This window comes from Grus americana, chromosome 1, assembly GCF_028858705.1.
Source record: "Grus americana isolate bGruAme1 chromosome 1, bGruAme1.mat, whole genome shotgun sequence".
NCBI classification, from domain to species: domain Eukaryota; kingdom Metazoa; phylum Chordata; class Aves; order Gruiformes; family Gruidae; genus Grus; species Grus americana.
In genome coordinates, this window is record NC_072852.1 from 38217920 (window position 1) to 38361062 (window position 143143).

The window sequence follows — 143143 nt, forward strand, 5'->3', positions numbered from 1 at the left end:
CACAATACTGACTTAAGATCTTTAAATTATAAATTAATTGCAACATTTTAAAGAAGTCTAATTTACTATATCAGATATTTGGACTTCTTTAGTATTCTCTGGTGTAGGGATCATGGAAGAGTCTGTCGGGTTTGCTAGAGCAGACCGAATAAACGCTTGGGCCAATGGTGACTGAGGCAGTAGCTGAATATTGCAAGTAGGACGATTCCAAAAGATGCATTTAAACAAGGAGGGATTTTAAAAATCAAAAGTGGATCTTAAAGCCCAGTAAGTAAAGACTGGATGAGTCATGTGGTGAGGGAACCTGTATCATCATACCACCAAATAGTGTAATACTAGAATTAACATTTTTAACAGAGTGGACTTCAGCTTGTTGGCACCTGGTGGGAATTTTCAGCCCACAGAAGTAAATCAGAGTCATGTTGTTACACCACTATGGTTTTTAAACATTATTTAAAAATCACACATTTTGATCAGTAAATCTATCTCTAAACTTCTTTTTCTGAAGTTGGGTTGTTGGGGGTTTTTTTCCATTTAAAGTACTTGGATAATACATGGGCCTGACCTTTCAAACAGAAAGGTAGTGAGCTCACTGCTTAAAGAACACGTTGCTGAAACCCAGAGACAGTCAATTATCAGTTGTTTAGCAACCAGATCAACTCCAGTCAGACAGCTCTGATTTTCTAGTTAGGTAGAAGAAGCAGACAAGGCTTCAAATTAGAGGAAAATACTGCTATTAGATGAGGGAAACATTTAAAATGCAGTTTTGATTTTTGCACAGTTACGTGTTTTCATATTGAAGAAGTTTGTATAATCTCCCTAGAAAACGATATGTGTTTCCCTAGTAATGTGGCCAGCTTCAGCCTGCCATTTTGTCAGCTGTCATTATAAGATCAATGTTCTTCTTCCACCGTTTATTTCTAATACAGACTATTCTTACCACAGACATTTTTCTGCAATCCTTTCCAGTTCCTGCTTTCAGTGTTGTGCCAGGTGTAGTTGGTAAAATACCAACTGCATTTTCTTATTGTGGCAGTTTTCTTCCTAATTTAAAGTTATTAATATCTTCCCAGTATCTCAGCAGGCTCAGCAGAGCACAGATGATCACATTACAAATTTAATACAAGTAATATAGGCTCGTACGTCCCACGCGTTCCAGGTGGTTCTCCGATATTCAAATAGCGTTGCCTAATTGCATTGGAGAAAAAGTTCAAGGAGAACTGATCCTCTAAAACGTTAAGTTTTATGTGTTTTGTAGGTTATATAGGGTGATAGAGCTGCACACTGATGTGAGGGGTGGCCAGGCTCTGCCTGAGCAAGCGGAAGGGAGGCTGGCACCAAGCTGGGATCCAGAGGGTTGGGGCTTGTGGTAGTTTGCAGCGAAGAGATCAGAGCACGGTTTCTTTCTTGTCTTTAGGGTAGATTTTCAACATGCAGATCAGGACGAGGATCGCTAGGACAATTGGTTTTGATGGGGCGTGTGTAGGCAAACGGATGTTGGCTGCCCGCATCAAAATGTGCATGCTCAAAGAGGGGTATTTTGATGTGATATGTTGTAGATTCTGATTGTACATGGAAGTTGCCCAGTTGCTGGGTGATAAATCACTAACTATGATAGTGTCTTGAGTGCTTTCCTCAACCCTCAAAACATGCAAAGGGAACAAAGACTGGCTGGGAGACTGGTGAGGGCTGAATGCCGGCCCCTGCAAGTCTCTGTCCTGGTACAGTCCTAACACTGGCTCTAATCAAAAGTCCATGTGCCGTAGATTTCAGATGGACAACTAAAGTTCACCCTTCTGTTAGAGACAGGCTGGTAAACAGGGTGACAGTGGCTTTCATTCCCACCCCCCCTTCACAGGCTGCCTGATTATTTACTTGATATCCATAAAACACCTTGATCTAAATGGAATTACCAGCAGCCTTGTCCTAATCTATTAATCCACAGGGGCAACTGGTTTCCAAGCAGAATGAGAATTCAAAGAAATATTTAATATCACACACTTTCCAGTGTGCTTATTCACGAGGCTGATTTTATTTTGCATTTGAATGTCCAGGAAGGTAGCTGGGCTGGTGACGTGACTGCAGACTACGTAACTCACCCCACGTAGACCTGCCTCAAGCAAACAACAAAATGGCAGTGAGAGCTGATTAGAAGAGAAAGTCAGAACTGTTGTGAAACTCGCATTCCATTTTCTCATCCAGATTGCCTAAAATATTCTCAGAGTTTCACACTATCATCTTTTTTTTTTTTTACAGTATCAGGCTTCTCTTGTTGACTTATGATGTTAGCAGCTGTTGCAAATACACAGAGAAGAGATTGCTGCTGCCTTTTGACTCAGCGCAGGAAGGGCATGATGCAAAACCTTCCCTGGTGGGGAAGGAAGGTGGGGAGTGGTTTTTGATTATTTTTAATGATAACATTGCTGGGTGAAGATATGAAAATATTTGTTCCCAGTCTTTGATCCAAGTAGCTTGCCAACCAGCAGCCCCACAGACAGCTGTTAGGAAAACAGGTAGAGAACAGAGCCCTGTATTGTTCTGATGCAGTCCTGTTTATCTTACAGGAATGTAAAGTCTTGTTTCTCAGAGAGTAGGAATCAAATGACAGGAGGTAGCGTTTTTTCTTACTGATTCATGGCTTCCTCTAACTGGGGACGCTGCCTAGAAGCTGCCCTCCGGACTCTTCCTCGGTGCAGAGGAGCCCACCTGTTTGGGTGAACCCGGTTTCTCCCCAATTCCACGTGTTTGCTGCGTGGTGGTTCCCCTTCTCCCAGGGATCTCACGCAGTGAAGCTCCATTCTTGTATGTGTTGTCTCATGTCAGTCTGCTCCATGGGAAGTGTGGATAAGAGCTTACATATTCCCCCTTTACTGTGCAAATAGTGTGCATAAGCATGTAAAAATTCAGTGACATAGTAAGTGTTATTGCTTCAATATATTTACTGGGAAGGAGGAAACTGTCACCACTTACTAGGTTATTTTAAAGCAATGGCAATGAAGTCATACTAGCTAAACTTTTAGGGAGTAGTCCTCTTGTTCCTACCCAAAGCGTAAAGACGTAGCCGGCTTTCCCAGGATCAAAACATACTGGGTTCTCCTAGCACTTGTGGGAGATCTTGAGCAATAGTCACTTTGTCGTGTTTCCTTCCCCTTTTTACTTAAGCTATTGTAAGCCCCCATTCCTGCAACGTAGGTCCCACTGGGGATCCTGCACCTCTGTGTCCGCTGACCTTCTGATCCTTTACTGCCAAGCGAAAGAAGCTGTCTGGATACAAAAGGCTGTTGTGTTGTTTCTTCTGAAGGCAGAGATGGAGCTACAAAATGTAGACTCCTGCAAGCTTTTTAGATCCGGTTTGTTCTACAAAGAATATGCTGGTGATCAGTTGGGGTTTTTGGTTTGTTTGGTTTTTTTTATCTCTGTGAACGTTTATTTCACAAATGATGTAACAATGCTTTCAAAAATGAGATAAAGTCCCTTCATCACTTCATTCAAGATATACACCTTACATTATGGTTGTGATACTCCAGATGAGATTTTTGATCTAGAGGTAGTTTTGCATCTTGATCACCTTTCACCTGTGACTTTTGGGTTTCTTATGACTTGTGACCTGGGTCTTAATCAAGAGGCCTCTCCTAAGGGTGAGTTTTGGATCAGATCCTGGCCCAGATGATCCTGGAGCCATGCTGCTTGGAAACTGGACAGTGCCCTTAGAAGATAAACCCAGCTAGTCTCTGCATGCCTGCCCTATGTGGATAACCCCTAGAGAAAAATGGAAAAAATAATCTCCCCTTTACGCTTGAGAAGAAAACTTTCATCATGGGACCCCGAGAGATCTTCAAACATGTATGTTACAACTAGTCTTGGGACCCCATGGAGAGCTGCAGATGCCCATTCAGGTATTTTGCCTACTGGTGTGCTGCAGTCAGCTGGATAACTGGATACAATTATTTGCTTTGCCTAAATCATATCCTATGCTTCTCCATCTCCTTCTCTGCCAATACTTGCAAGTGTGTATGTAGCCATGGTCGATCCCCTTTAAAGGCTTTGTCTTCTCTGACAGAGTGTTTGTTTACAGCAAGATAAATACCATCATTGATTATTTTGCTTTACAATCCTAAGTGAGAACAAAGCTGTGGTGATACTTACCACAGGGCAGCAGGATGAGGTCAGCACTGTGCATCCTGCCTGGGGCTGACCTCACCTAGCTGACTTCAGGATAAAATTATGTTGTCTTGATTTCACTAAGCTTTTCTATCACAACGACTTTATCAGACAGTCTGCAACATTATTCTCTGGGGAAGGAAGACCAGTGTATAGCAAGGCTGAACACTACTTTTACATTTCCCAATACTTGTGTTTAGAGGAACATTACTCAGTCCACGCTCCACTCTGAGTTTTCCATTTGCACTGTCCCCTCCCCTCGACCTTCCTTTTGCCATCCTGACTAGTACTTTCCTTTACAGTAACCTTGGAGAGAGATTTCTTTATCTGCATATGTGACTAATCAGTAAGGTCTTATGATTTCTATAAAGCAATTTGTTGGAGGTAGGAATTAGAGCGTGAAACTGGGACTGAGGAAGCCAGATTTGCAATCCTTACTCTACTAATGACTGATTAGGTATGGCCTTCAGCGAGTCAATTTGGCCTTCATTTTCAGATGTGCTGATTTAATTTTTCATCTTTCGCCTCCAGGTTTCTTTTCTTCCTTCTTCTAGGGGGAGGGAGGTGCCCACAGTATGCAAACCTGCTATTTCATTTTACCTCAAATATGTCAGGAGAGTCAGAAGCGGAAGAAGTTTTTGGAAATGGTGACATTGTGAATAATGTTCCTTGCCTATCTGCTGCTCATAGTCGTGCTGAGGACGAGCTTGCTCTTGCAAAGTCATATGGGCAAATAAATGCACTGTGTGGCACAGAGATACATTCTGAGAACTTGATTGTTTCTTCTTTATGCTTTACCCGTAACTTCTATGAATATTCCTGAATTTGTTAAAGAATCCATCATCTGAGGAAGGAAAGCAAGGGTGAATTCTTAAAACTGAGGATTGCAGGTAGGGTAGATTCAGAGGTAAGTCAGTATGAGAGAGTGGAAGGAGTAAAATCTCTGACAGCTGCATTTGTGAACTATGATTTTACTGAGTTCTTTATATTCTTTTTCCCAAAATGAACAGATATAGCTAGAGACACAAACAATTTATGGGAGTGAATGAATACAAGAAATAAGAGGTTTGGAAATACCTAGAGTCCATATTTCCAGTTGTAATTAGGCAGCTGCTGGCTGGCTGAGAAGTGTCCTTAACGTTACTCTGGGGGTAGATCAGGGGTCCTTTTCTTTGGCTGAACCATCTTTCTGAGATCCTGCGCTCTGTCTCCCAGCAGGAGCCTCCTGAGCTGTGCAGGGCTGTGCAGCTCCCACAGCTTCCCCTGGATCAACCCACACCCCCAGAGCCACTGGGCTTCACCCCCCTGCTGCCAGATCCTTCTACCCTACGCAAGAGTAGCTCGTCCCACGTGCACATACCCTATGGTGGGACGGGAGAGACCTTCACTGGCAGGGAAAGAGGAAAAGAGAAACAGAAAAGGGACAAGGGGGGCTGTTGACATGAGCCATCTGGATTTTTCCTTCTTCTCTCCCTCTGTCTCCCATCACACAGTCTGGACCTCCCAGGGCAAGCCCACTCTTGGGTATGAGAATCATTGCATTAGGTTAGACAGTGAAAAAGGAGACGTAGGGTCCAGCAGAGTCAAGGCAGAGTTTTGCCGCAAAAGATCCAGTTTCACTATCAGTTTCTAAACATCTATTAACCATCTTCTTTTTTCTTTAAAGTGTCCTCAACTCACAGTTTTGAGCCTTCTGTGGACTGAGATTGCCTGCTGGGGAGTCAGCACAGCATGTCCCAGCGCTGGGGATGAGAACTACCCTGCATCCCAAGCCAGAAAGAGGTTAGCAGACATGGGGCCTCTGAGGCGAGGGAAGTGTGCATGCCTCCATCCCACCCACCCCCAGGCTACCCGAATTTTAAGATGAGTTGGCCATGGTCCAAAGGTTGGCAGTGTTTCATAAACAAGTCCTCTAGACTGTGCTAAAGCACTGTGTGTAAAAACAGTCTTGCCTGGTCATTTCACACTGTTCCCCACACTTTCTTTTAAGTCACCTGTGGCTTTTGGCTACAATTAAGAAGGAAAAAATTTCTGGCAGTTCTGCTGTACTTGGATTTGGCAGTTTCATCAGTTACTTCCAGTAATTATCTCCATGTCACAGATATGCCCTCGGTGCCAGTTTTAGGAAAACCTTCCACCTTTCTGGTGTTTAAGTAAGGAAATGGATTCTTTAGGAAATTGCTTTCCCCTGAGAACAGCCCCTTCTTTACAAATGCTCTTGCTGTGGCCATTTGGAAAAGGCTGCATTTGAAATTTGAAATATGCTGATGTGCAAATCATTTCAATAGCTGACCTGCAGAACCTCTTGGCAGGGCTGATGGAGGCAGTTTGCTCTGCTTCCAGCCGCCTGCTTCATTTTGGCAGCCGCACGCCTTCTGGCTCAGATGCCTGCAGCCTCTTGTCCAAGTTAGGAGCTAGACAAACTTTACACGCCATCCTGTAAATGCACCTCAGCTTATTATCTATGTGAAGCACTAGACTTAAAGCTCGGGCTGCCTCTTGTCTCCCAAAGTTATTTTCAATGGACCCAGTAAAGCTGGATTACGGATTTACAGTGGTGGATGTCCTACTGGAATCCCACCGAGGAGGGGGGGGGAATCACTGCGTTTCCTTGTAAGGGTATCTGCCCGAGCGCAGAGTGGTGGTGAACGCTGCCAGCCGGCCTGAGCAGCAGCAGGCAGGCTTTTGAAAGCGGCAAAGCACATAGAGGCAGATCCTCCTGAAAGAGCAGATGCCGAAGCAGATATTAAGGCTGCATCGAGGACCATTGAGCACGACACAGGGGGATTGTGGCAGGAGGTTGCTTCCAGGACGTGGATGTGAAATTCTTCGGTTCACAACGTTGGTGTGCCTCTCTGTTTCAAATCCTCGCAGCCCTGCTACAATCCTCTTTTTAAAAGTTTTGCAGAGTTTTCCTAAGTTAATTTAAAAACAGGTCTTCGAAACAGATAGTTTTCAGACACAAATGAAATGAAGGTAGATGCCTAACACATACAGCAAAGAGCATGAGCTCTTTAGCACTGTTCTGCTGTGATGTTAGAGTCAGTGACATTTTTGACATATTTTGAGGTCTGCAAGTAGATTGCATGTTCACTGATTACTTTCTGTCCTTGAGGACAACCCATCTTTCAATTATCCTGTGATTCTGCTAATTTGGTCGCATGTCAGGAGAGGGGAGGAGCACCCGCAGTGTTAAATTACCTGCACATATGGACATATGGACACATCTGTACATCTGTTGAGTCACACAAACATAACCTCTCTTTGGCAAATGCATTGCTGTGGTTTCTCTCCAGGTCTGGCACTCCAGACATCGAATGCAGGCAGGAAGACATGGTGCTACCCCACGATTATGTGGGGGTCTGGCACTGCCACCGTGGGACAAGAGGTAGAGGATAAATGATGGACACAACATGTCACTGATGGGAATAAGCACTGATCAGCAAAACTCAAAGACGAGGTGTGAGGAACAAAACCCATCCCTTTTAAAACAGAAATCATGCACTGTTCTTGCTAAATGCAGTTTTTTAACAGTTGGTGTTGGTGGGATTGCCTTTGTAATGGCAGCTACCCAGACAGATCTGGGATCCAGTTGGTGCAAGGCAGTAGAAAGTGCTTGTGGCTCATGCGGGCTGGTGCTCTGTGGCCCAGAGTGCTTTGTGTTCCTCCCCTACATGGAGGTTTCCAACCACCGAGCAGTGACATCTTACCTTGGTATCGTTACAGTAGTTCCCCCCCACCTCCCGCCCTGGTGCCCAGCCTGTTTTCCTCTTGGGGAGCTCCACTTCACCCGGAGGGATGGCTCAGCTAATGAAGCAGCTGCTGTACTGTGGCAGATTTCAGCCTGGTGCTATTAAAAAAGAAAAAAAAAAAATTCAAAATTGGTTCCAGTTTATCCTAACAATCTAAGCTCTAAATTGTGGCAGTTCAGCAGCTGCTTCGCGGACAGCTGAGATGCCTGTGCAGAGGGACCGGGAACCTCTGGGAGAGGCGCAGCTCAGACTGATAACTAAGGGCAGGAGTAACTACTTGCGTCAGACCTCCGTCTCTAGGTGCAGCAGTTGTGCGGCAAATCTCAACATAGCAAAGAAAATCAGAGTTGCGGGAAGTATCTTCATGAGTCTGTAGAGAGCATTTTTATGTCAGTGGCAGAAAAGAGAACATGTTGAAACAAAGTGTTCGCAAGTTGTAGGAAAACAGCTAAATTTAGCTGCTCTAAAAATTGCGTAGTACCAGACATGAAGGAAATGGCTGTGGCAACCTACGCTCCTCCAGTTTCACCTGTTGCGGTGTTTCTTACGCCTAGAAATATCTATAAAATAAGTAACAAAGCAGTTAAACCTTCCCCAGAAGAGGTGTAAACAAACTAAATTCACTTGCCGAAGCAGCTATTGCTGAACTATGAATTGACCTTGAGCTGTGTCGATTTGCTGTAATGCAAACCATCTGCACGCTGAAACAATTAAAGCCTTCAGATCTCCTAGGAGTTTCCTTCCTCCGATTATAACTTATGTGCTGTGGTAGAAGCATAGAGGTAAACAGCTAGTTAGCGTGGACCTCTGTGTCTGTGTAATTTTATGGTGCAGCACATACAAAACCATTTTCATTTGAAGTGGCAGTCGGCTTTCAAGTAGAAAATATAGCATATGCTTGGTACCGAATGCTGGAGTCATAGCTCGTAAAACAGCCCGAGTTAGACACATCTGCTTCGCCTCCTCTGCTTCCCTTCCCCCAGCTTCTCCTGCGGATGTACCATTTTCTGTGACTTTTAACCAAGTTTCTGTAAAGCACAGGTCATGCCGGAGAGGCAGTGCTCAAATCCAGACTGTTCTTGTGTAACGCCCCAGTGCACGTGCCTAACTTAAACCCGCGTGGCCTTCTAATGCAGTAGTATGTGCAGCGAGTCTGTGGCCATGTCTGAAGAAAAAGGATTGGATAACAATTACAAGCGATTCTATAAAAATCTTGCTTACTTTACAACCAGTTCAGTTTCCAGGACCTCGGAGTTTACACCTCTTTAAAGCCTTGAAAAATCAATCTACGGCCGTGGCATCAGAGTTTGGATGTTGCTGCGCTGGGAAAATACCAGAGATGTTGCTTCTGTAGGATCTCTGTACAATTTGTTATGTCCCGCAATTGGCAAAATTTCGTATTAAAAGCTCTGCAGTGTAAAACCTCTTTTTACATGTTCTTCCACCATTTCTCTCCATCCAAATGATAACAGCATTCAAGTTTTGGATCGTCCCCTGTCAAATCACAGTGAAGAGTAATTACCCAAGCTTAGTAAAATAAGAAAATAATTTTATTTTCTAAGAACAGTGTTTTTTTCTGACTTTAGAAAACAAGCTTAACATTATAAACAATGTAAACATAAGCAATGACTGTAAAATTAAATTAAATATTTTGCTTTTCCAGTTAAGACTGAAAAATAACGAGTAGATGCAGCACAGTTTCTGAGCCAGCCATGACTCTTTCTCTCCGCAGCCAAACGCTTCCATCCCAGGGAGTGACCCCTGGCCTCAGGCCACATAGTGCAAAGTGGCTCAGGTCCGGTTTTCTCAGAGCTGCCTCCTCCTAGAACAGGCTGTGTCCTACACCCCCCAGCCCGTGGACTCAGGATACGGCGTGCATGTTTTATTGTTTCAAATTGCCTGGAAAACGTGAGGGGAGGCTGAGAGGGCGACGCTGGATGGGATAGCATAAGAGGATGGTGAAGAGCAGAGGAAGGCTGAGGGGTTCACGCAGCTGAGATGGTGTGATTTCTGGCATTGGCTACTCCTGGAAGCACCCCTGGGGTTTGTTTTGAAGGAAATGTGCTGATTTGCTGTAAAAGAGGCGCCACAAATGAACTAACGTGTAAAATAAAACTATCACAGCACCAGACCCTGGGACTGAGCTGGGAAGCTGAATTATTTGGCAGTGTAGGTCCAAGTCCTATGAATGGTAGGTCATATTATGCACGTTATGTATAAAAGGCTACCTCTAACAAATAGGCACAAGTATATCAAATGCCAGATTTACAGTTTCCTTTGTGACCTGAATACTGGCCTGTGTCTGACCCGTGCTGGAGGCTAGAGAAGTAGGGGGGGTCTCGGTCATGCCCCGCGTTGCAGGGTTGGAGGGGACGTGTTAAGCTCAAGGCAGGCAGCCATGAAGGAGGCATTCCCCCGCTTACAAGTACTGCTCTTTGAGATCCAAATATATCTTGTATGTGTTTTATTTTTTATATCATTGATGGTTTTCTGGTTTTAATGAAACAGATAAAAATAAGTCACGTCAACTTGCCCTGCATCAGCCCAGGGCTCAGGCTCTGACCTCTTCACCCATGGGAGGACCAGACGTGGCAGCAGGCGGAGGCATAAATAGCTTCTTTCCCTCGGGGTGGGATGGTTCTCCTGCTGCATCTAAGTGCAAATGTTGCTTATTTTCCCTCTGGTTCATCTCTCCCCCCCCCCCCCAAAGTACTGTCGCTACATCTGAGCCATAAAATGTAGGTAGAGGAGAGCAAGAGCCTCACAGAAGCAGGAAACCTCTGACAAGGCTATGGCCCCGTGCGATCTGCAGCTCTGCTGGACTTCTCATTGATGTAAGGCCTCCACTCCCTCCCGTCCTTTTCCCTCCATCTGTGAAGCCAGGAGGCTGACTTTAAATCTGCTAAATTGAGGATTCAAGATGCTGTGCACATCATTCCACAGTTTTGAAAGAAAAAAAAAAAAGCACCTTATATTCTTTTTTTCCCCTTTTTTCTCCAGTGTCTTCTCAGCCCTGACACACATACTTTCTTTAGCTGCCCTTTTATGTAGTGTACTTTTCCCATAATTATCTGTTTTATTTTTTCAGTATATTTTTTCTCTAAATCTTCCTTCAAAATTAGAAACATACATCTTAGATTTCCTAGACTTATGCTCTTTTTCCACCCAGAAATCTGTCTTGTCATTTGTTCTGGGATTTTCAGGAATTCTGGATAGAAAAATCTGATTCTTCTTTCAAAATATTACCTTTTTTGTTTGGTTTTTACTTTGGCCGATTTGCCTGTTTCTCACTTCTGGTTTTTTCCAGTCCCTACACTCACGTCTCTTGTTTAAACTGTCCTGCACCAGTGCTCTTGCAGAGGAAGAGCACGACAGCAAAGGTGGGAATCGGAAGCTTTAGTCTGGTGAATGGGACATGGACCAAATGTGAAAGCAGTTAGTGAGAGTCAGCTAAAAGAAAGGCTGATTCAGGGCAAAGTTTTCAAAGGTGGTCACATCCTACTGAAAATGTGAAAAATGTTAATCTTGTGCAGCACTGCAGAAGTATGGAGTGAAAAAAAAAATTAATTACCTTGCATTAGCAGCTGGCAGCTCCTCCGTTGCCTGCTGGGCTTGCAAGCTGGGGAGCAAGCGGGCAGGCACGAGCACGCAAGCAGGGCTGCTCTGCTGCAACCCCCAGCATTTCAGCTGGCAGGGCTGGCTCAGCAAGCGTAGGGCACTGCACTTTGAGGGTAATATTTTTCAGATTTTTCAAGCTAAGAGCGGACTGGATGGAGTAGACAAGCATTTCAGCAACAAGTCGTCAGATCTGTTGTCCTGTCAAATAGTGCTGTCTTTCTGGGATGCTTGTCTTTACGGGCTGTTGTCAAGAGGATTTACTAGAAAGTCCTAAACTTGCAGGGACAGTTTCTAGGGAGTTTCTAATATCTATCACGATCAGACTTATTAAACAGAGCGAAATGTCATCTTGTATGCAGTATGATGGGACAATTTCTTGTTCTTTGTCTAGAAAATGACAATGTGGACGTGATTCCCTGACCAGAAGGCCCCTTCCCCCACCAGTTCACTAGTTTGAGGACAGATGCTGGGAATCAGATTGCAGCTACAGCGTATTAGGGCTCACATTTTCGTGGTATCCACAAAGCATGCTGAGCTTCCACAGTTGTGGTTTCTATACTTAAAACAGAAGGTCCTAGTTAATTTTACTGCCCCGAGTATTTTTACATGCTGTTAGCAATTAGGAAGAGAATTAAAAGTAGGAGAATGTTTGTTTTCTGTATACTTTATTATAGAATATTTCCTTAAGATTATATTTTCTCATATAGTAGCTCTACTGCTTACCCTGGCTTGGCAAGGGTACTTGCAGAGAATTGGATGACAGAGCTCCCAGGCCTCTGAGCTTCCCTTACACCAACCTTCGCTTACACTTACGTTTGACTATTCACATCAATGGGACTACGCGAGTAAGGATGAATTCTTCACCTGCCTATTGAGTCAGGGCTTTGGGGCTACCTCGGGGTGCTGACAAACTTGTGATCTGACATTGTTAGGGCTGGCTACAGCACAAGCTAAAAAGGCCATTGCTGCAGGGAACGAGCTGCCAGATGTACCATGGCTCTCAGATTTGAACTCTTACTACTGCCGGCATATCCACTGATCTGTCTGTGCCACGGAAATCCAGCCTTTGAAATGAGAGCGAGGGACAGGGCAAGACTCAGTTCGGTACATTTGCACAGCTCTGAAACTCTGTGATTAAACGTATGACAGACATACAAAATATTTGTTCATCATTTGTACTGTAAAATCTACCTTTTCATATCTGTGACAAGAAAGTACCTGTTTAATAATGTAGTTTACAGTCAACTATTAGCAAATGTCTCTGTTTTGGAGAGCACTGCTGCCTAATTGGGATGCAAATAACCTGGAAGAAAAGTGCATCCGAGTAGAGGATTGCTTTATGAGCTTTATCCAAATCCTTTCGAAGGCAATGGCAGTCTCTCAGTTGGTCCAGGTGGGTTTTGGGCCAGGGCCAGATGTGAGGAGTTTGGCACTTGCACTGCAGGATGTGGCTAGACTCCATGGCAGTGTCTCCAATATGCAGAAATACTCCCCTGGTGAAGGCTGTGCTTGTTGTCTTACACTGGCCAGTCTTGAGTCATCTTGCTAAGCTGGGTCGGTGACACTCACATCTTTTTGAGATAAAAAGGGGTATTGCTTGAATATTCTGGGAAACTGTCAAACTCTAACCTGAGGATGATGGTAATTCCAAAACTGTCAGGAAAGCACAGTTTTATCTCTATAGCTTTAGGTAGGAACCAAGATAAAGTCCCCAATCCTCCAAACTATGTGCATGTTTAAAATAATGAGTAGCTCTATTGATTTCAGTAAGACTGTGCATGTTGGGTAGGTGACCACATGTCTACAGCACTGCAAAAAAAGGAGACAAGCACAATTCCTCGTTCCATCCCCTTTCTATCCCCCTTCAAAATAACGTCAGTCTGACTGCTCTGAGCACAACCCCCAAAATAGGATGGGGGAGATGAATTTGCTCTGAGTTCTGTTATCTTCTGACCAGTCCAAGTATGGCAGATGAAGACCATGGATTTGGTGCATGACTGCAAGTGTGTGAACATGTAAGAAAGCCATTATGTGGGCTGGTTTTAGTTTCCAGGTATCCCTGTCATTTTGAGGATTTTGGATGAAAGAGTTGCACCAAGGGGCCTTAAGGGTTGGGCAGAATGAAGAATTTTAGGACCTGGAAGAGGATTCCTGACAATGCCATCTAAGGTTGTATATGCCATAGCAAGTATGTGTCCCCATGGCGTTTCCTCACCAGGAGATGGAGAGAGGTTGTTTAGCTGGCTCCTGTTTGTTTTCAGTCTGCACTTATGTGCCTATGTGGCTGGAATGACCTTGTTTGAATTAACAAGTCACTGAGTATGAATCAGAGGGTAATTGTCATTGTTGCCAGTGGTACTAAACAGACCTGAGCTATTAATTCAAGACGAATGGGAGAAATGAGTAAACAGAAAGTTTACTGGTGTACGGAAACTACAGGCCTGAGTGGATGTTCTGTGTTGGTTGTATTTCAACATTATTGCTTTGCTTTGATCATTTGAAATTACCACTGTTTTCAGCTAGAATGTAGAAAAAACTAAAGCCACATAATTTCTGAATTATTTGTTCTGATTTTAAAGGGACAGTCTGTTACAAGCTGCCTTTTCTTCCTCCACAACTTGTTTTTGGGTAGTCTTTGCTATACAGCCATAATTTGCATAATAAACATCGTGGAATAGTTATATTTCCCTGTAAATATGTTACAAATAAGACAAATCCAGTGTGCTATTAGGTATGAACCCTTTTGGATTTCAGGCCTAACCATATCTTAAGATTTAGTATGTCCCATAGGGACCAGTCATGGATAAAGCTATGTCCATGGTCAAGCCTTTACAGGATGAGGGCTGGCACTTGCAAAGACATGTGAAGGCAGAAAATAAGAGAGAGAGAGTGAACCACAGGACTCCAGAAGTGACCAGAAGGGTTCCTGAAGCAGACAGGGGCTGGGGGCATCTTGCAAATTCATAGCACTTATAATCATAAATACTGCTAGGGTCATTAATGAATCTCTTCCTGCAAAACACTGGTGACGCCAGGGGATACTAATGCAGGTTTAGAGGGAGGTAAGGAAATTCAGTCCCTTGCTGACCCTTGCCCTTCCACAGCCCACGTCCTGCTTCCCTTCGCTGCTCCGACCCCACCGGAGGCTGCTGCCCGCTGCTGCGGGGCTGCCACAGGTCCTGCCCACCAGAGCACGTAAGAACCCTTGCAGGGGTTCACCTGGGGGGACTGAACTCAGGGGAAGTAGGAAAGGAGGAATCTGTAGACTCTTCTCTTGAGATCTCCACATTACTGCTTTTGTTTTAATAGAAACATAGTCTTAAATGCTGCAGGACTCTCCAAGCCCGCATCCTATCTTGCTTTTAGCTTTCCTGCTCCTTTGACCCAGTGCCTTTTGATGTAGTCTGGCAAAAATCTGGAGAAAAGTCCAGGGCTTGTGGACCTGAGCATCTTGGTGCCGGGGCTCAAAGCAGCATTAATGGCTGAGTGAATGTGTAGTAGCTTTCCCATTTTAATGAGTGCTCCCAGTTTCTATGTCAGAGGGCTGAGGGGATGTTTTAGAAACATGTAAACATCATGCAGTTGCTGATGGAGTTAATATAAACTCTATAGGATGTTTTATCAGTTGTCCCTTTGTTTAGTCTGGGAAGCCGAAGAATGAGGGGAATAAAGAGAGTCCTAAAATACCCAAAAGGTTGCTATAAAAAACAGCAATGGACTGTTCTCCCTCTCTTTCTTTTGCTAAGAAGCAAATGGCCAAGCTTAAAGATTTAAAATGGGATGTTAGGAAAAACTTTCTAACTCAATAAATAGCTGAAACAGTGGAAGGGATGACCTTTGGGGAGATGTTACGCTACCATACTGTGTTTCAGGAATGGGTTAGCTAAAGCTCTGTTAGGGATGGTGTAAAGTCCTTGGTTCTTCAGTGCAGGGGATGAATTTACTGAACTACCCCTTGTGATGCTGTTCAACCATACTTTCCTGTGGTGTTGTGATCACTTCAATAAAGCGATACCTTAATACAAATAAACAAATGAGACTGCAAGACCTTGTATGAAATTCGATGTCTGGTTTTAAAGGTTATTTCAGGTATGGTAGTTAAAAGTCCTAATCCTTGCCAGATTCATCAAATTATTCACACCTGTTTTGCCATTTAGGAAGTTCAGCCTTAACTTCCACTTTTCTGGATGCTATGCCTGATTTTTCATTTCTCTGAACTGACTCTCCAAAACCATAAAGTGATTTAAAGCTGAATTTTATCCTTGAATGTAACAATGATTTTAAATGGGTTTTCCCTTTACACAACAAAAAGTTGTATGTGACACAGGTTATCCTTGCCTGTGATTGCTTTTTATTAATATTTTATTCATGAGACTCTTGCTTTGGAACACACAGCGCCCATTACTATTTTTGATTGTGTTACTTGAGTCACCACTTTTAACTGGCTTGAATGGGCTATAGTTTAAAAATGTTCTGAAATTCCACCTGTGTCATCAAGCTTTAACAAAAACAACAACAAAGTTTCTTCTCCTTTTCTTCACACGTGCATTTGTAGCACTACTTGCTACTTGAACTTAATTGTTCATTTAAAAAGAAAGCATCTCCTCCTTTTTGCCAGTTGCCTGTGTGATCCTATGAACACTGATTGCCAGCTTAATTTCTCACTGGGTTGAATTGTTTCTTGGAAGGGCTGATTATTGAGATGTCGATGTTTTAACTCTCTCTCCTGTGCCACATTCCTTGGCTTTTAACTTCATTATTTTAACCTAGTGATTCAATAATTCTACTTAAGAACAAGTATGCTTTCAGAAAGCTTATTAATAACTTAATCTTGAGACATGGCTGTCTTTGTTTTCATTATGTAGTGTTGTTCAGATTTTTTTGTTGACTATTTAAGAGGCATGTCCGAGTGAACCAAAAATAATGCAAGGCGGGTAGTGTAGAGGTTTCAGTGCAGCACCTAACAAAGAGCCTTGGATGAGTCTTACCTAGGTAAGATCAAGAAGTCAATTTGAGAAGGTGGAAGAGTACTTGTCTGGGGACATAGACCTTAAAAATATGGACAGAGAGTAGCCTGGGAACAGTAAAATCCACAGGGGTACTGATTCATCTTTAAGTATCAGCCTTGCAAAATACTTGATAGGATTCGGATATGTTATTTGCAAGTGCCAAGCAAATCAAAATCGAAAGGCATCACATCTGTTCGTACCTTCATGTGAATTGCTTGATTCAGTGTCACATCTGAAAAAATTAAAGTAAAAAATCACTGTCAAATTCAAAATTCACAATCAAAGAAAAAAATCACAGGTCAAAATTAATAGGCTTAAACCCAGAGCTGTAGTTGAGGAGTTAACTTATATTGGAAGATCTCTCACAAAGAACTTAGACGTATTTTCTCCATCGTTCTTTGTTGCAGCAGGAGAAAATGATACTATAAATCTTTTGATGTTACGAATATAAATCATGCTTGACAGACAAGGTGAATGCCATGCCTTGCTGCCAGAGAACATACAAACTTGAGCCCAGGACTTGGAACTGATCTTGTACAGATGGACTTGAGCTCCCTTGCAGCAGCTTATTGTCTAAATGATCCTCTTTGCCAGCTTGATGGTCCACCCACACACTGTCAGGTTTGTGGCTGTGGCCAAGCAAACAAGCTATGCACACAGTGCCTTTCGTTGCTGGGAGTCCCTCAAGCGTGCCAGTGGATTACATTTAAAAACACCTTTGTAGTTTGAAAACACAAATCCCTTTTTTTTAAGCACACCCGAGTCACTTAAAAACCTTCACCTTAATTGTGATCATGGTCAGGGGCATTATATCCAAAAGCTTTGTAAACTGAGGTTGCTGGGTCTTGGACAGGTTCAGAGGCAAGTCCAGCAGATCTCTGGTGGCACTTCCTTTTGGCATGGGTGTGGTCTTGGTGAGCCAGGTAACACAAAGCTTGTTTGTCTAAAGCAAGCATTTTAATACATTTTAGTTGCATTCAAGTAACCTGGCATTCAACTTAAAGCTATCTTAAATATGATGGGGCTTTACAGGGCCAAAAGTAGTCTCAAGATCTGACACATTTGCATCTACGCTGTTAGACTCAATTATTTGTTTTTAAAAGCTTTGCGACCTTCTAATCTGCCAAATGCCAAAACTCCATACAAAAATCTGGGAGAATCAGGGTTGAGGGAAAGTAAGGATTTAACACCTCCTGAACTGATTAACTGGTTTTAGTTCTCAGTGTGGGTTGTTTTGCTGGTGTTGAGGTGACTATTGATACGTATGGCATACTGGTGCGGGAAGAGCACCTAACTGGCAGAAACAGACCCAGTCCCTACTTGGGTGGGCAAATAGGAATAGCCACACATAGCAGATGAGGAGTTTGTGAGGGACCAGCGAGATGGGGATGGGGAAGAGGGAAAAGAGACATCAGCTAATGGCATCCCAGATACATCTGTGGGTGAGTACTGAGACCATGGGAACTGATATATTGGCTTAAATGGTGACTTGGTAAATACGCAGCTTCAAATCTGTTTAACCTAAGGCTGTGCTGTTGCTGAAAGGTGTTGCCTGCCCTCCTTCCTGATCCCCACAGCCTCATCTCCGGGGGTTTGCACCGGTGCGAGTGGCTGATGTGATTCACTTCCCCCCATGGGATCATGGCCATGGCACGGGGGGACAGCAGGAACGCTGGGCTGAGGGCGTGCAGGAAAGGCAAGTCTGCTTTTTTGGGCAGCTGTGTAGCCTTAGGAAGCCGTACCTTAAACCCAGTATCCTGTCTGTGACAGTGACCAGCCCTAGATAAATTAAGGGAAGACATGAGAAACTCTGAAGCAGGTAATTATGGAGTGACTTGGCCTTCAGGCATTGTCTGTGATTTCCCCCATTAGTAACAGGTTTGATGTACGCCCTGCATCTTATCAGAACTTTTGTGCTTTTAAGTATGTTTCCCAGTTGCAGCTCTGGATATTCTTTCTATCTGTACACATATCTAATCTCTGCTGAGTCTTCACAAGCCTGGCTCCTCGTTACATCCTGGGGCGATGAATTCCATTGACTTAATGTCTGTGGGCCTGATCATGGAGGAGAGGCCAGGGCCAGCCACCCACGGCAGCTGCGGGGATTCAAGGTTGTTATTGCTCAGCACGATTGGGTCTGCTGCCAGTTGCAAAGCTTAAATTCAAAGATTACTGGAAGAACAAAGCAGGAAAGGCTTGCAATTATTTTACCATCGGTTATTTTTTAATAACTTTATTCTTACAGGCGTGTAGGAGAGTGAAATCAGGTAATAATGAGGGAAAAGTTTGGGAACTTCTTTCTTTAGTAAGGACCCCCTCAACTGCCTCGTTGCTTGTAATTAACGAGGGGGAGGAGGGTCAGTAACTCCAGCTCACGCCTGTGCTTTGATCTTCCGCCTCCCCCCTCGCCGCCCTCGCGGCAGTCGGGCCGCGGCACCCGGCTGCTGGGCTCGCCGTGCCGGCGGGACTGCCCCGCTCACGCCAGGCCGGTGTTTCGGGGCCCAGGCGGGGGGGGGCAGTCGGCCGGCCCCCGCCCCCTCACCTGCTGCCCGGGGCGGGCGGAGGCTTCGCCGCCTGGTGGGGCTCGGAGCGGCGCTGCCCGCGGAAACTTGTGCGGCAGGAAGGGAGCGGAGGGCGGGAGCGGAGCCGCCAGAGCAGCGACTCCTCCTCCTCCTCGGCCCGGCGGCGCTGGGAGAGGAGCGGCAGCGGCGGGGCCCCATGTGGCGGCCGGGACGGCGCTCTCCGCCGCCCGGCCCTAGCAGTACCAGCAGCCGCTGCCGTCGCCGATGACCTGGACCAGCAGCATGAGCAGCGGCTACAGCAGCCTGGAGGAGGAGGAGTCCGAGGAGTTCTTTTTCACTGCCCGCACCTCCTTTTTCAGGAGGCCGCCGGGCAAGACCCGGGCCGCCCCACAAGTAAGTGCCGTGTGCCGGGCTGAGGGGCCGCCGCGCCCCGCGGGGCAGTTGCCGCCGGACCGGGCCGCTTCCCTCCGGCCTCGCCTTCCACGTGTCCGCCTCCCCCACGGGGAAGGGCCGGCGGGAGCCGCCCGGCAGTACGGGCCCCGAGACGGAGCGAGGAGGAGGCGGCGGGGAAGGGCTTTTTTCCCCGGGCTTCGATCGGGCTCCTGCGCGGGCCGAGGGACCCCTAGCACCTCCGGGAGCCCGCGGGGGAGCCCCGCTCGGAAGCCGGCCTGAGGGAGCCAGACTGCAGGTCTGACCCCCTTCAGAGTCCGGCGGGCTGGGGATGTGATCAAAAAATCACGTTTCAGTGGTGAGTAACTCTGCTATCAGCCCTGCTGGGAGGTCTCGGCTGGGGTACGGCAGCGTCTGCCTCTTCACTCCTCTCGGAGCTCCTTTCGGGATGAATGACAGCCTCTTCAGCTGTTTTCTTGGCAGGGAAGGGCCCTCAGGAGTGTTTAAGCGTCTCGGTTCAAGCGTTCGAGCTCAGGAAATCAACTGCAAGTAGGCTTTGAAGTGAAGAACTGATTAAAAACAAAGCAAAAACCCCAAACCAACCCCTTTTGTGGTCAGCATTGAAATTTCGGTGGAGGATGTACAGGGCAGGCAGAGTGAGAAGTGTTGGTGTGTTGAGAAACCCTTGCCATAACAAAACTAGCCCCTCTCTCCTAGGATCAAAACTTGCATCGGGGATACAAAATGGAACAGTCCCTGTCCAAACCAGAACAGTCATTAAACCATATAGGGTAAACGTCATGTTTCTTTAGCTAAGCAGTCCAGCCCTTCTCATTTTTCTCTTCCCAGAGCACAGGATCTCTTTCTGGAGGTGGTTTGTATCTCTGGAAACTATAAGCTAGCGAGCCTGTTTTGTTTATCCTAGCTCTTCTTCCCCTGCTGCCACCAGTGTCTGTGGCTTCTCTCTGTTCAGCGTCTGTTTCTTTGTACAGACTTCTGGTGTTTTATCTCTACTGGACTTCAGCGTCAATCTTACTGCTGCTATGGAGACCTATTTATAAACTTGCTTGTCAAAGCCTGGATACCTCGGGTGCCCTCTGGCCCACCCGTGGGGGTGGAGAAAGCACCCTGGTGAAGCAGCCACAACCTGATAAAAAGCTGCTCCCAGCCTATTTACACAAGGTGCCCGAGCTCAGGTGTAGGGAGAGGGTGTGCCTAGGCTTCCTGCCAAACTTTGCAGAGGAAGTTAAAGCTGAAGAAAACTCTGTGCGCTTCCTTGAATGGGAGCAGGAGTTTCCTGAGGGGCAGTTAGAGGGCTTAAGTTTTAAGCAAATCACAAACGGGGCATAACAGATGGAGAACCTTAGAGAGAGAGAGAAACCAAGGCTGGCTTTCTGTAGCACAACATGGCCTAGAGGAACGGCTGTGGGCAGTGAACCATGGGTCTTTGAACTTCACCTGCTAACTGATTTGGCCAGTGCTGGCTGCCACCTGGCTCTTACAGAGGAGAACCATGGCGTGACAGTACTGTGCAAACAAGATACCTAGCTGTGGTCGAGCTGTGCATAGCTACTCTATCGTGAGGTGTGAGAAGGCCCAGGTCTTGATTCAGATCCTAAAAACATATGTGTGTCTTTATAATGCTGTTGTATGAGTTGTGTTACCAAATACTAGTTGTATAAGTAGTAAATTGTGCAAACACATAAATTGCTGTATGTGGTGTTAACGTTTCCAAGCAAGGGGGATGGGAAAAAAAAAAGCAAACCCTAAAATTTGATATTGTGCTCTTAATGTTTCCCAAAAGAATACTGCAGTGAGGTGCTGCAGGGTACATGTTTAAGTATGTATTTAGTAGCCTGGAACAAATTCGTCTGTATTGCTGACTCTACAGCATCAGAAATGCTCAGCTGATGTTTCTAGTCATAAAGTTATTACCAGTTGCTCTGAGCTGCTGAGTTATAGAGGAAAGAAAAAAAAAAATCCCCAAACAATGCTGAATGTAGATTTCAACAGTCATGTGGCCAGTAAGAGTTAGTTTCCCCTTCCAGCAATAACAATTATAATAAGCCTCTTTGTACGGATGAGGATGTTACTTTTGGTTTGTATTTGAGGTTTAGTCAAAAAATGCATACTATGTCCCCTTGAGCGAAGAGGGGAGCTGTTAGTTATTGTTTCTGTGTCTTTCTCAGCTATACAGATTCTAAGTTTTGCAGTGTGGGTTTCTTTTGTTGTTGAAGACTTAAGTGCTGGCAATGACTTTTATCCCTCTGTCTTAGCTTCTTCTGTCCCCTTTCTTGCAGGGAAGAAATGGGTTAGAGCGTTTGGCTTGCAGCTGTGCCTGCAGAGAAATGCAGTAGTAGCATTTTGACTTGTTTTGTATGGATTTCCAAAGAAAAGAAGGAAAAAAGGAAATTAAGTAGCTGGCTGAATTTTTGTCTTCTATTTAATGGGGCAGGGATGGGCTTACGTACCTCAATTTCTGCAGCTAAGGCGGGGTTAATGGATTGATACCAATTCTAGTGTAAGAATCTTGTGATAGGCAAAGCCCAAAGGTACTAAGATGCCTAATCTTCTGTTAAGTGGTTAAAGTTTTGTCTCTTCTTCTCTCTATGCCACTTCTTAAAAAAAAAAAAATCAAAGCATAAAACCCATTACAGCATATGACAGGCAGTGACTCCAAGGTGATTTTTTTTTTTTAAGCAAGAAATACTTTAATCTGAGGGCAGCATGCATAAAATACAAGTTGCTTAATGCTGTGGTGTTGCTCATGAAAGTTTAGCTTTATGTAGGGTTTCTTATCTTCTGTGACTATTGTAGAATTTAAGCATCAAGAGGCTAGATTAAGCACAGTGTGGCCCTGTTTCATGCTTGCAATGACTCATTTAATAAATGAAAAAGGAGGAACTGTAAATATTTTTGTCTTGCCAGTGTGACTACTTGTGTGAGGTAAAGTTATCCATGTGCATAGGCTTTTGCAAGATCAGGCCCGTGCTTCTGTATGATCAAGCCTTTGGAAATTGTCCATTCCCTGTAGAGAAAATACCAAAATAAGATGTTTTGCCAGCTTTTGAAAGCTGACCCCTTTTCTCTCCCTCTTTCCTCCCACCCACCCCCATCCTTTCAGGAAAAGTGAAAACAGTCATGCCTGCTCCTGCAAGCCCTACCATATGTTGGAGGCATATGCATCTTCCTGCATATGTTTTCTGTGCTTCCCTTCCACATGCAAGTTCCCTGTTCTCTCTCTCTCTCTCCGCCCGCCCCCCCCAAAAAAAAAACCATGAAGGATCTATGAGAGAGGACACCACTGTGCTTTGGGAAACACTGCTGCAGAAGCTGGTGGTGCTGTGAAGATCATGGATCCCAGCTGTTGGAAGACAACAAATCCTGCAGCTCTTATTCAGCATCTGAATTGTGAATAGTTTGCACACAAAATGTGAGAGGGCTCTGCTTGATGTCTAATGCAAAATAGCTTGGAGGTAGGAATTTTGACACTTGGATGCTGCTCTTCTCCTTAAAGAAAAAACAACTGTGTGTTTATGCTCTGTTTTTCACCATTTCATATAGGGCTCTGTAAAAGTTCTTGCAAGAAAAATGGAATTGGTTCTGTTGGCAGTTTCCAGAAATGCACGCTTTCCTCCGGCACCCAAGAACGTGCTCGTTGTCTCGCTGTCAACACAAGTCCTTCCCCGTCTGAAGTCTGATTTCTCTCTCTCTCTTGCTGGTCTCAGTCTCTACAACTTCCAGACCCACTGTCTTACTTCCTTCTCCTGCACCTGCAGCCCCCTGCCATGACGTTTTTGTGGCTGTCTTTTCTGCACGTTGGTGGAATTTGCAGGTGTGGTAATGAGGGTGGGAAAGGAAATTCATAAAAAAAGCTGGAAATGGAAAGCGGATGTAAGAGAGCAGAGGAGGTATGAAGGGGAGAGGCAAAAGGCAGAGGGTGAAAGTCTCGTCCCTAACTAGTCCTGGCAAGGTAACCAGCTGTGTCTCGTTCTGCTGTCGGAAGGGGAGGTTTGCAGGGAAAGGTGTAGGTTTTTTTTTTAATGGATAAGCTGACACAAGTGTTAAAAAAAAAAAAGTAGATAAGCTTCTGGGTCCAGAAGCCGTTTTTTAGGTCTGTTCCATTTGAATTTGCACAGTGGGTTGAGGCATTTCATTGAGAGGAAGAGATACAAAAAAACCCCACTATTTGGGAAGAAAATGGTTTCTAGGGGTAAAATGCAGTTTGTAACTGCTCAAGTCTAGTTAAAATGGCTTTGTGTTACCAGTGTCCGTTATTAATAAGTTTCACGTTGTTTGGTCATTACAGCTCTTCCTGGGTTTCCTTTCAGCTACATTCCCTAGGGAAAATGGCTCTCCTGACTACCAGAACAAATGAGGTTTCTAATTATAGGCTTGCTTTTGAGCCAAAAAGTTTAGGTTTGTGTCTGACGTGTAGTCATGAAACTTATTTAAAAAAAACCAACTAAAAATATCCAGTAATGTTTTATCCTTTTTTTTAAATCCATTTGGCAGTCGGTGAATATTATGGGATAAACATTGTCACAACTAAAATACTTGAAAGTTAAGAGTCGAAGGAATGAGCGGGATAGAGATTGTGTCTCTTTTAAGCCCACATCACTGTTGGAGTAAACTAATGGTCCTTATTTTGTGTTTCTGCTTCACTCTTCTCTCAGAGCGCTTGATGTGACCTGTGTGCGTCAGGAGCGTGGTGGCTGTTTTGCAGTGAAGTTTGAGTCCCCTTCTGGTGTCTGACACCCTCTGGGGGTGAGACGGGATTTATACTCTGTGCAGAGGATGCTGATTGCTGTACATTGGTTTATCATCACAATTGATTCTTAGAATCAATTTAAATTTTCTCTGTTAGCGTAAACTTCTGGAGCCCAGCAATGTGTGACGAGCTTTGTCATTGACATTTGTTTGAATATCACTAGATAAACACTGGGATTTTTTTCCTTGTATTTGGGGGAATAAAAGACTTTGATCCACCTATCTGAGTGTTAGAGTACAGTAGTTAGGCTTCTTGCTGGTAAGATCAGGAGTACTTACTATGTATGGGTATTTTGTGATTTAAGTAATGTAATTGAGTTGGGATAATGCTGTGGCTTTATCTAAATGCAAAGGCAGAGGGGCAGAACTGTTGGAGCTTTGGACTTTCACTGAAGTCTGAAAGTATTGGGCACCTATAGCCTTATGGTCCAAAACGTTTAAACTTCTTTAGACATGTGTGAATAGATACGTATACACAAGGAGTTTTGTTTTAACTGAAGCCTGGTGAATTCAGGGAGGTGCTCTGCAGAGCAACTGAGTTCAGAATCATCTGAATACGCTAAATAATTTTTTTTAAAAAACCCATAAACAGTTAATTAAGGAAGGAGAAAATTTGGTATCCTGTTCTCATGATCTCTTATTTCAGTTGTAGACCTATGTGTAAGACAAATTTTGGAAGATGTTCTTTCTGGCTAACATTTAGCCACTGCAAGAGCAAAATTATGAAGGAAAAACAGAAGCAAAAACTGATAATGCAGTTTGTCCCTTTTTTAAAAAGCCAGTGGCACCAGTGTTGGATTAATGGTTGCAAATAAACCGATTAACAGAGGATTTTAGATGAAGTGGCAGATCTGTAATGCAGTGTTTGCCTGTGACAGTATACTTGCAAGCCAAACCAAGCAATGTAAGCATTGGGAAGAGAGAAGTGAGAGTGATAGGTCTCCTCGTGGACAGGCAGCTAAGGCTGTGGGGACTTCTGCAGGCTGTGCGCCAGGCGAGGCTGTTCAATGTGTACAGTGCTTTCCTCCTAGGTAGAAATAACAGGGGGCTTATGTATATTTATATACAAACATTTTTTTAAAAAAATATTTTTTATATATACACACATAGAAAGATTTGTACCTTTTGATGTCAACATTCAGGCAAGGTCTGAGAACCAGTATGTCCCACAGACTTCAGGGACATGTCCCAGTGGGACTGAAGCTAGCACAGAGTGCTGTCATCCCCTCCAGTTTCAGTGCAGTGCTAACCTGGCTACACTATTGTCAAGCTTTTGTATGAGTTTAGGCACCTGTAACAAAGCCTACATGTTTCTGTAGACAGGTATAAATTGACTTGGGCTGAGTAATTGCTACTTTCATTTTGGTTTTTTGGCGTACTCACTGTTTTGTGAGGTTGATGAAATACTGCAGACAGTTTTGAGGAGAGCACTTCCTATGCAGACATGTATTTGGCTATGCTAAGTAGCCACATGTGATTTATGTAGCAATTAAGATCATTTTCTAGTTACTCATCTGTGTGTGTGCTGGAGAGGAATTTGTGTTCCCGTATACGGAGGAATCTCGGCTGTGCTGAAAATAATAGTAAAAGCAGCAGTGGTTCATCTGCCTCTCAGAGGAAGTATGGAGTGTTAGTGTTGGGTATGTGGGAGTACTCTGTGTGCTGGCTGTCATCTTCTCTGTCTTGTTCTTTACCCAGTAAGTCATTGTGGGAAATGCTGTTTGCAAGTGTGTTTCTTTTAGAAATTATGTGCAATAATACAGTAGGGGCAAATTACAAAGGCAGTTGTCTGTGATCTTTTGTAGCTATCCCTGTTGTCCATAATTAGGACTACTTGTGTTCTGTCTTCTAATTGTTTCGAGGTGTGATCAAGGGCATGAATGCACAGTCTGACCATGCTGTACTTTTCCTCATAGTACACAGTCTCAGTGTCTTGTGTTTGCAGTCCCTAATCAATATGGTCTCTTTAAAGTCTGATTAGTAATAATAAAAACTGAAGTTCAAATTCTACTCTGACTGAAGATGATAGTTTGCTTAATAACTCAGTGCTTAATCTTATTTCCACTGAAGCAGGGGATCCTGTGATTTGGCTTGTCCCTCTTGAGGAGAAGTTTGGGACAGACCAAATTTGTTAATACTTCAAAAGTAGCTTAATGCCTTAATAACCTTTATCGTAGAGGACTTCCTCTCAGTCACTTCTTATACATAGTTGTGCCTAGGATCACAGTAGCCTGTAAACTTGGAAGAGTTTAGTTTAGAAGTTTTATTTAGAGCATGATTTTTCTTTTACTGGCTTGCTCTCTTCTGGAGAATTCTGCTCATCAGGAACAAACCTGCTGATCTTGCTGTTCGATCCACCAGCAGCTTGATTTTGCTGTGTTCATTTATAGGTACATAAGCTAAGATTATGGAAGTCCTTTTGTTCAGAACTACTCATTTCATTGTAATATATCTTCATGGCTCATCTGAGAATCATCTGGTAAAGCTGTATAAACTCTAGCAACTGCAGCAGGGATTTCAGCATGACCCACAGTGCTTATGTGTGCAGAAACTGGCATATTCTTTGGCACTGCTTGAAAGGCTAAGAATATGGTGGTTGCATCTTGTGTAATGGGAGAATTGCCCTGCATTGTTTGTCCTAATGTCTGAAGTAAGTTCAAGGTTTAATGCTGTTGTGACATCGCGTAAGTCAGTGCAATTTTTTTCATGATGAATGTAATTTGAACTACTACATTATGATTTTTAATATGTTGTTATTGATCTGTGCAAAGATTCTGTCTACACCTGTCTAAAAAATAATTTTCTTTTTAGCTCTGGTTATCTTGCTGGTAGTAGCAAAGTTGACATGTGGCAAGTGACCTAGGCTGTGTCTAAAGAGCACAGAGAGTACGTAGTCCAGGCTGATGACTTAGAGTAGTCCGTCCCTTTTTTGTTGATGTGCATATGTTTGTAACTCTGGAGAGCAATGGGGTGAGAGGGCTTTGCAAAAGCATTTCTGGATCTGTCAGGCTAGGCTGTTTAACCAAAGTGTTGAAGACAAAGGAACAGGAGGAGAAAAGTTCATTTTAATCCTCTGTCAAACATGTAAGCTCCCCGTTTCCAGCAGCAGGAGTACCTGTGATCCAAAAATGATACCGATGTGATGGCTCTTGTTTCATGATGTAGTATAGAGGTAAATGCTTCCATGGGCGGTGCTCCTGAAAACTGCTGAAATCCTTAACTCTCAATGAGGCATGGACCTGGCAGTTTTGCCCTTGCAGCTGAAGGCTTGAAATAGGTGTTGTTTTGTATTTGATAGTTAAGGAATGGAGGAGGAGGGAGTCTTTGCATAGAAGACATGCTTCATCTGTTGCAGGATGATAAATAGGAATGCTTATCTGCTCCTAAGGGCAAATTGGAGCAAAGTATCCTTGTTGAATGTGAGGCACAGTAAAGGTCTTATTTGAGATGGGGAGTTGAGTTGTGACTTGGTTGTCTTTCAGGAGCTCCAACTGAAAGAAGGAATCATAGAATGGTTAGGGTTGGAAGGGACCTCAAAGATCATCGGGTTCCAACCCCGCTGCTGCAGGCAGGGATACCCTCCACTAGACCATGTTGCCCAAAGCCTCATCCAACCTGGTCTTAAACACTTCCACAGCTTCTCTGGGCAACCTGTTCCAGTGCCTCACCACTCTAACAGTCAAGAATTTCTTTCTAACATCTAATCTAAATCGACCCTCCTTCAGCTTAAACCCATTACCCCTTGTCCTGTCACTACACTCCCTGATAAACAGTCCCTCACCATCTTTCCTGTAGGCCCCTTCAGGTACTGGTAAGCCGCAATTAGATCTCCCCGGAGCTGCCTTTTCTACCAGGCTGAACAGTCCCAACTCTCTCAGCCTGTCCTCACAGGAGAGGTGCTCCAGCCCTCTGACCAGCTTCGTGGCCCTCCTCTGGACTCGCTCCAACAGCTCCATGTCTCTCCTGTACTGGGGCCCCCAGAGCTGGACGCAGTACTCCAGGTGGGGTCTCACAAGAGCAGAGTAGAGGGGCAGGATCCCCTCCCTCGACCTGCTGGTCACACCTCTTTTGATGCAGCCCAGGACACAGTTGGCCTTCTGGGCTGCAGGCGCACACTGCCAGCTCATGTTGAGCTTCTCATCAATCCATACCCCCAAGTCCTTCTCCTCGGGGCTGCTTTCAATCCATTCCTCGCCCAGCCTACAGTCGTGCTTGGGATTGCCCCAACCCACGTGCAGGACCTTGCACTTGGCCTTGTTGAACTTCATGCGGTTCGCACAGGCCCACCTCTCCAGCCTGTCAAGGTCCCTCTGGATGGCATCCCTTCCCTCCAGCGTGTCGACCACACCACACAGCTTGGTGTCACTGGCAAACTTGCTGAGGGTGCACTCGATCCCACTGTCCATGTCACCGACAAAGATGTTGAACAGTGCCGGTCCCAGTACCGACCCCTGAGGGACGCCACTCGTCACCGTTCTCCACTTGGACATTGAGCCGTTGACCACAACTCTTTGAGTGCGACCATCCAGCCAACTCCTTACCCACCGAGTGGTCCATCCATCGAATCCATGTCTCTCCAATTTAGAGACAAGGATGTCATGCGGGACAGTGTCAAATGCCTTGCACAAGTCCAGGTAGATGACGTCAGTTGCCCTTCCCTTATCCATGGACGCGATAAGGGTTTGTTCATTGTTCTGCACCAGGGAGCAATGTCTTGTCCTGTACAAAAATGGACAGCTTAATCAGCAGTTCATACTCAGAACAGTTGCTGCCTTAGGTGCCCATATACAAATGCTGGCATTGGAAGAATACCAGACACAGAGTCAGGGGAACGTCACTTGTGCAGGCAAACTGATGCAAGCAGTAATCAAACTCCCATGTAATCTGCACAAGAGAAGTCCACTTTATTAAGGAGAACTTAATGTTTCATTAAAGAAGTCTTTCTCTGGTCTGATACTCGCAGCTTGTGTGGAGCTGTACTTAGCACAGCCTTACTTTTCTTAGGCAGTGCCTACATAAACTGTAGCCTTGTAACTCTAAAATGTTGTTTTCTGTATTTAAGTGTTTCTAAATCTTTGAGCTAATTTTGATGTAAAATCTAATAATAAGGACAGTTCATAATTTTGCATGAGTTAGCAGGTCAGGTTAAAATAAACCAGATCCTGGGAGTATTTTAACCTGACATTCAGAGACCCTTTAGTTGTTGAATTAAGGGCGCACCTTTTTCCCCTTCAAACAATATGCAGTGTGGGGTGATGACTAATGACAGGAGTCTTAATCAATTCTTTCTGTAATGAAAACCATTTAGCTGCTGTTAGAGAGCCCAGTAAGTGGATCTCAGGATCTAAGTGAATGGATTCACAGTAGCTAGATAAGATATTCTCATGGAGTGGGACCATTGTAGAGTTCAAAGACTGGACTATCTTTTTCTACTTGCTAATATAATTTAGTTATTTCCCTGGGGAAATGACTTAAAATATCATTGAATTGTTTTACTTTTATGTTAGCATAGTGGTAAGGGACTAGTGCATATATGTATTGCAGTGTGAGGAGACAGCCAGTGCTTCTGGACATCAGTCAGATAAATCTCTGAATTAAGTCATCACATTATCTTTGACTGCATCTCTCTGTTCTCATTGAATCTAAAGTTGAATTAACTACATAAAGAGTTGCCTTTCTTACATATGTTTCTTTTGACTCCATAACTGACAGTATGTATTCCTGTACAGAATGATTTTCCACTCCCCCCTTCTTTTTAATTGAAGGTTCTGGCCATGTGAGAACCTGTTTTGTTGTGGTACAAATTACTTTTCATTCTCCTTTTAGGCTGAGACTGACTTGCACTGCTGTGCTTTATAACAGAGAATGTTGAGAGAAGGTATTTAGATTTGTCAGCGATTCTATCTCAGCTGCAAAGTATTGCTTTGGGGTCTGAGTTGGCCTTTATGGGAACAAGTTTGTTTTCATAGACTTTGTAAAACAGTATTAGTGTTCAGCTGACCATGTGATCCACTTCTCTGAACTTTTGTTGGTCCCTTGCTTTGCATAGGAGGTATCTTTACTGCTTTTTAAAAATATAATGGTGAAATAAAATTTAACTTACCTAAACCACTGTTTTAATTAAGAGTGTACTAAAGAAAATATCTTCTACAAGATTTTTAATTCTGTGCTGTAAGTTGCAACTTTTTTTCTTGAGAAAATACTCAGTAGACTGTGTTATCAATGAGTAGAATTGGGAGAATGCCTGAATCACTAGCTCAAGCCTGCGTGCAAGGGGCCTTCATGAGGTGGATTTGGCTATGGGGTCTCTTGACTTTTTGTTACTCTGGCCTGAATTCTTGATCTTCTGTAAAATAAAGCAGACAGCTCATGTGCTTAGTATGGTGAGACTTTTATATTCTGGATTAGGCTGGATGCCACTTAACCAGCATGCAGAGTAGACAGTTCCTCCATCTTAGACCTGATCGCAGTATACATAATGTTATCCCAAATAATTGCCAGGTATTTAGGTGAGGAGGAAAACCTGTGATGCTTCTTAAGTCAATGGATGTCAAATACAAAGTGATTGTGCTGCTAGTGGAACATATTCCATCAGGATTTCCTCTTTGATTTATTAAACCAAATAGGGCATTTGTAGTTGCTTTGATATTGTGATGACAGGTTTCTTATAAAATACGGTGGAAATAATTCCTGATATACACCTTTCTTGAGTTCTGAGTAAGAATGGAACTATGTGTAAAACAATAACCCTATAGAAGTGCCCAGCTGCCAGAAAATCAGGTAAGTTGGCTGGAAACACAGCAGGTGGTATAATGCAAATTGGCTTGTTTCTTTGCTGAATTGTAGTGAGGTTCCTGGGAGGTTAATCCTGTGTTTTGTCACAAAAAAAACCCTGCTCTGTGCTCACGTGTGCCTGAGATGAACTCGTGAAGTGTGTTTTCAGTTGGTGAGGTTATTGGTGGCACCCTCTTGTTTTGACTCACTCCTGTTGGTGTCCTTAGTTCTCCAGTTGCTGTTACTATGTCCCCCAGTGCCAGCTGTGGCATGGAAGCTTTTGGGGGGAGTGTTGCACCTGCTGAGCTGAATCCTAGGAAAAACTTAATTTTCTTGTCTTAATATGTTACCCTGGAAAGGATTGTCCCACTTGCAGGGGCTTCAGGGACTCTTCTAGTGAAGACCTTTGCTGTGGTGGTCGTAGGAAGACTTTTGGTGTTTCAGATATCAGAACTGTTGTTCCATTGCTTCTCCCAGGACTGTGAGGTAGTAAGATGTGCCTTAATACAAATGTCAAAGGCTTTAAATAAGTTACAGGTTATTCCGATGGAACAGGAGTTACAAAATGCCTTTAGTATCTTTCTAAATGTCTTCTGCTTACAGCATGCATTTGCCCAGTCATGGGCAAAAATGATTAATAGTTATATCACAGGTTATTTTGTTTTATAGAGTTGATGGGTTTGTCTAAGTTGACAGCTGCTTTTGATTCAGTTATGTGTTCACATGATGTGAAGCTTATCTCAAGATGGGGGAACATGATTGTTCATACTGTGCTTAAAAGGTTGATATTCTGTGAAGTGAAACATCAAAGCAGTTTCTAATGCTCTGAACTTTAAAACTTGCAGCTGATTTAATTAAAAAAATAATTAAAAGGCACATCTCTCCCCACCCCTAAATACAGACCCTAAATATTCTTCAAAGCACGTTTGATTTTAATGATTTGGTGATTTCTTCCCTGAGGCGTTTTTGAAGTTACCACTGGAATATGAAGATGTAGCTTTGAGTTGTGATGGTATTAGACCATTAGTGAAATAGGTGTTAGCCTCGTAAGATGATAAAATGACATGTTCTGTGAAAACAGCCTGACATTTGCAAAAAAAAAAAGTCATAAACCTACTGAATTTTCCTGTAACAGCCAAAGTTGATTACAGATTCCTTTTTTTTAGTAATTTATAGCTTGAAACAGCTCCTGAAGCAGCTTGATGGCGCGAATAGTAAAGATGCTAGTATGCCACCCTTGCTCTTTTTCTTCTTTCTCCCCCCCCCCCCCCCCCCCCCCCCAATCAAGGCTTCTGTATTAAAATGAGTTTGGTTTTAGCTAGGCCTTTATAACCAACACTGGGAAAATCTTGTAATATGTAATACAGCTTTTACTGCACTATCTAGTTCTGAAAACATGGAGAATTCAAGATGGGCGCTCCATGCTGCATGTCAGGATTTAACCTCTTAGATAATAACCTGTATGTTTTCATCTTCAGAGATAGATCTGGAAGATGCAGGGAAAAACAGATTTCAGAAGGTGTTTCATATTTGGTAGCAATCATGTTGGAAACAAAAGGTAGCAGAGGAGTACTTATTATTATAAGGATTATAGAAGCAGCATTGTTAGTACTAGCACTGATATTTCATTATCTTGTAGGTATGAAGCATAAGTGTGCTAAGTGCAATCATTAGAAATGTGGTGCTATTCCCTGGATGTAGAAAGGAATTACTTTTTTAGGTACTTTCAGAGATCCTTTCTCATTCTTCTCTGTCCCCTCAGTATATGCTGTCAAATGAACTTCAATACTGCTCTCTGAGAAATCCAAACTTTGATCTGACCCCGACAAAGGCAAGTGAGTGGAAAAAGTTTGAAACATGGCAGGGATGCCCTACTGAAACTCAAGCTGGAACTGGATCCCATTCTTTCAGCTATGTACCAGGAGGGAAGGGATGCCATCCAGAGGGATCTTGACAGGCTTGAGAGGTGGGCCCACGTGAACCACATGAAGTTCAACAAAGCAAAGTGCAAGGTCCTGCACATGGGTTGGGGCAATCCCAAGCACAGCTACAGGCTGGAGGGAGAAGGTATTGAGAGCAGCCCTCAGGAGAGGGACTTGGGGGTTAGGTATTAGGAAGAAATTCTTCACTGTGAGGGGGGTGAGGCACTGGAACACGTTGCCTAGAGAGGTTGTAGATGCACCATCCCTGGAAGTGTTCAGGGCCAGGTTGGATTGGGCTTTGGTCAACCTGGTCTAGTGGATGTCCCTGCCCATGGCAGGGGGTTTGGAACTAGATGATCTTTGAGGTCCCTTCCAATCCAAACCATTCTATGGCATACTTCCTTGGGCAGCACTTGCTCTGTTTCCTCTTTGTTCTTGCAGTTGCATGGCTGCATGCTCACAAAGAAGTCTTCTAACTCTGCTATAAGTTGTTACCCATGTTAGTTATTGGATTGCTGATCTGCACAGGTTATCCGTAAATAGGTAGGTAGTATTTTCTTTTGGGTCCATAATTTCACCATACTCCGCTTTTGTTGAAGCATATGTATACAAAACAGTTTGGTCAAAACATGGTAAACCAAACATAAAACACAGGTTGGTTCAGAGGATGTAACTTATGTAAAAATGCAAGTCTGATGCAACTCATGATACCTTTTTTGGTTGTTTGGACATTTTGTAGAGGGTGCTGAGCACAGCCAGGTTTTCCGGTCTCCTAGATTAATCGTATGAACCAAGAGGAACAAGTGATGTCTCACAAGGTAAAACATGAAGGGATTATCATGGAACAGATCATCCTACTTCTGTTGGTTGTGCCCTGTAACAGCCACACACCTACAAGGTGGATGCTGCAGGTCTAAGGCTGTTTAGAGTATGGCTGCTGTCGCTTGGGCAGAGGGTGTGGTTCCACTGCAGCTTCAGTTTAAACTAATTAAGGTAGGTTTTTTGCCAGATCCCTTCCTTGAAGCAGATCTCTGTGGTTTCAAGAGGAGCAGTTCTGATGGTATAGTGGATGGAGGAATGTGCAAGGTGGGGAGGCTGACAGGGAGGGTGGGACCTCAAGAAGCCTTATCTGGGCTTGGCTTACCTTGTGGAGCTGTGCTTTGGGAAGAAGAGCCTCAGTAGATGGTGCAGTGAAGACGTGCCTTACAGCATTTGGACAGATTTCTCAACTGGATAGAGATGCTACAGGTAAGCAGAAGGTGGAAAAGTCTGGGCTTTTTGGTTTTGTGAAGTTATGGTTTGTCCTTTTCTAATGAATAATGCTTCTGAAAGGAGATAAGCAAGGAGAAAGCAGTAGAACTTGCTGATGGGGAAAAAAATCTGACGAAGTAGTGCAGCAAATAGGATTGCAACGTAAACCTTGGATTTACTTGCAGAGTCCTGATTTTTTAAAATGCATGCATTTGTGTATTTCTAGCTCTTCATATTTTCTGTGGCTTTAGAATCCTCCCTTCATTGTTCCCTGTAACAGGCTTAACAGGCCAGTTCATCCATTTAGAGAATAAAGTTGAAGGCACTATTTTAAGCATATTTTAAATGTTATGCTACACCAAAAGGTAACGGCACTTTTTCCTGTGCCTTGACTAACTTCAGTCTCAAGCAATCACAAGAACTTTCCGCTGCAAATGTGAGCCTGTTAATGGAAATCAAGTCTTAGTCCTTTGCTTGCTTTTTAAAACTGCAGATAAGGTCCTTTGCCAGTTTTGAGAGAAGGTTGGAAGGGATTTATTAATCTGTTTGACAAATGTATCATCAGTATCTATTTTCATGCCACTTCATTAAAAGTTTCACAGCTGAAACTATCTGCCTGTGGTGATTATTGCAGTAATCAACCTTGTGCCATGACTGTACTTTTATTTTGGGCTTTATTGGTTATAGCATGACAGTTAAAAGTATAAATATAGGCAGCTTTTTGGATACCACGACTACTTGAGAGGAAGAAAGTGTCTTTGTTTGGATGGAAGCATAGGGAAATGCAGGTGAAAAAGAAGATACAGCAAGAGAAGAGGCAGTTCCTCTTGGCAGGAGGTTTTGCTCTGCCGTTGGACCACTGGAAGGAGAGAAGGGTGGCTGTGTGCTCCTCCTGCCTTTCTCTAATCACAAAATGGGAACATTTGAGTGTCTTGACTCCTGACTGTTTAATAATTCAGTTTGCTCATTTCAGAGAGAGAGTATCACCTGACAAGCTTCTGGACAAGCTGGAAGGAAACATCACCACTCTTTCTTCTTTTTTTTTTTCTTCTTTCTCCACTGCAAAACCGGTGATGAAAATAGGATAGCACTCAGATGAGTAAGGCACTAATACAGTCAGGATTGTGGTAAATAGCAGAGCTGTGCATGCTATTAATGTAAGAAAAGTATCAAGTTTAAAAAAATACAGTGAATGATACCTAATTATTTGGCAGATTAGATCTAGTATTTTACTTTAGTTGTTTTTATTGTACGAGACATGAGACACACTTCCTCCCTTGCTTGTTCTCTTAGATCTTTCTCTTACAAATGTGTATATCTGCTTTGGGTACTTTGAAACAAACCAGGAAGTATGGATGGCTACCAGCGGACTGGGTAGCACCAGCAGAGCAGAAGGACCAAAGTCTGAGTGACGTTGCTGAGACCTGGAAAGCATTTGGCAGTTTGAAGGCAGTCTTTTTGTAATAGTCTCTGAACTCAGCCCTTAGATGAATGCAATGCGGTGGGACACTGAGAAATTAATATAAATATTTAGATTTATGTACAATGAATTTTGATTCTGCCAATTAGTGATATCCCTTAGGAATTAATTTCAATGTCCCTTGTTTTATTGAAAGCTGAAAAGTGGAGCAATGACCATCAGCAGCCATCGGACTGGAAGAGCATGCGTGTGTCTGGCCCTCTGGAGACACTTGGTGTGTCCCAGTGAGGGTGAGGAGACCAGGGGAAATTGCTTGGCCTTTCTCTTCCTTCTTCCCTGTCTTGGCTCAGAGCTTCTGTCTGTGCAGCGACTACGCGAAGAGTTAAAACATCTACCCTGAGTAAAGGGGATGATGTGAGCAGAGGTAAGAGCCTGGCACGTGCTCCAAGTCCACGCGTGTGGCTGCCCAGCTGAGCCTCTGCTCCTGATGGGTTCTTCCCCAGTGCTGTGTGCCAGCATTAGCAAAGGGAGAGGCTGGGACAGGGGGGTGCTGCCACGGCTTTGGGGAAAAGGCTGCTCTCCAAGCCATTTCCAAGCCACTTGGAAAGAAGGGGTGAGCCCTGGGTTGACTTCCTTGTGGGCGAGGGATGCTGGGTTGTGAGCGCTGTAGTTCTGGTGTTCAGTGTGCTCTGCTTAGCAATGTGGGGTGCTGGGCCCCATCTCCTGGGTGAGAGGAGTTCCAAGAGCTGAACAGCAAGGAGAAAGATGGCTCAGGGAGCTCCCAGTAGGAGCTGGAGTGGAGGTTTGCACAGAAACTGGGTGCTGTGGGTAGTTAACCTCAATGGGGCTGGTGGCCCAGTGGAGGTGGTGGGTTGGTGGGAGCTCTGAAGATGAATGGTGACCTGATCAGGAAGGAACTGTGAATCTGTGCTATACAGTGATGCTTGAGAGCAGCTTATGTATGGGGAAAGGTGTGCAGGTTTTTTGTCATCTTTTCCTTCACCGCCTGTTTTGTTTTCTTTGTCAGGACTGGCTGGACTGGCTTTGAGCTGATACCATCAATTCAACCTGTAGTATTTTGTGTCTTCTTTTAAATCTCTTTCTTCATGGCTGTGATGCCTGAAGAGATCACAGAACAATACCTGGCTGCATACAAATGCTTTTCAGATGATGTGTGTCAATACCACTTACCAGACATCTGTTAAGCAAGCCAATTTGTATACACCAGTATGTTGGGTAATTATTAACTGTAAATCCCTCCTTTTTGGCTGCTGTTTTCTTGGAGATTTGAACATGGCTGCTGATAATTGACAAGTGGTTAGAAGGTTTGTCCAAGGTAAAGTCTAGCAACCACAGGTCAATGCTAGTCCCTTGACTTCCTTGGCAGGGTGGTGGGAATATACTTTAGATGTGGTTTCAGACTGAATTTGAAGCTCCTTTTATCAGAGTGTGACTGTTCTGGAAATCCAGCTGACTTTCTCCAGCAGGCTTCAGGGTGCTTTGGCTGTTCTCTAGAGAACTTGTTTGAAAGTAAATGCAGGAGTTTTTTTTTTTAAACACACCAGAGTAGATTAAGTATATACTAAGTATAACAGTATTTAAAACTTGGGTGTTGACATACAGTGATATTGTGTGAAAGTGGGTGAGAGACTGAAATTTGTAAAGCTGCTGTACTTTTGTATTGCATGTTTGCCAATAAAAAGAAAAAGTGCATCGTTTAATTTTTGGCTAGACAGGCAAATGCAGACCAGTTACATGGAAGTGTTTGCTCTGGCACCCCTCATTGCTTATGAGGATCTTTGTTTACGACCTGAATTCTGGGAAGGTGTCCAAGCCCTATGCAGGCTGAAGTGCTTATCTCTTGATTTTTTTTTTAATTCTGGACAACACAATACACAGACCTACTTAGCAAATGCAGACCCACTTAGCAAATGCCCATGCAATTATAGCTCTGTGTCCCACTTCAGATTCTCTCTTCCCCCCACCCTGCTATGCTCTGCTGGAAAGGATATGCAATTAAAGCTGTCCTTCCAAGGAGGTCTTGTTCTTCAGTGCCAGACTGTTCTTTTGCCTTGAACCTTGATGGTGTCTCTTTTATTTTAATTTGAAAATGTTCTGTGTTAATGATATGGCTTATTTTCAAGGTGACTTGTCATCTTACGTTCATCTCTGGAGGAAAAATTAATTCTCTGAGCAAAATAAGTTGTCTTCTATTTTTATTTGAATACTTGCACAATTTACAAAAGCGCACGAATAATTTTTGCTTTGTGCTTTTGCATCCACATTACCAGTGTAACAGTAACTTCTTGCAGGAGGTTGCTACAAGAGTGGTGTTTCTGAAACTCTTGAACTCCCTTTTCATTGCTGTAAGAGTCATGTGGCATAAGAGATCTGTAGTGTTTGTGCAGACCCCTCAGCTGGTGCCTGGGGAGGCTGAAAGATGTTTGTGCAGGGCAAAAGTAGAAGCATGGGTGGCAGAAATACGAGTGGGTTTGTGTTGTATCTCAACATAGTGTGTAGCTGTTTCAAAATCAGTCGTTGCTCTGGTGGAGGTATGATTTAACACGAAACCTATCCTGACTTGCTGCTGGTGGTAGTATCTCAAAACTATCCTGGCTGCCCATTTTTAGCTCTGTTTCCTGTAGAAGTGAGATTTCTTGCAATCTTTCCATTCCCTCTTCTAAGCTCAGATAACGTGTTGAGTAGATATCACAAAGGGATGGAAACATGCAGGGACTGAAGCTTTTGCAGACCTTTAAGCTGTGAGCAGGTTTTGCAGAGAGACCCTGCTGGTGCTTCAGCCAAAAGAAAGGCAGCAGTTGGGAGCAGATGCCATTTGAGGCATCGGGGCATCCACTGAAAAGAGAAGCTGTATAATCCATACAAGGGAAAAGAACTTGAGTCACAACTTGCCCCTTTGTAGCCATCCATATGAAAGTCTTGTGCAGTTTAGTTTACAAGTAGGTTGTATGCAAACCAGGCTTAATTAGTTCCTTTGCGTGCAAACCACTCGGGGGTTTTTTGTTGCCCTTTCAGAGGCTACTGGAAGAATTTCCAGTATTAAATGGAGCTGATGCTGTCCCTGACCTTGGGTCATTTGAGTCAGAAAATGTTTTTAGAACAGCCTTGCTTTTTTAGAACAAAGGAGGACCTGGAAGTTTTGAAAAGTTGGGTAAATAAGACTGTGTTTGTATGGCCTGCAGCAGCTTGGACTCTGTATGGCCGGAGCATAGTTTTACATTTCTGTTCTGGCTTGCACCTCCAGCCATCTTCCTCTGCTTTCCCTCCGCCGATGGCGGCACCCTGTGAGTGCTTGGCACGGGGAAGGGAAATGGATTGTGTCCATCGCTGCTGACTGAGGCCATGCTGTTGTCAGCTCTCTGTGTTTATCTAGAGAAGAGTAAGCATTCTATGTGTGTTTACTCTCTTACGGAGTTGTTTGGCATACGTCAGTTCTTGCCTTAGTCCAGGGTCTGCCTAGTTAGAGAAGGCAATCTGCTTTTAACTCAAAACAGTGGAGATCTGTGAATGCTCCCAGTGAAGGAGACTTGGCATTACCTTTTCCCTGGACTTTTGTGTATTTATTGCAGTACAGTGGTTTTACCCCTTTACCCCCTTTCCTTTTGGAGTGGCAGATACTTGAGCTTCCTTCCCATCCCCCAGTTGTGCCTCTCAGCACTTGCTCTTCTGGGATGAAGTGCTGCAGGACTTCTTTCAAAGGGCTTTTTTTTGGCTGGGAAACCTCTGGGCTAGCTGTCCTCAGCAGCGGGCCTGTTCTGGATTCTGGCAGAATTATGAATGCCTGCTTTCCACTAACCATTCTATCACAAGACACAGATAAAAATGGACAGAAACATCTTTAATGAGTTTATAAACCTCAAAGGATTTGGCTTTCTTTTAAAGCAGGCATCTGGCTTTCCATCCTGTGCTTTAACTTCCCTTGGTTACTTCAGAATCACCATGTGCTTCTTTCCTCCACTCTCACAGCATAAACCTTTTGCATGGTGTTGGAGATATCATTCCTAAATCCCACTCCTCATTGGAAGTTTTTTAGAAGCGAGGTGGTTTGTTTCTACAGAACTAATTTTCTGGAACAGCTTAATCTGTTAGTCATTGATACTCTAAACAACCCATGATACCTTTTGTGAAAAATCTGTGAGTAGGTCCATTTCGCAGTGTATGGCAGAGATTGAAAGGCTCTTCACCAGACTAGTCACCTCCAGATGAAACAAACTGTGGAAAATCCTTTGTTAGGAAGAACGGATCAAATCTGTCTTCATTCTAATCACATCAGTCTTTCCTAGAATAAAAGGAACAGCATGTCTTGGTCTTTGCAATTATCTGACCTGAATAAGCTTATCTTTTTTTTAACCCAGCAATTGATGTAAGAGGGACAAGGTTGAGAATTTTGTTGTTTATAAGCAAATATACAAAATGTCCTTCCATTTGATGCAATCTTTTGAATTTCAAAAGGGGGAAAAAAGTTTTATTTTGAACTGTATGTATGACCTAGGGTTTAGTCATGTGTGATAGACACTATGTGTCAGACCAAAGGATGTTGGTTTTTTTTTTTGTCCTCTTTGCTGCTTTTACCACTTCCATCTTTGGAAAACAGGATTCCTTTTGAGTTCTTTGTTATTGTAAGTGGCTGATTACATGTCCTAGCTGGATCATGCAAATGGCCGTTTGTCCTTAGCAGCAAGTTGATGGAAGCATGTTAAACTTTTACCTTATTTTTAATTGTACTGTGGGGTATCAGTAAACTGAGAGGCTGTTGAAGAAAGCTGGAATATTTGTTGTTGCAGTAAAAATTTCTTCAAGCAGGAAAGTAGTTTTGAATAAAATAACAGAATATTCAAGTTTGCCATCGGCTAAATTTCAGTATCTTCTGCATGCCTGCCTTTTATAGCCGTGCTTCCTTTCCCATTGAGGATGTGTTGCTTCATTGTAACATCTATCAACTGCATAAGATGACTTTGATGCTTTACAGAAAGATGGTTCATTGTGTGGGGTGGATTATAAACAAATGATTTATAGGCAAATACATGAAGCACAGTAGGAAACTTTTTAAACATTAAGTCTGATTAGAAAGATTAATAAAGGAAATACTATCCTTCCGCATTCAGAAGTAGTATGATATTTGCAGTTCTGTAATTTTAAAATACTTTCTGGATAAGCATGTACCATGATTTGTTTCCAGTAGCAGTTGTTTTTAATGTTAATAGTCAACTACTAGACATGTGAGATTGCATTTAATTTCATTAAGTGTATACCTAAGTGAGTGTGTGAAAGTTTTGGAATGCATAAAACTTATCTCAGTGACCCTGTAATATCATAAAGGGCACATAGTGATTTGCGTCATTTCAAGTAGCATTTTCCCATACTGATTCTCTTCATTGCAGGCCCCAAGTCAAAATTTGAATGGTGCTTATCTAATAGACATCACAGCTGTCCTTTGCTGGAGAGCTGACAGTTCATTCTGGTTGCAGAGGAAATGTGTTGTCTGACTGCAGAAGTATTATGGACTAGACTAGGCAAAACCGCACAGACTTGACTCTGCTCTGGTGCAGAAGTAGCCTGTGAGGTTGTCCATTAGTTCCTGCTGAAAAAAATTCAACCTGGGGAGGTGTTGCCAAATTTGAATGTGCATGTTGAATTTCTAAGGCTGTTGGTTGTCTGCTTAGGCATGCCCAATATCTCTGGCAGCAGTAGTTAAAAGTTCTCCTTCTGTTTTGGGCTTGCAAGTCTGGACAAGGGTTGTCCATGTACAGAGGCTGTTGCAGTTGATGTCATCCTCTGTTATTGTTTGGGTTCTTGGGCTATCTCCTGTTGATGAGACAAGCAGCTCCAGTTCTGGTGTCTGTTGTAGTTTCCTACTAGAGCTGCTCTTTGAGGCCTTCAATCTCTCTGAAATTGAGAACAACAAAATAAAACTAGGAAGGAAAAAGTTCTGCATGTGTAGTCAATATGATGCACTTCCCCAAATGGCTTCACTGGTGGTGAACAAATCCTCTTTCAAAACCCATGTTACTGTGCCTGAAGTCTGAATTCCATTCTGGATCTGATGGGTCCAGATCCTTAGATTTAAACTTACACATACTGAGGTTTTGCCTTACTGATTTGCTCAGGTAATAGAATCTTCAAAGAGTAATGTAAAGGATTCTAGTGAAAACTAGGGTGTGTTGTCTCCAGTTTTGCATGGAAGTGCCTTTAATTTCTTGATTTTTAAGAAGCAACCAACCCAAACCCCAGAAACCTTGTTATAGGACATGTGACTCACATGATGTGAGCGGGTCAGGAAGTCAGTGATGGGGTAAAGCAGCCTGAAGTTGCTGAAGAAAAATCTTACATGCTCTGTTCATGTACTGCCTCCTGTACTACTTGGACCTTGTTTTGCTAGCTTAGCTTTTCTTCCAGAGTTAATTTTCTGACAGGTTAGTGAGGTGAGTTTCCCTTATCGGGGGACTGAATAAATTGAAAGCCAGGGAGGAGGCAAGACCTGCAGCTATACGGAAGGGGAGTGAAATACCCCATTTGTTCTTGAGAGCAGCAAGTTGTTGGGTTGCATCACACCACCTAGGAAAACTTAATGCTCATGTTTGACCAAGTCTGGGTGATAATGCTTTAGTGTTTGCTCCCTAGAGCAAACAAAAGCCATTAGAGTGTGATGTGAATTGGTGGCTGTGTTGCCTGGTGTAACACTGGTTCCTTCTATCCCTCGCTTTTGCCAATACAACTTTTGGTGGGGCTGTAGTATATAAGATCAGGGAACTCCAGTATGATGACTTATCTAGAAGAAGAGGGAGTGGGGCTGCTTGAGTACATCTGCCAACAGAAAAGAGTATATCTCCGTTTAGAGCTTTAACCTTGCCAGTCAAGATGCCTGGGATGTGAGGGGGCCCATTGGGGCGTGGAAAGTTTTGCAATGCATGGGCTAAATCCTGCACTGTAGCTCTTTGCAGTGACATGTGTTGCAGGGACGCTTTGGTGTCTGTGGAGGAGCTGACTTAGGTTCAGCAGAGCTTACTGATGGTTGCTCAGTACCAGCCATGTCAGAACATGGAGACAACTTACGTGGGTCCTTTTTTTTTTTTATCATCTCTTCACTGCTTGTGCTTTGCCTCTGCCCATATTCTCCTCCCAGCCCCCCACTGTAGAGGATTGACTATACAACATTAAAAAAACAATAAAAAATTCTAATTTCTTATTGGTGGTTTGAAGTGATGCACTACACCATGTAGTGCTACCTACTGCTCGTAAGTATTGAGCATGAAGAAAATAAATGGTAACTTCAATTTTTAATTACTTGCTGTTGGGGAATCTTTAAATTGGATCCACAGCTTCAAGTCTGAAGGTGTTACCTATCTTCTGGAGAGATCTAATGGAGAATGTCTCTTTTCCAGAAGTAACTTCCACTGTTAGTCTGAATTGATATTCTTATACATACCTAATAGGTCCTTCGAAGCACTTGTCATCTCATAAACAATTCTTGTAAGTGCTCTCCATCTTCTCTCTTGGCTAGTCAAAGTGACAGCCTGAAGAGGAATCTTTTAGCAAAATTAAACTGGCAATGGATAACACATTGAAAATGTCAGGAAGTCTGTCTTTTTATTTTAAAGCACAAAAAAATCAAGGCAAAACTACCATGTAATCTTTTCCCACATATTCATGTTTCATTTTTGCCACTGCAAATAGCAACAAATCAGAAAGAAAACTGATTTCATTGTTGAAATCTAACCATACATTGCTCAGTACTTAGAAAATACCTATCAGCAGGTAAACTACACTATGCAGAAGTCATTTGTAAACATACTGAGTCTGTCTGCCAAAGCTAGTTTAAATGTGTTTTGAGAAACATTAAATATGCACTAATATCAGGCCTGCAGCAAGTGATGAGAGGTGTTTTGTTTTTCAGTGTTATTGCAGGCATGCTGCAGGTATTAAATGTAAAGACAAGACTAAGGGTTAATTTCGAATTTGCAGTCCTTTTGGACTTTACTGCACAAATATGTTTTCTTGTTACTGGTTTATTTTCCATGGAAAGGATTACTTAGTGTAACTGACAGCTCTCTTCCTATGCCTTCAGAAGAAGTTGATGACAACTCCAAGCACTTCACACTTGAGAAAATCAGGCTTCTAACTCTTGGAAGTTCAGAAAAGCCTTTCCATATTCTGACCTGTTGAATGCAATATTGAAATGAAGGGTAATTTGGAAAAAGCACTTGAGTTCTGTAAGCCTCAAATTTAGCGCTACATTTAGCTTATTCTCTTTTAAACAGTTCCTAAAATGGCTTAGCTGTTGTGACAGGTACTTGTAAACAAAATGGACTTGGCAGCAGTGCTTTTAGAAGCTTGTTTCACATGTAGCAATAGGAACAACCTTGCTTTTGACTTGTTGCACTTTAATTTGAAATTATCAGTGACACCCAGCAGCTTCCTCTGAGACACTCAGTAGGCACAGTATATGCATGCTAGAAGTGATGGCTGCTTCCAGGTATTTGAGGACATTGGGTGAATTAAAGTGCACCTCTGTATGGAAAAAATCAGCTTTACAGTCCCTTTCATGTGCACTTTAAATCCCTTGAGCTTTTTAACTGTCAGAAAATGAAGTGCTGCTTTTTTCCTTGGCTTTTACAGCAAGGAGAGACACACCCTCGTTGTTACTAGTTAGCAGCAAACACCTTTGCTGTTCTTTCTGGAACCTCTAGGTCACTAAACCATACTTGCCTCCAGTTTTCTTTTACTTAATCTGTTTTATCACTGAGCAAACTATACTACTTGACTTACCAGTCTGTTGAGTAGTTGCAGTTGGCTCTTTATTTCCATTTCCTTTTTTTACTTGTTATGCAGTGTGAATAGTATCTTTAGAGAAAGGAGGATTGAAGTGATGTTTTTGCAGGCCAGGCTGCTATAGTGTACCTTCTTCTGTGCCCTCCAAGAGTGGCCCAGGAAGGGCAGGAAGACAGCAGCTGCTTCGGGGAGATCAAAGCACATTTGTTGTGCTAAACCAGACAGCAGGGTAAGCTGCAAGCCAAGGCAGAGTCTTCCCTGGGATGGGGTTGGATTCCGGGGAGCTGGAAGTCAGAAGCATAGCGCTCTGTTTCCTGGCCTTCCATAGCAAATCCTTAACCTGAGTTGAGGAGAAGCATCTGTATGTCCTGGACCACTGGGCATTTATACTGGGTTACAATATAAATGGCTTCCTGACTGCTTCTTCAAAGAATTTCCTCCCCTGGGCATGGAGGCTGTGGTGGTGTCACTTTGCTAGAAGACAGTTTTGTTTGACATGGCAGACTGTTGTCATGTCCGAAGAGCACCCTGGTACTGAGACACTTGTGGTGCTGGGAAGTACACAATACTGACTGTGTTTGCCTTCCATTTATACCACTGGCTTGTGTCTTTTCTTGATTCTTATTCCCTGGCCTTACCTCTGCTGGTTTTTTGCTCCCCATGATGATTTCTGCTTATGTGTCTCTTGGGTGCAGCAGGACTCCCTTTTCCACTAGGGCTTGATCTCTCCCTGTTTTTTTCCATGCTGTTGTACTGACTCAGCCTGGGTTGGGTGGATCTCTGCATCTCAACCCTTTAATCTCCTCCCTGCTCTACTTACTGAATCTTTGATCTTTGGTACCTCCTACAGCCACTTCTTTCCCTTGTCAGATAACAGCTACTTGCCTGCTCTCCATGCAGGTACTTGCTACCCTGAGTATTTCTGTAGCTCCTTCCTTTCCCCAAATGTCAATGTTTCTGTCTTAATCCCTGTGAGATATGTCAGATGATCATCTGCACTTCCTTTCTAACCCACCCTCTTTCGGGACAACCAGCTAATTTACATTCATGGCGTCTGTGTCTTTCAGAAGATCTGTGTAGGAGGCCACTGTTTTTTCAACCACATGCATGTGCAGAGCCTTGGCTCCCTTACTGCATCGGTGCAGCACCATCATACATTGAGCCACCTGCACTTGCGCTTTCTGGCTTCCCCAAATCTGTTCTGAGAGGGTAGGCAGAACTGAATGCTCTGCAGGTGGCTACAAGATGTCCTTCAGAGCTCTGCTGGTAAAAACAAGATGCAGCAGGAGAAGCCTCTCCTGCAGGGAAGCTGTCAGAGACTTCCACTCCCCTTCCTGCTATGGGAGAGGAGAGTCGTTAGGCATTCTCTGTCCATGTCTTTCTGTAGTTGCCATCACTGTGGTGGTTTTTCATTTTACTCTGTCTCTGGGTGGTGTACATTGCCCTTCTGACCTGCTGGCAGCTGCTTGGAGCAGCACTGTCCTGATGCATAGCTGCCTTTTTACTTCACCGGCATTCAGTAAAAGTTAATGCTCCATCGCCTCCCCATGCATGCCTCAGCCCAAGGGTTTTCTGTGGGGAAAATAGCAAAATTGGGGCAGTAGCAGAGCTTGCAAAATGCTGAGACATGCTCACTGGCTTCAGAAGATACCGATCTTCTATTTTATCTAATTCCCTGGGATGTAGCTATGTGTTCCTGCTACTCAAGGCAGAATTCTCTGAATTGTACAAGAGGGGCCAGTGAGAGAAGCAGCATGCCTCAGGGGATTGTATGGTTTAAAATACATCTCTGCTACAAATTGCAACAGATGGTAGTGGGATTCTGAGGTGGATTTCTATTCAAATAGTACTTTCAAACACTCCCTCTCCCCCCCAGCTTCAATATCAATTCAATTTTCCGGAAAAAGTGTGAAAATGAACAAGGGAAGATTGACTTTGTTTTTTTGGGTTTTGTTTTGCTGCTTCAAGGGAAAGGCCATAGGACCTTCAGTTTCCTTTTTCTGTGGTGCTCGCCATAGCTTTTTGCCTCTACCAGTACCACTCTGCTGTATTACCCAGGTTAGGGAAACGTAAACAAGTGTGCAAGTGGGTTTTACAGAGTGTGTATGTATTTTTAACATGTACAATGTATGTTGTAGGATCTGCATTGACTTCTCTCATTAGCATTCCTTTCAGTTAGGAAAAGGTCTGTCTTGCAAGAAGGGGAGTAACTCTGCTGATTATCTGCAGGCTGTGTTTGAGGGACTGACTGAGGTTTACCTTGCAACCCAGGTTTTGGTCCTCCCAGTACCCAGGAATGCAGAAGCTGTCCTGTTAGCTTCCTGCTGATCATTTTTTGTTTGCTCGGGAAGGGCATCCTGTTATGTTGGCTTCCACACAGTATCCAATTACCCCATGAAACTTGAAGGCGGTCTTGAACTCTTGACCAGATACCCTATCTGCTCATACTTTTCTTTATTATCCTTTTAAGTGGTTTTTTAATATCCTTTGCAGCAAAATGGATGGTAGTTCAACTGATTTTTCTTTCGGGTCACTCTCTATTTGGTATACCTACTTAAATAAGGTCATATATGTTATGGGCTTAACTGCCCCCATTTCTCCTTGTTTCTTTCTCTGCTTGTTTTCAGGCAGAAATGGTGCCACCTTCTTTTTTCTGGGGTTTTTTTTTTTTTGACCTTTATAGAAGGCTTAATGCTTGCTGCAACTGAAAGACAGATTTTAGGAAATTTGAGTCTCTGTCCTCCTTGAAGGTTGTAAACAGAGAGGGTAATTCTTGCTTTTCATTTTGCCCTGACTGGATAGATTAATTCTCATGTGCTGGAACTGTAGGATTTGCAGAGGTCTCTTCACCTGTTGTAATGAAAGCCAGCTGTAACAATTTCATATCTGCCTCTTGGGTTGAAACAAGAGCTGGTTTCTCCAAAGCTTGTCCTGTGATTTGGAGTGCCAGGCTTGCTTTGGGAGAGTGGAGGTGTCTCTGGCAGTTTACTTTTTTCTTCAATGGAGACCTCTGAACAGCTACTCTAAAATGTCTTCTGTATGCGTGGTGGATTGGCAACCACACTTTCTCCAGACAGGGCAACAGAGAACTTGTACTACTGCTGTCTCTCCGGACTTTAAATAGAGCTCTGAAATAACTGAGATTCTCTTTAACAGTAAAATACTGACTTCAGATTCAAGACTTGTGCTTGAAAATTGTTCACGCAACTGGAACAGGAGAGGGAAGAACATTTGAGTCTTGCTAGACTTGAGGTAGCTCCCATCTTGTCTGGTGGCTGGACAATGCTCTAATGTAGTGCTGAGAAGGAACAGAGGAGAGGGCATTAGTGACAAGAAGCAATTGCTATAACAGTGTTTCATCAGAAGCAACAATGTAAGTAATAACTAAATAAAACATCTATAGTAAAGCAAGAAAATGTTTTAAAGACAATTAGTGCAAAAAGCTAGATAAACTCTTCCCCCAAGAGAGGAGCTCTTGAAAAAAGTCTCTTTAAAAGTTATTTATGCTGCAGTCTAATAAGGAGGCAAGTGAGAAAGCATGATCACTTTTTGCAGTTTCATCTGTTCTTGTGGTTATTTTTTCATTCAAGCCCAACTCCTATGTCTTTTAGTTTATCATAAATATTTTAAAAAATAGTTGTTTAGCAGATGTCTTGTGGAGATATGGGGGGAAAAAAATATATATGCATGCTAATGCTTAGTCGTGTAAAAGTTAAGTGTGAGTGTTCTCATCTGAAAACATCTCATTGTCCTTAAGTGTGAAGTCTCATCATAGTCTTCATAGTTTTTTGATGAATCCTAAGTTCCGTGGTAGTCTAATTCTGAATTGCGCTTTCTAAGTAATAAAATAATTATTTTATAAATGACCACATTAAAGTGTGTGTTTATTTTTAAAAACACTGGATAACTAAGTCAAGTTGTCTCTAGTTTGGAAAAGCCAGCATTATTTCCTCTCCTTGTCTCTCTGGGTTAGGTTACAATTTTTAATTACACTATTGCTTGCCAGCATCCCTCCCACAGACTCTGCCTCATCCAGCACGCAGAATATATGGTGCTAATCTTGATGAGTCTTTCCCCTTCTCCTTATTGTGGAATATGTGGCATAAGGCCATAAATTTCCTGCATGGTACTCAAAGCTTGCTTTAAAAGAAGAATTAATCATTTCAACATGGATTTTTTTTTCCCTATGATATGTCACAAATGTTTGTGAATGTGCCTTCCAATAATAACATATTAACAACAGCTTTTTCCCATCTGCAAGTGCATCACTACTCATATTTCTGGCTTTAAGAAGTCCGTTTTGTGTTTGTTTTGAATTGGGTGATCCCTAGTTGTTCACCTTGGGCTCTGCGCAGGTCTTATCTGGCAGTCACCGTGGTTATTCGGGCCTCGGTTTGGGACCCGCTGTTTGTGTCTGTCTCGCGCAGTGGTGATACTCCGATTCCATAGTGGAAGCTGAAACATAAGGAATGAATGAATCCTGTCCAAAGTCAAAAGCAAGATCTGTCTAGACCCATCTGGCAGTTGGTAATGGTAGGTGCCAGGGGATGAGCAGAGAAACAGGGCAAATACACAGTGGTGTTTTGCCAGAGCATTTTTCTAACCTCTTTGATTTGTAGGCTAGGTTATTTTCTAGTTGCCTTTGCACCTATGTAAACTTGTAGCATCCCCAGAGGCCTGTGACATGGAATTCCACAGATTAACTCTTCCTTGGAAAAACCACCCCATCTTACTGTGGTTTTTGAGGGTGCCTCTTGCTGGTGTTATTGCAGTAGGATTCAGCTCCCTACATGCAGGTGTGTGAAGGCAAGTGTCTCACTGGCAGTGCTGGCAGCAGAGCTGAGAGCAATTCATTTCACCACCAAGTCAATGTACAGGTTGGGATTCAGTTGCTTAAACCAGAGGTATTCAGTGTCATTTTGGGTACTGTGGGATGTGTATCCTGGTTTCCTGTTGCCACTTGATGGGTTGCAGTCGTCCTGCTGAACCTCTGACCTATCTGCCAGCCCTTTGCAGGCATCTTGGATGTGCTAGGATTTCTGAAATATGGCACTTAGGTTTATCTGGTAGAATTGGTTCCTCCTGTCTTGCTGCATCTCCCAGCATGGGAATGAAACTGGTCAGGTGTCTTGATCCAGATCAGTGCCTTGTGTTCTATCCTGTCCCCCTCTGTGCTACCTTCTCTATGTAGTAAGAAATGTTGTCTTCTGATCTGGTTAGATCTACAGCTGAGACAGACTTCTGCGCGTACCTCACATTGCAGAGAACGTACAGGTCCTGCATGTGCTTGCTTCATTTGCAGATGTGAATGTTCATGACTCTGCAAATCCTAATTACTATCAGGCCTCAAGTCAGCTCCCCTAAAAGGAGAGAACCTGCCATTAGTGATCATCTGTGTATATTTTGTACTTAAAACTCCTTTTCAGGGCAGGGGTGGAACCTGTTCCTGCCAAGTGAAATTCACTTGAGAGGATCCTCACACTGTTCCTGCCTCCTTTGCTGGGCTTCTTCCAGTTTCTGCACCAGGGGATCTTGCAGACCCAGCCTCACAGTTACAGTTGCTTGATGAAAATACTGCCACAGAATGCCTAAAAATGCCTGTGTTTGCAAGTGTACGAGGAAAATAGTTCTATGTGGAGAAACATATACTGATGATAAGCCATAAATGAATTAGTTTGATCTAAGGTTTTATTTGGTTGTTGATGAGAACAAGTATAACCATACTGCTCAAAGATAGGTGCATTTATTTAAACAGTAGGTGGTTCTTGAATTGACGACAATTCTGAAACACAGCTAAAGGCATCTCCTTCAGCACATGGTCCTGACTTGCTGTGCCTGCGCTACCTCTCCCCCTTGGTTCCTTGTCATCTTCCTGGACTTCATAGCTCTCCCTTTGCAGTTGCAGCTGCTCCAGAGGCGCTCAGATGAGTTTCTGTTGTGGACAAACCCACCGTTTCCCTGCAGCTTCTCCCTCTGCTGCAATGGAGCAGTTTTGGCTGGAGTTGTGGGGAGGGGGGAAATGTTGTCTTGATACGTAATATTGTGAACCTTGGCTCGGGCTTTTTAACGTTTGTCAAAGATCAACTTAAAAATGGCTGTTGGTGTCTGCCACAATTTCAGTCAATACATACTTGTGTGTCATAGAGGTATTGGTTTGTGTTCTTTTTAAATAATCTGTTTGCAAATTATTGTTGCAAATTTGACACCTGCATGCATGCTGTATTTGTTTCCTGAAAGCATTTATTAAAAATTACACATCACAAGGAAACATTATCTCTGCACTTAGTATTCTTGTGTTTCAATTTACTGTAAGTCCTTTATATCTGTTTTGAAACTTTTCCATAGCCTTATTTCCAATGGAATGTACTTAAATCCATTACTTAGTGGTTGTGTTCAAGTTCATAGTAAAGCTTATAACCTAGAGTTGCTCAGCACTTCACTTCCAAGGCACACAATTAACGACTCCTAAATTAAACCTCATGTCCTTAAAACTACATGTGTATTCCTGGCAAAATCTGAACTGGCTCTTCGTTCCTGGTTTGAGTGCAGGAGTGAAAAATACTGACTTTCCCCATTATCCAGCTGGAGAGAAAGTAAATGAGAGGCCTCTTAAGGGGCCAGGTGTCCCTTGGCAGCATTTTGATGGCTCTTGTTTCTAATAAGCAAGCTGGATGTTGGGAGTTTCTGTCTGGTTGTGAGGAGAGTTGTGTTCTGTTATTTATAAATCTAAATGAGGATTGCTGTGTGCTTTTGGCTTCTCTTTCTTATGTTAATTCTTAGTTTTTAATTTTACTATACTGGGTTTATTCAGTGTTTTTTCTACTCCAGAGCTACCAGCAACACACAGTCACTGAAACAGCTTGGATCAAGACAGCAAGTATCAGTGAGGTTTTGGATGCAGACAGATTACATCTTGCAAACAGCTGCTGTGGTGGAAGGTGATGGTAGCCCTTTCAGTGGGAGTACTCTTTCTAAACTGAAGCAGTCAGATCTGGAAGATCTTGTAATGTTAGAAAAGTTAATGTGAAAATTTCATATCCTATTGCCAGCATTCCTGATAACTTTTTGTATTTCAAAATGCCCTGTTAAACAGATAGACGGGACATACTGTAAACTGAAACGCAAGAATACTGAGGTTATGGGTGCAGAGATAATGTTTCCTTGTTATGTGTAACCTTTAGAAAGGGTTCGCTAAGCCTCCTGTTTACAGCTGATTCGCAAAATATTCCCAGGAATCTCCAGTTGTGCTGGCAAGTTTTTCTTAGTCGGTACTAGTTTGCAAAGAGATCCTAGAGGGAGTAGGAACACAGGTTATGAGCAGTTCTATTACATAGGAGCGTGTTTGATACTCTCACTTTGTGGACAAGACACTGCAAAGGGCTGGTACTCCAGCGCCTGCCGGAAGGGCGCTTCTCCACCCACCAGCTCAAGTGTATCATTGGTTACAGCAGTTACTTGGTCATCTACCTATCACGTATTACTAATATAAAAGAAACTACTTCTGTGGTGAAAATTGTTACCCATTTTATTGGCAACATCTGAACTAACTACAAGAAGAGTGTGACTCGACAGCATTACGCCTGCCCGTTTACATGCACACACATTCCCTTCAAAGCATTTTGAAATCAGGTTGGGTGCAGGTGTCCTGTGTGGGCAGGAAAAACAAATAGTGGTGGCTGATGGACTCCTGAGATGTGCTGAGCAGGAAAGGAGTGCAGTAGGGTTAATTCTGTTGGAAAATGTAAATATTTCTTGCTCAGCTTCATCCATTGTTGCTTGGGGCACAGAGCTGGGACTCCAGTGGTAGGAAGGGACCACAGTGCAGGGTCTGTGCAGGGTCTGTCCCTCCGTGGGGTGCAGAGGGTGTTTTGGGAAGCTGTGTCCCTTAGCAGGCTCCTCGGCTGTCCTGTGTATGGGCTGTATGACCCAAAACAGTGTGTATCCATGTCGGAGGGTGGCTGGAAGCAGGTGTGCTTCATTTCTAGTCTAATTATGTGGCCATGTAAGACTGCTTAGGAGAACAAAGAGGGGAGAGCATACTCTCCTTATGTTACCAGTAACATCAAGATGTTGCTGGTTTTGATCAGTGTCTTTCCTTAGGATAGGACTAAGCTTCTTATGACTTACTAGAAATGTGGTATTTCCTGGTCTGGTTAAGCCTGTAAGATGTTTGGGACTCTTGTTAATTTTCCAATAATGTAAATTAGTAACATGTACTAGGTTGAGAAATTACAAACAAAATGCAGCTTACTGAAGCAAAAGTGGGAGGTGTGGTGGCATCTCGAGTTGTACACACCACAGCGTTATCTTTTTTTAGGATCACTTGCATCCTTTGCAGTTTGCTTGTTTAGATTGCCTCTGCTTGTTTTCTGAAGTGCTGATTTTATAATACTACAGCCAGCTGTAGCTGGCTTCTTCCCACTTTGCATCATAAAAAAAATGTTTGATTAAAAGCATGTAGTAAGCTCCCTTTAAGTCCCTGTGTTTCCACACTTTGATGTTGCCATGTTATTTCTTCCAAAATCAGATCTTTTCTCTGTGTGTGTACACATAGGCATCAATATGTGTCACCTTGGTATGTTTATAGAGCTTATGTAAGTAACTGCACTAATTTCTATTAAGATTTACTAGCTAATTACTCTAATAAATGACTGCATTAATAACTCTACTGATTTCATTAGGACTTACTAATGAATGGTCCTAATAATCAAGGATCAGGCTCTGCCATCTCAAGGAACTTTCTTAGGCTCAGGGATGCCCTGTAGGTTATGTGCAAAGGTGACACTTTTTACTATGCTACTGTGACTTTTGACATTCGTAACACAAATTGGTGAGACTGAAATGATTGTTTGGATGCTAAATGAATTCTTTTTAAAAAATAGAAAACTGAACACCTTCTCTGCACTGTTCTGTTGTCTGCAGTTTACAGGTCTGCTCCTTGTCTTGCATTATAATATGGTATTGCCTGGCCAGGATGCTGCGTAGGAAACAAGTGTGGTGTTCTCCCCCTTCCTTACCCCATGCAACTAGGCCTTACAGAAGAGACTTTTACATGAACCTGTGACCTCTGATAATTTGAAGAGTCTTGTCATCAGGTTACACAAAGGAGCTACTTTAGAAATTTGGTTGAATTTCAGTGTTCTGGCTGCATTGCCTGTACAGAAGAAGAAGAAGAAAAACTTTCAAATTCATTACAGGTTTGGTTGAGGTGTGTAAGGCTGATGTCTTTCACACATAAAAGTCTGCAGTTGGAGACATCTTGGTAGTGGACCTATGTTATAGATGCTCAGTGGAAGAGTGGATGTGAACTGACTGCTCTATTTATAGGACTAAAGTTTTTGTGTTTGTCAGAAGTTCCAGATATTGTTCTTATTTTTTCCAGCTCTTGAAGAGATTCCCCTTGACTATATAATTTTAGGTGTGCATGTGTATATTTGCAAGCTAAGAATGGCTCCTGAGACTGATAAACCTCTAGTAAGATAAATTAGTGGTATTATTTAGTAACTTAAGTTTATAGGCATAGGTAAATGCTGTGTTTCCAGCTGGGTGATGGTTTGGGGTTTTTTTTCCATTCCTCTGTCAAAATGGAATTTATATCAGGTTGCTTGCTTTATTTTGCCCCATAAAAATATGAATTCAACATCAAGATTCTTAGTTGAGTATAGTATTTTCTGTTAAATACAGGAAACATTAATGAAAGTATTTCAGGGAATTTTATTAAAAGGCAATTAATATGTAGTTTTGCTTTGCAGAATTTATTGTGTATTTGAGAAAACTTTGATTCTATTGTTGTTAGCTTATCCCGTGCTTGTCCATTAGGTGACCTGTTTTTTTTAACGTCCTGAGTGTGGTGGGTGGTTGTTTTTTTGTTTTTCAGAGGGTGTAGTGGGTACCGTTTCTCCCTATTATCTTTAATATTAAACAAGAGTGATTTTTTTTAATGAAAAATTCTAGTAGATTTTCTTCTCCTTCCACCTGAAACACGCATCAGCTCTTGGAGATCTCATGCCTTCATGAACTTTGTAATTACATTTCCTGAAACAGAAGCTGGGCATAAGGAAAGGTGGAGTAGCAGCAGCGTTTCCTTGTGCCTGTAACATCCTGCCCATAAAAGCAGGGAAATAGCTGTTTGGAAAGAAAAAAGAACAACTTTTGAACTTTTTGTTGTAAAATCAACACATTCTTCCATTTGCTGCTTAAGAACAAAGCATGTAATATTTCCCCCCTTCTCTGGTTTCCTGGTGGCTGTTCTCCAGCATGGCAAAATAACTCGTGTTTGGAGTCAGGCCATAGCATCAGGTTGTAAGCAAGCAAGCCCTTTTCTCCAGTGCAGCCTAATTGCTGTTCTCCTGACCTTTCCTCAGAACAAAAGTTTGTTTATCCAGCTTTTCCAGTGGGACATTCATTAGCCATGTTCTAAAGTCTTCTGTTCACACCTCCCTCGAACCTACCTGTTGTGACCTCCTACTCTGTTCTCCTCTCTCCACTGTCCTGCTAGCGTTAATAGCACTAGTGTCACTTTTACTGATGCCATTAAAAAAAAATCTGATTGTAACAATTGCACTGTAATTCTGAAGTGGCTCATTACTACAGAATTGTCTACCCTGAAACAGAAATTATGAGTTGATTGGGAGGGAACGCTGTGCTCATGTCATCACTGGAGATGTTACTGGTGTGAACTCTCTGCTGATACATGGCACCAGGCTAGCACAGTGTTTGGGTAAGTTGGGACCTCTGTGGTAAAGCATTTATTGCACTGTAGTTCTCTTATACTTGCTTAATGGTTGTTTATATAATCTGTGGCCTTTTTTTAACCTGTACAAAACCAAAACTCCATTTTCCTTTGCTAGTTCTTCTATTTTCAATTTGTTTGTCCTGTTTTTTCACCTGTAAAAAGAAAAAAAAAAAATCTATGTTTGTCCTAATTAAGAAAGGAGCCTCCTGGGTTTGTAGAAGTTGTCTGCAGCCTGGTAGTGGGTCTGTTACTGGTCGAGGACTGTGACAGCTGACACTGGTTTCTGAGGTGGCAGCAGCATCTAGCAGAGAAGCAAGCACCCAGCTAAAAGCAGTATTCTTTTAAATTGTCCCAAGAAGGATATCTGCAACTTGTGGATCTGGATTAATTTGTGAGAAATAAATGTGTGTGTGTATTCTGGAAAACAAATTCATACTGAAACTAGGCAGCAAGTGCCTTTTTGCAAAAAGGGTTGAGTCAAGTTGCTGGCAGCTTTCCATTTTCGTAATGGTGGGAGTGTGTTTTGCCTTTCCTTTTAGAGAACATACAAGTTTTGAAGAAACTTGTCCTTTTGTCAGTCCCACTCTGGCAGCTGAAGTGCTTGGTAGCCTGTTTAAATGTACATGTGAGTAATAAATATGGGGTGTAGAAAAACAAGGGATTAAACCCCGTCAGAAAGCAGGCTATCATTACCATGCTGATGAGTTTATTCAGGGCATGATCTTGCTGAATCAATTGGTCAGTCTCCACAATGCAGAGGTCTGAGGATCAAGTACCACTGTACCGATGTGAGCTCGAGGTCACTAGGATGTGAACTTTTGCAGATGGTGGCATGGGGCTGGACGGCTAAGGTTCAGCAGCCCGCTGCCTTTGTCAGTTTCTTCTCAACTGCATTAATCATTGGCAAGGTGAGAAGAATTGCTTAAACCAGAGTGGTGCAGCAAAGTTGGATCCAAGCCTGGTTCAAGCCTTTTCTTTATTTTCTTCTTACTGGAACAGCAGTCAAATCTGAGCTCTCAAGCTTTAGTAAGTTCAAACTGGAACTTCGGTAAAATTGAACGAAGGTGGGGAAAGAACCAAAGAATTCCTGTTTGCTGCAGCCTTGAGATAAATACCAGAAACCTTTAGTCAATTACCTGTTTTTCAGCATTTGACCTCTTAAGGCTGGGAATGTAAGAGAGGTAAAATCCTATCATAAGGTCAATGGAAGTTTAGGCTATAATAGTACGTGGTGGTGGTGCTGAGATGGTCACCTAGTTTGCCCCCTCTCCTTTTTTCTTTCCTGAAATACTGAACTGAATTTTTGCCAGATCAGATCTGGCAGTAGTAAGTAAAGCTAATTATTGTAGTGTGCCACTCCAGAAATGTCTTTTGGATACTACCCTATTTTTAATAAAACCTATTAGAGGTGCCCCCTTTTGTCTGCACTACGAAACATCTAATTTGATGCTTCTTTGAAGAGACCAGTTCCTTTTTTAATATTTCTGTGGAAGCTGTGTAGAGTGTTAATTACACTAAGTGCAGTGAGAGGTAGTGTTGGCATAAAAATGTTGCCAATGGGCTTATTTCATGAAACCTAGCTTGTTGTGCTGAAGGAAAGCTGCAGTCACTGCAAACTTCATAAGGTTTTAGATGGGGTTAGTTTTTTAGCTCTTACCATTTGATGTGTATGTATATAAAGCAGCAGTCGCATAAGTTGACTGTGAATGCATATGACGGTTTTATTGTGATCATATTCAACATATTAAGAAGATAATTTGGCTGCTTTGGCTTAGAGGCTGAGTACTTAATGAAAGATACCAGTGATTGCTTACAACTTTTAACTTCCCCCCCTCCAAGGTTACTGTTATGGGCTTTTGAGGCCTTTAAAATGCAGGTTTTATTTGAAAAAATATAGTTCCTAAATCTTGTGGGGGGTTTGTGATGCATATGTGGTAGAGGAGGGATTTTTCCCTTCAGAAAAGTTTCAAATATGAGATCAGCGCCAGTTGACAGACACAGTAACAGTAACTTCTTGAATTTTTTAGGGAACTGTGTGTTCCTCAAAAAAGGAACTTCGCCCCATGATCAGTATTTGTTTGAAGAGACCGTGCATCTTTTTGAACAACATTTGTTTTCATTGTAGTGTCCATGACCAGGGAAAATGTCAGGGTTGCGCTATATCCGAAGAGCCAGTGTGTTAGATGATGTTTCCTAGGTGAGAATTGTTACTGTGCAATTTTTAAGAGGTTTGTTTTTTTTTTTCTTTCAAGTAGAACAAATCCAAACAGAAATGACTTGGCCGATGAGACTGCGATGATGTGCAGACTCACCATTTCTGTCTAACACCAGCCCTGAAGCCAGGCCTGGTTAGGAAGTTGTTGCCTTTTCTTGATAGAGGCAGGTTTTGTCAGAAAGCTTAAAAAAAATAATTTGATGACACAATCTTTGAACTACCCAGCCAAACCTGGGAAGGGAACGTTGCCCTAAAGATAAAATGGTGTTTGACGCAAATGGTAAAAGCTGGCACATCACCCAGCTTCTGCTGAGACAAGGCCCATGGCTAACCGTGCCTCAGAGCTGGGAAGCGCCGGTGGTAACCTTGGGGAGAAGGCTGCACGCCTTGGCCTGTCACAGGGCTTCCTCCTCCCACGCTGCACTTCCCCAGGAATGGCTGGTTGGCTTCCAATACCAATTTTAGTGTAAAATGGTGATAGCTGCATTTGAAGACATGGGAGATTGTCGTTGCAAACAACCTCTTCCTGCCTTCTGTTAGATGGAGCATGTTGGATTTTGGATTCTTGCATTGCAGGGTCACATGCAAATACTGTGGTGTAATGACCCAGGGTCCTAATATTACTTAATTGTTTGATTGCTAACTGTATTAATAGCTCAGGTTCCAGACCACACTTAACCTTTTTTCAAGATATACTAATTAGTTTTCTATATGATATCTTGTATAAGCTTGTTTCCTAACTGTCTGCTTAAAGCTGGGTTTTGCTGTACGGGTCACAAAGAGGCTGGTAATCCATTTTACTTCTTTAAACCCCTTATCTACTTAAATATCCAGCAGTCAAAACTCACACAGGTTTACTGTTTATGATGTTTCTTACCTCTAGTTTTACTGAAATTTGCAAAATTGAAACTGCTGTGTCTTTGGGGACAGAATTTAATGCCAAGCCTCAGCTACTATTCTACATACGGTTGGTTTTCACTTTAAACAGATGACTGGCTTTTTAAAACTGGTTTGCATGCCAGTAGTTAAAGTACAGCCATATAGGGTATGACAGGGTTTGTAACTAGGGGTTTTCAGAGGTGAGGTCATGATAAATGAAACTTAAGCAGCGATGTTAATGTAACCAAGAAATAGATTTCTTTTTCTAGCCTTCCTTTCACAATGCCTGAACATTAACTGTGTTTATATTGCCTCTGTTTGAAGGAAAATAATTTGTAAAAGTGAATAAAGGGAAGTCAGAGTTCTCAGTTTGTTTCTCTGATGCTTAAAAATATTCACTGTATAAACACCTGAGTGTTTACATCAGAGAGGCCAGACAGGAGCCACAATGCTTTACTTTACCCTTTGTCATTCAGTGCTTTCATTAGCATGCCAAGCCACACAGTGTGGTGGTATTGGGGAAAAACTGAAAATAGGCTAAAAGTAACAAGTATTTACTTAACTGGAATGCCTGTACCTTGTAAAAATTATGCTAAAATTATAAGCTGTGGTAGTTGAATGGGGGTTTCTTTAACCACTATGGAAGTGCCCTGGAAGAGAGACCATGTTGCATCATGGGTATCTTAGGTAAAGATTTTTCAGACCTGTAGTGTAAAAGTTAATAAACAAAGGTGTATCAAAGCTTAGGCACTCTGTCGTGAGTTCTACATGCAGCTCTGGTCACCACATCTCAGGCAGGGCTTACTGCAGTTAGTTGCCCTTCTCTAAAATGATTGAGAGAGGATGGAGTCTCAGGAAAGACTAAAAAGTCCAGAGCTCCTCATTTTGGAGAAGAAAAAAGGGGGGGGGGGTGTTCACAGTTTACAAAATCACAAAGGTGGTGGATAAGCTGAATGTGAAACTTTGGTTCACCAGGTCCTGCTGTATTAGGATTAAGGGGCACTCAGTATATTTCATAGAATCATTTAGGTTGAAAAAGACTTTTATGGTCCAACCATAGACCTAATACTGCCAAGTCTACCACTAAACCATGTCCGTAATCTACACATCTTTTAAATACCTCCAGGGATGGTGACTCTCAACCACTTCCCTGGGCTGCCTGTTCCAGTGCTTGACAACCCTTTTGGTGAAGAAATTTTTCTCCTCTGGCGCAACTTCAGGCTGTTTCCTCTTATCCTGTTGCTTGTTACTTGGAGAAGAGACCATCACCCACCTGGCTACCACTTCCTTTCAGGTAGTTGCAGAGAGTGATAAGGTCTCCCCTCAGCAGCCTCCTTTTCTCCAGGCTAAACAACCCCAGTTCCCTCAGCTGCTCCTCATAAGACTTGTGCTCTAGACCCTTCACCAGCTTCGTTGCCCTTCTCTGGACATGCTCCAGCAGCTCAGTGGCCTTCTTTTAGTGAGGGGCCCGAAACTGAACACAGTACTGAAGGTGCGGCCTCACCAGTGCCAAGTGCAGGGGGACGATTGCTTCCCTAGACCTGCTGGCCACACTATTCCTGATACAAGCCAGGATGCTGTTGGCCTTCTTGGCCACCTGAGCACACTGCTGGCTGTTGGACCAACACCCCCAGGTCCTTTTGTGCCAGGCAGCTTTCCAGCCACTCTTCCCCAAGCCTGTAGCGTTGCCTGGGGTTGTTGTGACCCAAGTGCAGGACCCAGCACTTGGCCTTGTTGAACCACATCCAGTTGGCCTTTGTCCCATCAATCCAGCCTGTCCAGATCCCTCTGTAGAGCCTTCCTGCCCTCAGGCAGATCAACACTCCTACCCGGCTTGGTGTCATCTGCAAATGGCAGATGTGTCATTTAACAGAAGTTACCTTCCTTCTTAATAGAAGATCAGCTTAAAGCATATGGCAGTACTTCTTCACATTTCTGGAACTTGCTGCCACAGGAGATGTAGAGACGGGCAGTATTGGCAGGTTCAAAAAAGGTTTATGTGCATGTATAGACACAAGGTCCATAAATGGACACTAAACAGACTCGGAAGGGAGGTGCCCTCTGAATTCCTGCTACAACACTTGTGGATGCCAGCAGAGAGGCTGCAGAAAAAAAAGCTCACATGCTCACTCAAAATAGCCTTTATTTCTGCTGCTGTCGGAAGGAGAATACCAGGCTGGATGCACCGTACGCCTGACCTGGGAGAGCACCGCTTCTCTTGCTACCTCAGGAGGGCATGATGCGGGCTGTTCTTGAACTTGCTCTGATAGTCAGGATAATTATTTAAGACTCGGACCAGCCAAAAATGAGGCACTGCTTCCTTGCCCTCTATGCCACTGGATCACACTGAGTGCAGAAAGCAAAAGGTACTAAAGAGGATACAGAGATTATTCTGGCCATGTCCATCCTGTCAGAAAATTCCCCTTTCCCTGACCCAGAAGCAACCTTACCCCATTCAGGACGACGCAAACAAGGTGCAGCCGTGTGAGAAGGTACAATGCTTGGAGCTGCTTGGATGTTAATACTCCTCCCTGCCCTCATTTGGTCTTCTCCATACCTTTCTGGCTGCTGGTGTCTCAACTGACCATTGTGCGTGGATGTGACTGGTAGCTCTCCCTGGTGATTCTCAGGCTTTCAGATGAAGGAAGAGCGCATCTTCTGAGTGTGGGCTTGTCCTTGGATGGAAGGAGAAATTGCTGTTGCTGGCAAAGCTGCTCTGCTCTCAGGAGAGTTAGGATGAGGAAGAAGCAAGATGTTTGTTTCAAAATAATTAAATTGCAAGGTTTCATTTTGTTTCTTTCCTGTGGGAGTGCTGGCAGGTTTGAAGGAAAGAATGTTCTTGCTTGTAGAAGTACCAATAACTGTGATCAGAAGTCCCTTTCTCTGTTTTCCTCCCTGTGTTCTCTGCTGGGCTTTTTTGTTGTATGATAGCACTGTTAACCCCTTTCTTAATGCAAACATGATATAAGTAGGATGCATTAGCTGCAATTTTTATGACTAAACAAGACTTATTTTTAATATAGATATGGCTGCATTTCTTATTTGTCATTGGTCTAGTGAAAGGTGTCCCTACCCGTGGCAGGGGAGTTGGAACTAGATGACCCTTCCAACCCAAACCATTCTATGATTTGTCAAAGCTTCGGTGCTTTACTTCAGAAACTATTCCTGGCCACAATTTACAGCAAGATCAGGGCATCTTTATTCATCTGAGTGAATCAAGGGTCACTATATGTGTGGGATTAATATGAAATGTGAGGGCAGGGGATAGGGACTGACATGGCTTAAAAGTTGGCTTGAGCTCTCGCAAGTCTTTTGTTGTTTAGATTTCTTATGAAAATACTTTAATATATTCCTCGGATACGTTAACCTTTTGTTCATTACATTTTCCTTTGTAAAGCTGAAATGTTAAGGAGGAGCTTGGTTCCTCATTCCTCAAGAGATGCTAATTTCTAGAAGTTTTGTGAAAATAGGAGATTAGATAGAAGAAAGGGACTCTCTTGTATTCCTCCATAAATAAAAGCCTGTAGTAGCAGTTTGGGAAAGCCTTGCATCTGTCTTGAGGCAAGGATCCTGAGGAAAAATGCTTCAGGGTTTGGGGGTTGGTGGTGGTTTTTTGGGGTTTTTTTTTGTTTGGTTGGGGTTTTTTTGTGGAACTTTTTCTCAGCCTCATGCCATAGCAGTTTGCTAGCTGTTGAGCTTAGCACTTGCTTACTACCTGCAGGACTAGGGTTTGGCAGTAACCGTGGGACTTGGACTCTATGAAAATCCCAGATGTGATGTGATTCTTTTTGGGGACCACAACTTGATTTGCAGTTCATTTTAATTGTAATCCGCACGGTTTTAGTTGTGTTCCTTGAGGATTCATGCTGAAGTGGTCTCTGGGGGGCTTTGCACTGGTCATCAATGTTAGGAAGAGTGCTGCTTCTCTAAACATCTGCTATACAATAAATGAGATGTGCATGGGGGCTGTGGAGGTGATTGAAGAAAAAACGTTTTCTGCCCTTTTTGTTGAGAGGAAGCTCAACTGTGAGGAGGCATTGCATCATGAGCTCTAATGAAAGACCAGCTATTCCCCTCGGGGAAATGAAAGCACTTGCCTCATTTCCCTCTCACTGGCAGCTGTTGCTTAGGAATTTCATTTGAGAATGAAATGCTGCTTTGGTTGACCTGAGGAATGGCTTTAGTACAAATGGCCACCAATGGTGCACGCTGGAAGTGTTGGGAAGGACAGCATGATTTTCACAGAAATTAATAGCTCGGATTATAAGTAGTGTTTTGGACCCAGAGACATCATCTGCATGGATTCTGATGTATTCAACTGTCGTCTTGAGATTAGTTTTTATCTTTCACATCTGTGCTGGGCTGAGGAAGTAGCAGATAACATGAGGAGCAAGGAATGGAGGGAGACCAGGAGCTCTGATGAGGAAAACACACTTGACTGGGAGGAGGAAGAGGTGATGACGTGGCAGCTGTGACTGAGAATATCATTTGGTTAAGTGATGGAGGAGTCACACCTAACTCAGGAGGGTTTTGTTTTTTACAAAAATGATATTGAAATGCTTGTGCATTGTTTTACAGAGAAAATTCCCTTTTTGAACACTAGCACCCAGAAGTGCCATTGTTAAGCCCAGCAGCATCTAGGTCCTGAATGGCAGAAGATGACAGTGTGAACTGTCCCACTGACCGTGCTTATATTTCACTCTACTGCTGTGACATATGCAGGGATTTGTGGTTAGGAAACTCATCACCAGGCCTAACTGTTGAAGAAAGACAGTTTCACAATTCCCAGCATACAAATTCTGTGAGGCATGCACACTGGGCGTTTTGCAGGGAGCTGGAGATGAATCAGCCTAGGGATGAGTTGGCTGGCTGGAGCGTGCTGCCCCTCATGCCTTAGCAGTGTGCTGGCTCCCAGGAGCTGTGCTGGGGGTTGTAGAGTATGACTAGGGGGCATGGGAGGGCCACAGTGGAAAAAAGCAGCTGTTGTCCTGGGCTGAATGAGCCACCAGGTGACACAGAGTGGCTTCTCCTCTCACCAGACCAGGCAGAACTGTCACAAGAACTGATGATAGACGTACTCTGCTGTAACATATAAATCTCACCTCTGAAATGCCCTTGCTTGTTTGTTTAAAGCAGCTGGGGTTGGTGTAATTGCTTTCCCAGTAGTCCCACCCTGGGCAGGTGTGGCTTCAGCCACTTGGTGGCCATTTCAAACCAAGGTGATAAAAGTATATTGTAAAGCGTGGCAGAGATGAGATAATTACTGCTGTTACTCTTCTGTTGTATTGGATGACTCAGTCTTCTACAGGTCATAAATTTACCTGCTGAGATAACAAAGTGGAATTTGGTCTGCTGGACCTAAGCAGAGTTAACAGAGGACTTTTCTTGTAGTGGGTCCTGTTATGAGGTGACACATGCAGAAGGAAATAAGAGAATGGTGGGAAATGAATTTGCCAAGTCTTCACCCACCTAAGTACACTGGTCAAAGAAGATTTATTTTAACTTAAAGCATGGCTAGACAAAGCTGTATGGCAAAAGTTAAGTGCCATTGTATGCTGAGAGCAATTAATGTCCAGGAAAGTTGGGGAGAAAACCTATACTGTCTTGTCAGCTTCTCTTTGCATGTTGGTTGAGTATAATTAGGAAAATTAAAATACACAGGTGCCTCAAATCTGTGTGTGACTTAATGGTACTTGACTGAGAGCAGCTGACCCAGTGAATCATAGAGGGCTGAGATTTCTTGTTCATGATAAACTCAACAAGGTATTCATTCATTGGCTTGCTCCTGACAGCAGTCACGTGGAGTTCACTGTCAATGCACTGTGGTTTTCTGTAGGCACTGGTGTCTAGCTAGCGAGGAGGTTTTGTTTGCTTGAAGTAATGTGCTGTGATGTGTGTGCAGTTGGAGTGTTTTGAGCTTTTGTTTGGGAATGGGAAGGTATCTCCAGATTACTTTATGAAGATCTCAGGCTTAGGTTTCCAATGGGATAGAGTTACGATTCCTTTCCTGTGACACGTATTGTCCATTGTTCACTGTCTTGTGGTCTTGATGATCAAGGATGGTGGACTGTAGTGAAAATGATGATTGAAGTAAACAATGTTTGTCTATTGTGTATAGCATTCCTCTTGAAGGGATTTGGGTCTATTCTTTAATGTTTTAATCCTAGTAGTCCTTTTTTGTATTCAGTTCATAGTTTTGCATAATCTACATGCTGTTAAAATTAGTTGAGGCACAGACTTTGGTTGTTTAGAAAAGGAGTTATAGCTACATTTGTTGGCAGTGTGCTACAGAAGGAAGTTATCTTAGCTTTTGCATAAACAGGGCTCTACCTTTTCTGTCTGCTGAATTAAACTTTGCCAAAATTGCCTGGCATCTAGTGCCAATGCAAGAAGGCGGAAATTCCAGTGGTATGTTCCAGTAGGGAATCATGTCTTAATTGGTGAGGGAATGATGACTCCCCTGGTGATGCCTGGTGATCTGCAGCTCTGTGGCGGGGCCTCACCTGAGAAGACAGGCTAAGAACATCAGCTGATTCCCTGTCCCTGCCACCACCTGCCTGATGGAGCTGCTACCTCTAGCTCATCACCAACACATGCAGTCACCCCTTTCTCTCCTGGTGTTCCTGTCATTTCCAGCACCCTCAAGCCCACTCTTGCAAACGCATTTGGCTTTATCAAGAGCCTTTTTAGCGTTTGGTGCTGTAATACACGTTACAGACCTGACTCCAAGGCATCACCAGAGCAAGTCCATCAGAAATTAGCTTGCTTGGGTTTTGCTCATCATGCCTGATTTCATGGCAGTCCACAGGACTAGGAGTCATCTCATGGGGTTGTGTCTTTTCTAACCTAACCAAATGTCTCTTACTTTGCTAGAAAAAAGTGACTTTTTGGGAGAACAGAAATGTATGTGAAAACTCTCATATATGAAAATAGGAGAAAGTTACTTCTTGCTGTCTGTTCATACTTACTAATTTGTTTACTGAGGTTTTTTCTCTTTTAATTAATATAATGTAGGCAGGTTGTTTTCTAGCTGTCAGCCTTGTGAACTTACTCTATGTAATTAAAGGCAGTAAGTTCTCTGCCATTTGTGGTTATTAAAAGTCATTTTTGTGAAATTAAATCTCTTGAGGTGCACAGAAGTTAATGTGAAGTTTTGTTGGTTTTTTTGGGTTGTGTTTCTGGTTTTATGGGTTTGGTTTTTTAAACAAAGGTTGAACATAGGAAAGGGTGATGTTTTCCTCTTTTCTTGTTAGTGTTTTCTCTTGATAATAATGGATGTTGTGGATGACTTCAGTAATCATGATGCTAATCAGCTCTGACAGGGTAGATGAGGTACCTGCTTGAACCATCAGCAATAGAATAAAGATAAATATTGAAACAGGTGTCCATAACTGGAAGTTCAGTATCAGTAGTGTTAGGTTGGGGAGGTGTGAATTCCATGACATGCTTGTGTCTCGGAGAGATGAGTCTTGGCTGGTATCCATATGAAGGGGCTTGTCTGTGGCTAGGAATGTTCCAAGTTAAAGCATGGGTTCTTGAAATCAGTCATATAGGTGGCACGTGCTCTATTAGACCGTTATGGCCAGAGTGCTGCAGACTGTTCCCTGTCCCTTCAGCATCCACTGCTAAGGTTGTCTTGGCCCACTCTTACAACATTATTTGAAGTCAACATTTAGAGTGCCCGTATTTCCAGACTCTGACTGTGGGTCATCGCTTTTGCTTTTGATGCTTATTTTAAGCATGAAAACAGGAATAACATTTACTTTGATTTCAGAGAAGAAGTTAGTACTTAGATATTTTTTTTCCTGTGCCTGTTTTGTTTTATAACTTCATTTGCCCCCGAATGGAACACTACAAAGCTGTAAGGGCCTCTGGGGAGATGAAGTGGGTTTAGATGAAGCTGTATCTATCATTATTATGGCAGTTTAGGGGAGGGGGAAGATGAAAAATAGAACTTTAATTTCTCTAGTGAGAATGGAGTCTTGGATTCTATAAAATATTTAACAATAAATGGTGTTTTGTAATAGACTAGGTGGGGTCTTGCAACTGTGCAAGATGCTACACAATCTTAAAGCAGTGCTTAAGAAGCTAATAGGAGAGTTGTATTTGGCTTTTTCCCTCAGTTTCCTCATCTGTGAAGTAAAGGTATGTTTGTCTGTGTTATACAGGAAATCAGTATCTGAGCCCAGATCAGAATTCAGGGTTTCTAGTTCCCAGTTCTCCATTCAGACCACACCTTTCTTTTTATAGCTATGGGAAAAAAAGTCACTCCAGCATGTCATTTAGTAAAATACCATATAGGAAAAGAAACTAAGCCCAAAAGAACTAAAACTAGCTGGTTTTAAATTAGGAGACAGAAAAAGCTCTGCAGATTCTTTCTGGCAAATGGAAACGTACAGTTGCATGCCAGATGTGTTCATCTTTGGGGTTGTTTCTGACAAACTGAAGTGCCTGCAAAGGTGCCTGCCGAGTGTTGTCCAAAAGACTGTGATACAGGACTGGCCACTGAAGTCAAGGAAATCCTGTCCTAGGATAAGCTCTGCCGGGATCTGCTTGTGAGGACAGATTTGAACACTAGGGCTTGATGGTTTGTCCATGCAGTGAATGTATATTTCTGTGTTCAGATGTACCCCGAAAGCTTCAAGCTTCTTCAAAGCTTCTCCCTTTCTAAGTGAAGTCTTAAATCATTAAAGCTGAGAGCTGAAACTCTTTCATACTATATATGGCATTTGTGCTAGCGGTAGAAACGGGAGTGTATTTATAACGCTAGTTTGCTGCAGGAATACGGATTGGGAACAAATGTTTATTTGGATAAAATCCAGCTCCAGGGATTGGTTTTATTGCTGCATGTAAAATCTGTAGCAAGCTTGTAAAAGCAGCAGTTGAGAAATCTAATAGGGCCTTCCCCATGGAAAAAACATGAATTTGGTGTAACATTATATAGCTAGAAAGTTAGTTGTGGTGGTTCACATAGTAGTCAGTGACCCTATGTGTAACATGCTGTCTGTCACGTTGCAATGCAGGGATGCTCTTATGTTGTTGGCACACGCGGGGATTGTTGGTGTTACTTGTTAGTATGTGCTGCTATTTTCATGTATATTCTTCTTTTGTTTAGAAATACCCATTTGTGCCCTACGTAGTACTCCATGAAAGTTGCAACTGCATTCTTAGCAATATTGCATAGCATTAACATGAGCAAATCGAGCCATAAAATGAGCTGAACTGTTTTACATACTGCTGATAAATATTTGAATGAAAACAGTTGGCAAAAAAAAGGACACAAGTGTCTTTGGGTGTGTTGATTTAACTGTGTCTGTTCAGTCCAAGTGTTCTGTTTGATTTGCCTAACATGTTAATCCTTTCTATTGCTGTACAGCTAATTTATGTTGAGCCTCTGTGGAATAATTACCACTTGGACTAAGAATGCTCATATCCAAAGTCATTAAAGAATTGGTTTTTATTTTGTTTTCTAAAACTGCTGTGTCTGTTGTTGAAGGATGTTCAGAAGGAGAGAGAACCTCATCTTTATCTCAGTAAAGAAGAAGTTAAAGAGAAGATACAAAGCTATAATTCATCTGTAACTGACAAATTAAAAATGACCTTGGTAAGTTTTGCATAGCATTCTTGTAATTTTTAATAGGAGCAATTGAGCTGTAACTCTGTAGTGCATTAGGAATCATTTTAGTCTCAGCATCTTACATATGAAACTATCTCTGTTTTAACAACTTTGAGGCTCTTAGATCTGGAAATTAAATCTCACTTCTGAAATGGTTTTTTTAAATCCACATTACTCTCTTTATATGGATTGAAACAAACTGTAATAGAAAAGTATTTGTCATTTGAAATGTGTTTAAGATAAACTCTCACTTGACACTAAAATGTAAATGTATCAGGTGAAAATCTTCAGCTGGTAAACATGAAGATATATTTATGTGTAGATAATTCTTCTGTCAGGTATCTCCCTGATAAAGATGCTCAACCAATGAGAAAAGTTAAGACATGCAATATTTATTATAGGAGACTTAATTTTTCAGAGCAGTCATACAGGTTTTCAGCATGAGGAGACTTTCTTTCCCCCGCCCCCATAACACAGACAGTACAGACAATGGAATGCATACAGACTTTTCATTTCCAAGGATTGTGGACCAGGTCTAAGACTCAGTCCAGCCCTGCAGGACTATACTAATAAAATTCACATCTATCTGCCTAGCAAGCTGTTATTCAGTCATTGCGTTGTCCAGATTTTCTGATACATTACGTATTCCTATGGGTGTATAGTGTATGGAAATTATGAAATCCCATTATATTCTAAACCCTGTAAGTATGACTATGTAATAAAAAGATTTTTGTTATGTGTTTATGCCTAAAACCAAATTGCTAGTTTTCTAGCTCAGTAAGGTTTGATACATTTTATTATTTTGTCTTTCAGAAGCAACTGGAATAAATAATTTGAAAAGTTGATTAAATTGGCATTTATTCTGGTTCTTTTTGAATTGCAACAGGGTTTGAGCATCTCAATGCCTTAGACTAATTTGATGAGCACAGCTGATATGCGGGAGATAATTTCTGGTTTTATGCATATAATCTGTTGTTAAAGATGCATGTTAGTGGTCTCTTTCACTGCATAGGTTTTCACGTTAGAAAATAACTATCTCTAGTTTGTAATACCTTTTGCTTGATGAGATCATAATACTCTTAGAATTCAGTAGTTACAATTAGGAAAAAATTAATATTCAGCAGAAATACCAGAAAGAATAAATGTCTGAATTATTGAAACAGTACCTTTCCTACGAGATGTCACGTATTACAATGGCATTTAAATAGTGTTTGCTATGTCCATTTTAAACTGCCTAATCTGCTAATGTGTCACAACGGGTCATTACTAATTTTAACAGTACGATATTTTCCTCCTGTTGCAGAACGCAAATGGGATTTACACTGGCTTCATCAAAGTTCAGATGGAACTATGCAGACCGATCACTGTGCAGTCTTCCCAGAGCCAGGGGAGGTGTGCTCACAGCAATAATGAAACTGCTTTTTACTTGCCAGATGGCTGTGTGAATACGCTTCACATCAGCAGCACCAATACTGTTCGTGAAGTTATTGAGGCCTTGCTCAAAAAGTTTTTTGTGGCTGACAACCCTGCGAAGTTTGCACTTTATAAACGCTGTCACAAGGAAGACCAAGGTATAAGTTAGGCTTGTGCCATTTTGGTAGTTATGGGGGTTTGAGGAGGGAGTTGTGCTGTAGGAGTACTTGAAAAAAAGCAGGGTGGAAGAACTTGGATAAATGGAGGGCGCAATCTTGATCTCTTGTCTCTTTTTCCTTGTGAAAAGTAGCATGCGTAAGAGAGTAAATGATTTGGGGATATTTCAGGATAATTCACAAAAGACAAGAGAACCCACTAAACGATCTATGCAGATCTCCTGTGCCTTGCAGTCCATTATATTTTAAGATGCCCCCTTATCAGGCTCTAAATTTCAGATGGCCTGATATACTGCAGATTTGTGAGATTAAATTACAGGACAGATTTTTAAAAAGAGAAACCGTGGTGTCTGATACTTGAAGTCCTTGCACTGGCAGAGACTTGTTGAGGTGATGAGCATCGTGGGCGCATACATGCACTGTGTTCATGTGTGTTAGTGCACGTGGGTCTCCCAGGGCACTGACTCCTGTTAGAAGTTTGTTGTATACTGTGTTTGGAAATACCAGTAGGTGCAAAAGGTATTTTTAGTGAAAAGCGCGTTTTGCCAACATTGTGTTCTTGCACTTAGAATCCACCTTCTTCTATGGACATTGAGAACAGTTTCAAGAGTTCAGATGTTTCTGGCTGTCAGTCACATCAACCGTGTCAGGCAGGCGCAGTTGTCTTTAAGACATTGTGTATGACATTTTAAGTGGAAAAGGTATCACAATGGTGATACCACACCTCTGATGTCTTAAATGCTTAGTTATAGCAACAGATCTGTGTTGTATTTTTTCTTGTGTTTTTTCCCCTGCATGTATTCAGATGATGTACTGTGTTGAGTAGACGCCATTTCATTCCTGTGTGAAAGTAGTGTTGCAGTTACCTTCAGCCATCTGCTCAGCTTCTCCCTAAAACTCATTTGCTCAAAACCAGTGTGTAGACTGATATGTAGACAGTATGTAGAATGTGTAAATTTTGTGGCTACACATGTATATCTCTGAAATTTTCTAGCATTAGCTAGCGTTAATCATTCAAAGCACTTGAAACATCATTAGTAAAGATAACTACTATGATTTCTTCTCCTGCAGTTTATACATGCAAGCTGTCAGAGCGAGAACATCCCCTCTACCTGCGTTTGGTGGCAGGCCCCAGAACAGAAATGCTCAGCTTTGTTCTACGTGAGCATGAAACTGGAGAAGTTATGGTATGTTAACTCATGCTGGTTTTGTGTCTGTGTTTAACTTCATGGATGAGTGGGCTCCTGTTTGATCTGTGCTGACAAGACGATCCATTTTTTGGAAGCAGATTTTTTTTTTCTTGTTATATTTACTTTGTGCCTTTTTTAAACATTTCATCTGTGGTTAGACTGACCCATTGTTACTTGCAGAACTAAAAACAGTTTTAAAAAGCAAAATGTTCTCAGATGCCTAAGGTCTGCAAGGGGGGTGCCTGATACTGTTTCAGTTTGAAATTGTTTTGAGTGTCTGAGGCTTTGTTTAAAAATACTGTGTATATATACATTATTTGTGTATTTTCTATTTATCTCATCCATTCTTTTCTGTTTTTCTCTTTCCAGTGGGAAGCTTTTAGTATTCCTGAACTGCAAAACTTCTTACGTATACTGGACAAAGAGGAAAATGAGCAACTGCAAATCTTAAAGAAGCGTTACGCAGCTTACAGAGACAAACTTGAAGAAGCCCTTGGTGGGGTGTGGAAACCTGGTTAAAAGGGGGCCAAAGGACACTCAGGAAAAACGCACGCTACCAAATGTCAGTATAGCATGCCAAACCCAATGTACAAAGAGCAGCAGAGAGTAGTTTTCTTTATTCAGAAGACTGTTTTTTGATGCCAGGGTACCTGAATTTTGCTATAGACTTAGTTCCGTAAGCCAGGTCACTTAGCATCTTGCACCCACAAGTAAGGGATTCTGCATGTTTGTACATCAGTCTGCAACCCTCTGTGTGCCTAGAGTTTTCCAAGTTACCTTGATGCAAGCTGTGAAACTGTAATCAATTTTCTAGGATGCTATGAAATAAGATTTTATTTTTTTTCTTTGCTTTAATGGTAGCTTTACAAGTAAGGATGTGCAAATTGATGAGTTAAAAAAAAATGAATTGAACTGTCTGGACAACAATTAGTTGGAGCACTATCTTTGAGATGAAATTGATTTGCACTACCTTTCTGTTTTCAAATAGTTACTGTATAATTTGTGAGAGAACTGTTATAGATGGAAGGCATATGAGATCATCTGGTTTGTTCTGTGAGATTTGTGGAAGGCTTTAAATTAGTCTTTCTTGAGAGGGTTAAGAGAAAGTTGAAAAGAAGGTAAGAGTTGAGGAAGGAAACTAACAGCTGACAGAAGAGGACTGGTTTTAAATTGAAATAGTATTTATACAGAGGAAAGTTTGAAATACTAATTCTACAAGATTAAAGTTTTAGGATGTTATAATATTGTGAATAAGTTTTATGGTTTTTTTAACTGCATAAATCCACACTGGAAAAGAAATAAAGATAATAGAAATAATGGGAAAGAACGAGAGGCAAAAGCTAAATAAGAATGGAAGTGGAGCTGCACATACAAGTCATTATTGGAGAAGCTGGTTCCATAAATGTGTAAGTGGAGGGTTGAAAAGTGCAGCAAAGCTAAAAGGTGGCTGCTTACTTGAATTCTGAAAAGTGGACAATGTCTCAGATAACTCTGTGAGAAATGCCTGTCTAGTGAGTGCTTAGACATAAGCTATAACTGCGGATGCATTTGGTCTTCATTGTAAGTCAGATCTTTCCTCTAGCTCAGCGATTCATTTTTAGGCTGGATAATTTTGAATTATTTGAAAGACAAAAATAGCTTCCTCTGCTGCTTTGTTAAAGGCTCAGTCAGGCAGAGAAAGTAGAACTTCTTATTCATGTTTCCAGCTTAGCAGAAGATTAACATTTATTGGCTGCGTTGGTGACTGAGCTTAGTAACTCTTGCTTTTAGTAATTCAGAAGGGTTTTTTCCCCCTATAGTTTTTAAATTCTCAATTGAAAAACTGGTTACCAAATTCTGCAGACTGCTGATTTACTTGATTTAAAAGTAGGAAAAATGTAGCAGGAAAACTTTTTTACTGTAAATAAAATTGTTCTTTCAGAGTTATTTATCTAAAGAAGCACATTCAAAAGAAACCAAAGAAGTGGGTGTGCAATAGAAGCATGAGGCAGATTTGAATACCTGATACTGTAGTCATTATCACGCCAGAGAAGAAATGAGATATATTGGGGAGAGGTGGAGGAGTGCTAACGATTTAAGAGCAGCAGAAGTTGGGGCGGGGGGTGTCCCACCACTCTTAAGGTGGAATTGTTAAAACTTTGGTGACATCTAATGGATACTGTGTGAAACTCCAAGATGCTTCTGTTCTTCCCCTTAATTTGATGTAATTGTGCCTTTGTTTCCTTTCCTTAGTAAGACTTTTTTTTTTAAACTCTTCACAGGTCTTTTTTTTTTTTTTTTTTTTTTTGGTAAAAAGAATTTGCAAGCTTAATGAGACAATCATAATGTTTTAAAGTGTTAAGAGAAATTAAGAGTAGGACTAACTATAAAGTATATATAAGGCATATCTTGTTTGTTTTTTAATTTCACATGTAACATTGTAGTGCATGTGTGAGTTAGTAACATTATCCTCAAGTGAGACACTTTATAATGGTTCAGGGAATGCTTTTATGTTTTGTTACGATTTGTTTTTCTATGAATGCAGCAGCATGTTGGTGGGTATTCTGTTAACATCTACTTAATTTATGTATCTGCCCATAACTACGTAATCAGTACATAATCGCTGTCAATATTGAACCATTTGTTGCTCAGATTTAAACACTGTTTGAGTTTAAAAGTGGAGTATAAAAATATGTGAATTTTTTTACTTGAACTTAAACTATCAGTCTTTTAAGTAGGCACATCTGCATTTACTTTAGCCGAAAACCTCAATCAGTGTTGTATGCACTATGAGTCTTGATTTGGGGTGAAGGGGGTGGGGGTGGGGGACCAAAATAAACTTCTATTTTAATTTTGTCTTAGTCCACAGTTAATTGTTGTAAGATGTCATGCGTGGGGTTAGGTTTTTCTTTTTGTTTCTTTTTTTACACACTGGCAATTACAACAGCTTTTATTTAAAATAAGTCAGTTTTTCTCTTTTTTAAATTTTAGCATCAAACTGAACTGTCAAAGCTTTTGTTGCAAAACTGTTTTCATTTCATTATATGATGGTACCAGAATGATTAAATGATATGGGGAGGGAGGGGGAATGCAGGGAAACATTAAAATATATGTCTTTAAAAACAAACATTTAAACTATTTATAATTTTGACAAGCTTAGTTTTATTTTTGTAGGGAAGTTTTTATTCCCCTTAAAGTTATTACTGAAATGGCAAAAAAAAAAAAAGTTGATCGTTCCACTATTAAAGTTGAAGTTGGCAATACTTAGTTGTGTGATGTGTGTTTATTTTTTTCCATTACCTGAAGCTCCTGTTGTGATCACTTTGATGCTGAATGAAACTTCCTTGTAGCAATAAACTGTGCATGGAGATGCAGCATAAGCGTAAATTAAGGTTTGCCTGGAACAACAGATACTTTTCAGTGTATGTGTCCCAGTCATACTTATGTGTAGATATATTTTAATTTTGCTTCCTGATTTTGGTAAAGAATAATACATAAAGACTAAAATCCATTTTCTCAAATACAACAAGAAGCAGCACATACTTTGAAATTTATACACATTATACATTTTCTTTCCCACATTTACCGCACGTTCGCCCCACTTCACGGAGGGACGGAGGACGAGCAACTCCCGCTTCCCGTTTCCCGCCCGCGCGGTGCTGAGGCGAGTGATTCCCGCCGCCGGGGCTACCTCTTCCCTGAGGAGGGCGGGCGGTTCCCGCCTCAGAGGACGGCTCAGCCGTGGGCGGGCGTTCGCCCACGGCCGAGCCGTCCTCTGAGGCGGGAACCGCCCGCCGCGACGCCATGTAAGCGCCGAACTGCGGTGGGAGGGAAGAGGGTGGTGGCGTCCTCCCGCCCCGGTGAAAGCCGGCGGCGGTGTGTGAGGAGAGGTCTGTCTCGGGCGGTGGGGGAAGGGGGGAGAGCCGTGGTTAGCGACCCCGTCATGTTTTACCTCACGAAGACGGCGGTGCAGGGCCCGGAGCGGGGCTTTCCTCTGTTACAGAGGTGCCTCCGCCACAAAGGGAGCGGAGCCGCGGGCTCGCAGTGAGTGCTGTCCCCCCGTAGTTGGGTGGGAAAGCTCACGGGTGAGTGGCTTCTTATAAAAAAAACCTCTTGGAGAAACATGAGGTTAATACAGTGAGGAAGTGTCCTGGGCTGGACGTGATACCTGGGTCCTCCCTCCTCAGGAAATGCCTTTCACCCCTTTTTATCTCATGTCCCTTCAAGAGTTTTTAGCGGTTTTCTCCAGAAATGTGTCTGTTTAGTTTTGTGGTTATTTTGTGTCTTTTAAAATGGTGTAACCCTCCTTAATTGAATGCAGTAGAGCAGAGCTGTTTTACTGTTTACTTTGGTCCCTCTGTTGCTCTTCACTGGGCATTGCAGCCCAGAGGAGTTGATAATGGTTAGACCAGTTCCCTGGAGGTGGATTCATGTAAGACCCCATAGCTTCACATGTGTCAAACTTACCCACCAAGTCCAAAAAAACTCAGCTAAAAATCCATATAGAAAGGGTTAAGTGCAACAACCACATTATAACTGTGCATGTACTTGGTAAAACCCATTAATAGCAAATACTCCAATACTCAGCTGGGGTAAGGTTGGTAAAAGGCTTTAAAGATACTAGAGTCAGCAAAGCTGCTCACCACACAAGTAGCTGGGTGTAACTGCCTACAGCAGTTACGTACTACTAGAAGTACAACTCAGCAAAAGAAACCTTGTGGTTTTCAGCTGGTTCAGGGGCCAGGTCACCCATCTGGAGACTGGGGAAGCTCTGGTGAAGGAACAGAGGACAGCAGTACTGCTCTGGGGCAGCAGGGTCACTCCTATGGCAGGGGCTGCCAGGTTGTTGCAGTCTGCTTTGTCCTTTTTCAGTCTTAATTTTTAGCACTGAAATTTTTTAACTTTTAAAAACAATTGACTCTTCTTAGTACCCTCCCACTCGCCTCTTGTATGTGCACGAGTATACAACTGTTTTCTTTTCCTCCCAGGTTCCCAGCGTGGGGGTTTCCAGCGGCAGTCCTTGCTACCTTTGCTAGCATTTACTTTTTACCATCTCCCATCGATCCAGAGCCATTCATGTATGTTCCCCTGCTTAACTTTGAAGTTCAATAGCATACTCGTGTTTGTCAGGAAATACCTATGCTTTCAAAACTTTTCCTATGCTCTTCATCCTGCAGGAGCAAATAAAGCATGCTGCTTAAGTTTGCATGCGAGAGAAACTGTGTTTCTGAAAAATAAAAACTTTTTTTAAAAGTCAGTTTAAAGCAAAACAGTGCTGACCAGTGTAGCATTCCTACATATGTGTAGAGAGATTGTTAGTAGATCTCAGACTTGTGATAGGGAATAAAATTCTCAGGATGATGGCAACTTTGTATTGATTTCAGGGGAAAAAAAAAATCTTCTGAAAAGTCAGTATTCTTCTTAGCCTGGGTGTGCAAGCTCCACAGAATTGTTAATTTAGTTTGAAGTAATAGTTTTAACAAACAGTCATTGTTTTAACAAATTATTTTTAAAAAGAGAATACCTTGTTACTAGTATCTCTGGAATAAAGAGTTATTATTTTCCCTTCAACTAATTTTACAGTCCAGTGTTGTCTTGTTTCTTACATCTTATTCATGATTTATTTGGTGCAGTTTTGAAAAGCCACCTCCAGCCTTAGTTGGATCATTGCAAGTGAATAAAAAGCTTCAGAGTGGACAAAGAATCTTCACAGGAAAACTGAAAGGTCCCGAGTCTTTTACTGTGGATGATGAAGGCAAGTAGATAACTTCCAAATGGGTAAAGTTATACATCTCTTGGTCAAGTTATTAAAAGAGGAGACTTAAGAAGTTTAAATCCAAAGAAAGAAAAATATTAATGTTTGCTAAATGATTGCTCCAAACATATTAAGATAACTGTATGTTTTTCCATATCTTCACATTTGTAAACATTTCACTGGAAATATTCTGGAATATTTTGTTATCTGCTGCTTCTAAGGACATAGCAAATGTCCTACAGCTATATTAAAAAACATGGACTCACAAATTAGCGATACATAGAAGTTGTATTAAAATATAATTTTAAAAAGGTGTAAAATGGCATATTCTTTAAAAGTAGCATGAAAAACCAGCTAAAGATTTTTGTGGGAGTTCTTCCAAATGTGAGTCTAAGCTTGGGCTTTTGACATGTAACTAGTGATATGCTTGCCTTGTTTTTTTTTTTTTTCTGTTTCAAGTCTCCAGAAGCAGTGTTAATTTGCTGCTCAAGCTCAGTTACTGAGATCAACATGCTCTTATTTCAAAAGGTGTTATTGAACACAGAGCCAAAGAGGGAAGGCAAATGAAGTTATTTTAAACTTTGCATAGTTCGCGAAAATATATTTTTAGAGCAGCTCGGAATATAAAAGAACTTTTCACTGTAATATAGAACCTCCTTTTACCTATCCATGTAATTCATCTTGGTTGTCTGGCAGCTGTGAGGTGGCAAAACGGCAGGTGCAGGAACCTTACAGATTGCAGCAAGCTGAAGCTGTGTCCAGTAGCATGTTTTGCATCTTTCCAACAACTGTCTTACCCAGAGTGTGACCAAAGTAGGGACTGCGATGAAAGTTCAAGCCAAATAGAGGAGAGACATTGTGATCTCCTGTTTAGGACACAGGTTTAGTGCTGTGGACTCGGGACTTACCTGTTCTGGAGGAATTACTCTCCTCTTGGTGTGTAAGTGGGTAAAATAAATACCTGCAGCAGCCAGTGCAGAGAAGTAGGCAACTCCCAATCCAGAGCAGTTTGAGCCAGGCAGTTCAGACACCCTCCCTTACTGGTGGTGCTAGTTCTATGTTTTTTTCCAAGGAAATATTGAATAGCCCAGGACATGTTTGTCTGAAAGATACTGTCTTGTGTCATGTGATACAGAGGTGAGAGGTAATCATCTGGAATGTTCTTGTTTGCCATTGCGCAAGCTGAAATTAGAAGCTTTTTCAGTCATAGCAGCATAGGCCTGGAAGGGACCTTGCTCACCACCTTGCATTGAGGCACCCATTCCTAGCAAATGTCTTCTCAAAGCTGTTTCCTTCCTGCTTTCCTCAAAGGTGCTATTTTAAATTGTCTTTTTGTCACACTTTTTGTTCTCCACTTCTTCCTCTACAACTTTCAGAAAGGGCAGGGTTCACAACTGGAGTTTTGCAAAGTATATTTTAAATACGAGGGCTAATCCTGTAAATGCACTGTGTTGCCAAACCTAATGTCTTTCATGATGCTGTATAAAGCACTAGTTTTTGTTCTATTTTTCTTGAGTGTGTTAATTCTGCCATGGATCATCCCTGAATTTAAGGATGCTTTAGGAGACTGGATTCAGTCAGTTGAAGTCATACAATATGACTGAAGTTGTAGTAAGTGTTGTGGTGATGTTGCCTGACTTAGGTAAATACTGTTTTCCATATGAATAAGATAGGATGTTATGGATAATTAGGGTAGTTCTGTTTTACCTTCACTTTACTGCAAATAGCCATGAGAGAAGTCTAGTGCAATACCCACTTGCACTAGCTATATAAATCTAAGTATAGCATCATAGCCTAGTGCATAGCATGATAGAAAATAGCATTACAAGTCTAAGCTTTCTCACTTTAAATACAGAATCTGGTATGTGATCAGAAATTTCAGCTGTTTCCAACATGCCTCGGGAGGCATTAGAATGCCAGTATATTTCATGACAGCAAAGTTCAGCCTCTGTTTTTTCCCAGGCAAAGTTTTTGTATTGAACAGTGGCTCTGAAGTTCTCCCTTCGGATAAACAGGTGCTTCCTGTATGCCAGTAATCCTAGACAATTCTTTTAATCTAGATTTGACAGCTGATACTTTGAGAATCTGTCCTATTTGCTCTTTACATTTTTCCATAGATGTGAGTGAGCAGATGCTAGACATTTTTATATCTGTTTATCTGATCTGGTGTAACTACTCATTAGACAAAGTCAGAATCTGTGGGGTTTTAGTAATACTGGTTTGGAAAGGTAGCACAACATCTATGGAGTACCTTTTAACTCTTTTTGCGAAGTGACAGTGCACATTTTTAGACGTAAACAAGGTAGGGTGAAAATGCAGGTTACACGTAAAAAAATGTCTACTTTAGTTCAATCTATGTAAATAGAAGACAAATCAGAGGAATGTTTCCAGACAGCTAACAGACTTTAAAAGTGTATTTTGTTGAACAGTAAGTCTAGGATTGGTCATGTGCATTGTACTATTTCAGAGCCTGGACAAGTCAAAAGGTAGGAGGAAGCTATTTTTAAAGGCAGGGCTTAACCACTACTAGCATTTTTCCTTTGATACTCTACACAGAAGGTTTTGGAGTTACAATACAATGTCAAAAGAGATTTGAAGACCTTCTGTGAGGTTTTTGCCTTGTTAATTTAAACACTTTAAAAGCAGAGGAGAATGCAACTGCTAAGCAAGTATCCAATAAAAAAAGGGCTTAGTCCTTTAATGCAAACTTACACCTTTTTGGTATTATTCTGGTGGTTCAAAACCAAAGCAAAACATCACAGCTTAAGAAAAAAAAAAACAACAGACACACTTGGGTTTTTTGCTTAGGATTTTAATGTCCTAGGAGAAGTGTTACTTTCTTGTTTTGCATCAGTCATTGTAATGTTTTCCTTTCATCTACTGAACATTTTAGCTAGCTGATAAGGTGGCAAAACCCTCAGGACAAAAAGGTAGATTGCGTGAGCTCTGCTAATGCTTTCACTGATTTTCATTGTCAGTACGAGAATATCCCTATGAATCTTTAGTCCCATCCTTGAAGCCTTTTTTTGCTGCTAACCCAGAGGAGTCTTAAGATGGCTTTTAATGTATTATGTTTATTTAAAATAAACATGAACAATTCGTATTTTTTCTAATCTCCAATTTATTATTGCTCTTTCTGCTTTATAAAAATATATTTAAAGTAAACTGTATGGTTTCCTGTCTGGTTTGTTGGTTTGTGTATGTATAAATATATAAATTAGGAGCAAGAAGGAAGGGCTTACAATAATGAGGAATGTCCTTCTTTTATACTAAGTTTCATTTGCCTTGGTCCCTTTTAAAACAGTCTTCTAATATACTTATTTTAAGGTAATATCTACACTGGTACTGTGGATGGGAAACTGTGGATGATCAGTGGTGACCAGCTGCATTTCATTGCTCAAATGGGGCAGAATATGCCTGAATGTGGTGAGCGACAGTTTTGATGTGAAAATGACAACTTGTTCATATAAATGTCACTGAATGAGAAATTGAAGTGCTATTTTAGCTGCCATTAATATTTTCTGATTCTTTTGTGCAAATTTGCAAGAAAAGCCTGCTGCTCTCATGTAGTTTTTCCTAATGTAGGTAGGATTAAGGTATAATGGCACACTTCTCTAGCCCCTGAGACTGGCTTGCCATTTAAATAAAGAACAACATTTTATAGAAGTCCTTCTATACCAATTTTTTTTGAGGGTGGTCTAAAGACAATTTAACCAATTATTTTCCTGCCTCAAGATCAAAATGTATTTTAGAAATAGTTCAAATCTTACAAAGGAATCAGAGACTCAGAATAGCATGTCATGGTACCATCACCAGTAACTGGACCGCAAGGTTGCATTTTCTTTCCTTACTTGTAAATGAGGAAGTCAAACATTGAAATGTTTTTATCCTGTTCCTTTTTGATGAATCAGGCAGGCCTGAAAGGCCATGAAAATAGCTGATTGGCTTTAGCCTGGTTTCCTAAAAATGTGAGTTAGGTAGGTGCTTTCCCTGTCCCCAGTGTCCCTGTGCTATGGGCTAGTCTTGACTGAATTCGAAAGAATTCTCAAAGATTACTTAACTTTTTTGAGTCTTATGTAAATAATTGACTATGTGGAAGTTAAGAAACAAAAAATGAGACCAAAAAGATCGATCCATTCGGAGTGAGACCAGAACTCAGCTGTTAACTTTTTGGCAGCTGCCAGTCAGTCAGCGTGTGTTACTGATGTGTTACAGCTCCAGTGAGCTGTAGTGGATGTTGTCCCTTGCTTACTGGCATACTGGGGGGAAAATTATGTATTTTGTAGTAGAGGGCATTAGGTCACAAAACTGTAGGATGTCAAGCTTTACTAATTTCACTGCTCTCAGGAAAATTACTCACAGGAAAATTACTCACTACAAAAATATTAAACATGTTAGATCTGTTTTTTGTAGTTTTACCTGAGGATTACTTAGAGGACTCTCATGTGACCTGTGGAACTCGGGCCCCTCAGCTGAAGGGAAGCAGTTAGTTAAATTTTTCCTAAAAGTGGGTTTCTCCCATCTTTTTCTTGGGAATATAAAATAAACAACAGCTAATCAATTTTGTTTTACAGATTTAGCAATCCTACCTGTTCTTCAGTCATCTTTAAAGTTGTCTGGGAAAACAGAGTAGAGCTGAATTTCTCTGAAGGTTGAGAGCAAATTTTTTCTTAAGTAATAAGGCACAGAGATGACTAGGTTGATGTTCTACTGTCACTTCCTTTGCAAGTTACTTTTGGAGACAGTTTAAGGAAGCTTTTAAGGATCTGTTTTATTCAAGGATGATAGTTTAGTGCTTTGCAGCCTTTGCATTTCGGGATCTTCATTTTGTCAGCCTCCTGGTCTTACACATCCTCCTATTTGTATCTCAGGAACTCCAGACTATGAACCATTATGTGGACGGCCCCATGGACTCCGAATGGATCAGGATGGTAACTTGATTGTGGCAGATTCTTATTTAGGCCTGTACAAAGTCAATCCAAGGACAGGAGAGAAAACCCTCCTGCTATCGAGTGAAAAAGGTGATGCTACAGATAGTGGGGAAATAGATTGATCTTGGGTTTGGTCCTCATGTTTATGTATAAATTTGAAGAGCAAGACACTTTAATCAGTTGAGATCAGTACTAGTGAGTGTGGGGACTGGGGCCGATTGAAAGCCCATTGGCTTTATATTTTTATGGTTTGTTTAAAAAATAGAAAACAAAAGCAATTTTATTTGTCAGAGGCTTTTGGTTTGGTATGTGTTATGTTGAGCTGCAACCTGAACATATCTCCCTGGAAATGAAAGTAATTTGGAGCTTGGACTTTAGCTTGGGACAAATGAAGGATAGTGATAGCATTAACTATGAGATTTGGAATTGCAATGTCTGAAATCTTAAGCTTGTGTGGATCTGAATAATTTTGAACACTTGGTGGTTTTGTACTTATTTTAACTAGTAGTCATCTTTATTAACCAGGTGTGGATGGGCTGCCTTTCAAATTCCTAAATGGATTAGAAATATCAAAGAAAAATTTGATTTATTTTACGGATTCAAGCAGCAAGTGGGAAAGACGGTATCACAAATACGAGGTGAGATGAGGTAATCTTTGTAACCATTTGTTCAGACAGTTTGAGTGTTAATTTTTGTGCTGGCAGCACTGTGTGCTAGGCTGCAGAAGAGACAAATTTTTTTTTTCCGATTGTGCTTGTGTGTTTTAGCTAAGCATGCTATGAATGCAGCCTGTTTGAGCCCTAAGGCAGAGGATGGGCTGTGCTATTCTGTAACTGCTCTTCCGGAAAAAAAACCCTTTCCAGTATAACTACCCAAATAAATTGTCATGTGATACACTAGTCTGGATTTTTACAGCATGTTAGTTTCCTCCCCGGTATCTTGTCTACAAGCTGCTCTTATACTGCTGTAAATACAAGGTGGCAAATTGCTGGTCTACTTGAAGGTGTAGTAATAGCCTTTGAGACAAACTTTATCTAGAACAAACTGATTGTAAAGCTGAAATTCAGTGAGGTCACAGAAACAAAGTTTGCACTGACTCTCATCTTTATTACCAGAACTGTGGATAAAATTAAGCATGGAGAAAAATCAGATTAAGGGAAACATATTTAAGGGGTGGGAATTGAGATCCAAGTTATTATAGGGAAAAAAAAAAAGAGAATGGTTGAAATCTCTAATGTGCCACTTGCTGTTTCTTAGAGCTATCAGAATTATTGTTTGGTAGTACATCATCTTTGCCATTCAGTATTTCAGAATTGACAAAGGGTTGTCAGTACAAATGACAAACATAAAGACAGTTTCCTCTTCACAGAGCTTATGTTTATATAACTCAAAGCTGCCCCGCAGATTTTTAGCAGAAGAAACTTACTCAAATTATTTCATACCACAAGTAAAATGTCTGCCGTTTACTTGCTTTAGCAAAACACTCGTGAATGCTTTCTGGTTTGATTTGAAGAAGTTGCAATTGTTCACAGAAGCCTGATAAGCCTCAATATTTCACTAAAGCAGGAACTGCAGAATAACGTATTTTGAACTCTGGGCTTTATAACCCCCAAGTTCCTCTGGTTTTTGCAAGAATGCTGTGATCAGCCTGGGAAAGGACACGAGCAGAATCCTTTGCTCCTTTAGTGGTGCAAGCCTATTGTTTTTATAAAGATGCCCTCTGCCATTCTGTAAACTCTGCTTTTATCTAATTCATGTTAATATGTCTTCTGATTATTTTCTGTTCTAATTGAAACCAGGTATTTTGATAGCCTAGTTTTTCATTAGATGTATTGATTAAGGTAATTGAAACAAACCATCTTGGTCGCCTCTTGGCCTATGACCCTGTAACAAGAACAGGAAGAACAGTGCTCAGTGGCTTGTACATGGCAAATGGGATTGCGCTGTCTCCCTATGAAGATTACATATTAATAGCAGAAACCAGCATATGTAGAATCACACGGTATGTTCAACATCATTCTTTTCCTAGACATAAAATATTACGTTAGTTTATATTACATGTTCTTAATCAATTGGTAAACATTTTTATGTTATTTTCCTGGTTTTCCTTGCTTTTCTAAAAATTTGAACTGAAGATGTGCGGTTAACAGGGTTGCTATTGGAAGCTTAAATTACTTTTTTCTGTTGCAAGAGTCGTAGGGTTTTAGTTAATTCTAGGTAGAGATTAACAGTTGCTCTTTCCACTGCCAAATGTCTTTTATACCAATTTACTGATATATTGAGCCCTAATTCCCTCAGACTCAATTACAATTATCCTGATGACTCCGTTATTACAGTTACAACAGACCTCAGAGGACCAGTGTCACTGCATGATTATGATGATTAGCATAACATCCCATTTTAAAGGGAGTCAGTGTTTTAATAGTTTTTTATTTCATGGAAGGTCTAAAGTAAAATTTAATACTAGTTTTCCTTTAACAGGCACAGTTTGTATGAATAGGATTTTTTAACAGAACAAGGACATAGTGTTTATGTTACATGTAGAAAGATGAGGGGTTTTGACCAATCATCATTACTCAAGTTTAGTCCTCCTTTGCATTTACTACTTCCTGCAGAGTCCTTTTTTGTATTTTGAAAAATTCCTTGCACAAAGCAAAATGATGGATCTTCCATTTTGTTAAGCTTGTTGTGTTTTGCAGCAGCTGCTATAACTCATATTACAAATTTCCTTTTTGCAGCTATTGGGTGAGTGGAACTAATGCAGGAAAAAAAGAAGTTTTTGTGGACAACCTGCCTGGGTATCCAGACAACATCAGATTATCAAACACAGGCTTATACAGAGTTGGAATATCTACTACTCGCTTTCCTAGTTTCTTTTCTCCTTTTCTGGATGTTTTAGGACCGTATCCATTCCTGAAGAGATTTATTGCAAAGGTAACTTTGACACTGTGTAGTATTAACTATTGATGTTGCAAAAAAGTTGATTTTTTAAGTATGAAAAAACTTGTTATTCTTCATTAGGAAGTAGAATAGATGACTGCTTCATCTTTACCAGCCAGCATCCCAACACATACTAACTTTGATTTTTCTGCAACATTTGAGGATCGGGGGTTTTTTTTACATATTAAACCACAGCAGTTTTACTATAGTAGTAATATTGAGAACCCATTTATAAAAGTAGGAAAATCAGTATTGACAAAAGTAGTCCACAGCTGCAAGCTCTCAGTCCTTTGTTTATAGCAACATGATATTGTCAAGGCAGGTAAAGAACCCTTTACACAAAATACAAGGATTTTGCTGTAGGAATCAAACTCTGCAAAGTCATTCTTGCCACACAAGTGTCATGGAGCTGGTTACAACTAACCATGCTACTTTTTCTAGGAACCAGGCTGCCTTTTACTTAGAACTTGCACAGGAAAAACACTGAAGCAAGTGATTCAGTTGTGTTCCATCCTGTGTTTAGAAAATGGGTGGCTTTTAGCAGCTGGAATAAATTCGAACAACATCCATACCTTCTTGAGCAAACAGGCAGTGCCTGTACTTTAAGATTAGTAGGCAATTAGTGGACTGCCAGCTTTAGACACAGTCCAGTGGATATTATCAAAAGATAAGTGACAGCTGAATCCAGCTAGAACATCTGGAAAGCAATAGATCAGCATTGCCATTTCTTTCTAGTCATATGATCATGTCCCCCCCCCCCCGAATGAAGTGTTAACACTGTGTATTTCTTTTTCTAAAACAGGTGACTCCTTTATCATTCTACAGCCTTCTTCTTCACAAACACGGCTTGTTCTTAGAAATCAATGATAAAGGAGACATTGTGGCAAGCTTCCATGACCCTGATGGTAGTGTCACTTGGGCTGTCAGTGATGTCTTTGAGCACGATGGGAAGGTGTATCTAGGTAATACAGAGCTGCCTTTTCTTGTGGTGCTACAGTAAACTTCACAGTTTTCATAAGCTGGAGCATCAAAAGAAAAATAGGAGCTTTGTTTCCAGCAGCCATTAAATACTTTTCTCTACTTAATGGACAACTGCTACGTCACTGAAGGAGAAACAAAACTTATACCACAGGGTTAAGCAGAAATGAAAATACAATGCAGAAATACTTGGTTTAGAAGCTTGTGAAAGCCTCAGACTTAAGTAGGTTAAAGGTACCAAATCACCTTGCTCTGTAGTTCAGAAAATAGTTATGTGTACATTTTTAAACAGTTGCACAGAATCATCCAAGGAGTTCAACTCTGTAACACGGATTGAGGCGAGTTGCACATATCTTACTGTTGCTCACAGTTCCCACTTTGGAAAAAGCCTTACATAGGATTTTATTCTTCCTCTTTCCCAGAAGCAGAACATACTGCTTTTAGTTATGAACAGCAGCTTCTCTGTTGTCTCTTTTGATAAAGTTTTCCATTTACTTAACTACATCAGTTTCCAAGGAAATATGAACAAGTACGAACACTCTCACCTCAGTGTTTCTTCCTGGTACAAAGTAGTCACATGTTGTCTTACTAGATGCTGTACATAAGGCTCCCTGTGACCATAGAAAAGTTCACTAGTGGCCATTGTTAAGTGGCAGGGTGGTAAACAGAGAACAGCTTATAAATTAGGGATTCAGTCTTTAGAAGTGTGACACAGCTTGATACTTCGGGAAGGTTTAACTGAAGTTCAGTAACAGAAAGAGAAGTTTGATAGGCAGTTTATTTTTTCTTTCCCCAAAAGTGCAGCAGTGAACAGGGTCCTCTGGAAGGGCACTTTCTAAACAAACGTTCAAGACAGTAGAAGTTAAGTATGCTCACAACATGCTACAGCAAAGTATGCTCACATACAGAGAGTAATACAAATAAAATTCATTTTAATTGAATCACAATAAATGACAGCTGTTTCATTATGATGAAATATTGTATTTAGCTTGTAGAATCAGTCTTAAATTTAACTTGATTGAAAAGGTATTAGTAGTGCTTTGGATGTGTGTTTGCATGTATGTTGTCCCTGCTACAGCTTTATTCCTCAAAATGAAGAAGCCCCAGTTACTGGGCCTGTGCTGGGTAAGCAGGTACTAGCTGTATTCAGATATGCTGAAGTGCTGATACTGAACGGTTTTTGGTTTAGGATAATGTAATAAAGTTATGAACTGTATTTCTCCCTGTATAGTATCTACTTTACCAGATGAGATCATTAAAATTCACAGCTCTGCTTTTGTTAATAATGATTTAAAAAAAAAATTAAAAAAAAAAATCATATTTTACCTAAACCCAACTCTGTACCAGTAAGGCCCTTTCATTTAACAAATGCCTTTAGTAACAAGGTACAGCTACAGCCATGGTCAAATAGCATATGAAATGGCATATCCAGGAAGACCATTTAGTCTTAAAATCACTTAGTTGGGAATTAGATCTGGGTAAGAATCAAAGTTCCTTCATAGTGGGTTTTTTTTATTTATTCATCAAGGATAAGAATTAACACTGTTCATTCAAGGCTGTAAAAATACTCGGAATTAACTGCTTCATGGAAATAGACACCGGACAAGTAACAACAAACTCCTCTAAAAGCAATGGAAGGCAGACAGCTGTTGGCTCCTGTTCTTCCTTCAACCACATGCTTTTGCTGAACAGTTCTTTACTGTTAGTGGGAGTGAAGCAGATGTTTTCCTGAACTGCAATTCTCTTTTTGGTTAAGTAAGGATCGACTAATTTAATTTTGAATTTCAATTTAATACAACATTTACTACCTATGGCAGATTTCAGGTATAGTGTGGTTCTGTGACAGTGAGTGTGTTAAGTTATTGAGCCTAGTTACAGACAAAATGCTTTACAGGTGTGCACAGATAACAAGAGTGGTAATTTGGGTAAAACATCTGGTCACACATACTGAATGATCTATATCAATTCTGTCATCTTTCATGTTAGTTATTAGGCAAAAAGTAAATCATTAAAAGATAATTTCCTTGTTATGGCTTAAGATCACTTTAAGAAGAGACAGTGCCCTTAACATCTCTACCCATAACAGAGGGTTTTTTCCATTAAGAAGCAACAGAACACACATCACTTGCACTGAAACTTAACTCAAGTAGAAATTTTACATATGACCTAGATTTGATGGAACTGTTGAGGTTTAATGTGCAGGAATCACTGTATTTCACACTAGTCTCCACACAGCTAGCAAAATAAAATTTAAACAAAGAACAAGTCTAAGTTGCTAGAATTATCTGAGCAAAACACTACATAAATGAAATTTAGGTTTAGCTCAGCATGCAAGAAAACACTTGAGAGCATGAAAAGAACTTTGGTTTTGTTTTTAAAGACAAAACAGAGTCTGAAGGATATTGATGGGCAATACTAAGGCTTGAGAAACAAAGAACAGGATAAAGCTACAGTTGTAGTGAAGGAAAAAAAGTCCTGAGTACTTGAAAGCGTGTAAGTAGTTTGAGTATCCAAAAAACTTCTGCATTTATACAGATGCTCCAGCTGAAAAGTTACCTTTTGAGTATTGTCTCCAAACATTTGGTCACGCTAGAAATTTGAAACTAGTTAGATTCGAGACAAAAGGTTTACAAAATCTAACCTGTAGACCATGACAGAAGTTTGCAACTCTCAGCTATGTGAAGGACAACTTCTGTGCTTCAGAATTAAAAGCAAAGAAGGTTCTACTTCTCTTACTGTAGCATTGCTTGCGTCCAGCTGGTGGATCTGTGTGTCAGGGTATGCACCTTCACAGTTTTGAAGGAGTCATGCTTTGTTGCCTACTTAATGATTACTTAGTAGAAGGTTTTATGTGACAGAAGTTGAAATCATCATGATCTCTATTTGGGTAAGATATCTGAAATAACTAACTAAAAACTAAATAGTTGTGCCACAGTTGCATTTGACAAGAGAACTATTATCTTGCCTGATAACACAGTTGATTTGCCCACAAGCAACATGAACTTGTCTCGCAAAAGATACACAATTCAGTGTTTCTAGACAGTGTTTTGCCAATGAATCTATACAGAAGTCATAGGCTAACGCAAGTGTGGGTTTAGAAAGATACTGAAGTTTGGGTGCGAGCGATGGCTGCATTTCAGATAAGCCTAATCAGAAGGTTGAAAAGACAACATCACCCTTCCCAAGGGAAATCAAGTGATAACGTACTGCAGCCAGACGTCTGACATCAGTCCTTTGGTGTGAAGGCCACTTACTGCAGGTTCTGAGCAGTTATGTCTCAACTAAAAAGCAACACTCTATGAAGCACTTAAACTGCCTAAAAACAGCCCTCTCAGCCTAACTTCTAGTGAGCAACCATTTATTTCTTTTTAGCTAGTTTGCTCTCAAAATAATTTACCTTCAAGAATCTAATCAACATGTTAGACAATTCAAAACATTTGGAGGTTAGAGACAGAGCAACTCTGTGTATGGTGCCCTGGGTTGTTTTTTTGTGGATTTTTTTTTTTTTTAGTACTACTTCTGTTCATGTATTAAAACAGACTTAAGAGTTAGCTCAAAACACAGGCACGCTTATTTGAATACTTGTTAGTCTCAGCACTCTTTAACTCACTAGGAAGCCTATATTAAACCCTAAGAGTTTTTTCAGTAGTACACAGTAACCCATTCCAGCATTTCAAACTAGAAGGGGGTTGAAGTTACATTCTTGTCTGCAAGCTACCAAAGCTGTCCTACTAAATTCATTGGTCTCATTAGAAGTGGTCTCCTTGAAAGACAGCATTTTGCATATGGATCTTAATTCTGCACAAGACACTTGCTAGTCAGCTCCTACCATTTTGACTAATGCCTTCCTACACTATTTTGGCCTAGTTTGCTATTGTCATTACACCAGCTTTGAGCTCAATACAGGAAACCTATAATTAAACGTAGCTTTTAAGAAAGTCTGTGACTCTGAATATGGGTGAGCATTACTGTGCAATAGCACCTGCCTATCTAACCTGACTCATACGCATTTACTGATTCTCAGAACAAAATAAACTGTTCAGATTCATAGGCATAGGTTCACCTCTGTGCCTGTGATATGAAAAGGTACTTGAAAGACAAAGGTGGTAATCAACTATCTGAGCAAGACAGATTAGCTGTGTCTAACAATTTAGAGTTACAGTTCAGCTGTGAAGTATACATATTGCACAAGGCAACCAGCTAAAGACAAGGGTTTTTCTTCCAAACAGGGTTTGAATAGCCCATTACAAGTCTTCCAGCTGCGATCAAGAGAGTTAGAGACAGACCTGCTGCAGTCACTGGAGAAACTGGTCAGTGGGAGCTGATTGCCAGAGGCTCTAAATGCCTTGTAAGGACTGTGCAGAAAACCTCCGAGCCCGAACACCGTGGTTGCTGAACATGAGCCGTGGGTCAAACCTGTACCTGTGGGAAGGAAGAGAGTCAGTGTGAGCTACAGTTTGCCTGCAGTGACCAACACTTCTAGAAATAGCTTCTTTCTAGCATTCTAACAGAAAGCTTTGCTGCCTCAAATGACAAACTTCTGTAGCACAACTGTAAGGACATTTTAAATAGTTCCTAGAACAGCTTCGGTCCAAACAATTACTGCCTGAATTTTGAGGTAAGAAATGCTATTTACTTACAACAGCTGACTAATACATACAGCTTAGGTCCTGCAAGAAACATTCTTTGCCAAGAACATCTCCAGGAACAATCAGAACAAGTATTTGGGAAATTCCTGCCTACAGAAACCTGCAGAGCTTTTCCTTGTTTGCAGGCAAACCTGAGGTCACTTGTCTCTGACTACTCGGCACAGCTGTAAGCTTCAATTATTCTAAGTCAACAGTGGCTGACAAGATTAAAGTAGTAGTAGTAATACCATCAAGTTATATTTGGTAGGTTAAATTAAAATAGAGATTAAAGATTAAAAAAAAAAATAGAACCATCAGGAAAACATCTCTATTAAACAACAGTAGGTATGTCAGTAATATTATATTCCATCATAAATACCCTCTATAAAAGCTGAATTTTAAACATACACAGTTATATTTAAAAGTATCACCATAATTCATTGAACCAGTGTTTACCCGGGATCGAAGACACCTGGTGTACGGCAAGTTGCTCCTGAGCAGGACTGCAGCATCATTAATCGATAGTTCATCTTCTCTAGAATTTCTTGATCAATTGTTTTAGCGATGTTATTGATCTGGTGTGGATCTGCAGTCAAGTTATACACTTCCACAAACACCTGTAGAAGAAAGTTCCTGCACTGTATTAAGTCCTAAATGCTAATTAACATTTTATCATTTGGAAAGAGCACTATGAAAGCATATAGTCTCAAATGTTATTTTCAACTACTCTGCAGCATCCCCACACATAAGCCATACTTAGCCATGTGGTCTTAGCTAAGTGGTCAAAGACAGGACAGCATGTAGGTGACACTAAAGTTTTTCACTCAGTACTGTACTGAGTGAAAGTCAAAACTTTTCCAACAAAGTACTCACCTGCTGCACCGCAGATTTTTTTCTAACACATGCACATAACCCATCTTATGACTGTAAGACCACAGCAAGAGGCAATGGCTAAGCTGGCTGTCTTTTCATTAATGCATCTCAAAAATACACAATTTCATGACCATCACATCACCATTATGTGCTCATCAGATACTTCCAGCTCTCAAATTCATATGTCTTGACTACATGAACAAAATCTGCTGAATACAAGTATGCTAAAACCCTAACACAAGAAAGCTTTTTTGGTGCGCACACACTTTGAGAAAGTTTTTTGTGTGCTTTGAGAAGGTTTGTCTGGAGAATTTTAGGGCAGAGTTGTTTTTCGGTACATTAAATCTCTAAACCATTCTGTAGGACAAATAGTAGTCAAATGTATCTCAAGAATTCAGCTAAGGTTTTGTCTGTGCTAGAGTAGGAAGTCTGATTGCAGATGATACTGATTAAAACTGGTTGGGTTGTGTCTAGCTTAGATAAAGATGCATCTGGACAGACTTTGGTTGCGAGCTTTCTTCTAAGGTTTTAAAAGCCACATTTCTGCATCTTCCCAATACCGTTAGTCTTAATTTAGCTGACTCCGGTAAGCTGAGTGACCCAAAAATGCCAGAGCCATACCCTCTTACTGGAAAAAAAAGTGACATCAAGTGTATTATCAGATCAACTTTGGAGTCTACTTTTAAGAAAGCTGTAATGCTCATTTAACTTCAACATCAATTGTCAGAAAGTGAAAAAAATGAAGGGCAAGGCCTGCTAATCAGTATCTTGGTCTCATATACAGTCTGTCTTACAATCTTACTGCAAAAACTATCTTGTGAGATTTACTCCCCTGGTCTAAGTTGTTCATTATAGACTACCAGAAAATGTTTTGTGTGGTGGCATGATAACTGAGGGTACCTACTGTTTATGTATTTACTGTGCATCTGCTGACAATGCAGTTTATTAGATTTGTGACCCAGCTGCCTCAAACCCAACCTGCTCTCTGAAACAACTGTGTGCAAATGGGCACAAGTAAAGATCAGCCCTGTACACACCCGATTTTGTACATGCAGTGGGTGCTCCACTGGTGATATCTGAACAGCTTCTAAAGGGGGGGACATGATGTCCCTTATACCCAAACAACTCACGATAAGGTTAGAGGCCTTTCTCAAAGTTGTAACTTAAATACTTGTTTTGCCAGACAAACAAGTGAGCGATAGAAGAGAAATGATTAGCCTGGGATTCCAGTTCTTCCCAGGGAAGAGAGTTGCAGCTGAACATAAGAACAGCAGAGGTACAGTGTAACAGAAAATATTTGTCGTACAGAAGAGACTGCCACATCAAATTAGGGTGGGACAGAGAACTGAACCCAGTGAGGCTGTTAGGTGATACCAGAAGGCAATAATCATAGTTTAGGCTATTGTCCCTTCCTCACTCCCCTCCCACCCCCCTTTTTTTTTTTGGTTTGTTCTTCTTCCCAGAATCCCACCAGAGTTTTGGTCAAACATTCTCACCAGCAGATAAATACTTCACTGTTTATCCTGCAACCAGTGCTAGTCTGCTTTTCAAAGTACTTTATGGAAACCTTGAAAGCAGATAAGAGTGCAGACAGTCACTCACACAGTTGTGAACCGTTGACATCTGCTAGTCAGACAGAGACTTACCTCCCGGTCATCAAATTCACAGTACTGCAGATCCCAGGAAGTTGACAGCGTCCTTACACAAGCATATGTGTTGTTATAGGAATCTTCACAGACACAGTCCGGGAAGCAGTGCTGTGAAGTGAGCAGTGAACAAGGACTTCAGAGCAGGAAAAAAAGATGAATTAGCAATCCTATTCCTAGAGTCTATACCAGGCTCAAGCCAACTGCAGTTAACTGATGAACACCAGGATCTGAATTTAACACATTCAAGTCTCCACTGGGGATTTTAAGCAAAAACTCACCTCTTCTAAATTTAAGAAAAGTGTTATTAAACTCAGCATGATCAAGCACATTTTGTCTGGGAAGCTGATGTACATACTCTGAACAGCACAACACCCACTACTAAAGACAACACCAATGGGATGCTTTACTTAAAGCAAACCTTATTTGATTCAGGAATTAGCTAGTGACTTATTTAAGTCACAGATAAGAATCAGGTGACGAGGTCACTGGACGTTTAGAAAGAACATGATGTCGCTGCCATCCACTTTGCCAAGTCCACACCTTCCTGTGTACCTCACCAGCCCTGAGCCCCTGTAGATCCCCACTGAAATGGTTACTGTGTTGTGTATGGTCATATGGACACATCAGTTCTGCACGGCTGGATGTCTCCCTCCAATTCTTAAATGCTGCACAGGACCTACAGAGCTAGCTCCTACTTACCAAGACACTGGGAGCTTACTTATAGAACCAGGTTACTCTATGCAGCAAACAGGTTTAATTCAACAGCTATTTTCTACTATTAACAGATCTTGTCTTGCTTACTGTGACTCCAGGTCCTAGGCCAGGGCAGGTAGGATCACTGCCGTTGTATCCTTCTCCTTGGTACTCCACCAAGAAGTCTGATCTCCATGTCACGTTTTTGTCTCCTCTCTAGGACAAGAGGTTAACATGACTTAGTATCCACTGCGCTGTGAAACAGAAGAAATTCTCCATGCCTGGTATAACACTAATGCTGCCCACTGCTTACAGGGCAGTTTGAATTATTTTAAAATAATATTTAGCCTTAGGTTTCAATGTCTTGTGTAGCTGGAAGACAAGGATCCAACTCCAACAATATTAGTACACCTTCTTGTGAGGGTTTAAAGTACTATCTTCAATTTATAAAGAAGCACGCATTAATACCAAATAGGAGCCACGTGGCCAGATACTACTCCATTATAGACCAGATCCCTGTAACAAGGCTGTTTCTATTTGGTTTATATCAGACTACCGCAACAGATGGAAAAAGATACCCTTGGCGTAAGGAAAGATAAACAGCTTTAAGAAGCAACTAAGTTTTAAGCTGCTCTATTTGTAGCTGCATTTTAAAAGACAGTGGGAGAGGGAAGTTTAAAGTTAATATACAGCACCATCACAGGCACATACAGCAAAACGATGAGTTTCACTGTTTTGATTCCATCAGAGTTTAAACTAGATGCCTTTTACCTGCTTCTGTCTAAAGAACAGCTTAAGGTTTGGATACAAGGATTTAAAAGCAAAGCACTGTTTTAAGTCTGGATGATCTCCTACGTTTCCAAGTAAGCTGCCTTCAATTTATAGACTAAATTTAATTAAAACTAAAAGGATCAACTGCAAGCAGCTTTATTTAAATAGGCTTCTGCTTACTTATTGGAAAGGTCAGGTTTACTTTATAAAACCACACGCATTCTCCCAGAGTTTAGGGGGAGACACTAGTTCTACTGAAAATTGAGGCAAACCAAAGATTTAAGTAAGAACAGTCCGCTTTTCTCCTGCGTTTATTCTGAGAAATCCTAAGGAAAAGGGGAGGGAGGATGCGAGGCGGAAACAACATGCAGCCTTCAAACCGGGAATTATTAAAAATATCAGGATTAGCTAAAGGATGACACAACTTTCTATTACAAAATGACCACAAAGTTGTAGAGCTTGTGAAAATACATCTGCATTTAAACAAGATACCTACTTTTTTCACTAAGCTATCAACATCCCATGTGAAAATGACATCAAGGGAAGAACCTGGACTATGAGTTGACCTAGTCTATCAAAGGAAGCAGTATTCACTTTGAAAAATAACCCTCGCAAGAATTACCAGTTACTATCCCTGTCCGGCTACTTACCAACAGCGGCAACAGTGACATCCCATCCATCTGGGTCTTATTCAAGTCATACCCCGCGATGTCCAGAATAGTGGGACCCAAATCAATATTTGCAACAAGCATCTGCAGGGTGAGGAAAACTTACTTCAGAAGACCAGAACCTAACAGATGTAATAACGAGACTTCTGTATTTTAAGTACTTGTAATTTTAGGTACACCTAAACACTACTTAATTTCATCTTTATAGGCTAATGGGTCCTGTAACATTCAAAAGCAATTGTGGGGCCTTTGGAAAGTTGAGCCTCGTGTTTTGTTTACTTTTGTAGCCTGCAATTACTTAAAATTACTGATTCAAACAAGAGCACACAGCTTTTTTAGAATGAGGTCTTTGCACTTTCTACCACTCCACAGGTTTCATTTCATTGATGCATATATAGGCAAGAGGATAAATTATTACTTAAAAGTTGATAATTATGAAACAATATTAAAAGTAAATCTGTACTCTGATTTCACTTCTTCCTTACCTTGTTTGTCTGATTTGGTTTTATCCCTGGTCCTCGAACTAGCAACGGAACTTTGATATCAAACTCATACAGCTGCCGTTTGTCTATTGGCAAAGAAAACTGGCCTGTACAGTAGAAAAACGGAAAAAGTTAGATGGCTTCTTGGTTTAAGAGTCCTGTGTTACATAATTTCCAGCAACCAATTTTTTTTAAGAAGTCACAAGAAGTTCTTAACCTGAACTACATTAACAAAGTAGAGGATGGGAACAGACAGCTTCAAAGCATAAGCCTTATCTTACAAAACTTAACCGCTTAGATACTGCTTTTTTAGTTGTACAACACGATACGGACACAGGTCTTTGACAGATTTTTACTGGTTAACTCTTTCATGGTAACTCTTCCTACAGAACACAGAGACCCTTCCTCCATTTCTGTCCTAATTTTACGTATACCAGGATACAGTGGTAGAGATTAATGCTAAAAAACCGTAACCAAACAAAAAACAACCAAACAATAAAAATCCCCAAACACCCCACACTGCAGCTCCAGATTGTTTTGCAACTCAAATCAATACTTCTCACGCCTATGGTTTCCCATAGAAGCTGTTCCCATTTTCCGGGGTGGTCCTGAGGGCGAAATATTATGCGATTCCTGGATCTTCTACATATGTTCAGTAAGCAGTGAAAATTTTACCAGTGTGGTAGCCATTGTCCGATGTGTAAAAGATGTACGTGTTGTCCAATTCTCCATTCAGTTCCAGTTTCTTCACTAGTTTCTCTATCAGGTCATCTACTGACAGCAGAGTTTGCCACCTATGCAGGAACAAAGTTATTCATATTGAAGCATGAAAAATTTAGAAGAATTCTGACTGCAGGTAGGGCATTCACATTCTGCTTCAAGTCAACAGAGGCAGAAGTCCACTGTAAGTGGATTAGTTTTCTTGCAAATGTTTAAAACAAACTTCATAGATTACTACACTGTACTGTTTGAGGCTACTATTTAAGATAGAAATGGACTGTTTGTCTTCAGTTCTTGTTGATTTTATTCTGTAGTGTCTGAGAAAGACGTCAAAATGCCAATTAATTCTTATCTGGAGACAGTCAAGACCAACTTTGAAGCAACACAGTGGCAAAGAGTCAGAGTTATCTCCTGCAAGGTCACTTGTTATTAGTTCTTTATGCCTAGATTTTAATATTAAAAATACAAGACTGCCGTGAATTTAATTGTCTGTATGGGATCCTTTCTGCTTGAAAACTACATCAGCTATTTTGTATTACTCATGTAATATCAGAGTCCATTATTCCAGTGTCTCCAAAGCCTTGAACAAGTTATTATTTCCTTTGTCACGGGGTTTGCTGTTGAGACCAGTGACTGCTTCTGGTAAGACATAACAAGCCTCCACAGACTAGTAGTACACTGAATTAACTAGGGCTATTCAATTCTTGGTTCCTATCATCTCCAGGCTTAATTTAAGATTTTGTTGCATAATTTTACCTTTGTTTTTCATAAAGCAAGCCTGAAAAAAACTTTGGTTTTCCATCTCCAAAGTGACAAGCTAATGCCCAATAACCACTCAAAATGGAGTTTAACACTTAAAGTTAAGCTAATGTTTGTTGCAGACTTTTAAAAGAAAATACACCTACGGTGTAAACAAATACCCTTCCTTTCTATTAAAAAAGGGGAACAAGCTGTATCTTCACAGTACTCTCCACATCCCTGTTTATAAAAAGGAATCGAGCACCCACCTTGGCCAGTCAGGTATTCCCATGTAAAGAGACTACAGACTGAGAGCCAAGGTTAATAAATCAGATAAATCTGATAAAGCAGATAAATCAATCACATTAGATACAGATCATGTAAGAATCTGGAATTCAAGTGAAGTAGAAGGTAAGACCATTTTTTATGAAAACCTGTTGTGTACTGGAAGAGAAGCAGTAGAGATACTGAGCGTGATTTGTCTTTTTTATGATAAATGATGGCAGCATTTGGGAGCAAAATGTTTCTGAAGTCAATGACAAGTTTCTTTGCAAAAAGTAAACAGAAAGTCAGGTCTGCTGAGACAGATGCCAGACAACTATTACAGGCAATTTGACATCTATTGTCAGACTTATTACAACCCTTTTAAAAAAATACTTTTTTCAAAAAACCAATAAAAAATTCTCAGTAGAAATCTTAAGCAACAACAAAAAAAATCTTACCGCTTTCTATAAGCGTCATCAAGAAACTGTATTGAAGAGTTAGTCATTGGAGTCTTTGCTTGTCGAATTAACCAGTGCTTGTTCTAAAGAAAAAAAAAAAAGACAAAAAGATCAGTGTAGGAGAGAAGTACCAGCTTTTAAACCTTTCTTAGGCCAATTACAACAGAAACATTGTTTAGGGTAAAACATCCACATGATTCCTGTGAAACAGCCAGGCAATGCCATCAAACTGACCTGATTCCAGTTCCATTCATGTAAAATCTAAGTTGCAAGAGTAGAACATATTACAGCTCCATTATGCTCAGCCCTTGGTGAGAAGAAAACAGCTGTGGATCTTTTCAAAGCAGCTCAGGAAAGAAGTTTGTGAGAGGAGCTAGGGAAAGCTCTCCCAGAGATACAGTCTGATGAAAAAAAAATCTGAAGGATTGAGCAGCACTGTAAGGTTGGACTTGGTTGTCAAAGTGAGGTTCTTTTCGGCCTAAGACTGGCGAGCATCCTAACATAGGTAGAGAGGTGGGGAGAAACTCCTGCATCAAAAGCAGTTAGGACAGGTGAGGATGAAGATCTGTAATGGTGCCACTATCAGATTCTTGGTAGCCTATGAACTCAGGGCTGGAGACTACTGAGGGGAGCAGAAACATTACCATTTTATTTGGATTTGACTCCAGAACAAAAGCATTTCTTTAGCTGAGGTGTTATTGATTCTTCTAGCTGTATCCCCAACATTCAGAAACAGCCCCTCCCTTTCTCCCCTCACCCATGCCCCCAAAGTAATGGAAATGATCTAAGGCTTGTGAAAAGTGATACTCCCGCATCCTGAAGCACCAGTATGAACTGGGTCAGCTGCTGCACAAACACATGGGAAGGTCTGCTGTGAACAACCTGAAAGTTAGTATTAGTGGGAAGCAGAGTAAAGGAGAAAGTCACCTCAACGCAGCTTTGCACTTTCTCATTTAGTAGGTCAGAGATGACCCACTCATCACCCCCAGCTCGAGCCTGTATTTAGTTGGTCACTCCTCTCCATAGAGCCTCTCATTATGCAATTCCCTTCATGTCACAAGCGAGTGACTCTGAACAGGCTCAGGCTTTAGGGACTCACAATGAAGTGACTCATATCTCCTGCTGTTACTCAGTTCCCCTGTTTTCTGTTGATGCCAGCTGAAGGAAAGATTTTTTTTTTTTTTTTGCAATGGGGACTTAATACCAGGTCCAGTTTATTTTAAATTCAGTTGTATCCAGATCTCTATTTTCCAGTAGTTAAAAGAATTCTCTGGAGAGATGCTAAGTCTGTCTCAGGAAGACAACACAGCATATTCAAGACCAACCACTTAGGACTTGTGTGCTGGCTGAGAGAGGCAGAAGTAACGAAAACCATCACAAACCCCATCCCCAGCTCAGCAGAAGCTCTTCAGAGTACAGAGGAGCTGACAATGTCACCTGCACACCAGCCGCCTTTCACAATAGGTGGGCTATTAGGAGAGGCCCTGCATAGGGCACAACCTTGCTGGGTAACTCAGGCAGATAAGTCACTTAGTGCAGTAGAACCTTCCTCTTTTCTGGAGTATTTTGTTCTTCCTACCTTCCTCTGAAGTTTCAAAAACTTCATGCAGCACCTAAACACCTTTGTGGATTTCACTAAGCTTCACACTGACTCAGAATCCTCAAATCTGCTTCTCCATCAGCCCCTGTCAAGTCTCTTTCTTTTCTCGAGCTGTCCACCAATCCTGCTGCCACCCTATGTCCCAGAAATTTTAGGAGATCTTAAGACAGCATACCATATCTTGCCAGCAGAATCTAAACACAGCTGCACTCCAATTTTGCGGGAAAAACAATGCATGCAGGAGAAATACCCAACACATATTAATCAGCTTCTCCCTCAGAACAGCTTAGATAAACCACTCATCTGGACTATCAAGTCCTGCTTGGGACACCAGACAGCTACCCATCATTTGCCATGGTTCACAACTGAGGACCAAGACTGTACAATGCAAGACTGTCTAGCAAGCATTACAAAGTCAAGGACTCAAGGGTCTGACCCTACATACGTGTTTATTGCTATTGCAAGAATTGTGCTCACCCCAGAAAACAGTGAAGCTCAAAGAAGAGCTGGGCTCCAAGACCACAACACTGCCAATTACAGAAATGCACACTGTTAATGATTATAGCTATTGTGTCCAGGAAGAAGGGTAACACTAGTCTGTTCCTATTGCAAAACCTAGTAAAACTGCTGTATCTACTAACTACCAAACATTAAGTCAGGCTGTCATTTTGCTTGGTGTTATGTGGCATATGCAGAGCTTTTGCTCCACATAAGGGAACTCTCACACTGTATTTTTGGCTAGCTGCTGACTTTGCTGGTCAAGTTATTTCTGGTTCACTATTTTAAAAGCATTCAGTTATTATAGTAATGGAGTCTAAGACAAAGTTAGGGATCCTGTTATGGAGAAAAAAACCAGTTTGATTCCTGCTCCCCTAGTTTGAAATTTAACAGGTTGGGCTAAAGCATTTGTTACTGCCTGCAGCCCTTTTCTCTCCTTTCATTCATGTTTTTATATCACACTGATAGGCACATGGTCATTTTGCAAGCTACAACCTTCAGGTAAAAACAAGTTTCACCCTGTACTACATGAGTCATAGTGACCTTAGGAGAAGTATCACTAGGCTCCACATAGGCATTTAGGCAGTGTTATCTCTCAGTCTTAAGATCAGGAGCAAATCTTGAAGTGAATCAGTTGAACAATGAACAGTAGCAAGTTCTAACTGAATCAAAAATACAAAACCTCCGTAAGTTAAATATCTCACCAGATTAATTGTGACTTTCGCTTTCACTTATTGGCAGTGTAAGTCGCAGCGGATTAGTCTGAGCTAGACCATATTTGGCCAAGTTTGCTTGCAGTGGAAGGCCCTGTCACAAGGATGCCTGCGAGTCTGTAACATTAGGCTCAGCAATTCTGGTTACAGATTATTTCAACAAAAGAAAGGCAAGTTCTCAAAGCCCTTAGTGACCCTGCACCCTGTAGTTCATGATTTCACCAAGTCCTCTGGTTAGTCTGATATGCTTGTCACCTAGGGGCAGCTTTGCCACCAGCTCAAGTCCTGGACCACCCATCCACCCGAAGAGGACAGGGCTCTCATCATTCTTTACCTGAGCCTTTGTGTAGCACACTACCTCTGTGTTCTCCTGAACATACTGAGAGCCATGAAAGAACATTTTCAGAGCTTCAGAACAGTGTGGAAACTGGACAAGGAATTAACTTTTTTCCATTTATCAATCGTAATTCCATTGTACTGCCTTATTTTTGCCACTACCTTTTTTTATTTACAAGATTTTGGTATGCAAATATCTCAAAGTCACAATAAACATATCTTATCCTGAAAGGCTCACTAACATACCTAAACAACCAGTAGTCATGGTATTAGCCTGTTCTTCTCACTGTTTAAACTTAACATGCAAGTCAGGGTCATTGCCTACTGCTCTCACAAACTAGTAGAATAACCTATGCAGATTCTTGCTAGTTAGCTTACCTTTCCATGAATATTAAAATTGCTGTTTCTTGGTGCACTGACATTCTGAAAGCTCTTTGTATACTGTGGAGCAGCTGTCCAAGGGGAGTGCGGTGCTGGGGTTGAGATCATCATAAAGAAAGGTTCAAAATTAGATTTATACTCCAAGAAGTCCAATGACATGTTGGCCTGTGAACAGTTTTGTCAGAGAAGAAAAGTCATACCTCCAAAGGAAAACAGCAAATATTTGAAAAATCCAAACTAGATAGTCATAACTTATTTAGAGCTCAGTAGTACTGGAACATTTAAACTATTTCAGAAACTTATTGCTTGCTCATCTACAAAGGTCCAGAACAGCAGCTTGTGATAAAAAAAGATCCCAAGTGTTTGTGTTAATTTGTCCCACGTATCTGAACAGCTTTCTACTTCAGACCTTTGCATTATTTAGACCTGGAAAGCTCATCAGAAGTTTGTGCCTATTCCAAGTATCAACAAAATCCACCTAAACTTGGTTTTCATCAAGTAAAATGGGAGCTTTCTTTAAGAGTCTGAGGCTCTCAGATGTCATCTCCTGCCTGACAGATCCCAGTTCAACAGTTTAAATTGTCTTCAGAAATAGCAATAGTTCTGAAAAAGTTTTTCAGCTGGACTGTTTATAGCATATACTCATTCTATATCAAGCTCCTAGTTTATAAGGGGTGCCACATTTCTGCTGGTGAAGCCAGAAGCTCTAGTGGAGGACAGTGCCAAACTCCACTCACTGACGCCACTTCACTGCACTTCATTTTCATTTCAGCCTGTACACAACTTCGAGTACCAAGTTAGAAGAGATTGTGAGTTCCATTTTGGCCTTCCCTCAGTCAGCCTTTGAAATTAAAGCTTCAAAGGTATTCATCACGGATGAGTTCTTCACTATTCATATTTTGCAACATTCTCCTTTCCTGTCCAATTAGTATACCCTATTTTGGATATCTTTTTCTTTCTCTAGAAGAAACAATACACTAGGAATTCCCTCCTCTTCCTTCCTCCTAACTTGTACATCTAAGCAAGTAGGGCTGGACTTCAGTTATATGACACCACAGTTAAGGGAGGATAAGACCTGTGTGAAGTTTGAAAACCTGGTTCAAAAACCAGTATGATGTAGGTAAACTCACAGGAAATCAACTTAGATTTTGTTAGGGCTTAAACTGCAGTACATCAGGACTGCAGCAGACAGATCCAAGTGTTCAGATTCTTAAAGCCAGACTTAAGTACCCAGATGTCCTTAGTCAGGACAAGAAAACTTGTGTATCACATCAAGCAACACAGGAACTTTGCAGAAGCAATTTACTCCTGTGTACTGCCCATGAAGTGAATTAAACTCAAACACTAGCTCTGAAATGCTGAATATGTATCTGGTAACTACAGGCAAAAGGTACAATACAACACTCATATATGCAATCATAATACACTGCTGGGTCAATAGGTAACACACCACAGGGAAGAAGTTTATGCAGCAGTGACCTGTTGGTCAAAATGCTTACAAGCTGCTGAAGGATCAAAAAAGAGCAGTACAATGCCACTAATAGGATAGTCTCACTTCTGGCTTATCAATTCCAATCTAGCTTTAGACAGTGTAAATCTAAATTTAATCAGACAGCTGTTCGGTACCCTAAGAAACATCCAATGTTCTGCTCCTAGTAAGCAGCTGTCTATGTTCAAGAACCTACTGGAATGAAACTCATTGGAGTCTCAACAGAAGACAACAAATCGACTGCATGAGGACACTTCTCAAAGAAGAATTTTCCCAAGCGCTACATGTGAGCTCCCAGCACTACCAACTCACGTACTTTAACGGCATGTCAAATTAAGACTCCAGCTTGGCAAGTGGGAGAGGGAAACTCCCACTCCCCTCCTCCAACCCTCCAAGCTAATACTACTTGCTAAATAGGGCCTTAAGAGAGCTAAAGTAACTCGTCCAACTTTCCTTTAAATATTTGGTATCTTTGTCACCTCTGTTTACCTTAAGAGGGTAAAAAGGCTAAAAACCCCCCTGGTCAGCTACACATTTTCACAGTCCATATATTACCCTCTCACACTACAGAGTATTGATTAGCCTTTGATATTTTCAAGTTATCAGTTTGATGTAGTTAGACATTACAGTATACTAGCACATGATAACATCTAACAAAACACTGAGTAAAGTTATTTTTACATGCTTAACTTCCCACTGAAATCTTGGCCCAGTGAATGTGTTACAGAAGTCGTGTATTGTAACAAAACACATCTTTCTATGAAGTAATTTAAGTAATTGCCTACCTGCATCATGTTCCTCACGTACTGCAGCGGTCAGTATTAACCTCTCAGTGAGGCTACTGGCTTGCAAATGGGCAGCTGGAATCCCTTTCCCCTCCACAGCTTGTACACACAAACTTGTAATTTCTAAACATACTCAGAATCTTGCTCTGCTGATTAATGCCCACCCACCATCACAACAGCACAATCATGTACTTATGAACTAATACAGCCTAACAAATTATCATCCCCACCCTTCACCAAGCCCCCTGCATGAGGCACTATTTGGTCATAAGCAGCTTCTGTAACACAGGTGTTGCAAAATTTCTTACCAGTACATCTGTCAGATAATCTACACTGTAGTTCTCCCCATGCCTTCGTGCTTTGCCATTTACTGAAAGAGTGTAGTTGTAGTACTTTGAATTTTTCTCCTGTGAAAAAGAAAAGTCACATGCATATTTATGCAAAGTAACATGTACATTGATTACTTGAAATAATCAAAACGAGCTGCCAACAAGCATTTGTCAAATAGGTTATAAGCATTTGACACCACAACAATAAAACTGGTCTCCAACAACAAAACTTATTTCAGTGCTATCTCACACTGCTTTGGCTTTACAAGTCAGGTTTTTTCCCCTGGCACCTTAGCAGGAGTAGCCTTTATGAAAGGCAAGGATCTGATAGGCAATACAGGAAAAAAGGGAAGAAAAATTGCATTAAGTTGTTAGATGCTCTTAGCCTGCTCTTTCATGACCAAAGTTAGAACACGAGTTGGATTACAAAGCAACTGAAATTAAGTATTTAAAAAAATAACGGTCACATACCAAAGCATACCAAAAACTCCATCCAGGAGGGACATGGCCTACACCCCCTGCATCCTCTGCTCCGTACTGAAAAAAGACAGACCATGACTCAGTTTCAATTACAATGAATAAAAGCTAGAAATTATGTTTCATATTCATGTGCTTTATTCAACACTAGTCAAAAACCACATTAAGCCAATTTCAACTTCAGAATGGAAAAAACCCAATATACGTGCATATAAAAACACATGGATAGCCTGTTAAAGAAACCAGGGCTAAATAACTAGAAAGACAGTAAGTGAAAGCATGTAATTCACCAATATAATTTAAATTTTATTCCTTGTTCTGCTCTGCACTTGAAAACATGCAGAGATCCTGCAGAACATACAGTAATCATCAGGTAGTGGAGGTGATAAAAACACCCATGCAACAAGACACTCTTAGGCTTTGTGATAACTATTCACAAGACACTGAAGAAAATTTCGCATAGACCAACAGCTTCCAGCACCCTCCCACAAAAGGGGGTACAAACTTTAAGCAATGCTAGCCAGCCTCTTGTCACCTCAGTACCAAATGATCTGCAACAACTAGCCTTTAAGCCAGCAAAAAAAAAAAGGAAAGTAGCTGATGACTCAGTGCCTGTATTGGGTCTGGCTGAGGTGGAGTTAATTCTCCCCACAGCAGCCCCCATAGCGCCGTGCTGTGTATTGGTAGCAGCAAGGTGTTGATAACACACCGGTGTTTTGGCTACTGCCAAGCAGTGCAGCACACACCAAGGCTGTCTCTCCAACATTCCTCCCCCCCCGTCAGCAGTAGGCTGGGGGTAGGCAAGATCTTGGGAGGGGACAAAGCCAGGACAGCTGACCCAAACTGACCAAAGGGACATTCCATACCATATGACATTTGCCCAGCAATAAGAAGCTGAGAGACAGGGGGAGGAACTGGGGGCATTTGGTTTTTTTATGAGGGTTGTCTTCCAGGAGCAATTGCTATGCATACTGAAGCCCTGCTTCCTGGGAGGTGGCTGGACATCGCCTGCTGATGGGAAGTAGACAATAATCTTTTGCTTTGCTTCCACGCGCGGCCTTTTGCTGTATTAAACTGCCTTTATCTTGACCCACGAGTTTAGGGTTGTTTTTTTCCATCTTATTTTACTCCCCTCCCTGTCCTGCTGAGGAGGGAAGTGATAGAGCAGCGTGGTGGACACCTGGTGTCTAGCCAAGGTTAAACCACCACAGCACCAAACTCAAAACAGAGGGTGCCTCAGAGCAACACAATGTGATTTCTCAGGGCTGCTGTCTCCTATCTACGTGGCTCGCCTAATGGCAAGGACAGGAGACCGTGCTGAGTCAAGGGATGCTTGGAGGGAGCCAGATAAATTTCCCCTTCCCGAGCTGCCTCAGTAACATCAGCAGAAACAAATTTTTTCCTGGCTATGGAAATTCATATTCTGTTATTCTATCACCAACATTTTCCACCAAGAGATGCAAGGAAAATAATGCTGTTAAGAACCATCACACAAGAGGAACACCTGATCTTAGAGCTTTCTGCACTGAATTTTACATCTTACTGTAAACTACTACAAACCACAGCTTAGTTAAAAACAGAAAAAACCCCAAAATCACACATATAGAAGTGATTCAATAATAAAGCACTGGGTAACCTCTGTAAAGAGGTCCAATAATATCTGTTCTCCCAGTGAATTTGCCTCAGTGCACATTTAAAATTTAAAATACCATATTAACTGCTAAAAAGAAAATAATCCTCTGATTCAAGGGGATATATCAGCCAAGGATATTGAGACAAACCGATTTTTTTTCTTTAACATTATTCTAGCATTGTGCCTGGTCTGGCACTGGCTTGATGGTGTTCTTCAATACCACATGCCAATCATCTATCCACTTCCCCCAGTCATTAAAATCATCATCTCTAAAAATTAACATATCTGAACATACTAAAGAAGCCTTTGGATTCCATCATCCTTTCAAAATTAACCTTTAAAAACGTTCAGGTATCTACAGAACCTGATTTTGAGCATGTTAAGTTAAAGATTTGAACTTTGCATCATATTTTTCCCATCTTGGCAAAGAGAACTGTTCATCCAAGTAAACACCATTTTAAACATTCTGGGGACCCACCATCAGCTACAAATATAAAAATCACTGAATGTTTTAGAAAGGTGGACAAATGCAAACCAACTGTGTCACAGTAAAAAAAAAAAAAAAAGGCACAAAATACCTCATTCAAATACTTTCCAGCAAAGAACGTTTGATAACCACACATAGCTTTGAGCAGTGCTGGGAAGGTGTATGGTTCTTGAATCTTCTGCCATAACTTGCTGCTACAGTTTCCTTCCAGAGTGTTATTGACAACATGATGATTATGTGGATATTTCCCTGTTAAAATGCTAGCTCGACTGGGACAGCAAAGTGCACTAGGAACATACTGGAAAGACAGGATGAAGAGATACAAGATTGACATTGTTAAAAAAAAAATTTCCTCAAAATGTATAGCTTTGAAATATCAGTTAATGAGTTGATTAAAACGCTCACCAACGCAAAGCATGCTTCTTTCTGAACACACAGAATTACATCCCAAGTACTTTCACTAGTGAGAAGCTGCACGTGAAACAGGTTTTAGGTTTCTATAGCATATGCCCTTCAATCCCCTCCCAGATTAGATATGGTTCTTATGCAGTAGCAAGTAGCCACTAAAATACTGATTCACTCCATTATTTTAACCATGGCAATACATTAGACTATGAAAAGAGTGAAATGGGTTTTCAGCATGCACAAAGCAGGAAGTTTTAAGTGGCTTCTTCTAATGCTTCTCAGTTTGTAATAAAAATATTCAGATTACTCGGTTTTACTTTAAAGCTTAAGGAAGCTAGCACAAGTACTTTTAGGAAGTGAAACTCTCCCTCAGAGTCTGAGCAGGACCTCGAGCTATATTCATTTTGAGACGTAAAAGTAGTTAGAGATTGAATTTAAAAACCCCACACGCACAGGTACAGACTTCACAAAACTATGACCAGTTTTGAGACCTTAGATGACCTAAGATACAAACAACACACCTCAGAAATTCAAAGAGTTAATGTAAACACTTACTGCATTTAGGAAGGTTATTCCCATCTGTGCAATGAGAGCATTAGTCTTCTTTAAGGGGGTCTGGAAGAAAGGTACCAAAAGGAAATCAGCGACAAACGTAAGGATGCTAGGTAAAGTAGGGGAGCGGAAGTGGTTGTACGACTACCCGAAAGAAGGCCCACCACCCCCACCACGGCTTTCACGCACTGCCCAGGCAAGCCACTCACAGTGCCTTCTCACTCGGGCCTCGTATGACTGCAGCAGTTTCGCAATCAGCCCCAGGGAGCAGAAGTCCGGGAGTTTTCAGGGGCTACCTGCAGCTGCGGAGGCTGCACCGGAGAAGTCTCCGCCTCGACCCACTCGAGCCTCGTTGGCTTCCCGGAGAAGCTCCGCTCACCCGAGGAAGCCCACCATGACGCTCCTTAGCCTGAGGCCGCGGAGACAGACCCTATCCCCGGCCGCACCGCCTGTCACCCCAGGCCGCCGCCGCTCCTCAGCGCCCGGAGCGACCCCCTCCTCACGCCGTGCCCTCTCCACCCTCTCTGGGTCTCCCCAGCCCGCAGCCGGGCTATGCGACCTCGGCGGCCGGGTGGCGAGCACCCCCTCGGCGAAGGCGAGGCCTCTCGCAACGCTCCCACCGGCCCCGACGAACAACCCCGCGCCTCCCGCTCCACTCGCGGGCGGGCCCACGGCGGCGCCCCCCGGCCGGCCTGGCGGCGGGGTGTGCGGGAGGCCGAGGACAGGCCGGAGGAGCCGCGGGTTACCATGCCGCCCAGGCAGACGTCCTGGTCGTCGGTGAGAATGAGCACCACGTTGGGCCTCCGCGTCTGCCGTGCTGCCCCCGCCGGGCTCAGCACCAGCAGCGCGGCCAGCGCCAGTCCCCGGACCACCGCGGCGGGGGACATGGTGCAGCGGCGGGGACGGGCGGGCCGCCGGACGGAGAGACGGAAGGAGTCGGTGCCGCTCGGCCCCGCGACAAGACACACGGTGCGGCCGATAACGCAGCCCCAAGCAGCAGCGCGCGGGCCCGCCCCGCCCCCGGCATATGACCCGGGAGAGCAGCGGCGGGGGGGTGTGTGTGTGTGTGGGGGGGCTGTGTCACGTGGCCCAGGCGGCCGCCGCGGCGAGGAGCAACCCCGCCCCCTCGTCCCCGCCTGTTCCCCGCCCTCCCCGGCGCCGATGTCTGGCCCCGCCCCCTCAGTCGTGGGCCCGCCCCCTGCCCGCGGCCGGGGGAAGCCGTTGCCATGGGGGCAGTCGCGGGGGGGCGGTCCACTCGGGCCTCCGCTTCGTCCGCGCCGTCCCTCGCCGCCGGTCTGAGAGCGCCCTGCCCCGTGGGCACCGCAGCGCTCTGCTCTGAGGGCCTCTTCAGCTGTAAAATACTGGGGTTTGCTAGCAAAGTCCTGACGTTAACTAGCCGAGGCTGCAAAGCTGGCCCCATCGGTCCGGCAGCGTACGTCCGGCCTGCAGCGGAATTAGCTCTCGGCTCAAAGGGAAATATTCTATCAATATTGAGGAAAAATAGAAGGCAGAAACGGACAAGGAGCGCGGTGGGGGCAGGGGGAGCGCTGGGCACTACCGACACCCACAACCGCAGCCCGGGAGCTGGAGCGGGCTCTGTGGCCGAGGCCGGTCGGTGCGCAGGGCTGTCCTGCTGCAGGCGGGCGGTGCGCTGAAGCAGGTCCGGGGGAGGAGGCGGCCGCAGCAGCGGCGTTACTCAGCGCAGCGCACGGACTGCGGGCATGGCACCGTGCGGTAGCGACACAGCTCCCCAGCCAAGCCCCAGGTGCACCCAGCTCTGGTGGCCGCACAAACCCTATCATCAACTTCGGTTTTACGTTGTTTTACGGTGACTTACAGCAGCGTAATTACAGCCTTACGGTTACATCACTGAAGTTATGTCCTACATTTCCTTACGCCCTTGTCTTGGCCTTCCTCTGAGGAGGCGCAGGGCGTTAACAGATCCAGACCGCCGCTCGGGACTGCCCCGCGCACCAGCGAGGTGGCAGCAGCGGGACAGGCAGTAGGACGGCGCCGGGGACCGGCCCCGAAGGTTACCGCCGTGAGGCGCGGCCAGGCGCGGCGACACCGCCCTGCCCGCCCGCTGCAGGTGCAACGCCCCCCCCCCGCCCGCCCCCGGCCTCTACCACGCCGCGCGGTGCGTGGGGAGGGAGTCCCGCCGGCCTGAGCTCTCCCGCCCCCTTCCCCTGCCCGTCCCCCCCCCACGCGTCTCGCTGTGGAACGGGCCGAGCCCGGAACTCGGCGCCGCTGGCGAGGCCGCTGTGGTGTTGGGTGGCTGCGGAAGATGGAGGTGCGGGAGCCCGGCCTGGGTGGTAGAGCAGGCAGCAGCGCCGATAGCTTGGCTGAGGAGGAAGAGGAGGATGAGGATGAGGAGGGTCCTGGCAGCGGCCGGTCCAGCCGCACCTCGTCGCTGGTGAGCGGGCTGCTCACCGAGCTCTACAGCGCCGCCGAGGCGGCCGCTCCCTCGGGCAGCGCCCGCTCCCGCGTCCTCCGGCAGCTGCAGCAGCGGCCGAGCCAGGTCAAGTACCTGCGGCTGAAAGGTACAGCCTGCCCTGCCCTGCCCTGCCCGCTGCCACCGCTCCGCCTGGGCTGGGAGCTGCCCCTGTCGCCTCGCTTTCCTCCTCTGTGCCTGCAAGGGAGTCCTGCTTCAAGGTTATAGACCACTCTCTCCTGCCTGCATGTGCCTACGCGCACATGTATATGTATGTATGTATGTATGTATGTATGTATTCTCCTTCATTTGTTATAGCAGCCTTTGTATGTGGGCATCTGTCCCAGAAGCTTTCTGTGCACAGTTAGCTGATACCTCTTTCAGGCTGAGGCCTCGTGTGCTGTTCCCTCCCTCCTTCATTTTAGGTGCCATAGGAGCAAAAATGGGGTCACCTGCTACTAGAGGTTCTGTGACAGATTGCACAAGCTTTCGTGCTTCTGTAAGTTCAGTGCTTCAGTTATGGCAATGAATCAATGACCAATTTCCTTTTCCTTTTCCTTGTCCCTTTTTTCTTGAGCTAGAAGAGATGCTACACATACTGTGTCATAAGAGGTAGCTGTTTTTTTCAGGTCTTTTTAGTTCTAGTGGACTTAAACTAAACCTGACAATTGTAAAGTTTATTTGCAGGTAAGCGTGTCTTCCAGGGGAAAAAAAGTGTAATAAAAAAATGTAAATGCAATCATGAACTAACCATAATCTAAATGAAACTATTAAAGAATTCTTATGAAAGCTAAGTAGCCACAACACTGCATGTCTGTGAAAGAATGAGACTTGCAACTCCACGTTGAACCAATGAGGAGGGCTGTACAAAGGCCTCTTGTCTGATGTTAAATCGTTCTTGGTTTTGACAAGAAAAAAAAGCAAGAGGTGAATAAACGTGCCTGTTTTTCAGACCTGTGCAAACAGCTTTCTGCTTCAGTGTTTGGCTGCTTAATTAGATGATATGCCATCTGATGTTACAGGATGTAGCTCAAGTTCTCCTTTGTGTTCTGTGGCAATCTGGGACTCAACAAGAAATTTGCTTTTTCAGGAATATATTTTGTAGAATTTTAACTTATTAATTTTGCTGCAAAGTTAATTGTTTTTATGGGGACAGTTAACTGGCACAAGTGGGAAAGAATAAAATTCAGCTCACTACTTTTGTGGTGACTGTACAAGTCAGTAGGAATACAACTTAATTTTTTTGCTCTCAAAATCTATAGGCGTGGTTTAAAATCACCTTGCCTGGTACAAGTGATTGGGAGTTCCAGCTGAGTGACAGGTGCTGAAACAGGGTAGTGTCTATAAAATACAGGACTGTTTTACAAGTGCCTCCCCCCCTTTGCTGTCATACCTTGCTCTTTACTATCCCATGATTGATTGTCATTTCAGTCTAATTTGTCCTTTTCTTTAAGCTCTCCAGAATTATTGAAAAAAATTTGCCATATGAGCTGAGCTGTTACCGTCCCGCTAATAGTAGCTTTTCCTGGATGCATAAATGTTTTTCTCATTGGATCAGGTTACCAAAGTATGGATTTTTTTGATTGATTTTTCTTCCGGTATCAGTGGGGGAGGCATGGTTGGAATGAAAGTGATAGGATTTGAACATTTAGCTGCAGGGAGCGGACAGCTGTCTGGTGGCACTGTGCCTGACCAGTGGAAATGGTTGGGGCCATGACTGAAGCCACTTAGTTTGCACCTTAGTGGAAAGTGTTTCCTACTTAGAGCTCATCCTGGAGTTGCATTTCTAGCTTCACAGGCAGCTTCTTGAACATGTTCCTCTATCTGTTACCATTTGCTTATTCCCCATGCACATTTTCCACAAGCAGCTTCTAGAAGGTACTGTATTTAAAATTTACCCCCTTGTTGCATTACTGTAGATATATACTGACTACATCTTTAATGATGTTTCCAATTTAGAATTCTAATTATTGAGATTCATATACTGTGCAATAAGTTGAAGTACTTCAGTTTAAAAGAAAATTAAAGACTTCAGCTCAGATCCTGAAAATGTTTATAATCGGGAATTATCCCAGTCAATAGAACTTGTAATTTGTAGAAAGTCTGTGTATGTAAATGTCCATGGGGTAAGTCCCTTTGCGTGTCAACTACAGTAAACTGTTTGTGAATGTTTTGGCCTGTACTGAAGTTATTTCCTCTGCTTATTGGCAGATGTCGATGAATTAAGAACTATAAAACGAGAACTGAATTACAGAATTTCTGTTCAATCAGCAAAGTTGCTCCGTCTTCTGAAGCAGAAAGACAGGCTTGTACATAAAGTCCAGAAGAACTGCGATATTGTCACAGCTTGTTTACAGGCGGTTTCCCAGAAACGACGTAAGTATTTTCTGTGTACATGTGTACTAGCATAAGTAGTTTATTTCATTAATGTGGGCAGTATTTCAGTTAAACCCTTGCACTTTTTTTTTGAAGTCAAGAGGCCAGGCTACGCTATTCCTTAGATATGACTGGCGTCCAGTGATGTCAGTGGTACCTGGGAAGAGGCAAAATTCAACTAGCTCAACTAGGTATGCTGCCATAGCCTCAGCTTTGTGTATTGGTGTGGCACCCTTACTGTAGGTTGTCTGTCAGGCTTTTTCAGCTTTAATTCACGGAAAGCCCAAGGTGAATTTTTTGGTGTGCGTGCTGTGTTTAACTGTGTGATTTCATATGGTTATAAGGGACATGCCAGAAGTGGAAATTCTTCTCACTGGAAACTATAGACAGCGTATGCGATTGTCTTCCCAGAGCGATTGTCCTCCTCTTTATTGAGTTGATTCAAGATGAGGAATTTTAGTAAAAAGAAACCTGCTTCCCTTAAACCTCTTTATCAGCACCTGTGTTCTTGGGGTTTCAGAGAGAGTGCATGGGAAAAGAGGAGAAATGTTGCTCTTTAATTGTTTAACCTTTTCTTCTGGCACTGTGAAACCTTTTTATTTGACTTGGTAAAGTCGTCGTCTAAAGATAAACTGAAGTGCTTTTGTTAATTCTGCTAAAGTGAAACTGTTTGTAATGCTGTATGTAAAAATAAATAGAAATTATACCTTTAGAAGGGACATGTGAAAATAACCTAATGTTCCCTGTCTTATTTTTTCATTAACATGCAGCGTGACAGGTACAGAAAAGTTCAGGTACAGTAAATAAAGCATGGTCTTTTCACAAAAATGCCTGTAGGACCTTTGAGGTGCATGTAAAAATTTTATTAAAAGAATCTTACTGTAGTGGCATGTGCTAATGTAGTTTAGTTAAGGGCTTGTCTATTACTGTGAAACTTAATTTTTAAGCATTTAAAAGTGTTCCTTTGTTTTACTTAAACCTAGCATGGAAGTTCTTGGCTGTCATTTACTGCGTAGGCATATTTCTTCCTCCCACCTATTCTTTTTCTTTCTCCGCATTGGCTTGATAATTGAGTCCTTGGTGCCATTAACACTTAAGCATATACTGTAATCTCCTTTCAAATGACACTACTTGAATTTTGCATGTGTTTAAGTATTCAGAGGATTTGGCTACACATTCTGAAGGTCTGAGCATCCTGACCTCATTTGTTAGGTAAAAACCTATCGACTGAAAGGGATTTCATCCTGAATATGGATGTGTTTTTACAAATTTCAGGTACCATTTTACACTTCATTAACCAGGCCTTATGTTTAAAATGTGCTAGTAACAACTGAGATAGACAATAAACTGCATTACTTTAAAACTTCAGCTAATATCCATGCATGTGCTTGCAGGTCTTTGAAGACTATGTGTAGGTTTGTATATTACATCTCTTTAAGTGAGATATTTTTATTATTAATATAGTATATTTACCTAGTGTTAATTTTCACCTTATATTTCTGAAAATCTGGATGTGTGTATTCCAGAGCACCAAAAAGTTATGTCTCACTTTAAGATCTAATCCAAAGCCACTGGGATTTGTTGAATGACTCCTGATAACTTCAGTTGCTCTAGAATGGATTGAGACCATGTTTTTATTGCTCAGTATAAATGTACTAGCACTATACAGAGTATGCAGGAATATACTTTTGCTGTAGGAGGTACAACTTTAAATTTCCTGGTTAATTGTGTCTTTGAGGCAATATTTGATGAACAGCTGTCCAAAGGCAGGTACAGCTGGTTGTCTTCCCTCCAACTGTTTATTCTTGCCTTTGTAGTTTTTCCGGTGTAGTAGTAAACCCTATGTGGGATATAATAAATCAAATTGGAGAGGTGATCTGGTAAGATAATTCTTTTTTTTTTTTTTTTTTCCTTCCTTCCTTCTCTTTTATGTAACAGTTCCCTGTTTCCAGTTGCTGCAGAGGGTGGTAGAAGTAGGTGCACAGGAGAAGGTGATTGCTTAGAGTAGTTTGAGAAGTGCAGCTGCTGAGTATGTAGTTAAGTCCTAAAGTCTCAGTAAAACTGTTATGGTAACAGTGGAAAGATCTATTTTCTACTATTTTAACTTTAAAAAAAGCACAGTTAATGTGATGGAACATTAAAAAATGCATACCTCCCCAAAATGTAAGAGAGTTTTTCTGCTCACTAAAGCCCTGGGAAACTAGATTTTCTTTCTGTAGACTACCCTCTCAATTTTAAATATTCAAAACACTATTACTGATCTGTAGACGCTTTTGTTCCAGGCTTTTCTGATGAAAGTATATACTTGCAATATAATGTTATGTCCATACAGCTTTATAATGTGCTTTCACATTAACATTATGATATCCTGTAGTAGTAAAATCTTTATCAAGTAAGTATGGAAAATTTGTTAAAATATTTTTCCTTTTAAAATATATTTTTAGTGGCAAATTAAAATTTCTTGGAGTTACGTTATCATTAATTCTACCATTTCAAAATATAAGTGATTTTTCACCTGATTTATATAGAGTTTCATGGTATGTTTATACTATTGTCGCACTGGGGATTTTTTTTCCCCACATGTAGCAAAATCTCTGTATAGAGGTAGAACTCTCTTAAATTAACCTTAGGCTCATGTTGAGATGTTTGAATGCTACCTTTAAGCAATCTGTACAGACTAATTGCAAACAAATACTGGTTTAGGAAAAGATGGAAATTCATCTTCGTGCTTAATTCTGGCTTTGTCAGACCCTTTTTGAATACTGCCTGACAAATTCACTCCTAGCGGTAACTTCAGTTAGTTAGGAAATTACAGGGCTGATAAATTTCATCCCTTACTTTCTGATGAAATGTCTATCCTGCTTTAGTCTGCTTCTACAGAGGGAAAAACAGATACTGTTTAAGAAACCTGTATGCTTAAAACTGTTTATGTTCAGTATCTGAAAGTTCAGCATCTGCATGTTTTGCCGACCACGCAGGGAGCCGTCCACTGATCAGTCTTTGACCTGTGCTGGCTCTTTTGGTCTCCGCTGAATGCAGAGAAGAGGCACGGCCCTCTGGCAGCTTTGGAAGCCTGTGCCTGGCTTGCTTGTGCTTCAGGACCGCCAAAACCCAGCACAGCGCCTCCAGCATTTGAGCGCCTGAGTGGATAGACTAAATGTGGAGGAAGAAACGGTCGCCAGGGATGACTTCATAACTTACTGTGCTTCTCGTTATGCTGTTGACCCTTATCCCTGGTAGATGATGTATGTTTTGCATACAGATAGGTATTATCACAGAAAGCAAAATTCGGTGCACTGTGAAGTGCATTTTAGTCAGAAGCAGGAATGGCTATGACTCTGTTGAGGGCAGATAAATTGTTCTGTTGAATACATGCTAAAAGCAGTATGCTGTGCTGTGCTTCTAGTTTGTAAGATATATGAATGACCAGTTTTAATTTAATAACACTTTTTTAACCCAAATTTAAATAAAATACTTCAGTGAAGAAAAGTGGTAAGAGAGAAATCACATTGATGGCCTGATGGCAAATATGGCTTCTAGGCACACATTTCTCTTACTCTTGTGGTTTTGGCTTATTTGGAGTAATAAGATATAAGCTGGTTCTGTAGCACTGTGAACTATTTCAAATCCATCTTAGAAAGCAGAGTGCTTTATGCGCTTAATTATATCATTTGAGAAAAGCAGAATTCAGTAAAAAATAAATAAAGGTTTTGCAGCTATCATCTAAAGAATATGTAAAAGACATCTTATTCTTTTCTCTCTTCCTGTATTTTATATAGTGACAGCTTGCTTATATTACTAAATATATTTTGACTGATCAAATTGCAAACCAGAAGCTCCTTGAATCACAAATTTTGATTGCCTGTCATTTTAATTTTTTTTTAAAAAGCATGTATTATTTATAAATTATTTACAAGTAAAACCATCCAGCTAAATTGTAACTTAGTCTGGCTGGAAGCAAGCAGGAATACTTAAATCTGATCCAATATAAGATAAGCTGATTATATTAACAGAAACTTCATTAATATACTCTTGTATTTTTAATGGAGAAATAATTTTAATAGAAAATTTCACAAAGAGATCATTAATTTGGTGCTATGTAGCTATGGTGCTATGTACCTATAATAAATTTATATGGATCTCATGCTGTGTTCAGAAAGACTCTTAGTATTCTCTGTTGTAATACTTGTGTAGAAACTATGATTAAAGATTAGCATTATTCTTGTGCTATTTCAGCATTGGCTCCTGTGTAGAATTCTCTAAGATAACAATAAACATTAGATTTCTAGTTTTTTTTTCTCCTCCTGGTTTGATTTAATGCAGAGCCAGTAGAGGGAGACAGAATATTTTATTTTGTGCAGAGATAGCAGCGTGTATCTTTTTTTCATAGGGTGGTGGCTTTCATATCTGTTCCTTAAACATGAAAGGAAGTGCTTTACAGATGTGGTCAGGTAATAATTGGATGAAAAGATTTAAAGTCAGGCTGTCAAATGAATGTTGCTCACAAAAGAAGTATTAAGTTCCCTGTGTGAAGTAAATGGAAAATGGTGACAAAAGGCTTCTTAATTATAACTGAGATCATTAATTCCCACATGGTTGTGGAGGTTATTCAGAAGCTCCTAATTGAGCTGAATGTTTTAGAGTACAGCTACAGAAATTCAGAGGTTTATGTATATACGTATTAGCAATACTTGTGATCTCTTTGAGTGCATCTTAACTGGATAGAAAGCCAGCACAAACAGGCATCATCTGGGCACGGATCACTGTTCCAGGGGATGAACTCTCAACTTCTGAGATAGTGTTACTGTCTCTGTAGCATCAACTCTCATCACAGAGTATAGAACTCACTCAGAGAAAACTGGGAAAGCCTTTCCTGATGCTGTAGTTGTATGAATTGGTTAGGAGAAGACTGGGCAAGATCACCATCATCAGGTGTCTCTGGATAAATACAACTTAGATATGCAAAAGTACTCACACATGTAGATTAAACTTCTGTTTTCTCTCTCCTCGCTCCCTCCTTCCAAAGTTTCTCTTTAGCTGGAGTCCTGTCGCACCTGTATGTCCTGTTCCATCTTCCACATTTTTTTTCCTCCCTTCCTAACTCTTTATTAGCTTTTCTCACTTGATCTCAGTCTTTAAATATTGGACTTCTCAGCCCTGTTCCATTTTTCCCCTCCCTACATCTTGTCTACCTTGCAGTGTCTACCACTGGCTCTCCGTCAGACTACTGCCTGTCTTTGAGTTTTCCTCACATTGTTTCTTGGTCTCTTTCACATGTTCTTCCTTGTCTTTTTCCTGCATGCACTAATTATCTACTCACTTGTTTTCTCCATTCCTCCTCTTCCCTCAACATTTCTTATAAAACGAAGGTATTCACAAATTTTAGTTCATAGGATGAAAGTTTGATTAAAGGTGTAAAACCAACTTTAATACAATATACTGTGGGCTGTTAACACAGCTAATATTGATTTTGAACTCGAACTTCATAAGGTTCTTGGAGGAGAGGAAATTTTTTCACAATGAGAACAAGAGGCCATTGGAATAATCTCCCCAGGGAACTGGTGGATTCCCTCACGCTGGGCACTTCTAAGATTCAGCTGGACAGGGTGCTGGGCCATCTTGTCTAGATTGTGCTTTTGCCAAGAAAGCTTGGACCAGATGATCCTTGAGGTCCCTTCCAACCTGGTATTCTACGATAGGCTTCTATGATTGCCACTGTGGATGAGATGTCTTGTAACATGGGGCAAACACTTGTGTACATGTGTAGTAATTCGTGCAGGTCAAGTTATGCACGTGGCTTAGCTGTCTGTTCCTACTCGCTTCCTGGTAGTTTGATGTATTCTTCCAGTTGTATAAATATGCTTTAACCTGGAACACCTCAATTGCTCTGTGTCTTTTTTTTTTCTTCTTTATGAAGAATTGAGTTACTCAGTGAATGCTACTACTGTGGCGATTTTGCACTACACTCCCCCCCATCTCCATTGTTATATGTTAGGGGGCAAATTTTAAGCTTGTATTTGCTTTTCATGTTCCTCACTTTAATGTCTGAAATATACATTAAAGAGGAGGATGTTCTGTATTAAACATTAAAAATATTACTGTCCATGTACTTGCTGTGTTCATCTCCAGCTCTAATTTATATTTCCAAATGGATGAGAGACAGGTCATTAATTTAGGAAACTGTGTCTCATTTTCAAGGTGTTTGTCTAATACATTTTAAATTTAACTCAGTAGCTCTGATGTTTGAAGCCAGACGAATCCACTTCAGTAACTTTTTATAGCAATAACTATTTAATTGGTCTATCAAAAGTACCTTCCTCCTTTGATGCGGTTAAAGTAGGTTTGCTTCTTATGGAGTCTGATTTCACGTGAGTCATCCTCAAATGACTCAACTGGCTGCATGTTTTGGTTCAGTAGCTTTTCTATTACCTCATCTATTTGTGTGCTTGGTTACATTACTAGTCTCTACCCTTTGTGGGTGCTAATGAATTTGATCCTTCAAATTGATGCTGTGGCTTTTTGAAATGCATACTTAAGAAACATTGCTTGTGGCTACTTCTTGTTTTTCCTAATGAATTGTTCTTAATTGAGTTCCACCTGATCTTTTGTCCATTGAGACCTTTTGGTGGGGAAAGGGAAATGGAACGCAACAGAATCATGAGCTTGAAAATGTCATAGTCATCTTAAGTTGTTTGTTTAAACTGGTACTAAAGGTAGTCTGAATTTTCTTTACAGTCGCCTATTTGTAGCGATACACGTGTAAATAAATAGAATATTGCTATTGATTTTTAATTATTGCTATTTTCATCAAACTGTTAGTTATGCTGCATAGAGTGAAGACTTTCTCTGTTACTTATGACTCTAGATGTAGAGGTGGGCTGATGATTGGTTAGCAAGGATTTTGCAATCCATTCTGTGTCCTGTGCTGGTTTGCAGGGAGTGAAGTAATGGGACGGTTAAAAAAGGAGAGAATCTGTATTTAGGGATGCTGGAGCTTGGCTCAGTGGGGAGCTTGGCTCAGTGGGGATGGTAGCTGTGTGCTTGGTCCATAAGCTGCATTGGGTCACAGGGCAGAAGTTCTGATCTGGATGGTGAAGTTCACCTGCCAGTCCCTTGTGTATGGGCTGTGCATGAGGGCAAATGACTAGATTTAAGTGTGATCTTAACTGACTTGTTCAGCATTATTAATAAATTGTGTGATGCTTAAAAATGTTACTGGAGAAGCCTTCAAAAGAGCCACCTATTGTGGTGACTACAAAATTGAATGCCATTTGATTATCATATTTCATTCAGCTTCAGCCAGCCAAGATTCTGTGAAATCTGAAAGCTTATTCCATTGCAATGGGAGCCTGGACTGAGAAGGATTACTTTCCTTTTACCACTAGGCTTGGAGGAGAAGGACTGCAAACAGCATCATTCATTGCTGTGCACCAGGTGATGAAGAAATGTTTCAGTGAGTAAGTGTGTGGCATCTTTGGTATTTGCTAATGTAAATTAGATTGTTTATTCTGGAAATCTGTTAGTGAGTCTGGGAGAAAGAAGAGAAAAGTCAGTGTTATCAAACATAATACCAGCAGTTTGGAATACTGAACAAGATGTTGGTCCTTTGCAAGGGCAATGATTTTTGTTTTTAAATGCCATTGGGAGTTCACTATCATAGCATTGTGTGCAGTTTTGGAAGTCAACCACATGAAAAGTGCCATCTCTGTGTTAAAGGCTGAGAACTAATCACTAACTGAATAATCCCAGGGAGTTTTTAGGTAGTGAATTCCATGGTTACTTTCTTTTGATGAGAATATGATCTTGGACCTGGTATTTGAGCAGTGCAGATAGGATGCTGAGACTCAGGGAAGCAGTGTGAGGGGAAGTAGTTTAACAGAGCAGCACGTCGGTAAAATTCTGGTACAGCACTGTGCTGTTCCATTGCCTCTCACAGGATATTCCTCTAGAGAATTATCAATGAAGTTCCCAGACTTAAAGTGTAGTTGTGCTGCTGATGGGAAGTGTGCACAGAGCATGGATCTTGTAGGTAATGAATTTTGACATCTTTGATCACTTGATGAGCAGTAGCATTGTTAAGCCCTACAGGGAGAGACCACCCCTCTTCATTGTCTCCAGCCAGCTCTCCAGGATGAACTGTGCTGGCCCCAGAAAGCTGACTGGTGTGCAAGTTCATAGAAGCCCTTGGCTGGCTAATTCCAAATACTTCAGCTGACTGACATCTTCTTTTGCTGATATTCTCCACTATAAAAACAAAGCTGTAATATAAATTCTAAATTGGCAAACTGTCCAATCAGTTTCCTTACAAACTTGGCAAATTGTGTGATTGTGCAGATTTGGTATCCCTCAGAGGCCACTTTGGGGCTAATTTCAGTTTCTTGACGCACAAGACAAAGTAAAAATTCTTTCCTTTTCTGGTGTTAAAAAGGAGATGTATATACATGTATATTTATTTTTATTTATTTTTTTTCCCTGGAAAGAAAAAGGCTTGATTTGCTGTCTGATTTAGTCATATCTCGACTGAAAAGTTCTTGTGGTCTGTACCACTGCAGAATATAAGATTCAAAAGATGGCAAGAGCTAGTGCTTAGAGCAGTACAGAACCTGGAATCCTCACTTTGAGGGAAATTCTGCTTTAAGAATACAGCAACTAAAATATCTTGCTGCAGCACGAAATAAAACACCCACTCACAAAAGTCAATTGCTTGTGAAGCAAAATTCTGAAAGCTTACATTTTGAACAAAAATGCTTTGCTCAGATTTTGACACCTCACCCTTTTACATTTCATGTTATGTAACGAGCCATTTTCAAGTAAGATGTTAAAATGTTTAATTCTAAAAAGAGTCAAAATTATGCTTTTAGTGTTTGGAAATATGTTTTCATCAAAGATAACATTCTGATGTGAAGGACTTTGCACTCCACAAGCTGGTATTTTATGGGAGAGCTTTCCATTAGAGTGGTTCCAACCAGCCTTGTTACTGAGATCTTGCTGGGAACATGCAGCCAGCCATCCCTGCAGCTCGCTCCCTGGCTGCTCAACGCTGGGATTGCCAGGCTGATTTAGGGAGCTGAGGAGCCAACATGTATTCTCAAGCCATGTATTTTCCTTCTGCATCTTTAGGGATTATACAAATCCTTATTTTTCCGTGTCACGCACTTCATATTATGCTGCTTTGTCCCTAACTTTCATCACTGAAGTGTCTTACCTCCATCAAAAATCCCTCCCTGCCCCCTCCAAACAAATGCCATTTCATCATTGGCTAAAACTTGCGCAGTTCTCAAAAACAGCTTTTATCGTGGGCTCCTTCAGCTCAAGATTTAACTGAGCAAACTGTCTTGGCGGCTGCTTCAAGTAGTGGCAGGATCCAGAGGTAGGATTGCTTTTGTCACAAACCCTGGGAGTCTGTTCAGGATCTCGGTACTTAGTGCCAAGGGACACTGGGCAGTGCTCCCTATCAATAGGGTGTGTAAGAATATACCTGACTGACACTTTTTTTTCTTTTAAGTATTGTTCCACTGCTACTTCTAATAGGAAATTGTCTGCATTCAGAGTTGGGGTCACTGCTGCTGGTAGATTCCTGGGGACAGCGTGTAGCCTGCTGACTAAGAGACCGAGGGAGCTGCTACCTCCTGGCTCACTGCTGCTGCTCATTTCCCAGTTCAGTGAGCTGCTCTCTCTGGAGGGGTGGGATTTTCCTGGGAAAGGGAGATCCTAGGGGTTCAAGGCTGGGTTGAAGCTGAGCAAAATGAGCAGCTGACCTCAGGCACTTTCCTCTGAGAGGAGAGAGTCTTCAGCTGCCTGTTCCGTTCTGCCTGTTGAGCTTCAAAGCCCCAAATGTGCCTCACACAGACTCAAGTACAGCCACTGAGTACAGCGACTTACCAGTTGGGAGATACCAGGCCTGCACCCAAAGGATTGTGGTGAGACCTGGGAGACCTTAGTCAACCAGCTGTGGTGTCCCACTTCTGTATCAGCCCTGTGAAATTCAGAGCCATACCCCTGTATCCTTCCTTCTCCCCCCACTTTGAATGTTCGTCCTGGGAAATGGCAGACATCTGGGGTGAGGCTGAAGTGGGGCTAAAATGGCCTGTCTAAAGTGTGTCAGGTAGGCATGGTCTGTAGTTGGCCCCAGCTGCTAAGCTGAAAGGGACATCCTGAAATGGTCACCTGAGGTGGTGAGAGCATCGGCAACTGCTTATCTAACTACAACTAGTTTTCTTTCTTCTCCCTCCCTCCCAAATACATAGTTCTGCAGTATTTTTTTATTATGTAAAAGTTGATGGGATAGTAACAGCTGAATGTGGTTGCAATATAAAAAAACTATTCTTGCAGAGTAAACACTTCATTGCTTGTCATGCAACGGAACAGTAAATTCAGTAAATCCTTCTGTACGCAATAATCTGGCTGCTGAATCTAGGCCCAGTTTGCAACAGAAAATTTAGATTGTGTAGATTGCAGAATCGCTATCAAATTCTTGTCCTGCAACATTCGGTATAGGAGGTTGTAGATACTCTTTGTCAGTGTGCTAGCAGCTGTGGCAACAGTGAAATGGTTGAGTTAGTGCTACACCTGAGATTGTGTTTGTTTTGGGTATGCATACAACTCAGAGGTTGACTGCTTGGCTTCTTTTCCATATTCTTCTGTGTAACTGTAATCCTGTTGCTCTTGCAAAGTGGTAGCTGACCCCGCAGGATTAGTTTCATGATGCATCTAGAGTTTTGAGTGCACTGAATTACACTTTTCACAACAGCTGTGCCATGAAAAGTTGATGTATTGGATAGTACTTGTTACATAAAATACTTCCTGAGTATTAGAAATAGGGATTAATGTGATAGATTATTGTGGGGGAGTGTTTTGGATTACTTATCAAGTAATACTTGTAGTACTTATATAGTAATTTGCCTGAACAAAGTGTTTCTCAGAGCAGTGATATCTTATTTCTGTAGTACTGCAGTAACTTTGGAAGGTGGGATTTGATCAGCTCAAACTGAGGTGGCATGCAGTCACCCAAAGGAAGGATGCTGCTGTTTGTGACAACAGTCAGAACAGCCTGTTCTCCATCTACAGTCCCTGTCAGTCAGTCATGACATCAGAAATTGTTCCCTCTGCTCATTTGCAGCTATTCATGGATACCTGATCAGTGGTAAAGTTTGATTAAACTAATAGTTCCCTGAAAAACTGGAAAAGCAAGGCTTTTATCTAGTCACCCTGGGATTGTTGTGGTTAAATGAGGCGAGGTGCTGATTTCTACATAGGTTCAGGAAGAGTGTGAAACTGAGCTCACCCCGTTCCAGCCCAGCGCGTTCCTGGGGCAGGGCAAGTGTTGGCCGGGGAGGGAGGACTGGGGTGCACGGCCCAGCTGAGCAAAGGGCTCAGCCCACAGGGCTGTGGGCAAAAGTAGTCACGCACTTTGCTGCAAGGCATTGTCAGCATCCAGGGTGTAACCTAGGAGTTCATTGCATTAACTGGGAATTTGTGAGGAAGCTGGCTGTACAGGTGGTGCTGCCAAAAGCCACGCATGAAGGAGTGATGTGTGAGAAGTGCACCTGAGTGCATTCGTGTTTCACAAATCCTTTAGATACTTCTGAACCAATGGCAGATCCTGCTCTGATTCCTGCAGGTAGTGAAAAGCCGTGGCATCTATGGCAAATGTTGGACAATCAAGATGTAAGGGTTTATTTGTATGTATAAGCTCACAGCAGGGATGGCTGTGTGAGTGGCATAACTATATTACCATGTCATTGCAATCTTTAATCTTTCTCTAGCAAGCTTGTGGATGTAGAAACAGCCTGAAAGAAGAAGTTGTGCAATTAGATTGTATGCATCTTTCACACTTGTCTAGTTTAGCACCATCTCCTCTTTTATCACTCTGGGGATTACACTTCAGTTCAAGTAACTGTGCTGTTCTTTTTCCTAATGAAATGCCTTTTTTTTTTTTTTTTTTTTTTTTTACCATTGTGAACTTGTAGGAGGGTTAATGGGGCTTCACTGAAAATGCCCAACAGGGTAGGTGGCCTTTAAGTAACACAGATGTGTTTTTATCTCTGAATATGGCATGTGCTAAACATTCTTTGGTTGAGTTAGTCTTTGAAGAAAAGATTTCCTGGATATTGAAGATCAAATGGAGGATAACAGCTGCTTAGGATAATTAGTGCTAGGAATAGACTGATTTATGGAGCATCAGGCGTGCTAGCAGCTATGTTTCTGCAGCTTTGTGAGATAAGCTTGACATTTAAAAACAAGATGCTAGAAAAGTGGGCTGTGAACTTAGTCTGTTTGGATCAATAGTCCTGCTTATAATTCTGTGCTGGAGCAGCTCTAGAGGAAGAGTTAAATGAAAACTTTACATTTTAAAACGCTTTTCTCCTTGAAGCTATTAATAACCTGAATTTGACTTTCTGAGCAGTAAATGAGCGCTCCTCACTTACCCTTGAAATTTGCCAAGGAAGTCAAGCCCATGTTCCATCTCCATGTTACATCATCTTACTAAACACTTTCTAAAATGAAAGTGACACAGACCTATCATTTATATCTCTTTCTTGGTAAAAATTGGAAATTTCTTTCTATGTTTTGCCAGCAGTGAAACAGCTTCTAAATTTAGTTCCCTATAAATTATAGTTACCTCTCTAAAATCACAGCAACCCGGTACTGATCAATGTTTTCCCTGCCATCCATATAATACCTATGGCCAAAATACAGAGCATGAACAGGTTTTGGTTCTTGGGTTGGATTAGGCATCATTGATAGCTAACAGTGTCATGTGGAGTTTGTTGTTTGGTTTTTTGGTTTGGGTTGGGTTTTTTTCTCCAATATGTTACTGCTAATTTCTTATCTCATCCAGTGGTCACTGGCAGCATAAGCTATTGGGCCTTAGATCCTGAAGGAAAAATAATTACCCAGTAAGACTAAAAGAAGCCAGAATGGGGAGGTAATCATGTACATAGCTGATCTTTTTTTAAAAAAAATACTAATCCGAGAAATATTAATAATATTTATAGTAATGCCTAGAGAGGCCCAGTGAAGTCAGGAACCTAATGAGCTGGTCACTGAACAAACACATGGTACAAAGCTCTCTGAAAAACAAACTTTTAATGAGACAAGACTACTTGAAGGCTGGTAGAGAAGCACATGTTCAGAGGAGTGAAGTGAGTTGTCCCAAGCTACACAGTAGTAAATAAACAATCAGAGCTTTGCTGTTACCAAAACTCATGTTTGCCTGGTGTTGCACATGTTCAAAATCAATTTTAATGGCTCAAGGCTTCAGTACTAAATGAGCCTTTGATAAATTGTAAACATATTCCGTTCAATGTAAGAGTGGGTTATGAACTGAAATTTTGTCATTTAACTGTTGAGTAAAAAAGCTTGGAGTGGTAATGTCATCGTAACTGATACCTATTTTTATGTCCTCATCTTAGAAACTTCAGGAAAAAAACTATCTCTGTGTCAAACTTGCTTAAATGACTAACGTACGTACTTTTTTTTAGGAAGGGGAGGTGGTAGTTTGAGGTTCATTTGCTTTGTTAGCCGCTTCCTTTTCCAACACTCACAGAATGTGCTCTGTGCAGCTATGGCCCACGTGGGAGATGAAGGGAATTATGTGGTCTGGAGGACGAGGGGTTGCAATAGCTTCACATACATGCAAAATTTCCTGGGAAGGTTTCCATTTCTTTACAGAACTAGTGGCATCTGCAAATGGGAACCAATATATATGTGATCAAAGAACTTGAGTGGTAGTGGTGGACTTCTGTATTGACTGATCGAGATTTGTAGTTCCAAGAGCTCTTTGGGGCTTATATGAGCTTCTCTTGGAGTGAACCCCATTCCCATCCCCAACCCCAGAAAGGGTTTTGTTTCCACTCCTGTGTAGCAGAGCTCTTTCCATGGAGGCCATGTGTACTAGGAGAGGGTTGATCCGTGCTGGAAGCGGGACTCCTTATCCTGAGGCAGTGCAGGAACAACCTGTCTCTTTGCTATGTGTCTAATGAAAGCCGTGCACAACCTGAGCCTAGTCTTTGATGGATGTCCTTTGCATTACTGCAAATAATAAACATATAAAAACTTCCATGTATAAACATGGTCCCATTCCCATAGTGCTTCCCGGCCCAAAGTAAAGGTGTTTTGTGGTTAGTCATTTTTCTAACTTTGGCAATTACTTTTTAATCTAAGATCTTTGAAAGGGTTCTGTCTGGATAAATCTTGTCTTGGGGACATAAGATGGTTTTGCTTTCGTTAATTGTGTTGAGAGGATTAAAATCTTCCTGTTTCTAAAATAGCAGTTCAGACCAATGAAGCTGGTGATCCACACTGTAAAATTCAATTTCTATGCTAGGTGCTCAGCAAATAATCAGATCCTAATAAAGGAAGAGCAGCTCAGTTTTAGAGCTGGGAGCCTGCAATCTGCTATGACCTCCATTCTTCTGCAAATATTATCTTAAGTGTGCCTGCAAATCATACCTGTCAGAATTCTTATTTCATATATTGCATTAGTTTTTCTGCTGACTTGGTGATTTGTTTTTTAAAATGACCATGTAGCATTTAAGCAGGATTCTGGGGTGTGAATACTGGCCAAGACATGCATTTATTGTTTAGCAAGGTTAGGGAACATTTCTTAATTTTTATAATCATGCTTTTCAGCAGTATTTTTATGTACGCCTCTCCAACAGTCTTTCTTCTTAGTATGTTCCTTACCAAAATAATATTTTTAATTCTATGTTTCAGTAGAGGCAGTTCATGTCTCTGACAAAAAAAAAAAAAAAAAAAGGACATTTGCTCTCCGAGACCTCATTTCAATTCATTACTTTGTATTTAATTTAAAAGGTCTTCTCTATATATTTTATCAAGCATGTAAGCATTGCTACGACTCTTATTCCAGCTGTTAACTCTAGACTTTATGCTACTGGTTACTGCAGTAGTTAAAATATATTGTTACTTTAGCAGTCCTTGCATGGCATGTCTTTTACCTTGCTCATCACATGCAACTATCTGCTTAATGTAATTGCATATGATCTGCTTTACTCTTATAGTTGGCATGTGAAGGCAATAAGTAAAATAAATTGACTCCCTGTTTTCCCCCACCTCCCCCCCCATTTCTTGTATTTTCTTCATCAGGACAACACAGATCACTGAGCTACTCAAATGGCAATTATAACTTTAGAGTTTGTTTATACAGTTAAACCAAATTAGAGAAAAATAATAAGAAACTTGGATGCTCTTGTTGAATTCTGCCCTCCCCTGCAATTTCACCTGAGAAGATCTATCCACTTATTTATCTATTGGTTTTTTCTGATAAAGAGCTTATGGCAAGCATTTAGGACATAGAAAGCTTCTCTAAACTTTTTTTTTTCCCCCTGGGTGTACTTTTGCCCTTTTGGACGACAACATACATATGTCCAAAGAATTAAATGTAGCAGTGGACTTCAGCTTGTGATTAACAAACCTATGTTCTAGTGTTTGGACGTAGGTGTTTGCATGAGTGCTAGGTGCCTGTGCTTCCCTTGTGGTCATTGTAGGTCTAGTCAATGTCTTGCTCTCATTGCTTTAATATCCAAAGCTCTTCACAACCTTTTCTTCTCTGTTGTCAAATCCTTTAATTTCTACTCAGTATTCAAGGTTAGCTCATGCCTCCTACCTCCATCCCACACTTAACATTTTAAAACAGCACCTTCTCAATTTCTCTCTATGTCGGTATTTCCTTGTAGACGTTTAGACATGTTGAACTTGAAGTGATGATTAAAATCTAATCCCTCAGACCTCTTGTTGACCTTATGCTACTTCATTGTCCTCTTTCACATGTGTCTGAAGCCTACAGAAACACAATTGCAGCTCTTATATTAAGACTACTGACCACAATGCTTTCCAGTATCATCTCACTGTCTCCCTTTGCTCCTCTGTATGCCAATGTGTTTTCTCTTCTTTCTTTCAAAGCAGGCAGTCTGGTTTTTTGCTGTGCTTGTACAGCACCTACTACAATAATGCTGCAGCCCAGAATTAAGATTTATGGGCACTGCAGCGAATACAAAAAGCTGTAATAGAATATCAGGCTTACTCAGTTGTGCAAGTTTGTTTTCCTCTATTACTGGCATAATAAGGGGAACTAACTTAGTCCTGGCTTGTGATCAAGCAATATTATATTTAAGGCCCTTTTTGTTTCCCACGTGGATAGTTTTGAGTTAAATCTCTGCCTTGTCCTTTCAGTGTAGCCCTTGAACCCTACATTAACCTAAAGGTTTCAACATTGCATCTGTTTTGTAATGTCAGAGTAGATTTTTTTTTTCTTTTTGAAATATTTGAGGTGCCTTTGATCTGTGGCATACGATGTTTAAAAAACATGACTTGGTTTCTACTTTTCAGGAATTCTTTCAATTCTCTTCTGTTAAGCTCTAGGAACAGTCACTTCCCAGTGATGGGCCTGGAGTGAAATAGGCCACCATCTGTACTCAGCCCATTGGCACTGGTTGCTGTCACTTGTGTGCTCAGGGTTGCTATGTTATCAGCAAATGTAATTCTTTCATCCTCAAAGCCTAGGAACTCCAGATGCTGCAGAATACTAGCTTTTAATTGATGTGATGGTAAAGTGGTGACACAGTGAGGAGAGTTAATAATTTGTGGTGTAAAGCATTTGAATATTAATATATTCCTAGCTTTCAGTGTGACTGTGTGTAGGGACAGGTTTAAGAAAAGCTTGTAGCTTACTGCTGAGTGGTTTGTTAAAGAACTTGGGAAAATAGGGTCTTTGTACTCTTCTGGATTGTGCGTAGGTCTGGGAGACAAGTACACGTGGTTCTGCTGTTGCTGCCTTAGCCCTGGTACTGTACAGATGTCAAGTCTTTCTGCATCTCCCCGTTCACGGAAATAGCTACATCCTCACAAATGGAGAGAGGTTATAGGCAGGTTGAAGGGGGTTACAGGCACATCTGTACTTCTGTTTTAACAACCTGTGATGCTTTTGAGGGCTTTCATATTCTCACCCACGTGATCCTATTGCATAAGCATCTTGTGCCACTATGAGAACAACCTACGAATTGAGGGACTGCAGTCAGCCTTACCTGCACTGATTCACTGCCTGTGAATGTGGTGCGTCCCTAGATGGGAAACTGGTCATCACAGCTCCATCCCGTTGTGTTGTAAGCTGCTAGAAACTGCTTTCACAACTGGTTTACAGATGCCTTCATTACAGATGTATGATATTTCAAGTGTTTTCACTGATGCTGGAAAAGTTTGGCATACTTCTCAGGGTGTATCTTATTTACCAAAATTTCAAGAAGCAATATGATTATGAATATTATTCAACTTGTTAATATGCTTACTAAGTGTAACTGTCCATCACTCCGAAAAGATAAATTACAACACACATTTGTGGGTAGGTGATGTTGGGGTGAAGGAGACCTGGCTCTGTGAAAGGAACCTTCTCTCTTTCTCTGCCTTTAGGATGGGATTGATGACAATGTAGGCACACGTGTAGTACAGAATAAAGGAGTGGATAGTGTGTATGGGAGGGAAGGGGGAGAATGAAAAAAAAAAAAAAAAAAGCAAAACACCAACCTAAAATTAAAGATCATAATGAAGAATCTTGAGTCTGAAGCTCTCTTGGCCAAATCCTGATTGTGGTAATCTGGAGGTTCATGTAGTGTATACGCAGTTGTGAGCTTCCTACAGGAGTAATAGTCTTGCAGATTAATTCCCTGTTGAAAGATAGACACTACACTAAGCAGTGCTATTTTAATTATGTTCTCTAGATCAGTCCTCAATAGATATGGATAAACAACATGCAGGCAATATTCTCTTTCAGAATCTTAGCTATCAACAAGGCCCCATGGCCAGAGAGCACACTCTAAAAAGAGAATACCCCAGATCCTCTCTAGTTTGTCTTAAATCCTCCAAGAACAAATGGGCTGTTTTAGGGTTTCCTTCAAGAGTAGGTGCTGTTAAAGAGTACTTATGGTGTTGTCAGTTTTTGAAAGGGGAAATAAATAAGAAGGCTATGTGCCTGAAGTCTAAAGGAAGAGGAAGCATTGAACGAGAATTAAGCATGTTTGGATTTGTTTCTTGGCTCTGCTGCACGCTTCCTGAGACTAATCATTTAAATCTTGGTTCTCTGTTTCTGAAAATCATAGATGTTATTTCCTGTCCATTGTGTAGTTTATATGTGTGCTGAATACCTTTTTAGACAAGGATTTGCTCTGCTTTTTTTGTCTGTGATATGTAATATAGGACACAGTGAGGTCCTGACCTCTTTTGTGACATTTATGTACGAAGTGATACAAATGATGACTAATGCAATGGAAAAGTTTAAAATATTCGTGCTGTGTTGATGAGACTGTGGCGTGTCAACACACTGCACCATTTTCCTGACTCCTTGTTGAAAGTCCATAAAATGAACCTTTTCTAGGCACAAATACAGTAGCAAAACTTCATTTTTGTATTGGTTCTGGAACAATCCTTTGTCCAGTAAAGGCAACCCTGGATGACTTGTCTGAGAGCAGAGACCAGCTTGGTGGCAGAACTGAATCTCTTAGTCCAAAATCATGTTTCTCCTTCTGTATAACACAGATCTGTCCGCTCTTACCAGTAGACTCCCTCTTCATGAGCTCATGCAACTGTGGATATGCAAAACAGTGCTACAGGCTCTGCACATGGTGGTCCACACAATAAAGCTACCTGGTAGATCAGGGCATCTGCTTGCCTGCAGTGTCTGAGGTAGAAAATCAGTAATAGAGCCTGTAGAGCAGGACTAGCAATGCAGGAGGGGATGCTCTACTTGAAGGCTGAGGTGGGAGGAGTGTTGGACTGTGCCACCTCGAGGGCTTTCATGTTCAAGGACACGCACTGTAGCATCACCTGTGCCCTTCAATGTCAAAGACCCAACGAGCCAGAGGCCTTTTTTCAGGCTGTCAGAGGTGGCTCCATCTTGTGCGTCGGAGGAGTGTGAAACTCCAGGTGGGTCATGCTTGTTTTTAGGCTTTTAGGATCAAGCAGAAGGAAGTGGGGCGGGGGGATGTTTAATAATAGAACACATATAGAACTGGGTAGGATAGGAATTTTATGCTCCAGTGATGAAGATGGGTTAATGGGCTAAATGTATTTAAAATAGTTTTGCCTCCTGGGAGAATCTCAAACTGCCTTATCCTTTCTTCCTTCCAAAGTGGACATATTTCATTCCATGTGTTTTCTCTTAAACACTGCAATTTGAAAGTGAAATCTTTTCTCTTTTGAAGTTCATGATGAACTAGAATGCACATCAGAACTAGAACACACATCAGAACATGTGTTTGGTACAGATTTAAAATTTCTTGATTGTTAACTTCTGTAGAGCTATTTGAAGTCAAGTGGTAATGGGGTTACATCTTCTGCTTATATTTAGTGGGCTCTTAAAGGTAGCGTACAGAACTCTGGGGCTTAGCAAACAATGGCCTATGATGTGGTCAATACAATAGGTTTTGTCTTGTGGTTGCAATAAATTTTTCCCCTCATCTTCTTGATATATACATGCTTTCTGATATTTGCTGTATCAGCACCTGGTATAGTGAAGCTGCCTAAATGTCATTTCTAAAATACTTTGGGATGAAACATATTACAGTATTATCATACAATATATTTATTACAGTATTTTTTATGGGTATGTGTTGCTTTAAGTATTTTTGTTAACACAGATGTCTAGAAGTGTGGCAAACATGCTTTGTCCCCAAACTCTCACCATTTTACTGGGATGTTGTGATGCAAATTAGAATTACAGGAGGTTTGTTCACTTTTGTGTGAAATAAAGGGGAGGATATGAAGCTCATGAAATACAGTGACCCAGCTGAAGATGTCATACCATTTAGTCTTTTGGTTACGTTCAGTCCCCTTTGCACACATCAGAAGAGAACCAGTGAACTGTGCCTTCCAGTCATCCAGGGTTTGGGTAGTTAAAGCTCAATGCAAACAAACGCGTCCTTTTGTCAGCAAGATTGGTCTGTGGCCCTGTTTCTGCTGTTGTTCCTGTTGCTGCCCCATCTGCTTGTGCTCATTCTCCCTTTCTAGCTGCCTGTCTTTTACCTCCTTGTCCCAGCGCAGACAGAGAGAATTGGGCTGATGAACGGGGAGGTTTAAGGTAAATGGAGTTGGTTTCTCTTATGTCAAAACCTGGTGGTGATCGCAGGACCAATCACCATAAGGCCGATTGTAGCAATTGAGCAAGTTATACATGTGAACTGGTATTTCTTACAAAGTATGCTCTGGCCTTTAAAAGGCATGCTTAGCAGCTGCTGGTGGTAAGACTGCAAAGAGATGCCAAATGAGGAGGTAAGGTTTTTCAGAAAGTGATTCTGTTGTGTGGGAGGGAATAAATGAACTACAGGGAGTGGGGTAAAGCAACATCTCAGGTTGATTATTACAAAATATTTGGAGCTGAAATGTCTGGGCTAGCCACAATGTTTTGAATTTTTTAATTTTTTTTTTCCCAAATCCTTTCTTAGTGTTATCTGTCTCATCAGTAATTGCAGGTGAGGACTTCTGGACATGGCTAGACCTCTCTGCAATTGGTGATCTAACTAGATTCATGATAGCTGGTGACATCTTTGGGTTCAAATTTGTTGCATTTTCACAAACTTGAAACTATGGTGATTTGTCTGTGAGCTGCGGCATTCCATATACTTTGAAATTTCCCCGTCGTTGAAGACTATTTGCAACTTAACAGTGGGGAATATGGCAAATTTATACAAGCTGCTGACATGCAGTGTCATGCTTAGATGTTTGCAAGTCCAGGGAGTGGTGCAGAACATGTCTTGCAGCAGGCAAATTAGAGGCTTTGCCTGATCAGTAGTTAAAACCCAATGCCATCCACTTTTCTAAAAGCTAAGCTTTTGCCCTTAAGATATGGATATGGATATGTATGTTTAATGGGAGGCTTATCCGTGTCTCTAAAATCTATTTGTGCTAATAATCCAGTGAGTCATCAAACCCATTAGTATGGCTTGGCTTCTTCATTTTGTCTCCTGAAGTTAATTTTTTGCATTTTTTTTTCTTAAGATTAATGTTGTGTTAATTGGCTGGCATGTGGGAAAGCTTCCTTAATGGTATGCTGGTCCTTAAAAGTAGCCATGTCCCAAGTCACAGAATGATTGTCCTGATTGTTTTCAGTTTTCTTATACAGTGACAAGATGACAAGTAGGAGAAATAGCAGTAATGAGGACACCGAATTCTCATTTCAAGAGCTGGTTATCCTCATCAGTGAAATACTGACGTCTTTCTTTGAGCTGATTTGTAATTGTTTAAAAATCAAAGGTAACATATGATTATGTTCAGTTTAGTGGGATGACTCACTGTATGGAAAACAAGTAGTTCCTGAAACTGCCTATGGCTCTTGAGTCTTTGAGTAACGGCATGTGGTGTTGGGTTAGCCAGTCTTGAAATGATCCAAGAATGATGTGGTGCTATTTGTATATGGTGCTCAAGGAAGAGGAGAATAATATTAGAGATTATACTGTTATTTCTGTATTTAAATGTTTCTGTTACAATCCCATTGGTACAATCTGTACACCTAGGGAGATTAATTCTTTTCAAATTTGATGCTTTAACCACTAAATCATCATCTCCAGCTGGCACTGAAATAGTGATTTGCATCATCTACCTCAGCAGGGAAGTGTCACCTTTGTTAAAAAAAGAACCACCGACACACAGACTTAATTATCTATTCAGAGTGCAAGCTAGCAGCTCAAATCTAGTGATTTTTCTCCAAAACAGAGAGAGATATTTAAAGAGGCATGATGAAAATCATACTTCTCAAAAATTAACAGTAACTTCTGAAGATAGCTATATCTGATCTAAAAAAATAAAAGGCTTCCTTCTGTGTCTTATATTGTGTGTATTTTATATGATTGGCTTTGCTGCTTATCTGTTGCCAGTTTCTCCTATCTTTGTCACATGGCTGATAAAAACACCTTTTTAATAAAGGAGCAAATTGTTGTTTCAAAGCTACAGACGTTGGCAGGTAGACTCAGACTTCTGGTCTTTGAGCCCAACTAATGTGGTGTGATAAATCTGTTCTCCTTCCACAGAAACACCAAGTGGTTTAGATTGTAAAAGCTGTCATTATTTCAAATACTTTTCCTTCTTGTCATTCAAACCACTAGTTTGAAATTTTGTATCAAACTCTCTTAAGATGCTGTTAGGTCAAATAATAGCACTGGAAAGCCATCTAATAAAATGCTGTTGACTAGCTTCTTTTTTTTAGTGCATGGCACGTCATTAGTAATAAGTGCAGTTGCAGTTTAGATTCATAGAAAAAGCTGTTGTTTTAGTGCAGGATGTTCAAAGTCTCTGTGCTGGAGAGTCAGAAACACAGAAACTGCACAGCCCACTTGGTCTTGCTGCTGTTGGGGCTGTCTCTGAGCAGCCCTGGCCGTGGGACCTGACCCCAGCCCAGGCTGGCATTGAGATACCGTTACATCCATCGCTCTCCCCTTGCTCCGTGGTCTGGTAGCATTTGTGGGACTCCTTCCCAGCACAGGTTTTTGAAAGGGGCAGCAGGACTATCTGTACATGGCCAGCTGTAGGCCAGAATCTAACGTGAGAAGTCTTGTTGCTGGATGTTTAGCTCGTTTTGGCAGGAATGTCGATATTGCCCCCTGTTAACAGGCGTCAAGTGAGACATGTCAGTATTGCATGGGTTGGGTGAGCTATGTGCAGCCTTGGGGCTGGGCTGCTGTCCTGGAGCCCTTTGCCGCTGCTGAGCCGCCTGGGCTCCCTTTATTTCTAACCGGAGCTGCTGCTCCCCTTCCCCTGCTGCATCCCAGGTGGTGCTGGAGGAGGAGGAGAGGCTGTTGGTTTATTCAGGGAGTGATGCTAGGATTGTGGGCGGGAGCAACTCTTTTTTTTTTTTTTTCTCCTCTCTCTCCCCCCTTTTTTTTTTTTCTTTCTTTCTCCTCTCCTTGTCCTCTCTCTTCTCTCCCGCACCTCGACTTTGCTGTCTCTGCACTGCAGATCCCCGCTAGCTCTGCGAGCCGCTGCCGCGCTGCCCGGCCGAGGCTCCCCCTCGTCCCGCCATGCCCCCGGCCCCGCCGCCCTAGGACGAGCTTTCGGGTACCGCAGGCAGCGAGCGCCCGGCGGGGCGGCGGGCCGGGGCTGCCATGCGGCAGGACAGGTTGACGGGCTCGCTGCGGCGCGGCGGGCGATGCCTGAAGCGGCAGAGCTCGGGCGGCGGCGTGGGCACCATCCTCAGCAACGTCCTCAAGAAGCGCAGCTGCATCTCCCGGACGGCGCCGCGCCTGCTCTGCACCTTGGAACCAGGTAACCCGCTTTTCCCCCGGCTGGGCGGCGAGCCGGCGGCTGCAATCCCGTAAGCAGCTTAGCGGGGAGAAGGGGGAGCGCCCGGGGCCCGGGCCGCCGCCTCTCCGCGGGGACGGCTTGGCGAGGAGGACGCGGCCGGAGGGCGATGAGGGCCGCGGGTAGGCGCGGCGGGGCAGGGCTGCGCCCCGCGGGCGGTGGCGGCCGGCACCGGCCCGAGACAAATGGCCACGCCTCGTCCGCCGCCGCCGCGGTGCGGGCAGCCTCGGCGGGGCCCGGCCTGCGCGAGGCGCCGTGGTCGCGGCCTGAGGCGCGGCGGGGGGGTGCGGAGCGCGGCGGCAGAGGCTGTGGGGATCCTACCCGGGCTGGGCCGGCCTCGGAGCGGGGCCTGCGAGGTCGCCCCGGGCTGAGGAACGGGAGGAGGCACCAGAGGCGGGTGCGAGGGAGCCAGGCCGGCCCCAGGCGGGAGGCCGAGCGTCCGCGGGCCCTGTGGGAGCTCCCCGGGGGGCTCCTCCTGCTCTCCCCACCCGGCGGATCCGGCTCTGCTCTTTAGCTCTCCCGTCTCCTTTCCCGGCTTCTCCCGCCCGGTGTCGCCGCCTCGCAACGGTTTGTGCCGTTTGGCTGTGCCCGGTCCCTGCTGCCTCCCTCCCCTCCCCTCTCCCCCGGGCCGCGGTGCCGCTGGTGTCCGCAAGCCTCTCCCGGTCACCCCCCGCAGGGCCAAGCCGCCGAGGCCCTGTGTTCTCCCCTCAGCCTCACCAGCTCTTTCCCGCTAAAGCTGCTAACTCTTGGCTTGCTGGAGCACACTCCTCCCGCCCAGCCTTTGTCTGCGGTAGGGTGTTGTCTAAATTGGTAACCATGCCTTTCGGAAGGGGAAAGGCATCAGCTCTGCAGCTATCTTTTCTGGATCCTGCTTCAGGACCAAAATCTTTTAAGGGCCAAACGGTCAGACAACAATGTGTGTTTGTTCCATGGCGATGGGCTCTCAGCAGAGGCACTGACAGGTGATCATTATTGAATACTAAATTCTTCGTTACCTGCCATCAAAATTTTGGATTTTTTTTTTTTTGCGAAGTATTGGAAATTTAAATTTGATTTGCAGTGTCAGAGCTGTTAATTATAGATAAGACGTTGTTGAGCTGTTGCCTAGTCCTAGGCATTTACAAAACATGCAAGCCTGAGCTCAACTAAAACAATGAGAGAGCAATGCATAGAAATGTGTAAGATTCAGGTTCCCATTGTACTAGCTGTGTACGCATCAGGCGCACACTGCTGACTGCCTCTGTGTTTGAGGTGGGTTTCAGATGCTATTATTAATAAGGTCTCAGATATATTATGGTATAGGTTTATGGGGTTGCCGTTATCAGAGAGATTTCCTGACTTGTAATGCTCACAGCCCCCTGCTTCTACAGTAATCTTCTAATATCCCAGGTAATGATGTTATCTGGATAGTGACATTCTTTTACTTACATTCCCACAAAGACCAGGGGAGATGATCTGAGACATAACCATGAATGCCATAGTCTTAAAGTCAGGAAATCCCACTGGGTTGGGGTTTCCATATTGTTCATATGTAAGTACATACAATAATATCATTCAGGATGCACACTTTCATGGAGTGATGGACACAGACACAGTGTCTGTATCAGCTGTCTGTTTGTATTGAGAAGTTTCTGTAGATTGCAGATTTTAGATGTGCTTTGTTACATTCCAGTGAGCTCTGGCTCCTGACAAAAGTGATTTCATGCAGAGTTACTCAGGATGTTACTTTTATTTTCCATTTTGCAGATTAAAACCTGCATTTAGAGATAAATTACAGGGCAAGGCTAAGAATCTTCCTGAAACAACAAGCGACAATAAGGTGGTAGTTTACGTTGCCTTTTTTTTTCCCCAGGTTTGGACTCCCACTGCACATAAAGCTGCTTTAGGCTTTTTTCCTCATTTGTTTTCAATGAAATATTTATTGGCTTTCCATGGGAGAGGTTTCAACAACTGCTTTTAAGTACAGCCAAGAACCTAGTGATGTGCTGTGTAAGTTTGAAGCTATAGCTCCCGTACATGCATCAGAACAGATCATCTTCATACACTTTTTCTGGTTTAGTATTTCTGAAAAAAATCCCAGACTTTGCCCCATCCTTTTGTTTCATGTTGCTGAGGAGTGGGGATTTGATTCCTTCACCCAGGTACTTGGCTGACCACAACATTTTTCTCCTCTCTTGTGGCTCATTACGTGATCCTGTGCTACATTTTGGTCATGCAGTGCAAGACTGCTAGGGTTAGGGAATCCTAGAGGTATAATCTTCCCTCTAACAGCCTTTTTTTGTCAGGAGTCATGGTGTATTTTACATGGGAAAGCTAACAGGACTGAGTTTTGTGGGGTTTTCCTCTTTTTTTTTTTTTTTCTCTTTTTTTTTTAAATACTGTTTCTGCATTGGTTTCAGGTGACCTGGTTGCAAGGGTGTTGAACGTGCCATATTTTGGTATTCTTTTACCCTTCAGAAATTTGACTTGTGCCAAACAGCTGTACCTTTGTGTAGGTAGTTAATTCATATGTGTTCCCAGCACATTCCTGCATACATGGGCTAATATGTTTTTGACGTATGAAGCATCCATTGAAAGTTTATGACCTGGAGGTGATACTTAATGTGTCAAATGACACTAGAGCCTGGCTGCCTTGATGTAAAAGGGCTGAGTTGTACTGATTGTACTTACAGTCCCCAAGAGTAGGGACTAGGCTGTCCATGCGGAGGAGCTGTGGAAAAAAGCTCTCATAAGGCCCTAAGGGTCAAAAAAGCAAAGAGCATGTATTTATGTAATGGAGAGGAATGTGGCCTGGAGATAGAGGATGGACAAAAAAGGGGAAATCCAGTGAAAATGGTTGTAGAAGGTCTGTGGAAGGGCTGGATAGGTGTGGGGTACTGAGGGGGGAAGAAGGTATCAGGGAATCTAAGTTAGTTTGTTGGGAGAAGGCAACTGAGTACAGAATTAAAGGGAGTCGCTGGTAAGACATAGCACACAATGGAAATGTAAGGGACAAAAGATGGTATGTGGAAGGAGGTCCTGGAGAAAGGCTGGTGATGATCCAGGCAAGAGTGGATGGGATGAAAATGACAGAACTGAGTGCAAGAAAAGATGTGCAGGGATGGGAGATTTGTTAGGAGAAGCAAAACGATGGATGTAGGAAGGTTTGGGAAACCATGAGAAGTTGGAATAGAGATAGGCATTAATTTCCTTGAAGCTCTAAACTCCACGGGCAAATTTCATGAGGAGTGCTGAAACCGCACCTAGCAAGCTGGTTCTTGTGCCAGAAACAAGTAACAGGCAATGAGATGCTACTCCCAGCTTGCTGGCTGCCTTCCTGCAGATGCCCCAAGAAGTTCCTGGGTGGGTATAGCCTTTCCTTGCTCTGTCTGTAGTGTTCATGTTGCAGCTTCTTTTTACTTGCTTACTTGCTGTATTTCTGTTGAACAAGGTTGTAATTTTTTGGTTTTGGGAAATGTAAAGTCTTTAAAGTGGGACAGAAATGAGGAACCATTCCTGTATGGTCTGTGGCTCACTTCCTATGACTCTTCTCCTCTCCTGTCACAAAACCATCACAGAATTTGATTTTTGGGAATATTTCTAACTGGGAACAAATAAGGGGGTGCAGACTCCATGGCTTCTACAAGAGGTTACAGTGCATGCCCTGACTGAGAGGTTCCTTGCCATACTGAAGAGAGAGCACCATGTGGTCTGGTGTTACCATGGGATGTTATTCTCATTTCTAGTAATTTTCACACCTGTCTTAATTGTCTGCCGTGATTTAATAAACTTTTGTAGATGGAGATTCAAGGGTCTCATTTCAGTCTCATTTAATCAAGAGAGACAGCTATCAGGGCCCCTGTGTGAGCTCCGTGGTCATGACGTTCATGTGGTTATATCTTATTGTGCTTGATCTTTTGCAGACTTGGCCATCTTTGCTTGCATCTGTCTTACAAAATTCATAAGACAGAGAGAGAAGTTGTTACTGGGATCTTTAAGTTTTAGAAAACTGTGAAGTGATTAATATTTGGCTGCTGAGTTGGAAATGAATACATGATTATTTTGGAAGGTGTCTTTGCTACAAGGCAGTATTAGATAACATGTCAACATCTGTTACCTTAACAAAGGGAGTTCTTGGTCATGATATCTTTTTATATGTATTAGGATTTTCCAGTACATACCACTAGATTGCTTGGGAATGAGACTCACTTTTTCCATTTACAGCAAACATGATACAATTTCATCTTAGGAGGTTACTGGCATTGTTACATTGATTTGAATTATTATGAAAAGATTTATCTATTAGGAGTCCGTGCTGAGTGCCATGGAGTTATGGGGAAGAATACTAATAACAGTTACTTCCAGGAATAACTGTTAATCCTTTAATGTTTTCAAGGCATTTCTTTTATGGTTTGAAGCTTTTATTTTTCTAGATCTGACAAGCATGTTTTTTAAATCTGAAGCAAGGAGATGAAAGCACTGATCTCAGTGATGCAGTTCTAAAATGCTAAAATTCTAAACAATACTGGGGTTTGTGTGAATGATCTTTCTTTCTCTTACCTCTCCACCACCAAAGGAAAAAAAAAAAAAAGCCTTGAAGGACAAGTCTTTGTCTTTAAATATATATTTATCAGGCAGTAAGGCTTTTGAATTACTTATCACCACTTCAGTATGCAAACACTGAAAGACATTTTACATTCCATAACTAGCAAATGCCACTACAGTTTGGGTTTGTCAGACTCGTAGGCTTAGTATTCTGAAGCACTGAGTATTACTGGTGAGTTGATTAGCACGGATTTTATATACTTAAAACCTTGCAGGATTAAAATCTGTTTGGTTTTGGGTTTTTATATATACATATATGGCTATTAAAATACATATTAAAAATGCTTGGCTTGATATTCTAGAAAGACAAGAAGCTATATGTAACATATTTTAAAATATGGAGCAATAGATCGTATTAAATTATGGAGGAAAAATAAAGAAAGGCTTTATTCTTCATGCCAGAAGACCAGAGGGAGGGGATGCGCCGCAGTGTTCAGCACCTCAGCTCTGGACAGCGGCACTTGAAGGCCCAAAGACTTGTACATTCAAAATGTGGGATATAAAGCAATTTAAACTGTTACTATTCCTCGTGTTATGGCATAATCAAGTGCCATAATCAGCATCTAGTGTAGACCAAACTTCAGATCATAGTATTTTATGTAATATTCTGTATGATAGACTATTAGCAGGCGTGCTTTATAACAATTAAAGTAATTTGCTCCTATGGCCAAAACAAAATCTAAGCTTAAATGAAAATATTGACCAAATGTGCTTTACGTTCTGAGGAATTATAAAAAATTTGATATTTTGAGCAATAAAATAATTTTAGTACCCCAAGTTAGAAATGAGTATTGAGCGATTTAATGTCAAGAAGTTGAAAGGGAAATAAACTCTTTGTCTCTCTTTCTGTTTTTTTTCTGTGGATGCATATGATAGTTTGCAATGTACAAATGTAGTTTGTAGAATAGTGAAATAAGTTATGCCAAATGACATCGTTAGTGTGAAGAGGGTATTACTGCATTTTAAAAACTTGTCCATGTACTACTTAGCATGTGCCTTGAATCCACTATGAAGACAAGAATTCACAGAAACAGGTTGAAATGTAGTTGTTAAAACCTGTAGCTGAAATCTTGTGTTCTTATTTCAGTTGTGGGGTTTTTTTTCCCCTCCTGAGCTAAATGAAAATAATGATTGTTATTCTTTCTTTCCTTTTTTTTCTAGGGGTTGATACAAAATTGAAATTCACTCTTGAACCATCTTTAGGTCAAAATGGTTTTCAGCAGGTAATTTGATTCATTTTTCTCTTGAGTTTATGAAGGACTGGATTCTCTTCAATGAAGGTACTTGCCCTAGTTCAAAAGTGCATCTGTCATCATAATATCAGCATATTATTTGCAATTGCATCAAGAGCTGTTCCATTAGTGTTTGGAAAATGCAATAGGCTTTCATTGTTTACTCAGATATCTCATATGTCTTTATGTCCTGGAATATTACATTTTTGTTACATCATTAAGTAATGAATCTATGTTTTCCCTGTGAGTGGATTAAGCAGTTAAACTCTGAAATGTGTGCAGTAAAATGAAATGAATGTGCCTGTCTGCAGTGTTGCGAATGTTTCCATATTGTTACATTAAACTAATGGTGGATTTTTGGATGCTTTTACTTTTAGTGGCATGATGCACTCAAAGCAGTGGCCAGATTGCCGACGGGCATACCGAAAGAATGGCGGAGAAAGGTAGGTAGACCTGTATGCTTTGTGGGACATAGTGCCTGTGAGTTTCTCAGGAGAGAGAGGTGAATGACATCAGTATTATCAGTGGTTTTTAACAAATATTTGTAAGTTTTAAGCTTAAGTTGTACTGAGGATTTTTCCTAGTTTACATTCTTCAGTGATATTCTCACAGGCAGCTGGAGAGACTGAGGAGACAGGTCAAGATGGTGTTTTCAGTAGTCGGGATCTTTCCGCTTGTGGCTTAGGTAACTTATTCTGGTGCAGATGTTATTGATTCATTCTGTCAGTCTCAAGGAATTGCACTGGTGAAGCTGCCCCCGCAGCTGAAGATAACTGAAAGGGGAGCAAATCTCCAGTGTAGGCTGTCATACTTATGAAGGTGGTTGATAGATGCTAGTGCTGACAAGAATGTTCACAGAAACGTTTGATGGGGGAAAGGTAGATTGCTTATATTAGGGAAGTTCAGAGTCAGGAGTGATGTAGAATGGTAGAGTGTGCCATTAATGGGAAATTGCGCAGAGTTAGTGTAGTAGGAAAGGGTCCAGTGGGATTTTGCTGAACTTACTTTATTGCTTTCTTTAGCAACACTTCCCTAGTCTAAAAAAAGGCATGTCTATTCATCTTTTCTATAAAACTACGTAAGTCACATGATCTCAGCTTTAAAAATGTAGTTTTAATAAAAAGAATATTTTAAAGCTTTATAAAATACATGTAGTTCCATATATTTTTGATACATCAGATTAATTTTCTTTTTGCTATCTTTCCAAACCGAACCGTTTCCTTCTCCCTGATTTGTAAAGAGGAACAGAAGACTTACTGTGTCATCACTTGCGTCACACCACTATGACCGTGTTTTTAATCTACAACTCTGGTGAATCATTGTATCCATCTAACAGCCTTTTTTCCTTCCTGAAATGTTCTTTTCCCACACTCCAGTAAGTCTCAGACACTTTTCTGTGGTATGTGAGTGGCAGAACCACAGAATGGTTGAGGTTGGAAAGGACCTCTGGAGGTAATCTGGTCCAACCCTGCTGCTCAAGTAGGGCCACCTACAGCCGATTGCCCAGGACCATGTCCAGATGGCTTTTTAATATCTCCAAGGAAGGAGACTCCACAACCTCTCTGGGAAATCTGTGCTAGTGCTTGGTCATCCTCACAGTAAAAAAGTGTTTCCTGATGTTCAGACAGAACGTCCTATGTTTCAGTTTGTGCTCTTGTCTCTGGTCCTGTCACTAAGCACCACTGAGAAGAGCCTGGCTCTGTCCTCTTTGTACCTTCCCTTCAGATATTTATACAAATTGATAAGATCCTCCATGAGTGTTCTCTTCTCCAGGCTGAACGGTCCCAGGTCTCAGTATTTCCTCATAGGAGAGATGCTCCAGTCCCTTAATCCTCTCAGTGGCCCCTTGTTGGACTCTTTTCAGTAGCTCTGCATCTCTCTTGCACTGGGGAGCCCAGGACTGGACCCAGCACTCCAGGTGTGTCTCACCAGGGCTGAGCAGAGGAGAAGTATCGCCTCCTTTGACCTGCTGGCAGTGTTCTGCCTGATGTAGCCCAGGAGGCTGTTGGCCACCTTTGCCACAAGAGTACATTGCTGCCTCATGGTCAAGTTGGTGTCCACCAGGACCCCCAGCTCCTTCTCTGCCAAGCTGTTTTGCAGCTACTTGGTCCCTGGCATATACTGGTGCCTGGGGTTGTTCCTTCCCAGGTGCAGGACTTTGCGCTTCTCCTTGTTGAATTTCATGAGGTTTTTGTCAGCCCATTTCTCCTGCCTGTCAAGGTGCCCTCAGGCTTATCGGTCACTCTTCCCAGTTTTGTGTCATCAGCAGACTTGCTGAGGGTATGCTCTGCCACATCATCCAACTCAAATCTCTGTCTTTTCCTTCTCATTCTGCCCTTCTCTGTGTTTGCTCACACGTGACCACGTGATGCTAACCAAAGAAGTAGTGTTAAGAAAAGGGTCT

The 143143-nt window shown here is 41.9% G+C and overlaps 4 protein-coding genes across 9 annotated transcripts in view; 3 read left to right on the top strand and 1 right to left on the bottom strand.

The window, feature by feature from the left end:
• Positions 1–18954: 18954 nt before the first annotated feature.
• Positions 18955–71906, top strand: RASSF3 (Ras association domain family member 3). The gene is made up of 5 exons (XM_054813335.1): positions 18955–19455; positions 67705–67812; positions 69128–69395; positions 70485–70600; positions 70973–71906. The coding sequence occupies exons 1-5, from the start codon at positions 19327–19329 to the stop codon at positions 71120–71122; spliced, it is 771 nt and encodes a 256-aa protein (XP_054669310.1). The 5' UTR covers positions 18955–19326; the 3' UTR covers positions 71123–71906.
• Positions 71907–74375: 2469 nt separating this feature from the next.
• Positions 74376–96289, top strand: LOC129201716 (adipocyte plasma membrane-associated protein-like). Its single transcript, XM_054813339.1, has 10 exons — positions 74376–74388; positions 75571–75660; positions 76216–76337; positions 79665–79763; positions 81209–81358; positions 81794–81906; positions 83110–83270; positions 84007–84202; positions 85011–85170; positions 95985–96289. Coding segments are annotated over exons 1-10 (1212 nt in total). The 5' UTR covers positions 74376–74386; the 3' UTR covers positions 96104–96289.
• On the bottom strand, positions 82355–107916 carry GNS (glucosamine (N-acetyl)-6-sulfatase). Of its 3 annotated transcripts, none has more exons than XR_008575471.1 (15): positions 107562–107855; positions 106819–106878; positions 105950–106156; positions 103733–103798; positions 103241–103339; positions 100656–100823; positions 97131–97213; positions 95626–95744; positions 94954–95057; positions 94451–94552; positions 93138–93245; positions 92334–92444; positions 90271–90431; positions 89473–89608; positions 82355–83152 (listed from the first exon to the last, which is right to left on the bottom strand). XR_008575471.1 is itself a non-coding variant. In XM_054813332.1 (14 exons), exons 1-14 carry the CDS (start codon positions 107700–107702, stop codon positions 89524–89526), a joined length of 1614 nt encoding a protein of 537 aa, XP_054669307.1. In that variant the 5' UTR covers positions 107703–107916; the 3' UTR covers positions 85947–89523. The 3 variants fall into 3 exon arrangements, 1 of the variants encoding a protein (XP_054669307.1); XR_008575470.1 differs by lacking the exon at positions 82355–83152 and adding an exon at positions 85947–86021 and having other exon boundaries at positions 107562–107870; XM_054813332.1 differs by lacking the exon at positions 82355–83152 and having other exon boundaries at positions 85947–89608; positions 107562–107916.
• A 1135-nt stretch (positions 107917–109051) lies between these two features.
• Positions 109052–143143, top strand: part of TBC1D30 (TBC1 domain family member 30) — a 57024-nt gene continuing 22932 nt past the window's right edge. For 2 of the 4 annotated variants that reach the window (XM_054813323.1, XM_054813324.1), the window contains exons 1-4: positions 109052–109355; positions 111458–111622; positions 140669–140730; positions 141117–141182. In XM_054813323.1, the coding sequence (XP_054669298.1) occupies positions 109100–109355; positions 111458–111622; positions 140669–140730; positions 141117–141182 (549 nt within the window). In that variant the 5' untranslated portion in view covers positions 109052–109099. Of the gene's footprint in view, positions 109356–111457; positions 111623–134500; positions 134888–140668; positions 140731–141116; positions 141183–143143 lie in introns of those variants that run through there. The other 2 variants (XM_054813325.1, XM_054813326.1) reach the window with 1 other exon arrangement.

Excerpts from the sequence above, each read along its gene's own strand:
- RASSF3 (XM_054813335.1), top strand. The coding sequence starts at position 19,327 with ATGACCTGGACCAGCAGCATGAGCAGCGGCTACAGCAGCCTGGAGGAG. Across the intron at positions 69,396-70,484 it reads CTGTCACAAGGAAGACCAAG|TTTATACATGCAAGCTGTCA; the intron begins GTATAAGTTAGG and ends CTTCTCCTGCAG. Across the intron at positions 70,601-70,972 it reads ATGAAACTGGAGAAGTTATG|TGGGAAGCTTTTAGTATTCC; the intron begins GTATGTTAACTC and ends TTCTCTTTCCAG.
- LOC129201716 (XM_054813339.1), top strand. Across the intron at positions 75,661-76,215 it reads ATCGATCCAGAGCCATTCAT|TTTTGAAAAGCCACCTCCAG; the intron begins GTATGTTCCCCT and ends TATTTGGTGCAG. Across the intron at positions 83,271-84,006 it reads AGCATATGTAGAATCACACG|CTATTGGGTGAGTGGAACTA; the intron begins GTATGTTCAACA and ends TCCTTTTTGCAG.
- GNS (XM_054813332.1), bottom strand. The coding sequence starts at position 107,702 with ATGTCCCCCGCCGCGGTGGTCCGGGGACTGGCGCTGGCCGCGCTGCTG. Across the intron at positions 95,745-97,130 it reads GATGACGCTTATAGAAAGCG|GTGGCAAACTCTGCTGTCAG; the intron begins GTAAGATTTTTT and ends GTTCCTGCATAG. Across the intron at positions 95,058-95,625 it reads GGACAATGGCTACCACACTG|GCCAGTTTTCTTTGCCAATA; the intron begins GTAAAATTTTCA and ends TCTACTGTACAG.